Source organism: Salvelinus alpinus, chromosome 34 (genome assembly GCF_045679555.1).
Source record: "Salvelinus alpinus chromosome 34, SLU_Salpinus.1, whole genome shotgun sequence".
NCBI classification, from domain to species: domain Eukaryota; kingdom Metazoa; phylum Chordata; class Actinopteri; order Salmoniformes; family Salmonidae; genus Salvelinus; species Salvelinus alpinus.
Window position 1 is genome coordinate 13,741,540 of NC_092119.1, and position 134,797 is coordinate 13,876,336.

Genomic DNA, 134,797 nt, shown 5'->3' on the forward strand with positions numbered 1-134,797 from the left:
ATGTGGTGATGTGGTTTGATGATGTGATGATGTGATGTGATGATGTGATGTGGTGATGTGATTTGATGATGATGTGGTGATATGATATGGTGTGATGTGGTGTGATGATGTGATGATGTGGTGATATGATGTGATGTGGTGTGATGTGGTGTGATGATGATGTGATGATGTGTCTCAGTTGGTAGAGCATGGTGCTTGCAACGCTAGTGTTGTAGGTTTGATTCCCACAGGTGACCAGTACAAAAAAGTATGAATCATTTTGCACTCATTACTGTGCACCCCCACCCACAAACTACTTCCCGCTACTATGATTGTGCAACAACTCTGTAGACAGCAAACTTATAGGTGCACTATTTCCCCCCGGCCCTAACAGTCAAGTTGTACAGAAATAGAGCACCCTACCGTAAATTAAGCCTGAGATATTGCCCTAATCCATGATAGGGGAGTAACAGAGACCCTGCCAGACGATGAAAGCTACTTAGTGTATTAACTCCCATTGTTACAGTGTGTGGGGAAGGTATCAAGAGCACGCACGCCACAGGAGGCTGGTGAGGGGGGGGGGGGCTCATAATAATGTCCGGAACGAAGCAAATGGAGTGGCATCAAATGGAGTGGCACCTGGAAACCATGTGTTTGATGTATTTGTTACCATTCCACCTATTCTGCTCCAGTCATTAGAGAGAGCCCGTTCTCCCCAAAAAAGATTCCACCAACCTCCTGTGACGCATACACACACACATCATCAGCTGATCTGGTCACGAAGGCACAGACAGAGAGAGACAGAGAGAGAGAGAGAGAGAGAGAGAGAGAGAGAGAGAGAGAGAGAGAGAGAGAGAGAGAGAGAGAGAGAGAGAGAGAGAGATCACATCAACAGCTCACATCCCTCAAACTCTCATAGCCAACTCCCATTCCAAACTATTAGTGTTGAACTTAAACTTTCCACTCCTGACTGTACTTCTTTTCTGTGTGTTCAGCGGAAAGTCAAGCCTGAAGCCCCACCCAGAGTCACCCTGTGGTCAGGATTGTATTCAGTAGTGCATGCACACTGTAAAATAAAAAAAAGGTAAATGTGTGGCAACCAGCTGCAATAGGATTGTGATTTTGCTCAACAAAAATGTTGTTTAAAAATGTTGACCAAACTCACAATCCTATTGCAGCTGGTAACCTTACAATTAATTGTACATTGAATCAATATATATATATTTTTTTACAGTGCAATGGCAAATGTTTTAAAATGTTGTGCAACAGAAAATGAAAATACACTTTTCTTATTGGACACGTCCAGGTAGTCCCTCACTGTTTCAGTCCCATTTCTTCCATTTGGTGCCAATTGAATGCACTCAGCAGCAGGACTCAGAACAGGAAGAGAATACTGCTGCCTGAAGGTTTGGTGATTGTGGAATCACGAGTTCTGTGACTGGCTGACTGGCATTATTAAGCATTACATAAGAGAGTGAATATAATTACTCAGTAATGATCAAGAAGAGAAATACAAGTAACATATAATCCATAACTACTGCTTTCTATGGAACAGCCAAACCGGGTAGAATGGCTTCTCGAAGTTGAACCTGAAAAGCTGTTTTTGTTGTTAGTCATGGAATGCAGTTCAACTGTTATTCCTGTATTGTTTTGATTAAACTTTTAATGAAGACTGTGACAGTGCATAAACTTTTGCAATTAATAACATATAGCCTACCCCTGAACTATCAGTTTACTCTACCTGATTCACAACCATGAATGATATTCAGTTTTTCTCCAATACATGTAATTCAAAATGGAATGTTTAATCAATCCTTTTAAGGGCAACTTAAAGGCATTCCATTTGTTGCCCACCACCAGAAAGAGCCATGCGCTTACCAGGTTAGTTATAAGGTCATTTAGCACCCTCTAATGGGCTATGTAGGTAAGTAGCCAACAGTAATTGGGTTTTTATTTAACTAGGCAAGTCAGTTAAGAACAAACTCTTATTTACAATGACGGCCTACCCCGGCCAACTGTGCACCGCCCTACGGGACTCCCAATCACAACCAAATGTGATGCAGCCTGGATTTGAACCAGGTACTGTGACGCCTCTTGCACCGATGCAGTGTTTTAGTCCACTGCGCCACTACAGTAAATAAAATGTGCAGGTTTTGAAATAGAAAGAGGGGCAATATGGGAAATATATAGAGAAGAATATTAGAGTAAAAAAAACTATGTGCACTCAAATGGATAAAATCTATAAGGCCGTGGGGATTTTTGGTATACGGTGCTCTTTGAAAATGGGTAGTGTGTAGGACTGGAAGAAAAACAATGAGGATGACGGCCACCACTTAGAAAATTAATACATTTTAAAAAATGTATGGTGGGGTTTCCTTAGATTTCAGACAGACAAAGAGGTGTAATGGGTTCACACAAAAATATGTTGCATAAAGCTTAATTATTACATTTTTTTATTGTTTTACCGGATCAGGGATTGCAAACACAGACTTTTCAGTGCGTAGGTAAAATGTTATTTAATCCAAAACAGCATGTGTAAAGAACAGATGAGTAGCAGGTGCTTCTAATCAAATCAAATTTATTTATATAGCCCTTCTTACATCAGCTGATATATCAAAGTGCTGTACAGAAACCCAGCCTAAAACCCCAAACAGCAAGCAATGCAGGTGTAGAAGCACAGTGGCTAGGAAAAACTCCCTAGAAAGGCCAACACCTAGGAAGAAACTTAGAGAGGAACCAGGCTATGAGGGGTGGCCAGTCCTCTTCTGGCTGTGCCGGGTGGAGATTATAACAGAAAATGGCCAAGATGTTCAAATGTTCATAAATGACCAGCATGGTCAAATAATAATAATCACAGTAGTTGTCGAGGGTGCAATAAGTCAGCACCTCAGGAGTAAATGTCAGTTGGCTTTTCATCTGCCAATCAGGGATGTTGCTTTTCTGGTCTACCTTTTGTATACAAATTAGTCACAAAGAGATACAGAATTATAGGGTATGAGAGCCTGCACGATGGGCAACTCCAGTCCTCGAGGGCCTGATTGGTGTCACACTTCTCCATCCCTAGCAAACACAGCTGACTAATGAAATTGCATTCTAAACTGACGATCATGATTAGGTGAATATTGGAGTCAGGTGTGTTAGCTGGAGCTGGGGCAAAACTGTTACACAAATCAGGCCCTCGAGGACTGGAATTGCCCACCCTGCTGGTGTCCGCTCACCTAAATACATCATATTAATTCATGAGATAGCCCACCACTTACTTACTTTTTCCATCAATGTACCCTTGAAGAACAGAGGGAGGAACTTGATTAAAAAGGCATTTATTTCCTTGGCATTCCGACATACAAATGCAAACGCGTTAAGGCTTCGTTCATAAGGGCGCAAAAGTATATATCTTTTTTGAGAGAAGTGGTAAAAATTAGTTTATTTTTTATAAAATTGATGTTTCATATTAAGTTCAACTGACAGAAATATAACATTTATTTGGTATATAATCAACTTGTGATCAAAGGTCAAAATAACCACAACTTCTGCCGTGTGAAAAGAAGGCTACAGTAACGCATGCGCAACATCACTTTCCTCCACTTGTGGAAACAGGATATGCGCTTCGTCGACACCATCTAAAGGAATTTCAGAAATTGCAAAGATCAGGTACAGATAACCCAAAGGAGGAGTCCAAGGAGGGTTTTCTATTTGAGAAGCTTAGCAGTAAGTAGCTGTCATTCAGAAGACAACCGTCTTTCAGTTTGTGTTCATCAGTCAAATTATCATCTGACGGCGAGTTTTATGCGACTGAGTTGTGTTGAAGAGGAACTAGACTGCTAGCTTCCACTGCTAGCGTAGTGGCCCCTTGTGCTAGCCAACAGTACACAAAACTTTACAGGAATAACTTTTTATTTACTTCAGGCGAAATAAATAAGTTAGCCCAGTGCGAGTAAACTTTGTTAACAATGTTTTCAAGGTTTTGGAACTCAGTTATGTATTACAGGTTACTCTCAATAACTTTTCCATTAATTTTAGTTTAACTTCGCCAGCTATCTAGGCTAGCTGAAACTCATTGGTTGGGTGTTGTTAGTCTGTCAGCGATAACCTTGCTCGCTCTTGTTACAATACAACTAGCTAGCTACTGAACTTGTAAACTTCTTGCCAACTGACGTCCAGCATATCCAGCTAGGTAGCTAACTCATACAATAACAATGTCAGCACAGCCACATATTAAGGGTTATTTATTTAAGTAGTAAGGCACGAAGGGGTGTGGTATTGAAGTGATAATGCCCTCGAAGCCGGTGTTTTGTAGGATATTGGCACGGGTGTTAGGCCCGAGACGAAGTCGAGGCCTGGCAAACTTTGCCAACATATCCTCCAAACACCGGCTTCGAGGGCGTTATCACGTTTATACAACGGGTTACCAACATAGTGTAATGAAACAGCAGGGAGCAGGTCTCGAAGCAGGTCCGGCGCGCTATCGACTGTGCCGCAAAAGCATGCTCGAACGGCAGAGTCGATTTCCGCGCTTATAAACCCAGGGTCGTTACACTATACATATAATGATTGCCATTTTCATTAACGTTATTTTGGGTAATTTATTCATACTATTTCATCCTACCACAAGATGTAGTCCCGACATAAATATAGGGTTGCTACCCACTCCGACTGGTGGTTCGTTCTATTGGTTCGGTTGCCAGAGACGCGACCCAGTCGTTGTTAAAGCTGGTTTCTAGTGTACTATATTTGGATACATCCATGACAATGAGCTAATGAGGCGAGATTTCGCCTGGCATAGAACATGTGCGCTCTCATCAGGACACTGTTGTTAAGAGGAGCTATCCAACAACACAGCTAACACAATCACTTCAAGCTGGAAGACTGCAAACTAGCTGCACTTTGTTTCGACTTGGCCATTTTTCGATTTACATTTTTTTTGTATATGTCCATAAATGATGCCAGTTGATTCATGATTTCGACTGGTTGAGAAACGCTGTCTGTCTCATCCAGACTCCTTCCTGACTGTAAATTACTATGGGACAGCTGGAGTTCGAATTTGAAAATTGAAACAGTGTTGCAAATGTCGGAGAGACTGAAGTTTATACAAACCTAAGCTATTGAAAACTAAATGTTAATCTAAAAGAAATGTAAGAATGTCTTGATGCTTTTATTAGTGGAGATAAAGTTTAAATTGCTTGGCTGGGCTGATGAGACAGTGATATGGAACAGAATAAATAGGCATTTTAAAGTCATAGATTTAGCCGGTGGTAACTTGTGGAATAAACCACTGGCTGGAAAGCGGTTTTAACCAATCAGCATTCAGGATTAGACCCACCTCGTTGTATAATAAACTCAGCAAAAAAATAGGATCCTGAAAAGGGGACATTTGTCTTTCAAAGATAATTTGTAAAATTCCAAATAACTTAAATCTATATTGTAAAGGGTTTAAACACTGTTTCCCATGCTTGTTCAATGAACCATAAACAGTTAATGAACATGCACCTGTGGAAAGGTCGTTTTGACACTAACAGCTTACAGACGGTAGGCATTTAAGGTCACAGTTATGAAAACGTAGGACACTAAAGAGGCCTTTCTACAGCCTCTGAACAACACCAAAAGAAAGATGCCTAGGGTCCCTGCTCATCTGCATGAACGTGCCTTAGGCATGCTACAAGGAGGCATGAGGACTGCTGATGTGGCCAGGGCAATAAATTGCTATGTTTGTACTGTGAGACGCCTAAGACAGCGCTACAGGACGGACAGCTGATCGTCCTCGCGGTGGCAGGCCACGTGTAACAACACCTGCACAGGATCGGTACGTCCGAACATCACACCTGCGGGACAGGTACAGGATTGCAACAACTGCCCGAGTTACACCAGGAACTCACAATCCCTCCATCAGTGCTCCTATTGTCCGCAATAGACTGAGAGAGGCTGTACTGAGGGCTTGTAGGCCTGTTGTGCGGCAGGTCCTCACCAGACATCACCGGCAACAACATTGCCTATGGGCACAAACCCACTGTCGCTGGACCAGACAGGACTGGCAAAAAGTGCTCTTCACTGACGAGTCGCAGTTTTGTCTCACCAGGGGTGATGGTCGGATTTGCGTTTATCGTCGAAGGAATGAGCTTTAAGCCGAGGCCTGTACTCTGGAGCGGGATCGGAGGTGGAGGGTCCGTAATGGTCTGTGGCGGTGTGTCACAGCATCATCGGACTGAGCTTGTTGTCATTGCAGGCAATCTCAATGCTGTGTGTTACAGGGAAGACATCCTCCTCCCTCATGTGGTACCCTTCCTGCAGGCTCATCCTGACATGACCCTCCAGCATGACAATGCCATGACAATGCCACCAGCCATACTGCTCGTTCTGTGCGTGATTTCCTGCAAGACAGGAATGTCAGTGTTCTGCCATGGCCAGTGGAGAACCCGGATCTCAATCCCATTGAGCATGTCTGGGACCTGTTGGGTCAGAGGGTGAGGGCTAGGGACATTCCCCCAGAAATGGCCGGGAACTTGCAGGTGCCTTGGTGTAAGAGTGGGGTAACATCTCACAGCAGGAACTGGCAAACCTGGTGAAGTCCATGAGGAGATGCACTGCAGTACTTAATGCAGCTGGTGGCCACACCAGATACTGACTGTTCATTTTGATTTTGATCCCCCCTCCCCTTTGTTCAGGGACACATTATTCCATTTGTTAGGAACTTGTTCAGTTTCTCAGACGTTGAATCTTGTTATGGTCATACAAATATTTACACATGTTAAGTTTACTGAACATAAATGCAGTTGACAGTGAGGATGTTTCTTTTTCTGCTGAGTTTATATGCCACAGCTTTCAGCCAACCAGCGTCCAAGCCCCACACTACCCAACTGATAATATCATCTTTGGCACAGCAGTGTGAAGACCCACATAGAACAAGTTAGCACATCAATTCAGTGTTTCCTCTGGAAAATGTGTTATCCGTGTGGGAAAGGTTAGCGGGCGGGGGTGGTCGGGGTTAAGGTGTGTTCCGTGGTCCTCCCCCACAAAATATGTTTAAGTACTGAAAAGCTTGGTTCTGGTAACTATTTAAAAGTGGAAAAACTGAAACCATGTAAAGTCCACCCCCAGAAATGAGCTCAATAACGTATTGGTAAAGTTATGACAAGATGCAATATAAGGTTGAGTGCTGCAGCTATCTAAAGAAACACGAGACCTTCTTTCTGAAATAAAACTTTTTTTATCTTGACAAAATGAACAGAGGAACATTTTGACTGGGCAAACAAAATTTGATTTGAGTTAGAGCCCAATAATTCATGTTCATCACAAAAGGAAGGGTGTTGGAAATCTGTTTACAGGTTCTGACAAAAACCTAGTTCTGACATTGTTAACAGCCTTTTGTCTGAGAATTCTGGTGGGCTTTTTTTTTTAACACCCTCCTGTAATTGTGCTCCTTGATTGGGTCGGGGGGGGGGGGGGGGGGGTTGAGTGCTGCGTGCAGGTGGCTAGATGCTCTCCCTGTAGTCTGTTTTTGATCTGTAATAACGGAAATAATAATAAGAGGGGAGAGGGACAAAGAGGATCTACTTTCACATTTTAAATGTTCTTGTTTCATTGTAGAGAAGTCCTCTCACAATTAATGAAATACACTGGTATAGTCAGTGTGATTACTGCTGGCTAAGGCAGGGGTAGAGCTGCCCCCACTCATCAAACTGCGAGGCCAGCTTTGTCATTGTCGTCAGCTGGTCCAACTCCTGAAATGCATGAAAAACAAAAAGATGTATAACATTAAAGAAGAGCCAACAGAGTGGTAAACCAGTTTTAAAAGCCACATTGTGGCCCACTCAAATATAGTTGAGACACTGAAAGCAGTAATAGCATTATTTAATTTGGAGTCGTCTGTAATCTATAATACATGTAGGCCTACCTGTACGTGGTACAGAAAGCATAGAGGCCCGCAGCAGTTGGGCAGCAGTTCATCTCCTCAGCCAACATTGCGCTGAGGTTTCGCTGAAGATTAGCCACGGCCAGGTGCTGGGACAGCCAGCGAACATCCTTTACTTCCAGAAAAAAAACTTTTTTTTTGTTGAGGAGATGCAGTAGGTAAACAAGATGAGACCAGAGTAGCCAAGTGAAGAAATGTGATGCATAATCTCACCTTCACTTTTAAGTGCTGAAGCAGTTTTCAAGACTTCTGTCTTGTTACGGCTTTTGGCAAAGTGACTATGGAGCTGCCGCAGGTGCTCCTTGAAGGGGCTAACATTTAAGTTCCTTGCTCAGAACATGAGAACATATGAAAGCTGGGGGTTCCTTTTAACATGCGTCTTCAATATTCCTAGTTAAGAAGTTTTGGGTTGTAGTTATTATAGGACTATTTCTCTATACCATTTGTATTTCATATACCTCTGACTATTGGATGTTCTTATAGGCACTATAGTATTGCCAGCCTAATCTCGGGAGTTGATAGGCTTGAAGTCATAAACAGCGTTGTGCTTCAAGCATTGCGAAGAGCTGCTGGCAAACGCAGGAAAGTTCTGTTTGAATGGATGCTTACGAGCCTGCTGCTGCCTACCACCGCTCAGTCAGACTGCTATATCAAATCATAGACTTAATTATAATATAATAAACACACAGAAATGCGAGCCATAGGTCATTAATATGGTCAAATCCGGAAACTACGATTTAAGAAAATAAAACGTTTATTCTTTCAGTGAAATACAGAACCATTCTGTATTTTATCGAATGGGTGGCATCCATAAGTCTAAATATTGCTGTTACATTGCACAACCTTAAATGTTATGTCATAATTATGTAAAATTCTTGCAAATTAATTACGGTCTTTAAGAAGAAATGGTCTTCACACAGTTCGCAACGAGCCAGGCGGCCCAAACTGCTGCATATACCCTGACTCTTGCACAGAACGCAAGAGAAGTGGCACAATTCCCTAGTTAATATTGCCTACTAACATTAATTTCTTTCAACTAAATATGCAGGTTTAAAAATATATACTTGTGTAGTGATTTTAAGAAAGGCATTGATGTTTATGGTTCATTTGTGCAACGACAGTGCTTTTTTTCGCAAATGCGCTTTTTGTTAAATCATCACCCGTTTGGCGAAGTAGGCTGTGATTCGATGATAAATAAACAGGCACCGCATTGATTATATGCAACGCAGGACCAGCTAGTTAACTACACATGGTTGATATTACTAGGTTAACTAGTGATTATGTGAAGATTGATATATCTTTTTTTATAAGATAAGTTTAATGCTAGCTAGCAACTTACCTTGGCTCGTTGTAGCACTCGCGTAACAGGTGGTCAGCCTGCCACGCAGTCTCCTCGTGGAGTGCAATGTGTTTGGCCATAATCGGCGTCCAAACATGCCAATGACAGATTTCTTATGAAAACTTGAAATCGCTCCTAATTAATCGGTCAACCTCTAATCACAATTTTGTCCAGTTTGAAGATGAAGAAAATAATTTGTATCACCAGACATACTGTATATAAAAAATAAAATTAAAAAATGTTCATTCTAAAACTTTGTCCATACCAGTCATCACTGCAACCCTATCAGTGCCCAGGCCGTACAATCTCTCTGTTGGTATCTTTTTGATGTGCAGCACCTCCTTGATGGCGACAATGACGGTGTCTGCCTTGCCATCAGGGGCTGACACCAGGTCCAGGAACTGGTTGTAAAGGTGTTGTCCCTCTTGATCCATGTATCTGGAAAACACAAAAATCCATACACAATTTCATTATCAAATTGTATTTGTCACATGCGCCGAATACAACAGTAGTAGACCTTACAGGGAAATGCTTACTTACAAGCCCTTAACCAACAATGCAGTTTTAAGAAAAATCCCCCCCCCCCCCCCCACCAAAAAAGTAACAAATAATTAAAGAGCAGCAGTAAAATAACAATAGCGAGGCTATATACAGGCTGACAAGCTAAAACATCTGTCGTTCTGCCCCTGAGCAAGGCAGTTAACCCACTGTTCCCCGGGCGCCGACAACGTGGATGTCGATAAGGCTGCCCCCCTCATCTCTCTGAGGGGTTGTGTTAAATGCGGAAAACACATTTCAGTTGAATACATTCAGTTCTGAGGACCAATGCTAAATCTTTTCAGTCTCCTGAGGGGGAATAAGTTGTGTGCCCTCTTCACGACTGTCCTGGTGTGCTTGGATCATGTTAGTTTGTTGGTGATGTGGACGCCAAGGAACTTGAAGCTTTCAACCTGCTCCACTACAGACCTGTCGATGAGAATGGGGGCGTGCTCGGTCCTCCTTTTCCTGTAGTCCACAATCATCTCCTTTGTCTTGATCACGTGGAGGGTGTTGTCCTTGCACCACACGGTCAGGTCTCTGACCTCGTCCCTATATGCTCTCGTCGTTGTCAGTGTCAGGCCTACTACTGTTGTCATCGGCAAACTTAATGATGGTGTTGGAGTCGTGCCTGGCTTTGCAGTCGTGAGTGAACAGGGAGTACAGGAGGGGACTGAGCACACACCCCTGTTGAGGATCAGCTTGGCGGATGTGTTGTTCCCAACCCTTACCATCTGGGGGTGGTCCGTCAGGAAGTCCAGGATCCAGTTGCCGAGGGAGGTGTTTAGTCCCAGGGTTCTAAGCTTAGTGATGCGCTTTGAGGGCACTATGGTGTTGAACGCTGAGCTGTAGTCAATGAACAGCATTCTCACATAGGTGTTCATATTGTCCAGGTGGGAAATGGCAATGTTGAGTGCGATTGAGATTGCATTATCAGTGGATCTGTTGGGGCGGTATGCAAATTGGAATGTCTATTGTTTCTGGGATAATGGTGTTTGTGAGCCATGACCAGCTTTTCAAAGCACTTCATGGCCACTGACATGAGTGCTACAGGGAGGTAGGCATTTAGGCAGGTTACCTTTGCTTTCCTGGGCACAGGGACTATGGTCATCTGCCTAAAACGTCAGTGGAGACACTTGCCTGTTGGTCCATACTTCCTCTGAGCACACGTCCTGGTAGTCCGTCTGGCCCCACGGCCTTGTGAATGTTGACCTGTTTAAATGTCTTGCTCACATCAGCTACAGAGAGCGTGATCACACAGTTGACCGGAACAGCTGGTGCTCTCATGCATGCTTCAGTGTTGCTTACCTCAACGCGAGCACAAAAGGCATTAGGCCATTTGGTAGGCTCACGTCACTGGGTATCTCACGGCTGGGTTTCCTTTTTGTAGTCCAAAATAGCTTGCAAACCCTGCCACCTCCGACGAGCGTCAGAGCTGGTGTAGTCGGATTAAACCTTAGTCCTATATTGCCTGTTTTGATGGTTCGTCTGTGGGCATAGCAGGATTTCTTATAAGCATCCAGATTGGTGTCCCGCTCCCTGAAAGCGGCAGCTTTAGCCTTTAGCTTGGTGCGGATGTTGCCTGTAATCCATGGCTTCTGGTTGGGACGGTCACCGTGGGGACGACGTTGTCATTGCACTTATTAATGAAGGTGGTGACTGAGATGGTATACTCCTCAATGCCGTTGGATGAATCCCGGAACATATTCTAGTCTGTGCTAGCAAAACAGTCCTGTAGTCTAGCATCCGTGTCATCTGACCACTTCCGTATTTTGCGAGTCACTGGTACATCCTGCTTTAGTTTTTGCTTGTAAGCTGGAATCGGGAGGATAGAATGTACGAAGGGCTATATAAAATAAACTTGATTGATAGAATTATGGTAATTTGCCAAATGGTGGGCGAGAGAGAGCTTTGTGTGTGGAGTAAAGGTGGTCTAGAGTTTTTTGTTGTAGTTCTCCCCCCCCCCTCTGGTTGCACATGTGGACATGCTGGTAGAAATGAGGTAAAACGGATTTGCCTGCATTAAAGTCCCCGGCCACTAGGAGCGCCGCTTTTGGAGGAGCATTTTCTTGTTTGCTTATGGTTATGATTCAGGTACTGTACTTGTCAACCGAGCCCTAGGTCCTGAACTTCAACCTGACCCTTGATAGGCCTAGGCTACATCTAGGCTATGGCTGTTACTACAAACAGTCAGTCCACCTCTGGTACAATGTTATGTTGATAACTGACTTTGCTTTCTTGTTTTAAAGTTTCTATTGAATGAAAATCAAGTAGGCTTGTGTGTTAGGGCTATCTTGAGTTCAGATTGCCACTTGTTTCAAAGCTTTCCATGCGATTGTACATTCATTGGTAGAGTAGTTTTCACTTAGTCAAACAGCTTGTAATAAAAACATGTTGGTTGCGGCAGTCTTCCATGGAAGAGCTCATCAGCATTTCACACATCAACCTTGAACCGAACATATTTCTTAAATGTACTCCATGTAGAGGTCAACTAGTGCTGAGCGATTAACCGAAATGCCAGTTTTTGTTTTTGATAATACTAATTGACAGACCTCAGTTCAATTATACTGAACAAAAATATAAACGCAACATGTAAAGTGTTGGTCCCATGTTTCATGAGCTGAAACAAAAGATCCCAGAACTTTTCCTTACACACAAATTATTTCTCAACAAAACAAATTACATCCCTGTTTGTGAGCATTTCTCCTTTGCCAAGATAATCCATCCACCCGGCAGGCGTGGCATATCAAGAAGCAGATTAAACAGCATTCTGTCTGTTTTTTAAAGCCCCTTTGTGGGTTTGGCTCCCCAGTGGGTAGGCCAAGTTGCCAAGTGGCTGGGCCTATATCTTCCCAGGACCACCCATGGCTGCAGCGCTTCCCAGTCATGTGTAATCCATAGATTAGGACCTAATACATTTCTTTCAATTGACTGTACAATTCATATAAGAACATCAATCTTTAAAATTGTTGCATTTTATATTTTGTTTAGTATACTTTGGACTACTAAAATAGTGACTTTTGTCAGACAGCATAGGCAGCAGCTCTATAGAGATGATTACTTGAAATAAAATAATTTAATCAAATTAAACAATATACACAACTGAAATATTCAATACTGTGAGTTTATTGCGATATGATGTTCCAAACGTATTGCTCACCATATGTCTACTGCAGAGGGACTAGAGAGACATGAGAACATGACTTTTGATCAGTGTGGAAATAAGTGTTGAAAACAAATTGTCTCCTTGTTTAAAAAGGAGATGGAGAACAAGTTATGAAGGAAAAATACTGGAGTTTTGGTGCAGGTAAAGCCAACTGGATAAATAATATTAATATTGCGACTTTGACAACTATATATACCGTAAAAAATAATATCCCGATTTATGTAGCCTAACTGTATAATTGTTTGCCACCATCACTACATTCTAAGCCGTATGCTAGTTTAGATATTGGACACACTGAAACGTGTCTAAAAACACTCTGTCATGGTAGAGAATCTGGTGCAGCTTGTCCACACCAAGCGTTTCATCATTCAGTGCTGTGTGTTCCTGACTGGCATGTTAACGATGTTTCAAACACATCCTCATTTCTCTATCAGCCTCTCCTTATCACCAGCCTCCTCATTGTAAGCGTGCTGTCTGCTTAATGACACCAAGCCATAATGGTACTGACAAGGAACTAGCCTACTGCTGTCTGTAGGCACAGAAAGATGCTGCTCATTTGTCTATCTGTCGGTCAACTTTTTTATTTCCTTTTCCACACAACATTCAAACCCCAAAGACCCCTCTGGGCTGCCAGGAAAGCAATCTAATTTTCCCCCTTTGTTGAGACCAAAGTTTAAACATTGTTTTTTGTAAAGTTACATAGTATGTTGATTCTGTCTGCAAAGTTCAATGGTACCTTTCAGACATGCTCAAATGGATATCTGTGTTCTTGAAACATTAACTTATGAACCCTTCTCTCTCCGTCCCTCTATCCGGCCACCCCTCTCTCCCCCAGGCCTCAGAGTGTAGAGCTTGGTGTGACAGGACGAGCCTCCAACTTCGACAGCAGTAAAATGGCGGATATGTCAGCGGAAGAGATCACCATGAGGGCCAACCAAGTGACCGATGAGGTACAGCTGCCACCCGTATCCATGGAGACACTATAGGAATGCTGGGAATGGGGGTAGTGTTATGCGGCAGTATTAGCTTAGCTCCTGTGTCAACTCCTATAGAGAAGCAGTAACACATCGACGGGGGAAAAACTCTTACTCTTTGCTTACTGAGCACAGCTAAGCTACATCTAAGTGTTCTGTTAATAGTAATAGTGTGGTCCTCTGCCATTTTGATTTATCTTTATCTCTTACCTACCTGTTTGTCTGTCTCTCTCTCTCTCTCCTTGCTGCCTGACTGACCGACTGATACCTATGTACTGGGTTTAGTCCAACATGGCATGGGGTAAACTGTCATAGTAACCTGCTTAATGTACAACACACCAGGGTTCTCCCCAAATAATCTGAGGGGCACTGTGCCACCTTGTGGCTTGTCGTTCTGTGTGAGAAATATTCCAAACAGACTCTGGGACAGTTGTAGGGTGATAGAACCCAAATTCATACGACTGTACATAACAAATTAATGAGGCTGATGCAACCGATGAGAACGTTTAACTTAAAATATTGATAGACTTCCTAGAACTGTTCGCCCAGCCAAACTGAGCAATTGGTGGAGAAGGGCCTTGGTCAGGAAGGTGACCAAAAACCCAATGGTCACTCTGACAGAGCTCTAGAGTTCCTCTGTGGAGATGGGAGAACCTTTCAGAAGGACAACCATCTCTGCAGCACTCCACCAATCAGGCCTTTATGTTAGTGACCAGACGGAAGCCACTCTTCAGTAAAAGGCACATGACAGCCCGCTTGAAGTTTGCCAAAAGGCACCTAAAGGACTCTCAGACCATGAGAAACAAGATTATCTGGTCTGATTGAACTCTTTGGCCTGAATGCCAAGCGTCACATCTGGAGGAAAACGGGCACCATGCTTACAGTGAAGCATGGTGGTGGCAGCATCATGCTCTGGGGAGACTAGTCAGGATTGAGAAGATGAACGGAGCAAAGTACAGAGATCCTTGATGAAAGCCTGCTCCAGAGCGCTCAGGACCTCAGACTGGGGCTAAGGTTCACCTTCCAACAGGACAACGACCCTAAGCACACAGCCAAGACAACGTAAGAGTGGCTCCAAGACAAGTCTCAATGTCCTTGAGTGGCCCGGACTTGAACCCGATCAAACATCTCTTGAGCGACATGAAAATAGCTGGGCAGCGACGCTCCCCATCCAACCTGACAGAGCTTGAGAGAATCTGCAGAGAAGAATGGGAGAAACTCCCCAAATACAGGTGTGCCAAGCTTGTAGCGTCATGCCCAAGTAGGGTCACTGCCAAAGGTGCTTCAACAAAGTACAGCGTAAAGGGTCTGAATAATTATGTAAAGAAAAAAAATATTTTTTATTTATACCTTTTTACTGTTTTTGCTTTGTCATTTATGGGGTATTGGGTGTAGATTGATGATGGGGGGGGGGGTAATTTAATCAATTTTAGATTAAGTCTGTAACTTAACAAAATGTGGAAGAAGTCAAGGGGTCAGAATACTTTATGAATGCACTGTATATACAGTTGAAGTCGGAAGTTTACATACACTTAGGTTGGAGTCATTAAAACTCGTTTTTCAACTGCTCCACAAATTTCTTGTTAACAAACTATAGTTTTGGCAAGTCGGTTAGGACATCTACTTTGTGCATGACACAAGTAATTTTTCCATCAATTGTTTACAGACAGATTATTTCACTTTATTTTCACAAAATTCAAGAAAATTGTCATTGCTTTAGAAGCTTCTGATAGGCTAATTGACAGCATTTGAGTCAATTGGAGGTGTACCTGTGGATGTATTTCAAGGCCTACCTTCAAACTCAGTGCCTCTTTGCTTGACATCATGGGGAAATCAGCAAAGACATCAGAAAAAAAATTGTAGACCTCCACAAGTCTGGTTCATCCTTGGGAGCAAGTTCCAAATGACTGAAGGTACCACGTTCATCTGTACAAACAATAGTACGCAAGTATAAACACCATGGGACCACACAGCCATCATACCGCTCAGAGGCGTTCTGTCTCCTAGAGATGAACGTACTTTGGTGCAAAAAGTGCAAATCAATCCCAGAAGAACAGCAGGACCTTGTGAAGATGCTTGACGAAACGGGTACAAAAGTATCTATATCCACAGTAAAACGAGTCCTTTTATTGACATAACCTGAAAGGCCGCTCAGCAAGGAAGAAGCCACTGCTCTAAAACCGCCATAAAAAAGCCAGACTACGGTTTGCAACTGCACATGGGGACAAAGATCGTACTTTTTGGAGAAATGTCCTCTGGTCTGATGAAACAAAAATAGAACTGTTTGGCCATAATGACCATCGTTATGTTTGGAGGAAAAAGGAGGCTTTCAATCTGAAGAACACCATCCCAAGCACGGGGGTGGCAGCATCATGTTGTTGGGGTGCTTTGCTGCAGGAGGGACTGGTGCACTTCACAAAATAGATGGCATCATGAGGTAGGAAAATGTTGGATATTTTGAAGCAACATCTCAAGACATCAGTCAGGAAGTTAAAGCTGGTCGCCAAATGGACAATTACCCCAAGCATACTTTCAAAGTTGTGGCAAAAAGACTTAAGGACAACGTGTTATTGAAGAGTAACATCAACTGTTAACAGTACCATATTCCTAGCATGCGATGATTCAATTGCTGTTTGTTTTGGTTGTTATTTTTGTTTTTCGAATCAACTTAATGGTCTATTTTGGTTAATGGCCTTGGTGCCCTGGCGGATTGGGCATCTCTTGGAGCCCAAATGGCCTTGCACCTAAAATCATGAAATTCCAGACCTTTTTATTTTTTATTTTATTTCACCTTTATTTAACCAGGTAGGCTAGTTGAGAACAAGTTCTCATTTGCAACTGCGACCTGGCCAAGATAAAGCATAGCAGTGTGAACAGACAACAACACAGAGTTACACATGGAGTAAACAATAAACAAGTCAATAACATGGTAGAAAAAAAGAGAATCTATATACAATGTGTGCAAAAGGCGTGAGGAGGTAGGCAATAAATCGAATAATTACAATTTAGCAGATTAACACTGGAGTGATAAATCATCAGATGATCATGTGCAAGTAGAGATACTGGTGTGCAAAAGAGCAGAAAAGTAAATAAATAAAAGCAGTATGGGGGGGTGAGGTAGGTAAGTTGGGTGGGCTATATACCAATGGACTATGTACAGCTGCAGCGATCGATTAGCTGCTCAGATAGCAGATGTTTAAAGTTGTTGAGGGAGATAAAAGTCTCCAACTTCAGAGATTTTTGCAATTCGTTCCAGTCGCAGGCAGCAGAGAACTGGAAGGAAAGGCGTCCAAATGAGGTTTTGGCTTTAGGGATGATCAGTGAGATACACCTGCTGGAGCGCGTGCTACGGGTGGGTGTAGCCATCGTGACCAGTGAACTGAGATAAGGCGGCACTTTACCTAGCATAGCCTTGTAGATGACCTGGAGCCAGTGGGTCTGACGACGAACATGTAGCGAGGGCCAGCCGACTAGGGCATACAGGTCGCAGTGGTGGGTCGTATAAGGTGCTTTAGTAACAAAACGGATGGCACTGTGATAAACTGCATCCAGTTTGCTGAGTAGAGTATTGGAAGCTATTTTGTAGATGACATCGCCGAAGTCGAGGATCGGTTGGATAGTCAGTTTTACTAGGGTAAGTTTGGCGGCGTGAGTGAAGGATGCTTTGTTGCGAAATAGAAAGCCGACTCTAGATTTGATTTTGGATTGGAGATGTTTGATATGAGTCTGGAAGGTTTGCAGTCTAGCCAGACACCTAGGTACTTATAGATGTCCACATATTCTAGGTCGGAACCGTCCAGGGTGGTGATGCTAGTCGGGCGTGCGGGTGCGGGCAGCGAACGGTTGAAAAGCATGCATTTGGTTTTACTAGCGTTTAAGAGCAGTTGGAGGCCACGGAAGGAGTGTTGTATGGCATTGAAGCTCGTTTGGAGGTTAGATAGCACAGTGTCCAAGGAAGGGCCAGAAGTATACAGAATGGTGTCGTCTGCGTAGAGGTGGATCAGGGAATCGCCCGCAGCAAGAGCAACATCATTGATATATACAGAGAAAAGAGTCGGCCCGAGAATTGAACCCTGTGGTACCCCCATAGAGACTGCCAGAGGACCGGACAACATGCCCTCCGATTTGACACACTGAACTCTGTCTGCAAAGTAGTTGGTGAACCAGGCAAGGCAGTCATTAGAAAAACCGAGGCTACTGAGTCTGCCGATAAGAATATGGTGATTGACAGAGTCGAAAGCCTTGGCCAGGTCGATGAAGACGGCTGCACAGTACTGTCTTTTATCGATGCCGGTTATGATATCGTTTAGTACCTTGAGCGTGGCTGAGGTGCACCCGTGACCGGCTCGGAAACCGGATTGCACAGCGGAGAAGGTACGGTGGGATTCGAAATGGTCAGTGATCTGTTTGTTGACTTGGCTTTCGAAGACCTTAGATAGGCAGGGCAGGATGGATATAGGTCTGTAACAGTTTGGGTCCAGGGTGTCTCCCCCTTTGAAGAGGGGGATGACCGCGGCAGCTTTCCAATCCTTGGGGATCTCAGATGATACGAAGGAGAGGTTGAACAGGCTGGTAATAGGGGGTGCGACAATGGCGGCGGACAGTTTCAGAAATAGGGGGTCCAGATTGTCAAGCCCAGCTGATTTGTATGGGTCCAGGTTTTCCAGCTCTTTCAGAACAGATTCACACTCACTGTGAATTACTCTTGCCTGGCTCTCATGGTCCCTGTTCGGTTGACCATTTGAAAAATTGTATTACTAGTGTAATTCTAGGAAAAACGGTGGAAAATATTAATTCAATTAATGAATTTTCACTTAAATAAAAAAGCAAACAGTGATTATCATTTAAGGCTCTAGATTTGAGGAAAAGTCAGTTACATGTGTTCAACCCAAACGGGTGCACAGCGCCCCCCTCTGGGACACCCCCTCAATAATCAGAACCACCTTAAAAGATCCTTAGAGGAACCCTACACACACAGAGAGATCTCGATATGAATGGTTCAGACACGAAGCAGGCTTAGAATTGTGTCAGAGGGGGTTAATCATGTTCAACTCTATGTTGAGGTGATATGGTATAACAGTTCTTGCTGATTTTAAGTCGTCATGCCCCGAATAATAATTTCCCCCTCTAACTTCTCTGCTGTAGGCTACGCCTTTCACAGTCATGTTATTAATAGGGCGTCTCACCTGCACTGACTGCATTCCATCATAACGTTGTCATGTGACCTGGTGCTGCTGCTGTGTGGGAGATGGTTAATCTACCTGACCAGGCACAGTTCAGCCATATGTCAACTATTTAAGATCTGAGTCTCTGTGGGCCTGTTAAATAGAGAACCATGTGTCGGGCTCACCGAACAGGTTTTAAAATTAGGACAATTCACGATAGGCTTTGTGCCTGTCCTGAGAATTGAGTACTACCCAAGAAGCCTTTCATATTACCTAGGCTCTAGTCTAGAGCCTTTTTTCCTGTATGTCTGTACCCCTGAAAGACTCAATCAAAACAAGGACTCTAAGGTGTCTATCATTTGTCTGTTCAGCTGTCATGTTCTACAGGCTACACTATTGCGCTATCAATCAAATGTGTTTTATAAAGCCCTTTTTTACATCAACAGTTGTCACAAAGTTCTTAACACAGCCTGCAAACAATGCAGATGTAGAAGCACAGTGGTTAGGGAAAAACTCTAGAAAAGCAGGAACCTAGGAAGCAGCCTAGAGAGGAAGCAGCCTAGAGAGGAAGCAGCCTAGAGAGGAAGCAGCCTAGAGAGGAAGCAGCCTAGAGAGGAGCCAGGCAGTGCTCTTCTGGCTGAGCCTTTTACCTACCGGTACCTTACAATAAGACCTTATTGTGTGTATTTTGTCCTCTACAGTCCTTGGATTGCACCAGGCGGATGCTACAGATGGCCGAGGAGGTGAGACAAACATTGTTATTGCTCTGACAGTCTAGCCCAACACAAGCCCTTTGTCATTACATACAGAAGTACACTGAACAGAAATATTATAAAAATGTCAAAGATTTCACGGAGTTACTTCATGTAAGGAAATCAGTCAATTTTAATTAATTAATTAAGCCCTAAGCTATGGATTTCACATGACTGGGAATACAAATGCATGAAAGGTAGGGGCGTGGATCAGAACCAGTCAGTATCTGTTCTGCAGCGGGATCAAGCTGTTGAAAGGGGCCTGTGGAATGTTGTCCCACTCTTCAATGGCTGTACGACGATCCAGCACATCCCAAACATACTCAATGGGTGACATGTCTGGTGAGTATGCATACCATGGAAGAACTGCCACATTTTCAGCTTCCAGGAATTGTGTACAGATCCTTGCGATATGGAGCCATGCATTTTCATTCTGGAACATGAGGTGATGGTGGCGGAGGAACGGCACAACACTGGGCCTCGTCACGGTATCTCTGTGCATTCAAATTGCTGTCGATAAAATGCAATTGTTTGTTGTCCGTAGCTTATGCCTGCCCATACATTGCCCCATGGTGGCGGTGGGGTTCTCTGTTCACAACGTTGACATCAGCAAACCGCTCACCCAAACTACGCCATGCACGCTGTCTGTCATCTGTCCGGTACAGTTGAAACTGGGATTCATCCATGAAGAGCACACTTCTCCAGCGTGCCATTGAAGTTGAGTCTTTGTCCCCTGTGAAGTTGGTTACGACACCAAACTACAGTCAGGTCAAGACCCTGGTGAGGATGACGAGCACGCAGATGAGCTTCTCTGAGATGGTTTCTGACAGTTTGTGCAGAAATTCTTGGGTTGTGCAAACCCACAGTTTCATCAGCTGTCTGGGTGGCTGGTCTCAGATGATCCCGCAGGTGAAGAAGCCGGATGTGGAGTTCCTGGGCTGGCATGGTTACACGTGGTTGTGAGGCTGGTTGGACGTACAAGGCAAATTCTCTAAAATGAGGGTGGTGGTGGCTTATGGTAGAGAAATTCACTGGCAACAGCTCTGGTGGACATTCCTGCAGTCAGCATGCCAATTTGCACGCTCCCTCAACTTGAGATTTCTGGCATTGTGGTGGGAGACAACTGCACATTTTAGTGGCCTTTTCTTGTCCCCAGCACAAGGTGCACCTGTGTAATGATCATGCTGTTCAATCAGCTTCTTGATATGCCTGTCAGGTGAATGGATTATCTTGGCAAAGGAGAAATCCTCACTAACAGGGATATAAACAAATTTATGCACAACATTTTTGAGAAGTGTTTTTTGTGTGTATGGAAAAGGTCTGGGATGTTTTATTTCAGCTCATGGGACCAACACTTTACATGTTGCGTTTTATATTTTTCTTCAGCATATTTCTGTGTTGCTGAAGTTAGCTGAACTGTGGTCTTTGAATTCCTAATGTGGTGCTTGTCCTGTGTTCAGACCAGGGAGACTGGTGTCAACACCATCGACATGCTGGACCAACAGGGGGGTGAGTCTGAGTTCACTACAGAGTACCAGCTCTTAGGAACGCCATCTTTTTTTTCTCCCCGAAGATCTTATTGTTAAAGCCAGTTTTTTAACTTAGGTTAAATTAATGAATTAATATGGTTTTAGTGTTTCATTTCCCTGACATGTGTCTTTGCTGTTTTGTCCTGGTTGCATGACAGAGCAACTGAGACGTACAGAGGAGGGTATGGACCAGATCAACCAGGACATGAGGAAGGCTGAGAAGAACCTGACTGACCTGTCCAAGTGCTGTGGCCTCTGTGTCTGCCCCTGTGACAGGTACTGGACACCCCTCTTACCACCAAACTATAACACAAGCGTAGCACATCAGTTTCTTTCTCTCTCACTTCTGGAAATGAGTCATGTGACACTGTGCTGTTCTTGTAATGTTGATTCTGTTTCTTAGCATGTTTATATTTCTAACTTGTAAAGAACAAGATGGCCCCGCGCTCTGTTTATGCTTCCAATTTACCGCTTTAGTGACAACCTTTTTCTATCCCAAACAAATCATGAGGTCAAAAAGACGTGCTCACATCCCAAAATATACACATTTCACCTCACATGGCCATTACACACATGGTGGGTGTGGAAACAATTCAATTCACTTTGGCGCACAGTCAATCATCATCCATCACGGAGGTGTGTGTGGTCATTAAGATTATATACATACAGATGGATCCGAGTTAACCTAGGCAACAGTAAAAAAATATTATGTTGGAATACCCGCCCATGTGACCATTACTTGCAGGTGGCACTAGATAGAATTATAGTGACCTATTTCAAAAACAACATTTACATTTACATTTAAGTCATTTAGCAGACGCTCTTATCCAGAGCGACTTACAAATTGGGCACATGTACAACTTGTGTATCTAATAATTTAGCAATGATGGGCACATGTAGTAGTACATATATACAGGACCAGTGAAAATGATGGGCACACCTACTCATTCTAGTGTTTATTTTTACTATTTTCTACATTGTAGAATAATAGTGAAGACATCAAACTATGAAATAACACATATGGAGTCATGTAGTAACCAAAAAAGTGTTAAGCAAATCAAAATATATTTGAGATTTTTCAAGGTAGCCACCCTTTGCCTTGATGACAGCTTTGCACACTCTTGGCATTCTCTCAACCAGCATCAACTGGAATGCTTTTACAACAGTCTTGAAGGAGTTCCCACATATACTGAGCACTTGTTGGCTGCGTTTCCTTCACTCTGTGCTCCAACTCATCCCAAACCATCTCAATTGGGTTGAGGACGGGTGATTGTGGAGGCCAGGTCATCTGATGCAGCACTCCATCACTCTCCTTGGTCAAATATCCCTTACACAGCCTGGAGGTGTGTTTGGGTCATTGTCCTGTTAAAAAACAAATGATAGTCCCACTAAGCGCGAACCAGATGGGATGGCGTATCGCTGCAGAATGCTGTGGTAGCCGTGCTGGTTAAGTGTGCCTTGAATTATAAATAAATCACTGACAGTGTCACCAGCAAAGCACCATCACACCACCACCTCCATGCTTCACAGTGGGAACCACACATGCAGAGATCATCCGTTCACCTACTGTGAGTCTAACAAAGACACGGCGGTTGGAACCAAAAATCTCAAATTTGGAATCATCAGACCAAAGGACAGATTTCCACCGGTCTAATGTCCATTGCTTGTGTTTCTTGGCCCAAGCAAGTCTCTTCTTATTGGTGTCCTTTAGTAGTGGTTTCTTTGCAGTAGTTCACAGAACCTGATTCACACAGTCTACTCTGAACAGTTGTTGAGATGTGTCTATTACTTGAACTCTAAAGCATTTATTTGGCCTGCAATTTCTGGGGCTGGTAACTCTAATGAACTTATCCTCTGCAGCAGAGGTAACTCTGGATCTTCCTTTCCTGTGGCGGTCCTCATGAGAGCCAGTTTCATCATAGCGCTTGATGTTTTTGCGACTGCACTTTAAGAAACATTCAAAAGTTCTTGACATTTTCCAGATTGACTGAACTTCATGACTTAAATTAATGATGGACTGTCGTTTCTCTTTGCTTGTTTGAGCTGTTCTTGCCATAATATGGACTTGGTCTTTTTATCTTCTGTATACCTTGTCACAACACAACTGATTGGCTCAAACGCATTAAAAAAGACTACCTCATGAAGCTGGTTGAGAGAATGTCAAGAGTGTGCAAAGCTGTCATCAAGGTAAAGGGTGGCTACTTTGAAGAATCTCAAATATAAAATATTTAGATTTAACACTTTTGGTTGATTTCATGTGTGGCAAGTCAAATCAACGTAACATGTTCATGTAAGAAACTTGGTTCAGACCTTTAAGAGACGGTGTGGACAAACGGTGAAACCAATACAATTCTCTTCTCAGTAATAGTTTATTAGTACCCCCCCCCCCTAGGAGTCTTAACATGTCCGATACCAATGTATCTCATAGAGCTGATGTGATGAGCCTCCAGGAAGTGCTCAGCCACAGGGTTTCTGATGAAGGGTCCTAATATTACTCCTGTGTTCTGCTGTCCTTGTTTTTCCTACATAGCATAGACACACAAATACACCCTTATTTTTTTTAGAATGATACCCTTAATCTTAATGGCCTTGCCCGTTATGCGATGATTGTGCATTTGTTTGCTACGTGGCACCGGTGGAACTTCTCTTCCCCTGAAGTTGTCCCCTGATTGACGGACTGACTTGAATGAATAAATGATTTGATTGATGGACTGACTTGAATGATGGACTGACTAATGATCCGTTGATTGACGGACTGACTTGATTCTCCCTCAGGGTGACGTCCATAGAGCATGACTCTAAGTACAAGCGTACCTGGGGAACAGGTGATGGTAGCAGTACAGGAGAGGGAGGGGATGGCTCGGTGGTGTCCAGGCAACCCTCAGGCGTCCATAACGGACAAGCCAACCAGCAGCAGCCCATGGGGGGCTCTGGACCCTACATCAAGAGGTGGGTGAAGCCAGTCAACCGTATAATACACACCTAGTTTGTAACTATCAGCTTGATCCAACTTGCTTTTGCTCCCTTTGCCCTTTTTTTAAATGTGTGAAGATCGGTAAGGTGGAGGGAATGTGGTGGAATCTCCACAACATTGCTTCTACTTATCCAGACCCTTCAGACCTGAAAACACCATAGGGTTAGGGTTATCAAGCAAGGGCAAATAGTCTCATGATTGTGTTTTGACACTGAGAATAGTAGATATGTGCGGTCATGTGGCCCCTTAACTCCCCCAGGATTACCAACGATGCTCGGGAGGATGAGATGGAGGAGAACCTGGATCAGGTGGGCAGCATCATAGGGAACCTGAAGAACATGGCCAGTGACATGGGCGCTGAGCTAGACAAGCAGAACAAACACATCGACCGCATCACAGAAAAGGTGGGTTGTCATCATGGCTGGGCTGTGTTCTCCATCCATACACTGCCTCACACTCCTTAGGGGTTATGATACCATGTTGTGGGGCTTATACCACCAGTATGCTCTGACGAAGGTCTTTGTGACCAGAAGTTCTGCATATTAAAGGTGCAGAGATTGTTTTCTACAGTTGAGTTTTTCCTCTTCATACACCTCCGCTAGCTTTTTCTGGGGTGTGGTACAGTATATTTGTCTTGTGTACCATGAGGATGCCTAACATAGGGCTGTACTGTCAGACGGCCTTCTGTTTCACTAAGAAAGAGTAATGTAGATATTGATCCACCGCTCACCTGGTGTGTGTGTACTGTCTCTCTCCCTCAGGCGGACGTAAACAAAGCACGTATCGATGAAGCCAACCAGCGAGCCAATAAGCTCATCAAGTAGACCTACCTACCTGCTCCCGATTTTGAAATCATCCACCTTGAATCTCTGCCTCAGCTCTCATGTACACACACACACACACACACACACACACTCTCTCTCCTTGAGAACAAAGTAAATCAACCAGGACAAAACCCATGAATCAGCACCTACCACACGTGCCTTTTCTGTAATGATGTAAATATGCTCACGCAACTCTCTCTTATTCTACCTTTTTATGACTAGTTCAAAGTCCTTGCCTGGGTCCCTTCCCAAATATGTGACGCAGTGAATCACTTTTCCAGGCGTTGTGAGATCTGTGCCCGTATTCAGAAAGCCTCTGAGTAGGAGGGCTGATGTAAGATGGGTTATATATTCATTCAGGCCCTGATAAGCAGTGGAGGCTGCTGAGAGGAGGACGGCTCATAGTAATGGGATAGTGTCAAACACATGGGTTCAATGTGCTTGATGCCATTCCATCCACTCCATTCCAGCCATTATTTTGAGCTGTCCTCCCCTAATATATGTGCAGTGTGGCTGCCGAAAAATATGACCTGGAACATCAGATTCTCACCATCTGTTGCCCCCTGGTGGTCATGGGGTGTCACAGCAGCTGTATACACCTCAGGCATATGCAGGGAAAAGTTATGAGACAACAGCTCTTCATATCATGGCATTTGTAATTATTGTTATTGTTTGAAATGTGCTTATTTAATTATTCTTATAAAGCAGAAGTGACTTGTGAATAAAGTTAGGACCTATACCCTTTGAATTGAAATAATGTTTGAACGATCTAATATCTGTTTTACACTTAACAAACTTCTTGAATGGGTTTGTATGGCCTGGGGTCCAGCTATAACACACCGAATGAGGAAAACATACTATTACATTAAACATGTTTTCCTTAGAGTAAAAACTAATCATTAACCAAAGATCTTGTTAGATTTACCTCTGCTAGCCTGGGTGCCAGTCTGTTTGTGCTATCATGCCAACTCTTTGGCTGGGATTCAATTCGACCATGCTTTGTCAGCTATGCACATTTAAAGGCAATGTTTTCGTGTTCGCTGCAGATGTCGGTTGAATCGAACATGATATTTTTTTTTTTTTAAATGTCAAGCGCACTATAAGGCTGATCTACCGTGGTTTGGATGGAATCTCTGCCCTTGACCCTCATTGGCTTGACAGTGAATGAGCAATTGAGTTGTCAAGAATACAAACAGATCTGGGACCAGGCTACATCTCTGCCTCCAATGGATCAAATGCTGTACTTCCCCTCATTGTTATTTCACTCCTTTCTATTTGAACTGCCATGTTTTCACCTGAGAGGACTAAGTGCCTTTTGTCTTGGAAAGATTCCAGTGGCTGTGTTGTAACAGCCTGGTCCCCAAAACAGCTCTTCTGCCTGTCAGTAATTTAGGCATGGATTCAATCCGTAGCGTCGAAGAACTGCACTATAGCGTAATTGACATTCTAAAGGCAATTTTCCCGCGTTTGCTGAGACTGCATTTACGGTAAACACTGCGTATGTCGGTTCAATCGGCAATGACTTTTTAATTTCGATCTCTATGGTGGATCTTCCACGCTATGATTCAATATATCCTCTTATTCATCCAGAAATGTCCCATCTGTTTCTTCATTAAATATTTGTAAGAAAAACTATGTGAAAATGTTCTTCTGCATTCAGGTATGTGCTGGTTCAGACTGAAAGAAACTGATTGTCTAAGGCTGGATATTAACCAAAGTGACATTTGGACTAATTTAGATTGTTATGCTAGCTACGTTATACTTCTGTCTAGAGTCTGTTGCTTCAACACCGGAGTGAAATAACACTCATGGTTACCAACTGTAATTCATCAACTGCATCTTTTTCAGTTAAGAATATGTTGAGGAAAACCGCTTGCTCTGTCTGGATGATTGTTTAACATCATAGAAGTGCCTTTTTATTTCAATCTTTTAATATTAAACTTATTTGTATAATTCAGTAAATGTTCAGTAAATCCTTGTTGAGCATTTAATTAAAGTTGTGCCCTTGAGCAAGGCACTTAACGTATCGCCCCAGGGGCGCTGCACTCCGGGGGGGGGGGGGGGTAGTTGCCTGTGGGGAAGATATAAACCTATAGTTGAGTTTATTTTCAAGTTCACCTCTCAAAATGTATTACATATTTTCGGTGTAATTTTACATAGCTAGTAGAGAGTAGAAAATGCTATTACCCACTGCACACACAGAGGACTGGGACGTCAGAACTGTGGTTAGCTTCGTATGTGGCTTCATGTGAGAGGGGGAAAGTAACGGCTGGAGGTATACAGGAAGGATGTGCAGCAGGTTTTGGTTCAAACGCATTTCACGAAGAACTGAAAATGTTTTACTGAATTGAAATGGAATTGACAACTACTGTGTGCAGTGAGTGTTTCACTGCACACAGTGGTTGGGGTTAAGGGGGTATACCTGCCCTAAAGCAAAGGGGGAAACAAACTACTCAGACAGTGTTGCACTGCATTTGGGTGAAGTAAAAGAGAATATTTGAGAACGGGTTCCCTTTTTAAAATATCTTAAGAATGAACTATGACCATGGTCATTGAGATGAGAAACAAATACTCTGAGGGTCTTTTTTCAAATTACATTTTTTATGGTTTCATGGCACGTCTCTGCCGTTCTTCAACATTTCTTGTATTTCTTTACATTCATTTTGACACATTCTTCCATTTTGAATTTTCATACTGTGTGGGTTTTGGAAAAGCAGTCTAGATTTGATTGGCCCACAATTATATCCTGGACTTTGACTGACAAAATGTATTTTGTCTCATTATCTACCTGTAATTCAAGGTGTTTTGAATGAAACCAAAGTGTGATAGAAGGAATCAATCATATAACTGCAGTCCAAAGTAAAGGATGAATCGGGTAGGCCAAGTTGGTCTAGGTTGAACGTGTGAGAACATCACTTTAGCACCATATTAATCCTTGTGTGGTGGTTATTGTTATTCACCTAATGACTGTGGGTCTGATGGACCCAGAACATTATTGGGTTTTTAAAATAATACAGCCATAACAATTTACGTAAAAATACGTAATACTTAGATGTTAACTTATATAAATTACAATCAATATAGACCATACATGGTTAATATTTGCTATTTACCTCTGCTAGATCACATTTATCAATAAAAGCAGCATTTGTTCTTTTAATTAAAATGTGATTTTTGTAAACATATCAATTATAATCAAGACATGGGTGGAATAAATCATGTTTATCTTGAATAAATATAAATGAAACAAGGTTTTCATCACTATTGATGTTTATTGCTTTGAACTGAACAAATTGGAAGGACACATTTTACATACAGTATTTTATGCAAATGATAAATGAGCCCCATCGAACACATTAAGGCCGGTCTACACACCAAGAGGGACAGAGTTTTACTGTGTGTGGTGCAAATGTATATCTTGCACTTGATGTATGTGTACTGTGTCTTCCTGTCCTCCTTGCGTCCACACACATCGCAGCACTTCTTGTTGCTACTGGCTGCAATCTATAATGAAGAAAACATTAAGTTCAGGAATTTTACTAACATCTCACATATATAGTTACAGCAGGCCAAGGTAGGAGAGTCAGACACAACAACATCACTCACACTTACTTCCGGTATTGGAGTTGTTGGTTCTGTGGGTCAGGCGGATGGGGCACCAGCATCCTCCTCCTGAATCCTCCTAATGCTGCAGAAGCTGGGGTCCTTGGGATATGTTTCCTCCTCTGGATTTGAGGTCTCACCAATGCCTTGCCAAGCTCCTTGGGAAAGAGCTGTCTCCTCTAGAGCTTCCCTCTGTTCCAATCTGGGTACAACGCCATCCAGATGACAAACACGTTGTACGTTGAGATGTCCAAGATGTTGGAGAATATCACAAGTGGCCAAGGTTTTTATTTAGCAGCTGTAGCCAGTCACAAGCTTGTCTAAATTGTCCACCCCTCCTTTTGTGGCGTTGTAATCCATTATGATTTGTTTTTTTATGTTCCTGGCCACAGATTTTCCCATCCCTATGCAGCGTACTCATGAGTACCACATTTTTGCCTTTCTTTGGCACGTTGGACACTAGGGACGTGTTGGCCGAGAACACAAACTTAGAGGAATTGATAGGCCTGTTCCGTGTATTCAACAGCTGAGGTGGGAGCTCTGGCTTGTTTTTTCATACTGTTCCTACCATCGTCAGCTTCCTCTTGAGGAGCTCCTGTCCCAGCTTGTGTGAAGTAAAAAAAGTTTTTGCATGTGATGTGACCACGGAGTCCCAGTGTCACGTCCAGGACAACCCGCATCCCTTGGTTCTTCTCAGGGGCTCCTTCATCTCTAGCTTCCACGTATACACTTGCAAGTTCCACACATATGATGAAGCAGCATCACAGGCAGCCCAGATCTAGTTTCCATATTTTAGGTTTAGACTGTATGTACTGCCTGAAGGGGCAGCGGCCCCTAAATGGCATAAGCTGCTCATCAACAGTAACGCTGGGCCCAGGGTTGTGAAACAGGGGAAGGCGGTCCACCCACTTGTCCCACGCTGACCTGATTGCAGCTCGCTTCTCTCTCTACACTGACCTGAGTGCAGCTAGCTTGTCTCTCTGCACTGACCTGAGTGCAGCTAGCTTGTCTCTCTGCACTGATCTGAGTGCAGCTAGCTTGTCTCTACACTGACCTGAGTGCAGCTAGCTTGTCTCTGCACTGACCTGAGTGCAGCTAGCTTGTCTCTCTACACTGACCTGAGTGCAGCTAGCTTGTCTCTCTACACTGACCTGAGTGCAGCTAGCTTGTCTCTCTACACTGACCTGAGTGCAGCTAGCTTGTCTCTCTACACTGACCTGAGTGCAGCTAGCTTGTCTCTCTACACTGACCTGAATGCAGCTAGCTTGTCTCTCTGCCGCCGAGCTGGTCTGGTGTCTTGGGTATTGAAGCGGATAATCCTGGAAATAATGTGGAAGTTTTCCAGAGACATTGTTGCATGGAAAAGTTCTCTGCCAGTTTCTGCATCCCACGGGGATTTTGTGGATTCTCTATTGGATCTGAAAACACCAGCAAGGATAAGAACCCCAAAGTATGCATGTAAATGAGTTTGGTCCATCTCCTTCCATCTCTCTCCCAAAACATACCTCCCCTCCAAGTTAGTGCAGTCCAGAATGATTTTCAGGATGGTGTCTGGGAAGAACAGTTCAAAAGAAGACTCTATGTCCTGCACATGAGTAACTGCCATCCTTATTACATTGGCAGCTAATGCCGGGGTGGCTCATTCCTTGGGCAAGAAGACCATTCAATTTCACAATGCAGGCTGCTGACGGGCTGGTTCTGGGGCTGGCTGCTGACGGGCTGGTCCTGGGGCTGGCTGAGGGTCAATCTCAACCTCTTCTTCCAACTCACTGTCAGACTCCAAATTGACATAGACATGATCCTCGTACGTGGCAGGTAGCCAAGTGGTTAGAGCATTGAGCTAGTAACTGAAAGGTTGCAAGATCGAATCACCGAGCTAAAAAGGTAAAAATCTGTCGTTCTGCCCCTGAACAAGGCAGTTAACCCACTGTTCCTAGGCCGTCATTGAAAATACGAATTTGTTCTTTAACTGACTTAGTTAAATAAAAGTAAAATATTTGGAAAATTCTTCATCTTCCAAGGTGGAAGACGGTCCTTCCACACTAGCTTCTCTCTCTTCTAAGGTCCTCTGAGCAGAGAATATTTTTGCCATACTGATTGATTGTGGTAAGGAGCCACACATGCAAAGCTGTTTATTTGTTGTGTTCCCCCCAAATTTGCACCTGGCTGGGGCAGTGTTGGAAAATACTGCATTTTTTACAATATTAAAATAATGTATTAACATTGTGCAGGTTCCCGTAAGACATTGTGTAGTTTCACACACTACAAAGGGTAAAGAGTGCGAGAAAAGCGGCAGACAGGCAGGGAGACAGACAGGCTATGTTGAAACAGCAGGCCCAGGGAGGAGGAAGACAGAGTGAAGGCACACACAAACCTTTTTGTTAAATGTTTACTTGTTTTCACCTACACACACACACACACACACACACTTTTCCACACTTTTATTACCCTTGGGTCCTGTGGACCCAAACACCACATATATAATATACATGTGTAGGGGGGTGCACAGTGTGCACTCAATGAAAATGTGTTATTTTATATGTTCTTCACAGAAAATGAGCCAAGGCCAATGAGTCTCAGGTTGAAAAAATGTCTTTGAGTAAACATTGAAAATGGGTCCCACAGACCCGAACACCACAAAAGGGTTAAACAAAAAACATGATTCATGCATTTTTCTTGATATACTGTATATGAACAGATATGAAATTCGAGATTCGATAAACAAGTGTTAGGTATGAGCTATTTCAAGTTCTCAGAGATGGCCATTGTTCTGGTAAAAGTCATGTTTGAAAGTGATTGCGTTATGTTTAAGGTAATAGCAGGTCAATAACAAGATAGTATAATCATCTTTCAATTGTGTTACTTTCATTATCTCAGTTAAAACAGTCTATAACTGCCAATTTCGGCAGCATTATTTTTGCCTTCACAGTGCATAGGACAATTAGTTTGCATACTTGCAGTTGTACTTGCTGTGCATGCAGGTACTGTACAGCACTGTACAATGTCTCAATCTCTTTCAGGCAACACTAGGCCTATCAATTCATTAGTTAAAACAGAATTTACAAAGCTATTTTAAAAAGCCTAGCCACCCAATCCTGATGATTCTATGATATAAGAGCACCAAATTCAAACAGCACAGTATAACAATTCACAACCATTTTATAGGAATATAAGGCAGATTAATCAACAAAAGTACTCATACGAGTCATACTGTTTTGTAATACAAATCATACAAGCATGCTTTTATTTAAAGCAAAGTTGGGAAACAATTGTAAAAGGAAAATAATGAATTTTACAAACATTCTTTGGTTGAGTGTGAAAAGAGCATTCCTGTGCTTTTATTTAGCTATTTGAATTTAGCATATTTTGTCAAAAAGAGAAAGAAAAGGTTGTTACACTGGCTTTAATACGGGCAGCAGAGTGTGCAGAGGTCTAAACTACAATATCTCATCTATTTCAAAGTAAAAAAGAACATCTTTTAAGATAAAATTCATTCTGATTGTACACTACAACTTCTTCTTCTGCCCAAGACCTGCAATATAGTCAGTCTGTCCATCCTCACTTTTTATTGGCAAACCGACTGAAGCCCTTCTTCTCCTTGTCTTTCTTGTCTTTCGCTGGCTCTGGGGTGGTGAGGGTGGTAGAAGAGGAAGGAGGGGGCAGGCTGCGGGCCCGGACCCCTGCGGACCCTGAGGGTTCCGCCTCTTCCTGTGCCAGGGGCTTCACTGCTTTCTCTATGGCCTGGGTCCAACGACCCAGTTCCTCCTGAAATAACCATACATTTACGTTGAATATATTTCAATGAATTTGGGTGTTGGGTTTAAGGTCCCTCCAATATTAACATTCGTAATACATTTACAGATGTAATGCAGTTACACATACTTCCATTTCATTAGAGAGAGCGCCGGACGCATATATTTCAAATGGTCCGACAGTAATGAGATCTGTATTTGATGACTTGTTGATTAACGGATATATTATGTAGAACTGTGTGAAGTCTGATCTTTTCCCACAGTGGTCTTTTGATTGGTCAGACCAGATCCTGTGTCAGTGATTGGGTTGGGGATATGGGTCAAGCTGCCGTGTCTAAACATAGCCTATTATTACCAGATAGGATACAGAATGTGTTTGATATTATATTGTAGGATAATGTAATATTGAATACAGTATGGATATTTTAAATGCATTACAGTTTTGTACTGTGGTGTGATTGTTGAACGTATGTTTGGATATTTCATGTGTCTTAATGATTATATTCCACATTACTGCTGTAACCCTGTGATAAGACCATATGACATTCTTGTGTGACAAAACCAAATCAAATACATATAATTAAAAAAAGAACTGTGTGAGGAACCCACCTCGTCTTTACACTGGAACAGGTACTCACTACCATCACCCAGCCTGGAAGATAGACAGCCAGAGGAACAAAATTCAGTTTAAACGAAACGTGTGGTAAGAGTGTGAACTAAACTCAGAAAAAAAATAAACGTCCTCTCACTGTCAACTGCGTTTATTTTCAAATAAAATATTTGTATGAACATAACAAGATTCAACAACTGAAACATAAACTGAACAAGTTCCACAGGCATGTGACTAACAGAAATGGAATAATGTCTTCCTGAACAAAGGTGGGGTCAAAATCAAAAGTAACTGTCAGTATCTGGTGTGGCCACCAGCTGCATTAAGTACTGCAGTGCATCTCCTCCTCATGGACTGCACCAGATTTGCCAGTTCTTGCTGTGAGATGTTACCCCACTCTTACACCAAGGCACCTGCACGTTCCCGGACATTTCTGGGGGGAATGGCCCTAGCCCTCACCCTCCGATCCAATAGGTCCCAGACATGCTCAATGGGATTGAGATCCGGGCGCTTCGCTGGCCATGGCAGAACACTGACAGTCTTGCTGGAAATCACGCACAGAACAAGCAGTATGGCTGGTGGCATTGTCATGCTGGAGGGTCATGTCAGGATGAGCCTGCAGGAAGGGTACCACATGAGGGAGGAGGATGTCTTCCCTGTAACGCACAGCATTGAGATTGCCTGCAATGACAACAAGCTCAGTCCGATGATGCTGTGACACACTGCCCCAGACCATGACAGACCCTCCACCTCCAAATCGATCCCCGCTCCAGAGTACAGGCCTCGGTGTAACGCTCATTCCTTCGACGATAAACGCGAATCTGACCATCACCCCTGGTGAGACAAAACCGCGACTCTTCAGTGAAGAGCACTTTTTGCCAGTCCTGTTTGGTCCAGCGACGGTGGGTTTGTGCCCATAGGCGATGTTATTGCCGGTGATGTCTGGTGAGGACCTGCCTTTCAACAGGCTTACAAGCCCTCAGTCCAGCCACTCTCAGCCTATTGCGGACAGCCTGAGCACTGATGGAGGGATTGTGCGTTCCTGGTGTAACTCGGGCAGCTGATCGTCCTCGCGAATACACTGCGAGGACGATCAGCTGTCCGTCCTGTCTCCCTGGAGCGCTGTTTTAGGCGTCTTACAGTACGGACATTGCAATTTATTGCCCTGGCCACATCTGCAGTCATGCCTTCTTACAGCATGCCTAAGGCACATTCACGCAGAAGAGCAGGGACCCTGGCCATCTTTCTTTTGGTGTTTTTCAGAGTCAGTAGAAAGGCCTCTTTAGTGTCCTAAGTTTTCATAACTGTGACCTTAATTGCCTACCGTCTGTAAGCTGTTAGTGTCTTAACGACTGTTTCACAGGTGCATGTTCATTAATTGTTTATGGTTCATTGAACAAGCATGGGAAACAGTGTGTAAACCCTTTACTATGAAGATCTGTGAAGTTATTTGGATTTTTATGAATTATCTTTGAAAGACAGCGTCCTGAAAAAGGGACATTTCTTTTTTTGCTGAGTTTACGTAGACTAAAACACTAACGTTCCTCACCTCAGTATGAATACGTGTTTCTTCTTCTTGTAGTTGTTCAGGACTTCCCATTTGGCGTTGCCGAGCGACAGAGGGTCCTCTCCGTGGTAGGTGGAGCCATGGCCGAAGCTCTTGGCGTCCTTATAGACAGACAGCTGACCAGGCTTCACCACACAGTACAGGTTGTTCCAGGACCTGTGAGAGGACAGGAGCACAGACACACATTTTGATGGACAAGACCTTAAGCAGATACATACGCATCCCAAGCTTACCCAAAACTATTTGAATTATTTGTGAGGTAGTATCATGAACTTGAGCTATCCTTTACATCCTACCTACTGTAATTGGAGTGAGTACCTTCTTTCATTACCCCAAACTATACAAAATAACTGGCAAAATGTGCAACCTTAATTCTACGCAAATCAACCATTTCAAGCCTAACCATAGCAACAATAACCATGCTCTTTAAGGTTGTGAGTGTCTCTACCTGTTGGAAGCCTTCTTTCCAGCAGCCTCTAGGTCGTGTTTCCGTCCCAGCATGCCATCCTGCAGCACAGCCTTAGGGCTGAGGGGGTCAGCGGGTAGGGTGGCGGCCCGGGGCTCCCCCTCCCTGGGGGTCTGTCCTGACACAGAGGCATCCAGCAGCTCCAGAGAGCTAGCCTCCTGCAAGCCAGCATCCTGCATCTCAGAGACCATGGGCACCGTAGAGTCACCCGGTGTTCCCTCCAACTGACCCAAACTGGGCTCCACCTCAACTGCTCCTGAGGCAGACTGGGAAGGAGAGATCAGCATGATATATATTTACAATACATTTTAACGTACATATAGGAAAGAGAAGTGCGCCTGGATTCAATCAGATTGAGCGTTAATCAGCATTAATCAGCATTGGCCGACATTCCGCATACCAGATGTTTTGGAGGTGTAGCTGCTGTATGAGCGTGTGTCACAAACCACTCCCTTACTATCCCTACTGCGTTAGAAATGTCTCTATGTTTGAAATGACCCCTTTCCGTAAACCTTTACAATAAGGATCTATTTGTAAAGAGTTTATAAAGGGTTTGTAATTACATTATTAATGGTTATTTAATCATTTGTAAATGAATTATAAACCATTAATAAATGGGTTAAACAAATTGGTCAAAATAGTGCAATAGCCAGTCAGTGCTTGCCAAATAGTGAGCCACTATTTACCTCCAGTTATTAACCCTTTATAAATGCCCTTACAAATGCGTATTATAGTGAACCCTTATTTATCATGATACAACCTTATTTGAAATGATTATACAGTTAAAAATATATATTTTCTCACTTTTGGGTGTGATGCATTGTTTTCAGACCAATGGTCAACTCCAATGATGTGTCTTGCCCCACGTTTGAAACCCTGATGATTTAAAAAAAAATATTATTGAAGGCTAGTCAGTAAAAAACTAATTCTTATTTACAATGACGGCCTACCAAAAGGCTGCGATCAAAAAGAAAAGTATAGGACAAAACACACATCACGACAAGAGAGACACCACAACACTACATAAAGAGAGACCGAAGACAACATCATAGCATTGCAGCAACACATGACAACACAGCATGGTAGCAACACAACATGACAACAACATGGTAGCAACACAACATGGCAGCAGCACAACATGGTAGCAGCACAAAACATTATTGGGAACAGACAACAGCACAAAGGCAAGAAGTTAGAGACTACATTACATGAGGCGAAGCTGCCACAACTGTCAGTAAGAGTGTCCATGATTGAGTCTTTGAATGAAGATTTGTTATTTATTTTTAAGCTCATTCCAGTCGCTAGTTGCAGCGAACTGAAAAGAGGAGCGACCCAGGGATGTGTGTGCTTTGGGGACCTTTAACAGAATGTGACTGGCAGAACGGGTGTTGTATGTGGAGGATGAGGGCTGCAGCAGATAGCTCAGATAGGGGGGAGTGAGGCCTAAGAGGGTTTTATAAATAAGCATCAACCAGTGGGTCTTGCGACGGGTATACAGAGATGTCCAGTTTACAGAGGAGTATAGAGTGCAGGGATGTGTCCTATATGGAGCATTGGTGGCAAAACTGATGCCCGAATGGCAAAAAAACACCTAGCCGCTCGAGAGCACCCTTACCTGCCGATCTATAAATTATGCCTCCGTAATCTAGCATGGGTAGGATGGTCATCTGAATCAGGGTTAGTTTTGCAGCTGGGGTGAAAGAGATGTGATTTTTCCTTAGCCTACAGCTTTAATATGTGTTGAGACAAATACAGTGTACCGTCTAGCCTCACTCTCAAGTACTTGTATGAGGTGACTATCTCAAGCGCTAAACCCTCAGAGGTAGTAATAACACTGGTGGGGAGAGGCGCATTCTTCTTACCAAACCACATGACCTTTGTTTTGGAGGTGTTAAGAACAAGGTTAAGGGCAGAGAAAGCTTGTTGGACACTAAGAAAGCTTTGTTGTAGAGTGTTTAACAAAAAATCCAAGGAGGGGCCAGCTGAGTATAAGACTGTATCATCTGCATATAAATGGATGAGAGAACTTCCTACTGCCTGAGCTATGTTGTTGATGTAAATTGAGAAGAGCGTGGGGCCTAGGATCGAGCCTTGGGGTACTCCCTTGGTGACAGGCAGTGGCTGAGACAGCAGATGTTCTGACTTTATACACTGCACTCTTTGGGAGAGGTAGTTAGCAAACCAGGCCAAAGACCCCTCAGAGACACCAATACTCCTTAGCCGGCCCACAAGAATGGAATGGTCTACTGTATCAAAAGCTTTGGCCAAGTCAACATTGCTTAGAACCAAGGGCAATGGTGACATCATTTAGGACCTTTACGGTTGCAGTGACACATCCATAACCTGAGAAATCCATAGATTAGGGTCTAATGAATTTATTTAAATTGGCTGATTTCCATATATGAACTGTAACTCAGTAAAATCTTTGAAAGTGTTGCATGTTGCGTTTATATTTTTGTTCAGTATAATACAAAATTTAAAGCTGAAATGTCTTGAGTCAATAAGTAAGTTCAAGAGTTAAAATTTGCTCACTCTGTGTGCAATAATGTTTTTTAACATGCTTTTTGAATGACTACCTCATCTATGTACCCCACACATACAATTATCTGTAAGGTCCCTCAATCGAGCAGTGAATTTCAAACACAGATTCACAGATTCAACCACAAAGACCAGGGAGGTTTTCCAATGCCTCGCAAAGAAGGGCACCTATTGGTAGATGTGAGGAAATGTAAAAACGCAGACATTGACATTAATTACACTTTGTATTGTGCACCAACACCCAGTCACTACAAAGATACAGACGTCCTTCCTAACTCAGTTGCCGGAGAGGAAGGGAACCGCTCAGGGATTTCACCATGAAGCAAATGGTGACTTTAAAACAGTTAGAGTTTAATGGCTGTGGTAGGAGAAAACTCAGGATGGATCAACAACATTATAGTTACTCCACAATACTAACCTAAATGACAGAGTGAAAAAAAATACACATATTTGCAATAAGGCACTAAAGTAAAACTGCAAAAAATGTGGCAAAGTAATTAACTTTATGTCCTGAATACGTGTTATGTTTGGGGCAAATCCAACAAAACACATCACGGAGTACCACGCTTCATATTTTCAAGCATGGTGGTGGCTGCATGCTGTTATGGGTATGCTTGTCAAAGGACAAAAAGAAAAGGAATAGCGCTTAGCACAGGAGAAATCAGAGGAAAACTTGGTTGTGTAGCTGTGTAGGGTTAAAAAAAAAATGCAAATATTGTAAAATCCAGGTGTGAACTGTGAACTGTAACACAAAACGTGGAATAAGTCAAGGGGTATGAATACCAACTCTAACTCATTAATAAATGGTGAGTAAGTTTTCATTTTCTTTAAATGTATCTTTTCAGCAGTTAGCAATGTTGGTAACTCATTTGTTAATAGCCAGTGGATTGCCACTTTAAAATAAGGTATTCTTTTAGCAGCTATAAATGTTGATAACTCAGTTATAAATGTTTTAGGTCTGTTACTATAAAATATGGTACAGTATACTTTTAGCAGTTATACATGTGGGTAAATCATTTATAGATGATTTGAGAGTTCAGTCAGAGCTTAGACATACTTTATAGGCAGTAATGGGTCCTTAAATCCTCAAAACGTTATACATCTGCACCATTGAGAGCATCCTGACTGGTTGCATCACCACCTGGTATGGCAACTTCAATGTGCTACAGAGGGTAGTGCATTCGGCACAGAACATCACTGGGGCCAATCTTCCTGCCATCCAGGACCTCTATACCAGGCGGTGTCAGAGGAAGGCCCTAAAAATTGTCAAAGACTCCCGGCAGGGATGTTCTTGTCCCATCGCGCTCTAGCGACTCCTGTGGCGGACCGGGAGCAGTGCACACTGACATGGTCGCCAGGTGTACGGTGTTTCCTCTGACACATTGGTGCGGCTGGCTTCCGGGTTAAGTGGGCATTATGTCAAGAAGCAGTGTGGCATTGTTTGGGTTATGTATCGGAGGACGCATGGCTCGCGACCTTTGCCTCTCCCTCATCCGTACGGGAGTTGCAGCGATGAGACAAGACTGTAGCTACCAATTGGATACCACGAAATTGGGGAGAAAAAGGGGTAAAAGTTAAAATATAAATAAAGACTCCAGCCACGCAAGTCATAGACTGCTCTCCCTGCTACCGCACAGCAAGTCTAGGTCTAAAAGGCTCCTTAACAGCTTCTACCCCCAAACCATAAGACTGCTGAACAGCTTCTACCCCCAATCCATAAGACTGCTGAACAGCTTCTATCCCCAAACCATAAGACTGCTGAACATCTTCTACCCCCAAGCCATAAGACTGCTGAACATCTTCTACCCCCAAGCCATAAGACTGCTGAACATCTTCTACCCCCAAGCCATAACACTGCTGAACAGCTTCTACCCCCAAACCATAACACTGCTGAACAGCTTCTACCCCAAGCCATAAGACTGCTGAACAGCTTCTACCCCCAAGCCATAAGACTGCTGAACAGCTTCTACCCCCAGGCCATAACACTGCTGAACAGCTTCTACCCCAAGCCATAAGACTGCTGAACAGCTTCTACCCCCAAGCCATAACACTGCTGAACAGCTTCTACCCCCAAGCCATAACACTGCTGAACAGCTTCTACCCCCAAGCCATAACACTGCTGAACAGCTTCTACCCCCAAGCCATGAGACTGCTGAACAGCTTCTACCCCCAAGCCATAACACTGCTGAACAGCTTCTACCCCCAAGCCATAAGACTGCTGAACAGCTTCTACCCCCAAGCCATAAGACTGCTGAACAGCTTCTACCCCCAAGCCATAAGACTGCTGAACAGCTTCTACCCCCAAACCATAAGACTGCTGAACAGCTTCTACCCCCAAGCCATACCACTGCTGAACAGCTTCTACCCCCAAGCCATAAGACTGCTGAACAGCTTCTACCCCCCAAGCCATAAGACTGCTGAACAGCTTCTACCCCCAAGCCATAAGACTGCTGAACAGCTTCTACCCCCAAGCCATAAGACTGCTGAACAGCTTCTGCCCCCAAGCCATAAGACTGCTGAACAGCTTCTACCCCCAAGCCATAGGACTGCTGAACAGCTTCTATCCCCAAGCCATAGGACTGCTGAACAGCTTCTACCCCCAAGCCATAAGACTGCTGAACAGCTTCTATCCCCAAACCATAAGACTGCTGAACATCTTCTACCCCCAAGCCATAAGACTGCTGAACATCTTCTACCCCCAAGCCATAAGACTGCTGAACATCTTCTACCCCCAAGCCATAACACTGCTGAACAGCTTCTACCCCCAAACCATAACACTGCTGAACAGCTTCTACCCCAAGCCATAAGACTGCTGAACAGCTTCTACCCCCAAGCCATAAGACTGCTGAACAGCTTCTACCCCCAAGCCATAACACTGCTGAACAGCTTCTACCCCAAGCCATAAGACTGCTGAACAGCTTCTACCCCCAAGCCATAACACTGCTGAACAGCTTCTACCCCCAAGCCATAACACTGCTGAACAGCTTCTACCCCCAAGCCATAACACTGCTGAACAGCTTCTACCCCCAAGCCATGAGACTGCTGAACAGCTTCTACCCCCAAGCCATAACACTGCTGAACAGCTTCTACCCCCAAGCCATAAGACTGCTGAACAGCTTCTACCCCCAAGCCATAAGACTGCTGAACAGCTTCTACCCCCAAGCCATACGACTGCTGAACAGCTTCTACCCCCAAACCATAAGACTGCTGAACAGCTTCTACCCCCAAGCCATACCACTGCTGAACAGCTTCTACCCCCAAGCCATAAGACTGCTGAACAGCTTCTACCCCCCAAGCCATAAGACTGCTGAACAGCTTCTACCCCCAAGCCATAAGACTGCTGAACAGCTTCTACCCCCAAGCCATAAGACTGCTAAACAGCTTCTGCCCCCAAGCCATAAGACTGCTGAACAGCTTCTACCCCCAAGCCATAGGACTGCTGAACAGCTTCTATCCCCAAGCCATAGGACTGCTGAACAGCTTCTACCCCCAAGCCATAAGACTGCTGAACAGCTTCTACCCCCAAGCCATAAGACTGCTGAACAGCTTCTGCCCCCAAGCCATAAGACTGCTGAACAGCTTCTACCCCCCAAGCCATAACACTGCTGAACAGCTTCTACCCCCAAGCCATAAGACTGCTGAACAGCTTCTACCCCCAAGCCATGAGACTGCTGAACAGCTTCTACCCCCAAGCCATGAGACTGCTGAACAGCTTCTACCCCCAAGCCATGAGACTGCTGAACATCTTCTATCCCCAAGCCATAACACTGCTGAACAGTTAATCAAATGGCTATCCAGGCAATTTACATTAACCCCCTTTTTATGCTGCTTCTACTCTCTGTTTATTATCTATGCATAGTCACTTTACCTCTACCTACATATACATATTACCTCAATTACCTCGACTAACCTGTTCCCCCGCACATTGGCTCGGTACCCTTTCAACCCTGTGTATAGCCTCGTTATTGTTATTTTATTGTGTTACTTTCTTTTTAACTTTAGTTTATTTAGCAAATATTTTCTTACTCTGAATTGTTGATTAAGGGTTTGTAAGTAAGCATTTAACAGTAAGGTCTACACCTCTGGCATTCAGTGCGTGTGAAAAATACAATTTGATTTGATTTGACTACATACATGAGAGAAGATTCAACACTTTGTTAAACATGTTCAGTCAATGAATGGTGGGTATGAAGACCAAAACATTAAACGTTGTGTGAGAGGATACCTCTCACAATGGTATTACGGTCACCATTTCACACCCATGTGTTGACTATACTTGGACTATCACAATCAGGGAGAAGTGAGGAGTGTGTTGATATATAATCTGTTAAGGGGTAACACTGGATGTACAGTACATGTGGCTAGGGTATCAGGGTTTCAAAGGTGGATCAAGACACATCATGAAAACCAACCTCTTCTGTTCCTGGGACAGACTACCAATTCATCACCCAAACATGAGAAAATAACTTGTTCAACTGTGCAACTATTGAAAATAAGGTTGCAAGGTGATACATAAACATTCATCTTATGAGCATTTCTAAGTGCATTTATAAAGGGTTATTAATAACTGGAGGTAAATATTGGCTCACTATTTGGCAAACACTGACTTGTTATTGCACTGTTTTGACAAATGCCATATAACCGTTTATTCATGTTTTTCAAATGCATTTACAAATGATATTAAAAAAAAAGGTTAATAATGTAATTATAACCCCTTGATAAATGAACCTTTTTGTAAAGCGTTAGCCTCATTCAGGGGTGGGCAATTCCAGTCCTCGGGGGCCTGATTGGTGTCACACTTTGGCACCAGCCACAGCTAACACACCTGACTCCAATAATCAACGAATCATGTTCTTACGTTTCAAATGTAATCAGTTTTATTAGCTGTGTTTGCTAGGGATGGGGAAAAGTCTGACACCCATCCCTGAACTCATTTGAGTGTTTGAATTTCTAACATGGCTGCATGGAATTTGTCAGATTATAGTCAGGTGTGGTTTCGTTGCATCCAATGGCAGTGTCCGCAATAAAGTAACACAAAGAGACGCTGTGGATTTGACAACTCCAATGCAGTTCCACCTCCGACACCGCCAAAACAACAGATGTCAATCTGATTGAAGCTAGCCCATGATATCCTTATGTTTGCCATCCATGCACACAGAGAGAAAGATAGGGGAACTCGTGGACAGCGAGAGAAAGATAGGGGAACTCATGGACAGAGAGAGAAAGATAGGGGAACTCATGGACAGAGAGAGAAAGATAGGGGAACTCATGGACAGAGAGAGAATGATAGGGGAACTCGTGCACAGAGAGCAGGACAGAATGGTTATGTTCAGAGAGGGTCATTTTGTCAGTACACATTAGCTCAGTACTAACCAGTGTCTGCTCCTCGATGGTGTAGAGCTGGGAGGAATCCTCTGCAAACCCTGTGTCTTCTCTCCTGCTCTCCATCTGTGAACGCTTCTGCTCCTCTGTTACAAACTGCTGTATCTCCTGCTGCTGCTTCCTCAACTCTAGCAGCTCCAACTGAGAGAGAGAGAGAATGTGAGAACTAACCTTCGCCCACAAACAGAGGTAATGTTTAGATACACACCCATACTGTATCCTGTACTTGTTTATATGGAAAATGGTGACATCAGAAAAACTGCCAAATGACGACAAAGCTTTACACAGATCACAGACACACAAACATACACAAACAAACACACACACAAACACACACACAATTCTTTCCACCACATACTGTAGTAAGTCTCTCCAGGGCTGAGAAACGTTCCTCCCAGGTGGCGGTGGACTTCTCGAAGGCTTCGTGTCTCTTCAGTAGTTTCTCCACCTCGTTTACAGTCTGTCCCAGGTCCTTACTGGCCACGTACGGCTCCTGAGCCACTAGCCACGCCTCCGCCACTGAGGCATCCCGCGCAAACTGGCACACCTCCAACACTTGGGCACAAGACAAGACAAATTATGCCAAGTCTGGTGTTTCTGTGTTCACACTGATCTATAGACTATAGTATGAGGAAGGAGGGAAGAAGGGAAAGTACAGCAGTTGTTGTTGTCATTGTGGTTGTTGTTGTCATTGTGGTTGTTGTTGTTGGTGTCATTGTGGTTGTTGTGGTTGTGGTTTTTGTTGTCATTGTGGTTGTTGTTATCATTGTGGTTGTTGTTGTCATTGTTGTCATTGTGGTTGTTGGTGTCATTGTGGTTGCTGGTGTCATTGTGGTTGTTGTTATCATTGTGGTTGTTGTTGTTGGTGTCATTGTGGTTGCTGGTGTCATTGTGGTTGTTGTTGTTGGTGTCATTGTGGTTGCTGGTGTCATTGTGGTTGTTGTTGTCATTGTGGTTGTTTTAATTGTGGTTGTTGTCATTGTGGTTGTTGTCATTGTGGTTGTTGTCATTGTGATTGTTGTTGTTGGTGTCATTGTGGTTGTTGTTGGTGGTGTCATTATGGTTGCTGGTGTCATTGTTGCTGTTGGTGTAATTGTGGTTGTTGTCATTGTGATTGTTGTCATTGTGATTGTTATCATTGTGGTTGTTGTTGTTGGTGTCATTGTGGTTGTTGTTGGTTGTTGTCATTGTGGTTGCTGGTGTCATTGTGGTTGTTGTTATCATTGTGGTTGTTGTTGGTGGTGTCATTGTGGTTGTTGTTGGTGGTGTCATTGTGGTTGTTGTTGTCACTGTGGTTGTTGTTGTCATTGTGGTTGTTGTTGTCATTGTGGTGGTTGTTGTCATTGTGGTTGTTGTTGTCATTGTGGTGGTTGTTGTCATTGTGGTGGTTGTTGTCATTGTGGTTGTTATTGAGGTTGTTGTGGTTGTTGTTGTCATTGTTGTAGTTGTAATTGTGGTTGTTGTTGGTGGTGTCATTATGGTTGCTGGTGTCATTATGGTTGCTGGTGTCATTGTTGCTGTTGGTGTAATTGTGGTTGTTGTCATTGTGATTGTTGTCATTGTGATTGTTATCATTGTGGTTGTTGTTGTTGGTGTCATTGTGGTTGTTGTTGGTTGTTGTCATTGTGGTTGCTGGTGTCATTGTGGTTGTTGTTATCATTGTGGTTGTTGTTGGTGGTGTCATTGTGGTTGTTGTTGGTGGTGTCATTGTGGTTGTTGTTGTCACTGTGGTTGTTGTTGTCATTGTGGTTGTTGTTGTCATTGTGGTGGTTGTTGTCATTGTGGTTGTTGTTGTCATTGTGGTGGTTGTTGTCATTGTGGTGGTTGTTGTCATTGTGGTTGTTATTGAGGTTGTTGTGGTTGTTGTTGTCATTGTTGTAGTTGTAATTGTGGTTGTTGTTGGTTGTTGTCATTGTGGTTGCTGGTGTCATTGTGGTTGTTGTTATCATTGTGGTTGTTGTTGGTGGTGTCATTGTGGTTGTTGTTGGTGGTGTCATTGTGGTTGTTGTTGTTGGTGTCATTGTGGTTGTTGTTGTCATTGTGGTTGTTGTTGTCATTGTGGTTGTTGTTGTCATTGTGGTTGTTGTTGTCATTGTGGTTGTTGTCATTGTGTTTCTTTTTGTTGTTGTTGTGGTTGTTGTTGTCATTGTGGTTGTTGTGGTTGTTGTGGATGTTGTCATTGTGGTTGTTGTGGATGTTGTCATTGTGGTTGTTGTTGTACTCACAGAGCCTGAGCCAGTCCCATCGGTCGTCCCACTTGGTCATCATCTCCTTCTTCTTCTCCATCAGCTGGATCAGTTTCTCCTTGATCTGAGGGAGAACGAGGATGACAACAACAGGGATGGTCAATTGAATTCAGTGTTTAAATGAGGTAGTCACAAGATATAGAAAAAGCCACATTGTCACGCTCTGGCCTTAGTTATCTTTGTTTTCTTTATTATTTTAGTTAGGTCAGGGTGTGACATGGGGGATGTTTGTGTGTTTTTTGTCTAGTCTAGGGTGTTTGTATTGTATAGGGGGTTTTGGTAGAGTTCATGGGGTTGTGATCAGTGTAGGTGTCTATGTAAGTCTATGGTTGCCTGGATTGGTTCTCAATTAGAGACAGCTGTCTATCGTTGTCTCTGATTGAGAATCATATTTAGGCAGCCATAGGCATTAGGTAGGTTGTGGGTAATTGTCTATGTTTGACGTTAGTAGCTTGTGGCTGCACTTTTGTTTGTTAGCTTCACGGTTGTTGTTTTGTCTAGTTTGTATTAGTGTTCGTTTCATCTTCAAATAAATAGAAGATGTATTTATATCACGCTGCGCCTTGGTCCTCTCTTTCACCTAAAGACGATCGTGACACACATACTGTTTCTGAAATAATTTCAATGTGGCCCCAGGCTCTTTCCCAATTCATCTTTCCTTGATTCCTTGCATACTCTCTCCTTGTCTCCTTCTCAAAACACATTGGAGGAGAAGGTCTGAGGGAAGGCAAAGGCGAGGAGATAGGATGCAAAGAATTGATATAGAGCCCTGGTGTTCCTCACCTCAGCAGAGTATTTGTGTTTGCGTGCCAGCAGAGCCTTGCCGTGCGCCACACAGTCAGAGAACTTTGATCCACGCTGGTCGATCTCAGACCTGATCCCCTGGTGGTACTTCATCAGCAGCTCTACTGATGACACATCCCTGAGGAGAGATAGGTAGAAATAACCTGTTATCATCTAACTTTATCTCTCCATCCTCTATCCTCTATCTCTCCATTCTGTATCTCTCCATCTCTCCAGCCTCTATCTCTCTAGCCTCTTTCTCTCCAGCCTCTCTCTAGATCCTATATCTCTCTATCCTCTAACTCTCTCTTGCCTCTCTCTCACCCTCTATCTCTCACCCCCTATCGCTCACACTATATCTCTCACCCTCTAATCTCTCCATCATCTCTCTTCATCCTATATATCTTTATCCTCTAACTCTCTACTCTATCTCTTCATCCTCTATCTCTCCTTCCTTTCTCTCCTTCCTATATCTCTCTCTACATCCTCTCTCTTCATCCTCTAACTCTCTCTTGCATCTATCTCTCTCTTGCCTCTATCTCTCCACCCTCTATCTCTCACCCTCTATCTCTCCATCATCTCTCTTCATCCTATATATCTTTATCCTCTAACTATTTCTACTCTCTCTCCATCCTCTATCTCTCCTTCCTTTATCTCTCCTTCCTATATCTCTCTCTACTCTATCCTCTATCTATCTATCTCTCTATCGTCTATCACTCCATTGTCTATCTCTCTCTACTCTATCCTCTATCACTCTATCTCTCCAGCCTCTATCTCGCTCTACTCTATCCTCTATCTACCTCTCTATCAGCTATCACTCCATCGTCTATCTCTCTCTACTCTATCCTCTATCGCTCTATCTCTCCAGCCTCTAACTCTCCAGCCTCTATCTCGCCAGTCTCTATCTTTCCATCTCTCCCGCCTCTATCTCTCCAGCCTCTATCTCTCAACACTATCTCTCTCTAGCCTCTATCTCTCCATCATATATATCTTTATCCTCTAACTCTCTCTACTCTCTCTCTATATCTCTTCATCCTCTATCTCGCTCTACTCTATCCTCTATCTATCTATCTCTCTATCATCTATCACTCCATCGTCTATCTCTCTCTACTCTATCCTCTATCGCTCTATATCTCTATCTCTCCAGCCTAACTCTCCAGCCTCTATCTCTCCATCTCTCCGGCCTCTATCTCTCCGGCCTCTATCTCTCTACACTATCTCTCTCTAGCCTCTATCTCTCTCTAGCCTCTATCTCTCACCCTCGTTCTCCCCATCCTCTATCTATCTCTCTATCCTCTATCTCTCCATCCTCTATCTCTTCATTCTCTATCTCTCTATATTCTATCTCTCCATCTATCTATCCTCTATCTCTCCTTCCTTTATCTCTCCATCCTCTATCTCTTCATCCTCTACCTCGCTGTACTCTCTCTATCTCTTCATCCTCTATCTGTCTCTGCTCTCTTTCTCCATCATCTCTCTCATCCTCTATCGCTCTATCCTCTATCGCTCTATCCTCTATCGCTCTATCCGCTATCTCTTTATCTCTCCATCCTCTATCTCTCCATCCTGTCACCCAAATAGCAGCTCTACTGATGGCATGTCCCTGGGGAGAGGTAGAAAGGTTATCATCTAACTTTATCGCTCTATCTCTCCAACCCCTCACCCCTCCATATTGCCTGTCCACTCTCCTCTGTTTCCTATTGTGTAGTCATGAAGATGCTTTTCTATGCATATATTCAGTACGAGTGGGAATTAAACCCACAACTCTGGTGTTGCCAACACCTGGCTCCAACGGAGACATGGGACCCCCTTTCCTCCCCCCGGAGTCTTGCGTGCACTAGCAAGCTAGAATTTATGTCAACAGTCTGTCACAAGAGATTACCGTGGTTTCTCCTGTGTCTCTATTTGCTGTATGGTGCTCTCCATCCAGGCCATCAGGTCTCGGACCATGGTGAAGAAGCGGAACTTGTCAGCTGTCTCCTCCAGGCGTTTCCTGCGGCCGTCACAGGCATCCAGTAGAGCCTTCCAGGCCTCCACCACCTCCTTCTCCTGGGCCTGGATCTCTGTAGCCTGGTCCCCAGCATACTGGGCGTGCAGGCGGGCCGCTGTCTCCTGGAACTGCTGGACCTGGTGGGGGAGAAGGAGGGAGGTGGAGGTGCTTTTTCTATATAAAAAAAAAAGGATACTGTTCTACTATGGTGGTGACTGAGAGAGAAACCTGAATGTAAAAGACTTTCATGCCCTCTAAGTTAGATGCTGTTCTTTCCTTTGAGCCGGATTTGAACAAGTCCAATCACAACTGGGGTTCAGTGATGTTACGATGTGTTGCTACAGGGAGCCCCGCATGCCATACGCAAACAAATGCTGTCTTTAGCTCCACAGATCAATTGTTAGACTGTATTAGTGATTTAAATACTTGGACGGTTCACAACTTCCTCCAGCTAAATCAAGACAAGACTGAGGTACTTATTGTTGGAGACAAAGCACAGAGAGAATCTGTCCACACATTTCAATTCACGGGCAATAAAGATAAAACACCAGGTAAAAAACCTAGGTGTTATTTTAGATTCTGAACTCAATTTCGAATGAATGTGACCAAAAAAGCTTTTTACCACCTGAGGAACATTGCCAAGGTGTGTCCGTTTCTCTCGCAGGCTGATACAGAGAGACTCGTGATTTTATTACAAGCAGGCTTGACTACTGTAATGCTCTCCTGTCTGGTCCACCCAAGAGAGCCATTGATCAACTGTAAAACCTAAAACTCAAGTGCCTGTGAGTTTTAGAATTCATTTTAAGAATCTTCTGTTGGTTTTTAAAACAATCCACGATGGTGCACCCCAATACATGTCAGACATGCTTTTAAGTCATGTACCCAGTAGGTCCCTCAGGTCCTCTGGCCTTTTAACTATCCCAAAGTCTAGGACCAAGAGGCATGGAGAGGCAGCCTTTAGTTATTATGCCCCCAGCCTCTGGAATAGTCTGCCAGAGAACCTGAGGGGGGCCAAGAGTCATGGAGAGGCAGCCTTTAGTTATTATGCCCCCAGCCTCTGGAATAGTCTGCCAGAGAACCTGAGGGGGGCCAAGAGTCATGGAGAGGCAGCCTTTAGTTATTATGCCCCCAGCCTCTGGAATAGTCTGCCAGAGAACCTGAGGGGGGCCAAGAGTCATGGAGAGGCAGCCTTTAGTTATTATGCCCCCAGCCTCTGGAATAGTCTGCCAGAGAACCTGAGGGGGGCCAAGAGTCATGGAGAGGCAGCCTTTAGTTATTATGCCCCCAGCCTCTGGAATAGTCTGCCAGAGAACCTGAGGGGGGCTGAAACTGTTGACATATTTAAAACACCTTTTTAATTTAGCTTTTCCTCAGGGTGCTTTTTAGTCCTTTAGTTCTTATTGTTGCTGTTTTTTTATCCTCATGTTTGTTGTATAGTAAATATTTCAGTTTTTATTTTCATTTGTTTTATTGTTTTTTTCCTGATGCACATTGCGTTGCATTTCATGTCTGAAATGTTCTGTATAAATAAATCTTTATATGATTACTCACCTTGATATAATTTGGCCACAGTCGTGGCCAAACGTTTTGAGAATGACACAAATATTAATTTTCACAAAGTCTGCTGCCTCAGTTTCTTTAGATATTTTTGTCAGATGTTATGGAATACTGAAGTATAATTACAAGCATTTCATAAGTGTCAAAGGCTTTTATTGACAATTACATGAAGTTGATCCAAAGAGTCAATATTTGCAGTGTTGACCCTTCTTTTTCAAGACCTCTGCAATCCACCCTGGCATGCTGTCAATTAACTTCTGGGCCATATCCTGACTGATGGCAGCCCATTCTTGCATAATCAATGCTTGGAGTTTGTCAGAATTTGTGGGTTTTTGTTTGTCCACCCGCCTCTTGAGGATTGACCACAAGTTCTCAATTGGGATTAAGGTCTGGGGAGTTTCCTGGCAATGGTCCCAAAATATCGATGTTTTGTTCCCCGAGCCACATAGTTATCACTTTTGCCTTATGGCAAAGTGCTCCATCATGCTGGAAAAGGCATTGTTCGTCACCAAACTGTTCCTGGATGGTTGGGAGAAGTTGCTCTCGGAGGATGTGTTGGTACCATTCTTTATTCATGGCTGTGTTCTTAGGCAAAATTGTAAGTGAGCCCACTCCCTTGGCTGAGAAGCAACCCCACACATGAATGGTCTCAGGATGCTTTACTGTTGGCATGACACAGGACTGATGGTAGCGCTCACCTTGTCTTCTCCGGACAAGTTTTTATCCGGATGCCCCAAACAATCGGAAAGGGGATTCATCAGAGAAAATGACTTTACCCCAGTCCTCAGCAGTCCAATCCCTGTCGCTTTTGCAGAATATCAGTCTGTCCCTGATGTTTTTCCTGGAGAGAAGTGGCTTCTTTGCTGCCCTTCTTGACACCAGGCAATCCTCCAAAAGTCTTCGCCTCACTGTGCGTGCAGATGCAGTCACACCTGCCGGCTGCCATTCCTGAGCCAGCTCTGTACTGGTGTTACCCCGATCCCGCACTGAATCAACTTTAGGAGACGGTCCTGGCGCTTGCTGGACTTTCTTGGGTGCCCTGAAGCCTTCTTCACAACAACTGAACCGCTCTCCTTGAAGTTCTTGATGATCCGATAAATGGTTGATTTAGGTGCAATCTTACTGGCAGCAATATCCTTGCCTGTGAAGCCCTTTTTGTGCAAAGCAATGATGACGCACGTGTTTACTTGCAGGTAACCATGGTTGACAGAGGAAGAACAATGATTCCAAGCACCACCCTCCTTTTGAAGCTTCCAGTCTGTTATTCGAAATCAATCAGCATGACAGAGTGATCTCCAGCGTTGTCCTCGTCAACACTCACGCCTGTGTTAACGAGAGAATCACTGACATGATGTCAGCTGGTCCTTTTGTGGCAGGGCTGAAATGCAGTGGAAATATTTTGGGGGCGATTCAGTTCATTTGCATGGCAAAGAAGGACTTTGCAATTAATTGCAATTCATCTGATCACTTTTCATAACATTCTTGAGTATATGCAAATTGCCATCATACAAACTGAGGCAGCAGACTTTGTGAAAATGTATATTTGTGTCATTCTCAAAACTTTTGGCCACGACTGTACATGGCTGTACACTAGCGCCATCTCTAGTCAGCATAATATCTCTTAGTCTTAATGCTGCCTCTCCTGTAGACCTCTCACCCAAACTCCAGGCCAAACAGGCAGTAGGGCGTTAAGGTGTACCTGTTTCCCCAGGGCGCTGATGTCCCTCTCGAAGGCTGCGTGCATGCGGTGGAAGGTATCTGCCTTGCTGAAGTCTTCTCCCAGGTCAGCAGGAATCTCATTATGTTTCTCCTGGATTTGAGACACCAGCTCCTTCCCATCATCGAAGTACCTGAGAACCACCAGGACATTCTGTTACAGCTGACTCGTCAGACCACACTGTGGTGTACAAATATAGTCTACTTTCATCTGTCAGAAGTCAAATCTCAAACATCTATGAAATGTCTAAATGTTTTTTTGTGTTTGTCTTGTTTTGGAACCTAGGCATACAAAGCCAAAAACAGTTAGTGGCATTGATGAATCATTTGCCGTCATTTGTGTGCAGACTGACTTGAGCAGGTCGTGGGAGGCCTGTAGGAGCTGAACTCGGGTGTCTATGAGTTCCAGCAGGTCAGCCCAGCTCTCGTTGACGCTGTCCCTCCAATCAGCCATGGCAGCAGCCTCCGCGTGGCCCGCTTTGATCAGCTCATCTATGGTCTGGTTCACATAGTCCACCCGCTCCTGTCCCACCATCCCTGTCTCCCGGGAAAAGTCACGGAACTTGTCCCTCAGGATCTGGACGTTTTTTATTTGGAGAAGGAAACGGAAAATAAAATCATCTTAAAAATGTGAAGATAATAAAGCAATTATAAGAGCGTGGATATACTTCATAAGAATACAGAACATTACAGAGAGAACTAATACAAGGTGGGACATGCTTGGACCATTCTCTATCTTTATCTTTATCTCTATCCCTTCAGCTACCTAGAACTTTAAATTGACTTGTTAGTTTTCCCCAGCTTCAGTACCCCTGGGAAGCTCATTGAACCCCTCCAGAGGTCCTAGCCCTCCCTCCCTCCCTCCCATCCTCTCCCTCCCTCCTCACTATAACATGATCCAGGTTCTGTCTCATCTCCTGTGAGGATGCCACCACATCCCTCCCTCCCATCCCTCCCTCCCATCCTCTCCCTCCCTCCTCACTGTAACATGATCCAGGTTCTGTCTCATCTCCTGTGAGGAGGCCACCACATCCCTCCCTCCCTCCCATCCTCTCCCTCCCTCCTCACTGTAACATGATCCAGGTCCTGTCTCATCTCCTGTGAGGAGGCCACCACATCCCTCCCTCCCTCCCATCCTCTCCCTCCCTCCTCACTGTAACATGATCCAGGTTCTGTCTCATCTCCTGTGAGGAGGCCACCACATCCCTCCCTCCCTCCCATCCTCTCCCTCCCTCCTCACTGTAACATGATCCAGGTTCTGTCTCATCTCCTGTGAGGAGGCCACCACATCCTTCCCTCCCTCCCATCCTCTCCCTCCCTCCTCACTGTAACATGATCCAGGTTCTGTCTCATCTCCTGTGAGGAGGCCACCACATCCCTCCCATCCTCTCCCTCCCTCCTCACTGTAACATGATCCAGGTTCTGTCTCATCTCCTGTGAGGAGGCCACCACATCCCTCCCATCCTCTCCCTCCCTCCTCACTGTAACATGATCCAGGTTCTGTCTCATCTCCTGTGAGGAGGCCACCACATCCCTCGCTCCCTCCCATCCTCTCCCTCCCTCCTCACTGTAACATGGTCCAGGTTCTGTCTCATCTCCTGTGAGGAGGCCACCACATCCCTCGCTCTCTCCCATCCTCTCCCTCCCTCCTCACTGTAACATGATCCAGGTCCTGTCTCATCTCCTGTGAGGAGGCCACCACATCCCTCCCTCCCTCCCATCCTCTCCCTCCCTCCTCACTGTAACATGATCCAGGTTCTGTCTCATCTCCTGTGAGGAGGCCACCACATCCCTCCCTCCCTCCCATCCTCTCCCTCCCTCCTCACTGTAACATGATCCAGGTTCTGTCTCATCTCCTGTGAGGAGGCCACCACATCCCTCGCTCCCTCCCATCCTCTCCCTCCCTCCTCACTGTAACATGGTCCAGGTTCTGTCTCATCTCCTGTGAGGAGGCCACCACATCCCTCTCTCCCTCCTCACTGTAATATGATCCAGGTTCTGTCTCATCTCCTGTGAGGAGGCCACCACATCCCTCGCTCCCTCCCATCCTCTCCCTCCCTCCTCACTGTAACATGGTCCAGGTTCTGTCTCATCTCCTGTGAGGAGGCCACCACATCCCTCTCTCCCTCCTCACTGTAATATGATCCAGGTTCTGTCTCATCTCCTGTGAGGAGGCCACCACATCCCTCGCTCCCTCCCATCCTCTCCCTCCCTCCTCACTGTAACATGATCCAGGTTCTGTCTCATCTCCTGTGAGGAGGCCACCACATCCCTCTCTCCCTCCTCACTGTAATATGATCCAGGTTCTGTCTCATCTCCTGTGAGGAGGCCACCACATCCCTCGCTCCCTCCCATCCTCTCCCTCCTCACTGTAACATGGTCCAGGTCCTGTCCCATCTCCTGTGAGGAGGCCACCACGTCCCTCTCAGCGATCCAGTGCTCCAGATCCTCCACCTCTCGGCTCAGCAGGAAGTGATGATAGACATGGTCCAGCTTCCTCCTGCGGTCTTCTGCCAAGTCCTTCAGACCAGCGTACTGCTTATCTACCTGGCCCTGACGACGGATGATAGATTCACTATGGGGAGAGAGGGAGAGAGAGAGAGAGAGGGAAAGAGAAAGAGAGAAAGAGAGAATGAGAGACAGAGAGGGAGAGGGAGGAGAGAGAGAGAAGAGAAGAGAAAGATAGATAATTGAATTGAATTGAGAGAGAGAAAGAGATAATTGAATTGAATTTGAGAGAGAGAGATCAGGATAGAGAGAGGAGAAAGAGAGAGTGACTGACAAGATGAGACGTGTCATCATCATGCATCATGGCTTTACTGTTTCATAGCTGTCTGATCTTTGATTGGTTAGAGACACAATCATAACCACACCCTCCATCTCTCAAATATACTGTTACATAGTGAGGAACAAGAGACCAATTCTAAAATGGATTAATAAATTTATGCAACATAGTCTTGAATACTCTGAGGCCTACAGAGAAGGTAGTGACAGCTACACTGTAGTACACAAGGTAAGATGACTGAACCCTGGTGTCTGGGTTCCACTCACCCATTAGGGTGGTCTTCATTCAGCATCTTCTGAGCACGGTCAGACAGCTTCTGGATGGAGTCTGAGTAGACATCTACAGCCTGCTTCACTATCAGGTGACGCTTCAACATCAACATGGCACTCTGCTCATCCTGGCGAATGGTGGAGAACAAATTAACCCTTTAAAGTCACAACCTGCCTTTTGTTTTCCAGCCAAACAGCATCCCCACCACTTGGTTTGCTATAAAGGGAAATAAAACCACTCTGAAATTAATCAATGTAGCTACCTGATAGTTCTAAACATCTTATGTGAATAGTACCTTGGCCCTGTCATCAGAGTTCCTGCTGTCCTATCCAGGCCTCTGCCTCCTCTCCTCCTCCCTCCCCTCACCTCCTTTCCCCTCACCTCCTCTCTCCTCACCTCCTCAATTCCTCTCTCCTCTCTTCCCCTCCTCCCCTCTCCTCCCCTCCCCTCTCCTCTCCTCCCCTCTCCCCTTCCACTCTTTCCTCTCCCCTTCCTCTCTTTCCTCTCCCCTTCATCTCTTTCCTCTCCCCTTCCACTCTGTCCTCTCCCCTTCCTCTCTTCCCCTTCTCCCCTCTCCTCCCTTCCTCCCCTCCCCTCTCCTCCCCTCTCCCCTTCCACTCTTTCCTCTCCCCTTCCGTCCTGACCTTGGCCTTGTCATCAGCAATCATGTAGAGTTCCTGCTCTCCTATCCAGGCTTCTGCCTCGTCAGCATCGTTGTAGTACTGCTGGGCCCGGTTAGATCCATTCAGCCGGTCTCTCCTCTTAGCCATCTCATCCTGTAGCCTGGCCCACACCTCCTTCAGCTCCTTCACCTGGAATCAAAGCAATACACAGGTTTTCTATAGCCCTTTATACAGATGCTTTACAATATAGAACACAAAGAAAACACACAGTCTCAAAAACAAAAACAAACCGATAACCAGGGTTGAAGGAAATAGGAAAGGGAGAGAGTATGTGTGTGAACAAGTGTGTGTGTGTGTGTGTGTGTGTGTGTGTGTGTGTGTGTGTGTGTGTGTGTGTGTGTGTGTGTGTGTGTGTGTGTGTGTGTGTGTGTGTGTGTGTGTCAAAATCAAATCAAATTTTATTTGTCACATACATATGGTTAGCAGATGTTAATGCGAGTGTAGCGAAATGCTTGTGCTTCTAGTTCCGACAATGCAGTAATAACCAACGAGTAATCTCAATGTTAGTGATGGCTGTTTAACAGTCTGATGGCCTTGAGATAGAAGCTGTTTTTCAGTCTCTCGGTCCCAGCTTTGATGCACCTGTACTGACCTCGCCTTCTGGATGATAGCGGGGTGAACAGGCAGTGGCTCGGGTGGTTGTTGTCCTTGATGATCTTTATGGCCTTCCTGTGACATCGGGTGGTGTAGGTGTCCTGGAGGGCAGGTAGTTTGCCCCCGGTGATGCGTTGTGCAGACCTCACTACCCTCTGGAGAGCCTTACGGTTGTGGGTGGAGCAGTTGCCGTACCAGACGGTGATACAGCCTGACAGGATGCTCTCGATTGTGCATCTGTAAAAGTTTGTGAGTGTTTTTGGTGACAACCCGAATTTCTTCAGCCTCCTGAGGTCAAGAAGGGCGCCTTCTTCACCACGCTGTCTGTGTGGGTGGACCAATTCAGTTTGTCCGTGATGTGTACGCCGAGGAACTTAAAACTTACTACCCTCTCCACTACTGTCCCGTCGATGTGGATAGGGGGAGTGGAGATGTTGTTACCTACCCTCACCACCTGGGGGCGGCCCGTCAGGAAGTCCAGTACCCAGTTGCACAGTGCGGGGTCGAGACTCAGGGTCTCGAGCTTGATGACGAGTTTGGAGGGTACTATGGTGTTAAATGCTGAGCTGTAGTCGATGAACAGCATTCTCAAATAGGTATTCCTCTTGTCCAGATGGGTTAGGGCAGTGTGCAGAGTGGTTGCGATTGCGCCGTCTGTTGACCTATTGGGGCGGTAAGCAAATTGGAGTGGGTCTAGGGTGTCAGGTAGGGTGGAGGTGATATGGTCCTTGACTAGTCTCTCAAATCACTTCATGATGACAGAAGTGAGTGCTACGGGGCGGTAGTCGTTTAGCTCAGTTACCTTAGCTTTCTTGGGAACAGGAACAATGGTGGCCCTCTTGAAGCATGTGGGAACAGCAGACTGGAATAAGGATTGATTGAATATGTCCGTAAACAGACCAGCAAGCTGGTCTGCGCATGCTCTGAGGACGAGGCTGGGGATGCCGTCTGGGCCTGCAGCCTTGCGAGGGTTAACACGTTTAAATGTTTTGCTCACGTTGGCTGCAGTGAAGGAGAGCCCGCAGGTTTTGATAGTGGGCCATGTCAGTGGCACTGTATTGTCCTCAAAGCGGGCAAAGAAGTTGTTTAGTCTGTCTGGGAGCAAGACATCCTGGTCCGCGACGGGGCTGGTTTTCTTTTTGTAGTCCGTGATTGACTGTAGACCCTGCCACATACCTCTTGTGTCTGAGCCGTTGAATTGCAACTCTACTTTGTCTCTATACTGACGCTTAGCTTGTTTGATTGCCTTGCGGAGGGAATAGCTACACTGTTTGTATTCGGTCATGTTTCCGGTCACCTTGCCCTGATTAAAATTAGTGGTTCGCGCTTTCAGTTTCACGTGCATGCTGCCATCAATCCACGGTTTCTGGTTTGGGAATGTTTTAATAGTTGCTGTGGGTACGACATCGCCAATGCTAATAAACTCGCTCACCGAATCAGCGTAGTGTGTGTGTCCGTGGAGGCTGCTAAGGGGAGGACGATTCATATAAATGGCTGGAATGGAGTCAATGGAATGTTAACAACCACATGGAAACCACATGTTTGATGTGTTTGATACCATTCCATTGGCTCCATTCCAGCCATTATTATGAGCTGTCCTCCCCTCAGCAGCCTCCACTGGTGTGTGTGCGCACACCTGCTCTCCAATACGCTCTGCCTCCGGCCCGCCCTCCTCTGTAGCGGCTGATGCCATCCTCCGGCCACGCTCCAACACCTCATCCACCCGCGGCTGGTGGCCCTTCATCTCCCTCTGTAACGTCTGGTTCTTCTTCAAAAGCAATTGGACCGTCTGGAGGTTGCTGCCATGTTCATCTGACATCGCAAGGGGCAACCTCTCCTCTACCCAGAGCTACGATAGACCGGCAGAGAGAGAGACAGAGAGAGAGAGAGAGAGAGAGAGAGGGAGATAGAGAGAGAGAGAGAGAGAGAGAGAGAGAGAGAGAGAGAGAGAGAGAGAGAGAGAGGGAGCAGTGAGGGATAACACAGTGTTCATGTCAGCATTTCTCTGAGAAAGCATTCTGACAGGTTTCAGATAGTAAAAACAATGCTATAATGGGGTTGACGATAAGCTGAAAGGCATCCTCACAATCTCATCAGCCAGGTCCCGGTAGAACTGATGCACGGCCTTGGCTGCCTCCAGCTTGCCCCTGCGCTGGGCCAGGGGGGTGAGGAGCTGCTGGAAGTCCCTCTGGATGGCCTGCTGCTCAGCCTCCAGCTCCGGCTGGTCCTCCCTGCTCCCGGCTGGGCCACCATGCTTCTGGACAGCCTCCTGGAGGTCCTCCAGCTCCCTGGCCCGGTCACGCACGTGGTTCTCTGTTTGCTGGAGGTGGGGGGTGGGGGCTAGAGCGGTTAGAGCGGCTAGGCAGACATAGGGCACAATTTTTTTTCTTAAAGGAGATTGGAACTCAACAGTACAGGGGTCACCAGGGGTCACCAGGGGACATATGGTCCAGAGTTGAGAGTGTTACAATTTGAACAGGCTCCAGATCAGGGGACACAACTTTTGACAGACACACCCCTCCACACACACAGACACACCCCTCCACACAGACACACCCCTCCACACAGCAACACACCCCTCCACACACACAGACACACCCCTCCACACACACAGACACACCCCTCCACACACACAGACACACCCCTCCACACAGACACACCCCTCTACACAGACACATCCCTCCATACACAGCAACACACCCCTCCACACAGACACACCCCTCCACACAGACACACCCCTCCACACACACAGACACACCCCTCCACACACACAGACACACCCCTCCACACACACAGACACACCCCTCCACACAGACACACCCCTCCACACAGACACACCCCTCCACACAGCAACACACCCCTCCACACAGCAACACACCCCTCCACACAGCAACACACCCCTCCACACACACAGACACACCCCTCCACACACACAGACACACCCCTCCACACACACAGACACACCCCTCCACACACACAGACACACCCCTCCACACAGCAACACACCCCTCTACACAGACACACCCCTCCACACAGACACACCCCTCTACATAGACACACCCCTCCACACAGACACACCCCTCCACACACACAGACACACCCCTCCACACACACAGACACACCCCTCTACACAGACACACCCCTCTACACAGACACACCCCTTCACACACATACCTGGTGCTTTTTGAGCAGGATGTTGGCGTTGGTGAGGTCCTTGACCTCGTCGTCTCCCTGTAGTTCCTTCTGCAGCTCAGCCAGCCACTTCTTCATGTCGGCCTGACTCTGGTCAAACAGCTCGGAGCGGTTAGCATCAAACAAGAGACAGGCCTTGTCCTCGGCAGTGGACTCCAGCTTGTCCCACAGCTCATGCAGCTTGGCCAGACGCACCGTCACGATTGGCGCAAAATCAGGCTTGGAGTCCATCAGTTCCTGACCCTCCTGTGTGGATGTTGATGACATCAAGGGGAGATTAGAAAGGCCACATTCAGGAGAAACATTCTTACTTTTTATAGAATCCATCAGCTCCTGTGGATGACAAGCAGGGTACATGTATGATAAGGATTATGATGGGATACACTATATGATTACTGTGATAGACTAATGTCCAGGACATGCTACAGAAACAGGAGATCCTGCCCTGTGGGCCATTCTGGCTTTTTCCTAGCCACCGTGCTTCTACATCTGCATTGCTTGCTGTTGGGGTTTTAGGCTGGGTTTCTGTACAGCACTTTGTGACATCTGCTTATGTAAAAAAGGCTTTATCAATACATTTGATTGATTGATTCTTACTTTTTACATTATTATTTTAATCAAGTAAACAGAAACAGAAGCCAGTTTGTCTAGATGCCTTTATGAAGAGCAAGGATGATGTTAGTAGGTGACATTCAGGGGACAACATTCTGACTTATTATAGCATGTGGCATATAGCAAGGATTAACAGTAACTGATACCATAGCGGAGAGAGTAGAGAACAGGCTCTGACTAGCTCAGTGTAGATATGTCACCTTACACACACACACACACACACACACACACACACACACACACACACACACACACACACACACACACACACACACACACACACACACACACACACACACACACACACACACACACACACACACACACGCAGACACACACGCAGACACACACTCACGCACACGCATACACACACCTGGTCTATCTTGTTGAGCCAGTCTTTGTTGGAGGCCAGCTCAGCCATGAAGGCCTGATGCTTCTTCCACTTGGTGTGAAGGTTCCTGTCCCCGTCGTACGACACGTCCTGAGCAGTCAACATCTTCTCGTTTATCCACAGAGTCAGCTGGAGAGAGAGACGGAGGGATGACGGGTGGAGGAGGAAGAGGTGGAGAGGGAGAGGATGGAGAGAGGGAGAGGATGGAGAGAGGGAGAGGATGGAGAGAGGGAGAGCAATACAGAGTCAGCACAGACAAGAAGTAGAAGACGAAGTAAGAAGTAGACAGGAACACTAGTAAGAAGTAGACAGGAACACATCTATCTATTGTGTCCCCAGAAAATGAATAAAATAACTTACATCCTGAGTGTTTTGCAGGAAGTGTTGAAGATCACGGTTATCCTTGAGGATCCCTGTCACCTCGTTGGCTTTGCCTCGGTTCTTGATGTACCTGCAGATCAAACACACAGAGGCACAACAGAATAACACATTACACTCACTCCCATATCCGCAAGGTTGTGTTCAGTAGGGCACACAACGGAAAGCATTATAAAAACATTTTGTAACAGAAAACAAAAATGAGCATATCTCATTCCAGGTAGTCCCTTTCTGTTTCAGTCCATTTCCTTTCGTTTGGTGCCTAATGAACACGACCCAGGTCCCGACAACAGAGATCGATGGTGGGGTGTTTACCTTCAGAAGTAAAAAACACATGCAATCCCCTACTGAGCCTTTCCAATTACAGCCCCTGCTCTTTGAAGCAACCCAGTGAAGAGCACTCTCTCTGGGATCAATACCCATCATAGCAGGCGTCTGGTGCCCCCCTCCTGTCTCCCTTAGAGTGGAATCGGATCAGATGGTGATGGCGTACGTTAATGGGAGAAAGAGCATCCACTTGCTCTCTCCCCCTCCACTGGAACAATGTAGTGTTGTATTGCTGACCTAGCTGACTCAAAATGGCAGGCTAATAGCTTGCTGAACTACTCTATAGTATGGTTGCATCCCAAATGGCACCCTATTCCCTTTATAGTCCACTTACAGTATGTAGTAAGTAATGCACTGTGTAGGGAATAGGGTGCCATTTGGGACACAACCTATGTGTTTCATTCTCCTGAGAGTGGCAGGATAATAGCTAGCTGAACTACTCTATGTGCTTAACACTCACTACTGAGGGAACAGACCAAGCTGCTCCTGGAGAACAAGTAAAGGTCAATAGGTCAGGTAGTGCAGTGTAGAGATTTTTTCCGTGGAAGTACAGACAGATAGAGGGTGACCCATTGTAAACCCATGACTGACACTCGAATCAAAAGAATAAAAGAGGGGGCCATTTATATTCATTTATGGATAATATACTAACATGTTTTATTTGATTTATTTTCAACTGTCCTGTCTTTTCAAAGAAAACTGATGTCTTTTGGAGGGTGATTTTGCTTCCCATTTTCGTTATTAAGGTAATTAAGCAAATATTATTTCAGAAAAAGACCGACCTGTCATGGATGGAGTCCATCTTGTCCTGGACCTTGGGGGAGTAGAGGTTCCCGCTGTTCACCAATCTCTGTCCCCCCTCAAGTGTGCTGGCAAGCTTCTCCATGTTGGCGTCCATGGTGCAGACAAAGTCCTCGTGCTTCTTTAGGGCCTGCTCGGCTCCATCCAGGGTGTCGTGCTTGTCTGTGTGGGCCAAAGTGTACTCCTGCCACAGAGTGACAAACAATTCATTAATTAATCCATCAATCAAATATCTGCTCCGTCCAGGGTGTCAGGCTTGTCAGTGTGTATTGCTGTAGCCATACTGTCACAAACAAATCAGTGTTTCAGTCACATAGTTTATTTTCTGCTGTACAGTTATCCATTTCCATTGGGTTTTTAACTCCATTTACATTCCATGTTTCAAATGTTCACTTTATTTGCCATGTGCTTGGGTAGGTTATTTCTAAATGTAATCCATTACAGTTACTAGTTACCTGTCCAAAATTCTAATCAGCAATGTAACTTTTGGATTACCCAACCTGAGGAATGTAATCGGATTACTTTCCTTTTAAGAGTGGTGCAGCGGTCTAAGGCACTGCATGTCAGTGCTAGAGGCGTCACTACAGACACCCTGGTTTGATTCCAGGCTGTATCACAACCGGCCGTGATTGGGAGTCCCATAGGGTGGCGCACAATTGGCCCAGCATCGTTCAGGTTTATGACGGGGTAGGCCGTCATTGTAAATAAGAATTTGTTCTTAACTGAATTGCCTAGTTAAATTTTAAAAAAACATTTAAAAAAGGAAATCATTAATTTATAAGTACAAAAATGAATGTATCAACTACAGATTGCTCATTTAAGTCTATCAAAAGTGTACGAGTTTGAGCATGTGTCCGTTAGGCTTATGGATTTTGGGGGGAATCAGTACAAATTACATTGAGCAATAAACAATAAACTAGTTGTTGATAGTATGGAGCACAATTCTACGGAGGAGTGTAGAAGAGAGGAACTCCCTCAAACTTTGAATCCATAGGCTGGGACAATGATTGATAGGCAGCTTAAACTTCAATTCAACAATTATTGGGTTAAAATACACATATACATTTGTGAACAGCCATCCATAAAAGCCACAATCCATCAGGCACAAATAGCTAAATGAGAGAACATCAGCGTGATTCACATCAATGTGCTATGTACTGTAGACATAAAAATAAGTGATAAATGTATAGCCCGTAGGGTACACCACTGCTGTCGTCCTTACCTCCAAACGTTTATTCAAGTTGAATCTTAGGATGCCGACAGAAGTTGCCAGAGGTGTGGACTCGAGTCACATGACTTGGACTCGAGTCAGACTCGAGTCACAAATATGATGACTTGCAACTCGACTTTGACTTTAACACCAATGACTCGTGACTTGACTTGGACTTGAGCCTTATGACTCGACCTGACTTGATACCCTCCCCAAGCTGACTTGATACCCTCCCCAAACTGACTTGATACCCTCCCCAAGCTGACTTGATACCCTCCCCAAGCTGACTTGATACCCTCCCCAAACTGACTTGATACCCTCCCCAAGCTGACTTGATACCCTCCCCAAGCTGACTTGATACCCTCCCCAAACTGACTTGATACCCTCCCCAAGCTGACTTGATACCCTCCCCAAGCTGACTTGATACCCTCCCCAAGCTGACTTGATAACCTCCCCAAGCTGACTTGATACCCTCCCCAAGCTGACTTGATACCCTCCCCAAGCTGACTTGATACCCTCCCCAAGCTGACTTGATACCCTCCCCAAGCTGACTTGATACCCTCCCCAAACTGACTTGATACCCTCCCCAAGCTGACTTGATACCCTCCCCAAACTGACTTGATACCCTCCCCAAGCTGACTTGATACCCTCCCCAAACTGACTTGATACCCTCCCCAAGCTGACTTGATACCTCCCCAAGCTGACTTGATACCCTCCCCAAACTGACTTGATACCCTCCCCAAGCTGACTTGATACCCTCCCCAAACTGACTTGATACCCTCCCCAAGCCCAAATATAAAAAATTATGCTATTTAAAAAAGTGTGCAGCGCATCAACTCTTCATTTAACGGATTACAGTTTGAATCGGACAGCAGCCAATCAAATTGTGCTAGCTGAGAAACAGTTGAACAAGCTGCACAAAGAACGGTAAGTCGTGGCTAATATAGCCGACAGCTATATATTTAATTACTTTACTAGTGTATCATGTAGGCTAACGTAATGTTACATCAATGAGCCTCCACACAGTCAGTCAGTGCGGGAACGTGATCATTGCACCCAAGATTGAGCTACAACTGGCTAGGCAGTTGGTAGCCTAAATCCTGCCTGATGTTACTGCTGTTCCTTAAACCATTGACATACGTTATCCTACTGTAACCACACAGAGAGAGAGAGAGAGAGAGAGAGTGTGTGTGTGTGTGTGTGTGTGTGTGTGTGTGTGTGTGTGTGTGTGTGTGTGTGTGTGTGTGTGTGTGTGTGTGTGTGTGTGTGTGTGTGTGTGTGTGTGTGTGTGTGTGTGTGTGTGTGTGTGTGTGTGTGTGTGTGTGTAGCAGTTGCACCATTGGAAGACATAGCTTGCACTGTAGCCTACAAAAACCTATTCCTGCTCTTTTCCCGCGATCCATCAAACACATATGGTGTGTCATTATAGTAGTCTCTGACTTGTGGGCAGACTCACTCAGGCGGAACAAACTTAAACTTGCGCCTATTTCAATGCTGATTTGAATGTCATTTTTTTCCGCAAAGAATTAATCATCTAGTTTTTCAAAAGTATCGGTAATCTGATTACAATATTTTTGCTGGTAACGTAACGGATTGCAGTTTTTTTGTAATCCATTACTCCCCAACTCTGGCCATATGTAATGAATACATAGAACATCTTACTCACTCCAGCATTCACAGTAAAACCCACAATACAAATGAAATACAAATACATTAGGGAAATGATTATGGAAGGAAAAATTACAATATTTTTTATCTTCTTACCTGGTTGTTGTAAACCTTTAGTAAGTCTTGCAAATCACTGAAAACAAATTATCTTTTACAATAACGACTTGGTATCACAACATTGGTTAATCTTATCTAGTGGTTGAGGATGTTTGTAAACCTTTATTTAGCTAAATAAGTCAATGAGAACAAGTTATCTTACCTGGTTGTTGAGGATGGTCTCCACCTGCTTGGTGTCCCTCATGAACAGCTGGAAGCCCAGGCCCTGGTCCAGGAAGCCCTTCCTGCTGTCCCACATCTTGTGTAGCTCGTCCCAGCCGCGGTCCAGACCTTTCAGCCTCTTGTCCAGCTCCTGGTACTGAGGGTCATCCAGCTGGCCCTGGGTTACCGCCACGCCTGTGTCCCTCACCTGAAATAAATTGAATTGACTTGAATTGGATTGAATTATGCTTGCTGTTCCACATCAAATACGTTTTTGTAATATGTCAATTTTCCTAACTGTTGTGAACCATACCCGCTGTTCTATCTATAACTCTTTTTTGGATAAGACTAAATTGTAAATGTTCTTACAGAAGACATATGAAATGCATCTGCATAAGCATGGTAGCAACTGAAAGGGAAGAGTTAGGATATTATGGGGAAATGATGAGACCAAAGTAGAGGACACACCAGTTCACCTGACACAAGACTGAATCCAAACATTACACTGTTGATTTGATGTGGATTTGACATGTACTGTACTTTTCCACACATTTGTTAATAACGAAATCTGAAAATACTCTGGATAAATTCAGTAACATGATAAGAATATTACGGGAAAATGTGGGGTAGATAAGACCCCAAAAAATGACAAGGGTTTGAGTGAGAGGTCTAACTGGTGTCTCCAACTGGCCAAGCACCTCTCCAAAATGTGCACAGTTCCTAGGACATTCTAATGTACTTTTATGACCAAAAAAATAGTTAAATTATAAGCTTATTTTTTGATCTCTCCTAGCTGTGCCGTTGAGGAACTAGAAAAAGTACACTTGTAGTTGTTTTGTTTGGAACACAGCCCTGCATCCCCGCCATCACACAATTACTGTTGTAGTTTATTCAATCCAAAAATGGCCCATTATAAATCACAATCTGGGTCAGGTGGGCATAACTTGTTCTATTGCCAACATGACTAGCTAAGTTATAAAATATGACCTTACAGTGATAGGCTTTCACAGGGCAATTCAGAGAACAGATTTATAATTTTGGTGCACATAGAAAAGAGTCATGCGTACATTCAGGTCCACCGCTGCAAATGTTCTTCACAATCGACAAACATAGGCTCATTCTGTTCAGAACAACCCAGGGCATGGCCAGTGGTGGAAAACGTACCCAAGTGTCATACTTGAGTAAAAGTAAAGATACCTTAATAGAAAATGACTCAAGTAAAAGTGAAAGTCACCCTGTAAAATACTACTTGAGTAAAAGTCTAAAAGTATTTGGTTTTAAATATACTTAAGTATCAAAAGTAAATGTACAAGTATAAATCATTTCAAATTCCTTTATATTAAGCAAACCAGACGGTCATTTTGTTTTTTTATTTTTTTATTTACAGATAGCCAGGGGCACACCACCACTCAGACATAATTTACCAAACTAAGCACGGGTTTAGAGTGAGTCTGCCAGATCAGAGGCAGTAGGGATGACCAGGGATGTTGTCACGCCCTGACCTTAGAGAGCCTTTTTATGTCTCTATTTGGTTTGGTCAGGGTGTGATTTGGGGTGGGCATTCTATGCTTTGTTTTCTATGTTTTGGCCGGGTATGGTTCTCAATCAGGGTCAGCTGTCTATCGTTGTCTCTGATTGGGAATCATACTTAGGTAGCCCTTTTTCCCTCCTTTCAGTGTGGGTAGTTAACTTTGTTAGTGGCACTATAGCCCTGTAAACTTCACGGTTGTTTCTTTCGTTTCTTGTTTTGTTGGCGACATTCTAATAAAAGAGAAAATGTACGCTCACCACGCAGCACCTTGGTCCACTTCTTTCAACGGCCGTGACAGATGTTCTCTTAATAAGTGTGTGAATTGGACCATTTTCCTGTCCAGTTTAGCATTCAAAATGTAACGAGTACCTACCACTGTTTGTCGTCAGCAAACTTAATGATGGTGTTGGAGTCGTGTTTGGCCACGCAGTCGTGGATGAACAGGGAATACAGGAGGGGACTAAGTACACACCCCTGAGGGGCCCCAGTGTTAAGGATCAGCGTGGCAGACGTATTGTTTCCTACTCTTACCACCTGGGGGCAGCCCATCAGGAAGTCCAGGATCCAGTTGCAGAGGGAGATGTTTAGTCCCAGAGTCCTTAGCTTAGTGATGAGCTTCGTGGGCACTATGGTGTTAAACGCTGAGCTGTAGTCGATGAACAGCATTCTCACATAGGTGTTCCTTTTATCCAGTCAAGTATAGAGTCAAGTATAGAGTATAGTCAAGTATAGATACCCCCAAAAAATGACTTAAGTAGTACTTTAAAGTATTTTTGCTTAAGTACTTTACACCACTGGGTATGACGCCATGTCATCGTATAACTGTACGTAAGGGATTCATATTTTGAAACATTTCGACCAAGTTTCAATACCGGGAATAAATTGTTTTTATCCCGAGTGTACCGGGAAATACCTCAAATATCGGAAGTGCACATTTGTTTAAAGGGTTTTCCCCAAATAAGAGGGGAGCTGTGCCACCTTGTCGGCTTGGCTGCGCAACTACTTAAAGATTTCAGACTATCTTTGATCGGCAGAACATTTCAGCAGTAGGCTGAAGTATCTCCTATATTTGGCTAAATCGAGTTGATGATTATACAGATCAGCTCATGAATAAGGGGGAGATGAAGAGTGGAAACAGTTTAAATATCAAGGTATTTATCTTAACTTGGACCAACTCTGTTAAAAAATATCCATATTTACTCTCATACTGTTTGTTGATCACACATTCTCTACCAAAGCTCTTTATTTGTATTTATTTAACCAGGTTAGTTGACTGGGAACACATTCTCATTTACAGCAACAAAAAAAGTTACACAGGAGAGGAGGAAAGCACCAATTGTAAGCTGGGTATGATTAGGTGACCAGATTGGGAATTTAGCCAGGACACCAGGGTCAACACCCCTACTCTTACAATAATGGGGTCAGGACACCTGTTTAACATCCCATCTGAAAAATAACATCCTACACAAGGCAATGTCCCCAATCACTGCCCTGTGGACCAGGAAAGGGTGCCTCCTACTGGCCCTTTAACACCCCTTTCAGTAGCATCTGGTCTCCCATCCAGTGACTGCCCAAGACCAACCCTGCTTTGCTTCAGAGGTAAGCCAGCACTGGGATGCAGGGTGGTATGCTGCTGGCCATGCTCTCATGTGGGCAGCAAGTACAAGACAGCACAGAGAAGCGGGGAAAATGTTATATGGCATTTTAACATGCATATGCAAGAGATGTGCTTTGATAATGCAACCTATGGATTACAAAATAAAGTTAGGAATTTTCATGTGAGGCAGGAGTCATGATTTGGGGTTTCAGTGGGAATGAGACTGGATAGGAAAATAGCCTAGGCTCTATAGGACAGGAGAAGATAGTATTTTTGCCTCTGAATTGTTAATAGACTTCACATCTGTGGCAGAGATGCCAAGGCCCTATGTAGTGAATTGTGCATAGGTCTATCAAATCTGTGACTGTCTGAAGATGCACAATGACAGCTGAAAGAGCCACATGTTCTTTTATAGGCTATACTGTAGGGTTTTCCTGTAGGGTTTATTAACTGCATTCGGGTTGCATGTGCTGTCTGGCACTGTCAATTATGCATATGATTTGAATTTATGGTGACTTTGCGTCAAGTAAATACGCTAAGCTAAAGGCTTCCATGCGACAACCATGTTGGCGTCCATGGCGCAGACAAAGTCCTCCTGCTACTTCAGGGCCTGCTCGGATCCATCCAGGGTGTCTGCTCGGATCCATCCAGGGTGTCTGCTCGGATCCACCCAGGGTGTCTGCTCGGATCCACCCAGGGTGTCTGCTCGGATCCACCCAGGGTGTCTGCTCGGATCCACCCAGGGTGTCTGCTCGGATCCACCCAGGGTGTCTGCTCGGATCCACCCAGGGTGTCTGCTCGGCTCCACCCAGGGTGTCTGCTCGGCTCCACCCAGGGTGTCTGCTCGGCTCCACCCAGGGTGTCTGCTCGGCTCCACCCAGGGTGTCTGCTCGGCTCCACCCAGGGTGTCTGCTCGGCTCCACCCAGGGTGTCTGCTCGGATCCACCCAGGGTGTCTGCTCGGATCCACCCAGGGTGTCTGCTCGGCTCCACCCAGGGTGTCTGCTCGGCTCCACCCAGGGTGTCTGCTCGGATCCATCCAGGGTGTCTGCTCGGCTCCATCCAGGGTGTCTGCTCGGCTCCATCCAGGGTGTCTGCTCGGCTCCATCCAGGGTGTCTGCTCGGCTCCATCCAGGGTGTCTGCTCGGATCCATCCAGGGTGTCTGCTCGGCTCCATCCAAATGTGCTATCACATTTTTGGCTAATCTGATGCTGTGCATGTTGTATAGCCTATTTTATAATAATCCACATCTTTCAAAATACATTGAGTCATCTTAATTTACACCATTTCCCTCACTCAGGCAACCAAAAATTTGCAAAAGTTGCCCAATTAGTGGGAGGGATGGGGGCAACTTGTTGTCACATGCGGTGCTCAAGTTCAGAACGGCTGTCAGTCAAAACCCATAGAGAGCTGTGAAGTGCAGAGCCTGAGCTCTAACATCATGTATAGCATGTTACTGTACAGCCACTGCGTTCCAAAAGGCGCTTATCAGTGTCCAAATCTGCCATCTTCAATCCGTATACAGGTATGAGTGTAAAGGGCTACCCTTGTGTTAGGACTTCAGTGTAAACTGTAGTTTAAATCCTAAACTGAAACTAACCTTGTGGTAGTCCTCCTCATGAGCATCCATGTCATCATATACATCATCGTGGAGGTTCAGCAGCTGCTCAGCCTGGGGCAGGGTCTCAGGCATGTCCTCGGATGCCACGGCCTTCTGGGTCTTGAAGAGCCAGGACTGGAAGTCATCCATGTCCTGTAGGAAGGTCTGCAGTTTGGACACCTCTCCCAGAGAGTCCTACAATACAATACAACTTTAATAGTCAATTTGTTGTTGTTTGAGGGGATCAACTCCAGATAGCAAACACACACACACACACACACACACACACTCACACACAAACACAAACACACCTCCCGGTCCTTCAGTGTGGCCCTCAGGTTATCCCAGGCTGCGTCCAGCTCGGCTCTCCTAGACAGGATGTCTGCAGCGTTGTCTGGGTGGTCCTTGGCCAGCTGGTCCGCCTCGCTCCTCAGGAAGTTGAGCTTGTCTTCGATGGCAGCCAGGTCCCGCTCCATGCCGTAGAGTTTCCTCTGGATGGTCATCACAGCGTTCAGGTCGTTGCCCAGGTCCTGGGTAGACTTGATGACCCGGGTTTTGTCCCTGATCCAGGCCTCTGTCTCGTCACACTCCAGTCCATAGTTGTGGTAGCTGAGAGCTGAATCCACCTTCCGCTTCTTGTCCTCAACCATGGCCTTGAAGGCCTTCCACCTGGAAGAGAAGGGAAGCAGAGGAGAGAGTCAATATTAATAACGCAGGGGGGGAAAGACTGTGGACTATGGATAAATAATAAGAAGAAGACATCCGCCTGAGTCTCACCTCTTATTAAGTCTCAACTGGCATTCCTTCACCTCTTTGGTACAAGGGTGTCTGCTGTCCTCAAGCTGCTTCACTGCTTTGTTGACATCATCAACACGCGTCTGGACATTAGCCATATCTGAACCAAGAATACTCAACCTAAGAAGAGAAAACATAGTAATCAATACATCATACAGTGTGCAGTAGAGCAGGGCTCATCAGCCACAGACTGCAAATTGACTGCAAGAAGCCCAAACAGATATAATATTTGACTAAAACATAATCCTTTCAAACCTTGCTTACATTGTTATACGATCACATACAGTACATTGTATATCTCTCTATTATGCATGGGAATACTTTGGAGCAGATTTCTTAAATAAAAATCACTTGGAGCTGATTTGGTGGTGTTTTTACAGTCTACATGTCGAACAATTAAAACAAATATTTAAAGAATCTATATTTTTTTACTCTGAAAACATGGATGGCCAAATAAAATCACCCATGGGCCAAATTCGGGCCTGCGGGCCACCAGTTGGGGACCCCTGCACTAGAGCAAATATACAGATATGATTGGTGTCAGATCTCTACAAATGTGGAAGTCGTGTTTAACATTGCAGGGACCCAAACCATATGATACGATCTGATAATCTGTGCAATTTGTCTGCAATGTAAGCAGAATGGTTTGTACGTGTTCTGCACCACTTCCTCTCCAACCTTCATACTGTTTCATAACTGTGGTTTGTACCTGTTCTGCACCACCTCCAGATCCTCTAGATTCTCCGGTACGTCCAGCCCCACCAACAAGGTCTCCTTCTGGCCCATCCACAGCTCACAGGAGTCTGTCTCACTGAAGATTGTGTAGAGGGCCATGGCATCATCCAGCTTCTTCTGCCTCAGGTCACACAGGGACATTAGCTCCATGTACAGGTCTCTGATGTCCTTCAGACGTCTTTGGATGTCAGGCGTGTTGCGCAGCTCCTCGGGTAGCGCCGCCGCCTGGTCAAGTTCAAGTGTATTTTAAAGTGTATTTGCCATATACATACATTGCTGGAGAAATGTAACCACTCTCAAATTCAAAGACAGAGCTGTGGATGCAAGTACTGACCATCCATGATATCAACATTATAGTTTTAACTATGTTTTTAGGCTATACAGTGTTTGTTTTACGTTTTACTTTGTTTACAAACATTGGAGTAAAACAAGCTTATATTTTGTACTATATTTGAACTAAGCTCATGAGGCATTTATAAGTTATATTCTTCAAGAATTGATGGGTGCATATCATTCACTTTTAAATCCAAAAATGGATGTAGCAACTGCTGATTGCACCTTTAAGTAGTACAGTAAAACAAACTAAGGTGTGTCCGAAATGGTACCCTACTCCTTACATAGTAAATTACTTGCCCTGGGAATAGGGTGCCATTTCGGACACACCCCCAATCAGCCATTCTGTCAGTCAGTTCATTCATTCACCTGTTTGGTCAGAGCATCGATGGTGGCTCCGTTCTTGGCGACATCGTTCCGGAGGTCTCGGTGTCTCTTCAGCAGCCTCTGGGTGGTATACTCATCATGGCCCATGTCATCACTAGTCATCTGCCTCTTGGCATCCAGCAGCCCGGCCTTCAGGTCTTCAGCGTCTCCCTGGAACTGGAAGAACCGCTGGGTGTCCTGGAGGTTCTGCCTTCTGAACGCTGCCAGTTCCTCCAGCTGCTGCCACTGACGCCTCACGTCCTCCATGCAATCCCCAACCTAATATATACAATAATAAAATATATTTCATTTAGAATTTTATCCAAAGCAACTTAAAGTACTGCATGCATACATTTAAGTAACGGGGACACCAGCAGGAATCAAACCCACGACCCTGGCGTTGCAAGTGCCACACTCTACAACCTAAGCCCAGCACCCTCTACCAACTGACCTGGGGCGCCCCGAAGTGTCTGGCCTGGATCATCTTATCACCCTCGTCCATGATCTCCTGCAGGTGTGCACGGCGAGCCCCCAGCTCGTTCTCGAAGGCACTGTGTTTGCTCTGCAGGACCAGCACACTGGTCAGGTCCTTGCCGTAGTCCAGCGAGGAGAAGATATGCTCTTTCTCCTTGATCCAGCTCTCCAGCTCGGCCATCTGAGATAAGACATAATATACTTTATTGTCAATTGTCTCAGATACACTAACGTTTGTATTTTTCCTTTATCCCAAACCCCTTGAGACACACACGTACACACAGAGAGAGAGTTTGGAGGACATGGTCCTCCGCAGTGCAGCACCAATGGAGTACTTTAGGGGTTAAGTCCCTTGTTCAAGGGCACAACCCTCCAGTTGCAAGCCCTTCTTTCCAGCCTCTAGACTACCTACCTCCCAGAAGAAGTTCCAGAGGCGTCGGGACTGCTCAAGGCGAGCGCGGCGTTGGGCCGCAAGGGCACACAGCTCCTGGTAACACAGGTCCAGGTGCTGCACCCGGTCCTTAATCACCTGGGGGTCACAGGGCTTGTAGCCTGGGAGAGAGAGGGGGGAGGTGGGTCAAAACATGACTTCATGTTATGCATTGATAATGGATCCCCCACTTTCCAATCTCAGGGCGGAAACTAACCACAAGACCACTGAGTTGGATTATACTTTACATTCAAATATATCTTGGGTTACACTTTACATGAAGATATATTTTGGTAACACTTTACATGAAGATATATTTTGGTAACACTTTACATGAAGATATATTTTGATAACACTTTACATGAAGATATATTTTGGTAACACTTTACATGAAGATATATTTTGGTAACACTTTACATGAAGATATATTTTGGTAACACTTTACATGAAGATATATTTTGATAACACTTTACATGAAGATATATTTTGGTAACACTTTACATGAAGATATATTTTGGTAACACTTTACATGAAGATATATTTTGGTAACACTTTACATGAAGATATATTTTGATAACACTTTACATGAAGATATATTTTGGTAACACTACATTAAGATATATTTTGATAACACTACATGAAGATATATTTTGGTAACACTACATTAAGATATATTTTGATAACACTTTACATGAAGATATATTTTGGTAACACTACATTAAGATATATTTTGGTAACACTTTACATGAAGATATATTTTGGTAACACTATATTAAGATATATTTTGGTAACACTACATGAAGATATATTTTGGTAACACTTTACATGAAGGTATCCTTAAAAAATATTGAATGTAACGTGTTACCCTCTTTTGTTAGATGATATGTACGGCCCGAGTACATAACAGGTAGCTAAGAGGGACAGTGGAAGCAATAGGAATGTTCTTACTATCTCCATTGGCAAACTTGAGAGCAGCCGCGTTGGAGTCGTGCACTCTTTCTGCCTGCACAGTGATGTCGGCCTCCACCAGAGCCTGCTTCTGGAGCAGCTCATCCACCTCCAACAGGTGCTTCCCAAAGTCAGGGGAGAGCAGCCGAGCCTGGGGACATGCCACAGGGTCAGAGGTCAGGGGTGAGGGGAGGGGAGGTCAGGCACAGAAGCATGGGGTGGCAAGGAGGTTAGTTCATTGAGATGGGCCAAACCTAGCAAAGGAATGTTGTAGCATAGCTTGCTTGAGCAGGGGGGAAACTATCGTAATGTATTTCTGCAGTTATACACTATGCAAATACACTGAGTATACAAAACATTAAGTACACCTGCTCTTTCCATGTCCTACTGACCAGTTGAATCCAGGTGAAAGCTATGATCCTTATTGATGTCACTTGTTAAATCCACTTTAATCAGTGTAGATGAAGAGGAGAAGACAGGTTGAAGAAGGATTGTTAAGCCTTGACAATTGAGACATGAGTTGTGTATGTGTGCCATTCAGAGGGTGAATAGGCAAGACAAAATACTTAGATGCCTGTAAACTGGGTATGGTAGTAGGTGCCAGGCGCACAGGTTTGTGTCAAGAACTGCAACGCTGCTTAGTTTTTCACACTCAACAGTTTCCCATCTGTATCAAGAATGGTCCACCACCCAAAGGATATCCAGGCAAATTGACACAACTGTGGGAAGCATTGGAGTCAAAATGGACCAGCATCCCTGTGGAACGCTTTTTTTCAGAATCATAACTTGGCCCATGCTGTGTCTGGTTCCAATGGCTTAGTGGGTTAGCTTGCAACACCAGGGTAGTGGGTTAGCTTGCAACACCAGGGTAGTGGGTTAGCTTGCAACACCAGGGTTGTGGGTTAGCTTGCAACACCAGGGTTGTGTTTAGCTTGCAACACCAGGGTTGTGTTTAGCTTGCATCACCAGGGTTGTGGGTTTGATTGCAACATCAGGGTTGTGGGTTAGCTTGCAACACCAGGGTTGTGGGTTAGCTTGCAACACCAGGGTTGTGGGTTAGCTTGCAACACCAGGGTTGTGTTTAGCTTGCAACACCAGGGTTGTGGGTTAGCTTGCAACACCAGGGTTGTGGGTTAGCTTGCAACACCAGGGTTCTGTTTAGCTTGCAACACCAGGGTTGTGGGTTAGCTTGCAACACCAGGGTTGTGGGTTAGCTTGCAACACCAGGGTTATGTTTAGCTTGCAACACCAGGGTTGTGGGATTGATTGCAACACCAGGGTTGTGGGTTAGCTTGCAACACCAGGGTTGTGGGTTAGCTTGCAACACCAGGGTTCTGTTTAGCTTGCAACACCAGGGTTGTGGGTTAGCTTGCAACACCAGGGTTGTGGGTTAGCTTGCAACACCAGGGTTGTGTTTAGCTTGCAACACCAGGGTTGTGGGTTAGCTTGCAACACCAGGGTTGTGTTTAGCTTGCAACACCAGGGTTGTGGGATTGATTGCAACACCAGGGTTGTGTTTAGCTTGCAACACCAGGGTTGTGGGTTAGCTTGCAACACCAGGGTTGTGGGTTAGCTTGCAACACCAGGGTTGTGGGTTAGCTTGCAACACCAGGGTTGTGGGTTAGCTTGCAACACCAGGGTTGTGGGTTAGCTTGCAACACCAGGGTTGTGGGATTGATTGCAACACCAGGGTTGTGGGTTAGCTTGCAACATCAGGGTTGTGGGTTAGCTTGCAACATCAGGGTTGTGGGTTAGCTTGCAACACCAGGGTTGTGTTTAGCTTGCATCACCAGGGTTGTGGGTTTGATTGCAACATCAGGGTTTTGGGTTAGCTTGCAACATCAGGGTTGTGGGTTAGCTTGCAACACCAGGGTTGTGTTTAGCTTGCATCACCAGGGTTGTGGGTTAGCTTGCAACACCAGGGTTGTGGGTTTGATTGCAACACCAGGGTTATGGGTTTGATTGCAGCAGGGGCCAGGTATAGTAAATACAGTATGCATCAATGTCAATATCTTCCATTTTGTAAGTTGCTTTGGCCATATTGTTATTTTATTATGTGTATTATTAGTATTATCACTGTACCTTCATCCCATCCATCCAGTTGATGATGTACAACATCTCCTGGAAGATCCTCTGCAGGGTGAGGTTCTTGTCCAGGCGTGCCCTGCGAGCTTTCAGCAGCTCCTGTAGGTAATCCCACAGCCTCAGGATGTTGTCCTTACGCACGTCGATGCGCTTGGTGTCGTGGTAACGCTCAGACTCCAGCTCTTTAGCGATGGCCACTATGCCCTGGATGCGTTCCTCGTAGGCAGCGATGTCCGTCTCGATGGCGTCGTGCTTCTTCTTAGCGGCCTCTACTGCCGGCAGGTCGTAGCCGAAGTTGTCCTGAAGGTGGAAGGTATTTCAGATGTGAAGAGACTGTTATGTATGTCTATCTTAATATTTGGGGCAGGTAAGTATTCTGACTTGAGATCTGTGCAAGTTTTCCACACAAGTATCCCACTGACATCAATGAATGGTTTACGCAAAGGTCCAAGTTGCATGCACTTATCTCAGCTTTGAATTGGCCCCAAAATGAACAGTGGGTGTCTGTTTTATTATGTTTTTTTGTTTTTTTTGCTGTCTACGTTCAGGTGAATTCCAGCTGTCAGCCAATCAGAATTCAGGGCTCGGACACCCAGTGTATAATAGTGGACATGTTAAGTCTAATATACCAAGGCTGCCAGCCAATCAGCATTCAGGGCTCGAACCACCAAGTGTATAATAGTGGACATGTTACAGTCTGATATACCACAGCTGTCAGCCAATCAGCATTCAGGGCTCAAACCACCCAGTGTATAATAGTGGACATGTTACGTCTGATATACCATGGCTGTCAGCCAATCAGCATTCAGGGCTCGAACCACCCAATGTATAATAGTGGACATGTTAAGTCTGATATACCATGGCTGCCAACCAATCAGCACTCAGGGCTCGAACCACCCAGTGTATTATAGTGGACATTTACCTGTGCCACCAGTCTCTGGTTCTCCATTAGCCAGGTCTCTCTCATGGAAGCCTTCCTGTCGAAGCGTCTTGCCATCTGCTCCAGTTTCTCCTGACGAATCAGCTCGTCTCTCAGGACACGTTCCCTCTCATGCTCCGCCCACTCCAAATGCTCCCAGGCCTGCAGAGGACAACATGGTTGATTACAAACTTTCAGGACGCTGTCTTTCAAAGATAATTCAAATATATAAATATATAACATAATATATAATATATATAAATAAAAATCCAAAACACTTCACAGATCTTCATTGTAAAGGGTTTAAACACTGTTTCCAATTCTTGTTCAATGAACCATAAACAATTAATGAACATGCACCTGTGGAACGGTCGTTAAGACACTAACAGCTTACAGACGGTAGGCAATTGGGGTCACAGTTATGAAAACTTAGGACACTAAAGAGGCCTTTCTACTGACTCTGAAAAACACCAAAAGAAAGATGCCCAGGGTCCCTGCTCATCTGCGTGAACGTGCCTTAGGCATGCTGCAAGGAGGCATGAGGACTGCAGATGTGGCCAGGGCAATAAATTGCTATGTCTGTACTGTGAGATGCCTAAGACAGCGCTACAGGGAGACAGGATGGACAGCTGATCGTCATCGCAGTGGCAGACCACGTGTAATAACACCTGCACAGGATCTGTACATCCAAGCATCACAGGTACAGAATGGCAACAACAACTGCCCGAGTTACACCAGGAACGCACAATCCCTCCATCAGTGCTCAGACTGTCCGCAATAGGCTGAGAGAGGCTGGACTGAGGGCTTGTAGGCCTGTTGTAAGGCAAGTAACACTACCGGCAACAACGTCGCCTATGGGCACAAACCCACTGTCGCTGGACCAGACAGGACTGGCAAAAAGTGCTTTTTACTGACGAGTCGCGGTTTTGTCTCACCAGGGGTGAAGGTCGGATTCGCGTTTATCGTCGAAGGAATGAGCGTTACCACGAGGCCTGTACTCTGGAGATGGATTGATTTGGAGGTGGAGGGTCCGTCATGGTCTCGGGCGGTGTGTCACAGCATCATCGGACTCAGCTTGTTGTCATAGCAGGCAATCTCAATATTGTGCGTTACAGGGAAAACATCCTCCTCCCTCATGTGGTACCCTTCCTGCAGGCTCATCCTGACATGACCCTCCAGCATGACAATGCCACCAGCCATACTGCTCATTCCGTGACTGATTTCCTGCAAGACAGGAATGTCAGTGTTCTGCCATGGCCAGCGAAAAGCTCAGATCTCAATCCCATTGAGCACGTCTGGGACCTGTTGGATCGGAAGGTGAGGGCTAGGGCCATTCCCCCCAGAAATGTCCGGGAACTTGCAGGTGCCTTGGTGGAAAAGTGGGGTAATCTCACAGCAAGAACTGTCAAATCCGGTGCAGTCCAACGGGAGGAGATGCACAGACATGGACAGTTTATTTCACTGTCAACAGGCTACTGTAAGACTTTGTTAAGATTCAGTCATTCTTGTGTCTTTGTTCATGAATAAATCACCCAGTGCTCGATCTACTGCCTCGGTCTCCTCCATCCCTGCATTCCGATGACGCCCCATAGCGTAATTAAGTCCTGAACCAGCCCACTAGATTAAACCTCCCTTCATTTTAGTATTCCTGCAAGTTTATATTCCTCACCCTGTTGAGATCAGCCACTAGAGCCCCCTCCTTGGGGGTATAGACTCTCTGGTTGTTGGCTCTCATACGACTCTGGATGGTGAACAACAGCACCTCCAGATTACCTTTCTCCTGGAACCTGGAACATCACAGACAAAACAATGTGTCAGAACCAGAATATATTATTTTAAAAGATGGGGGAAATTCCCAAAAATTCCCAAGTTATAAGAATCTTGGAGAATTTCTATAAAACCTTGATTTTTTTTAGGGAACGTTTCTGGAATTGTGCAACCCTAGTTGAGCCATATAGTAATACGGCAGGTTGATGTGACTGACTTGGGTGGTTTCTCCACTATGCGGTAGGAGTTGAAGGATTGGAGCTGCTGTTGGACCCCAGTAAGAGAGTTGGCCAGTTTACGGTTGTTCAGAACGATGATGGTCTGCTGTATCCATATCAGCAGGTCTGACGACAGGGTTTCGTACTTGTCAATCATCTTCTCTGTCTCTATGGCATGGTCTAGTACCTAGAGGATGGATACAGAGGGTTAGTTTACTCAAACACTAGGGTGTAATACTGTCACATGAAACAATGCATGCACAAATTTACACACACACACACACACACACACACACACACACACACACACACACACACACACACACACACACACACACACACACACACACACACACACACACACACACACACACACACACACACACACACACACACACACACACGCCAGTTACACACACAAACACAGTACATTATTTTTCCCATCCTCACCTTGCCAACTCTCTTCCCCTCCACCGCTAATGCCTTCATCTTGGAGAAGTAGTGGTAGAAAGCCACAACGTATGTGATGATGGACTTCTCATCTGGGTTCTCTGTGAACACATCTGTAATACAGACAGACAGTCAGAACTAGAAGATCACCTTGAGCTCAGCCCATAAAGACCTGAAAGGGCCGGTTTCCCGAACAGAGGGTCCTGGACTGAAAAGGATTTTCTACTGAGATGTTCCATTGAGTATGCTTTTTAGTCCATGACTCGGCTTAATCTGGGTCCAGGAAACCGGTTCTTAGTTCTAGATTGAGGGAACAGCACATTGTCACTCACCTTCAGGGTCTAACAGTTTTGCTACTCCAAGCGTCTGCTCTGCTACATTGAAGGCATTCTGAAGGTTATGGGTTGGATTGGACCTCTTCAGGCCACTATAGTCCACCAGGTCTGGTCTGAGAGAGAGAGACATAACAATGAGGATCAGTTATAGAACCCATTGCCCTTCATGGTTTTGAGGTCTGAGGTCCGCCCACCAACCAAGATTTTTTTTAAATGGGACAAACACCAAATTGAGACTGCATACAGAATTCTGCAAAAATATCCTCAGTGTATTATGTAAAACACCAAATAATGCATGCAGAGCAGAATTAGGCCGATACACGCTAATGATCAAAATCCAGAAAAGAGACGTTAAATTCTACAACCACCTAAAAGGAAGCGATTCCCAAACCTTCCATAGCTAAATTCACAAACACAAACAGACCCCACAAAGACCCAGGACAGCATCAAAATTAGACCCAACCAAATCATGAGAAAACAAAAAGATAGTTACTTGACCTATTGGGAAAAAAATACAAAATAACAGAGCAAACTAGATTGCCATTTTGCCCTGAACAGAGAGTACACAGTGGCAGAATACCTGACCACTGTAACTGACCCAAACTTAAGGAAAGCTTTGACTATGTACAGACTCAGTGAGCATTGCAACTTGCACTTGTTTTGGCAATGTAAACATATGTTTTCCATGCCAATAAAGACCTTCAATTGAATTGAATTGAATTGAATTGAGAGAGAGAGAGAGAGAGAGAGAGAGAGAGAGAGAGAGAGAGAGAGAGAGAGAGAGAGAGAGAGAGAGAGAGAGAGAGAGAGAGAGAGAGAGAGAGAGAAAAAGAGAGAGAGAGAGAAAGAGAGAGAGAGAGATGGAAAGAGAGAGAGAGGGAAAGAGAGAGAGAGGGAAAGAGAGAGAGAGAGACAGAGAGAGAAAGAGAGAGAGAGAGAAAGAGAGAGAGAGAGAGAGAGAGAGAGAGAGAGAGAGAGAGAGAGAGAGAGAGAGAGAGAGAGAGAGAGAGAGAGAGAGAGAGAGAGAGAGAGAGAGAGAACAGCCTCCACTCTTCTGTGAAGGCTTTCCACTAGATGTTGGAACATCGCTGTGGAGACTTGCTTCCAGTCACAAGAGCATTAGTGAGGTCAGGTACTGATTTTAGCCGATTAGGATTGGCTCGCAGTCGGCGTTCCAATTCATCCCAAAGGTGCTCAATCGGGTTGAGGTCAGTGCTCTGTGCAGGCCAGTCAAGTTCTTCCCCACTGATCTCGACAGACCATTTCTGTACGGATCTCGCTTTGTGCACGGGGGCATTGTCATGCTGAAACAGGAAAGGGCCTTCCCCAAAGTGCTGCCACAAAGTTGGAAGCACAGAATCGTCTATAATGTAATTGTATGCTGTAGCATTAAGATTTCCTTCACTGGAATTAAGTTCGTCTGGCATCCGCCTAACCCAGATTCATCCGTCGGACCGCCAGATGGTAAAGTCTGATTCATCACGCCAGAGAACGCGTTTCCACTGCTCCAGAGTCCAATGGCAGCGAGATTTACACCACTCCAGTCGATGCTCGGCATTGCGCATGGTGATCTTAGGCTTGTGTGCAGCTGCTCGGCCATTCAAACACATTTCATGAAGCTCCCGACGAACAGTTATTGTGCTGCCGTTGCTTCCAGAGGCAGTCTGGAACACGGTAGTGAGTGTTGCAACCGAGGACAAATGTTATTTACACGCTACGTGCTTCAGCACTCGGCGGTCCCATTCTATGAGCTTGTGTGTCCTACCACTTCGCGGCTGAGCCGTTGTTGCTCCTAGACTTTTTCACTTCAAAATAACCACACTTACAGTTGACCAGGGCAGCTCTAGCAGGGCATAAATTTGACAAACTGACTTGTTGGAAAGGTGGCATCCTATGACGGTGCTACGTTGAAAGTCTCTGAGCTCTTCAGTAAGGCCATTCTACTGCCAATATTTGTCTATGGCGATTGCATGGCTGTGTGCTTAATTTCATACATCTGTCAGCAATGGGTGTGGCTGAAACAGTCGAATCCACTAATTTGAATGCGTGTCCTTTTGTATATATAGTGTATATGGTTCTGTTACAACCAGGTTGTAACCAATGATATCATTCTGGCACAGCTATTGTGCATGATATGTGATTCTATCTTTTCTTACCTGTGTTTGTGTATGAGAGCGCTGAACGCCATGCCGTCTTTCCAACTGGTGGTGAAGTTGGTGATGTTTACGTTTGGATATCTGTAGAAACACAACAGGAAGGACAAGAGTCAATATCCCGGACTGACCTCAATCACAAACTGATCCCAGTAGCTAACAGGACTAATAAGATACACTAATCTCCAATGAACCTGGCTTTATCCTTTTGTGGTTCCAATGTCTCAGTGAGTTAGAGCATGGTGTTGGCAAGATCAGGGCTGTGGGTTCTACTGACCTGACAAAGACTTTGAAGGCCTATATATGTTGAAGTGTTGTATATAGGGGATGGGGAGTAGCAATATTCCGTGTGTGGGCCTCTCATTTCTTTATGTGGGTTCTATTGTCACATGGGCCACCAAGTTTCTCTGTCAATACTGACAGTTTCTGGAAATTGCTTTGGATTCGCCTTTTTTTACTCACCCGGCAGTCTTCATCTGGCACCAGAGTAGCAGAGCGTCCTTGGCTGTGCGGCTCTCCCGTTGAGTCCCGTCTACCTGTCCCATCTCCACCACAATGTCTTGGATCTGTCGAACAGGGACAGGAGGGACAGAGAGTCAACTACAGTAATGAATATGGAATTTACACTAGACTAGATAGGTCTTACGTGGAGACAAAACAGACATAACAAAACCTACATGTTGACGGACACCAAGACAGTTGTGAAGAGCGCACGACAACGCCTATTCAACTCAAATCAAATTGTATTTGTCACATGCGCCGAATTCAACAGGTGTAGACCTTACAGTGAAAATGCTTACTTACAAGCCCTTAAAACAGGTGTAGACCTTACAGTAAAATTGCTTAATTACAAGCCCTTAAAACAGGTGTAGACCTTACAGTGAAAATGCTTAATTACAAGCCCTTAACCAACAACGCAGCTAAAAAAAATAATAATAAATACAAATATTAACGTTTAAAAAATACAAAATAAACAACAAGTAGAAAAATATTTGATATCAAATTAAGACCTAAAAAAAATATGAATAAGAAATTAAATAAATAAATAATTAAACAGCAGGAGTAAAATAACAATAGCGAGACTATATACAGGGGGTACCGGTACAGAGTCAATGTGCGGGGGCACCAGTTAGTCGAGGTAATTGAGGTAATATGTACATGTAGGTAGAGTTGTTAAAGTGACTATACATAGATAATAACAGAGAGTAGCAGCAGTGTAAAGGGGGGTGGGGGGGGGGGGGGTGCAATGCAAATAGCCATTTGATTAGATGTTCAGGAGTCTTATGGCTTGGGGGTAGAAGCTGTTTAGAAGCCTCTTGGACCTAGACTTGGCGCCCTGGTACCACTTGCCATGCGGTAGCAGAGAGAACAATCTATGACTATTGTGGCTGGAGTCTTTGACAATTTTTAAAGCCTTCCTCTGACACCGCTTGGTATAGAGGTCCTGGATGGCAGGAAGCTTTGGCATGGGTCCTCAGATCCTCAAAAGGTTCTACAGCTGCAGCATCGAGAGCATCCTGACTGGTTGCATCACTGCTTGGTATGGCAACTGCTCGGCCTCCAACCGCAAGGCGCTACAGAGGGTAGTGCATAAGACCAAGCATATCACTGGGGCCAAGCGTCCTGCCATCCAGGACCTCTATAACAGGCGATGTCAGAGGAAGGCCCTAAAAATATATTTTCTTACTTCAAAAAAAAAATCAGCATTGTTGGTTAATGGCTTGTAAGTAAGCATTTCACGGTAAGGTCTACACCTGTTGTGTTCGGCGTATTTAACATGTGTCACGCCCTAACCTACTACACCATAGAGAACCAAGGGCTCGTGACACATGTCAAATACGCCTAGGGGGTAATCTAGTATATGTATTTCTATGTTGGTGTGCTTGGTATGGTTCCCAATTAGGGTCAGCTGGTAATCGTTGCCTCTAATTGGGGATCATATTTAGGTAGCCTTTTTCCCACCTGTGTTTTGTGTGATATTGTTTTGAGTGTCACGTTCCTGACCTGTTTTCTGTTAGTTTTTGTATGTGTTAGTTGGTCAGGACGTGAGTTTGGGTGGGCAGTCTATGTTTTCTGTTTCTATGTTGGTTAATGGGTACCTAATATGGTTCTCAATTAGAGGCAGGTGGTTTTCATCTCCTCTGATTGAGAATCATATTAAGGTAGGTGTTTTCACATTGTTTGTCGTGGGTGGTTGTCTCCTGTGTCTGTGTTGCACCATACGGGACTGTTTCGTTCGTTCGTCATTTTGTGTAGTCATTTTCCTGTTCGTGAGTTCTTCGTGTTTCATGTAAGTTCGTCGTCCAGGTCTGTCTACTCCGTTTGTTGTTTTGTTAGTTTCAAGTGAAGTTCGTGTTTTCGTGTTTTCTTTAATAAATAATGTCATATCAAGACGCTGCATTTTGGTTCAATCCCTGCTCCTCCTCTTTGGATGAAGAGGAGAGGAACGCCGTTACAGAACCACCCACCAAACCAGAACCAAGCAGCGCGAATTCGAGCAGTGGCCTGCTACACAGGATTATTGGAGTTGGGAGGAAATATTGGACGGAAAAGGTCCATGGGCACAGCCGGGAGAATATCGCCGTCCCAAAGCTGAGCTGGAGGCAGCGAAAGCAGAGAGGCGGCGATATGAGGAGGCAGCAAGGAGACGTGGCTGGAAGCCGGAGAATCAAGCGCAAGACCGGAGTTATGAAGGTACGCGGCTAGCACGGAAGCCCGTGAAGAACCCCCAAACATTTCTTGGGGGGGGGGGGCTAAGAGGTAGTGGGCCAAGGGAAGGTAGGAGACCTGCGCCCACTTCCCAGGCTAACCGTGGAGAGCGGGAGTACGGGCAGACGCCGTGTTACGCAGTAGAGCGCACGGTGTCTCCTGTACGTGTGCATAGTCCGGTGCGGGTTATTCCACCTCCCCGCACTGGTAGGGCTAGATTGGGCATTGAGCCAAGTGCCATGAAGCCGGCTCTACATATCTGGCCACCAGTGCGTCTCCTCGGGCCGGCTTACATGGCACCAGCCTTACGCATGGTGTCCCCGGTTCGCCTACATAGCCCGGTGCGGGTTATTCCACCTCCCCGCACTGGGCGGGCGACGGGGAGCATTCAACCAGGTAAGGTTGGGCAGGCTCAATGCTCAAGGGAGCCAGTACGCCTGCACGGTCCGGTATTTCCGGCGCTACCTCCCCGCTCCAGCCCAGTGCCTCCAGTTCCGGCACCACGCACTAAGCCACCTGTGCGTCTCCAGAGCCCTGTACACACTGTTCCTTCTCCACGTACTCGTCCTGATGTGCGTGCCCTCAGCCCGGTGCCACCAGTGCCGGTACCACGCACCAGGCAAATAGTACGCTTTGAGAGTCCAGTGTGCCCTGTCCCTGCTTCCCGCACTAGCATGAAGGTGCGTGTCCTTAGCCCGGTGCCTCCAGTTCCGGCACCACGCACCAGGTCTACAGTGCGCCTTATCCGGCCAGAGCCATCCGTCTCCCCAGCGCCATCTGAGCCATCCGTCTCCCCAGCGCCATCTGAGCCATCCGTCTCCCCAGCGCCATCTGAGCCATCCGTCTCCCCAGCGCCGTCTGAGCCATCCGTCTGCCCAGTGCCGTCTGAGCCATCCGTCTGTCCCGAGCCATTAGAGCCGCCCGTCTGTCCCGAGCCGTCAGAGCCGATAGTCAGTCAGGAGCTGCTAGAGCCATTCGTCAGACAGGATCTGCCAGAGCCGCCAACCAGACAGGATCTGCCAGAGCCGCCAACCAGACAGGATCTGCCAGAGCCGCCAACCAGACAGGATCTGCCAGAGCCGCCAACCAGACAGGATCTGCTAGAGCCGCCAGTGATTCATGAGCGTCCAGAGCCGTCAGCCAGCCATGAGCGTCTAGAGCCGTCAGCCAGCCATGAGCAGCCAGAGCCGTCAGAGAGCCATGAGCGTCCAGAGCCGTCAGCGAGCCATGAGCGTCCAGAGCCGTCAGCGAGCCATGAGCGTCCAGAGCCGTCAGCCAGCCATGAGCGTCCAGAGCCGTCAGCCAGCCATGAGCGTCCAGAGCCGTCAGCCAGCCATGAGCGTCCAGAGCCGTCAGCCAGCCATGAGCGTCCAGAGCCGTCAGCTAGTCATGAGCGTCCAGAGCTGCCATGTATCCAGAACTGCCCCTCAGTCCAGAGCTGTCTCTCTGTCCAGAGCTGCCCTTCAGTCCGGAGTTGCCCCTCTATCCTGAGCTACCTCTCTATCCTGAGCTACCTCTCTATCTTGAGCTACCTCTCTATCCTGACCTACCTCTCTGTCCTGAGCTATCTTGTCCCGGAGCTGTCCCTTATTTTTGTGTTGCCTCTTATATTAGGTGGGTGGAATAAGAGGGTGGTCATTCTGAGGGGGAGAAGTAAGCTGGGATTGACTATGGTGGGGTGGGGACCTCGCCCAGAGCCTGAGCCACCACCGTGGTCAGATGCCCACCCTGACCCTCCCCTAGACTTTGTGCTGGTGCGCCCGGAGTTCGCACCTTAAGGGGGGGGTTATGTCACGTTCCTGACCTGTTTTCTGTTAGTTTTTGTATGTGTTAGTTGGTCAGGACGTGAGTTTGGGTGGGCAGTCTATGTTTTCTGTTTCTATGTTGGTTAATGGGTACCTAATATGGTTCTCAATTAGAGGCAGGTGGTTTTCATCTCCTCTGATTGAGAATCATATTAAGGTAGGTGTTGTCACATTGTTTGTCGTGGGTGGTTGTCTCCTGTGTCTGTGTTGCACCATACGGGACTGTTTCGTTCGTTCGTCATTTTGTGTAGTCATTTTCCTGTTCGTGAGTTCTTCGTGTTTCATGTAAGTTCGTCGTCCAGGTCTGTCTACTCCGTTTGTTGTTTTGTTAGTTTCAAGTGAAGTTCGTGTTTTCGTGTTTTCTTTAATAAATAATGTCATATCAAGACGCTGCATTTTGGTTCAATCCCTGCTCCTCCTCTTTGGATGAAGAGGAGAGGAACGCCGTTACAGAACCACCCACCAAACCAGAACCAAGCAGCGCGAATTCGAGCAGTGGCCTGCTACACAGGATTATTGGAGTTGGGAGGAAATATTGGACGGAAAAGGTCCATGGGCACAGCCGGGAGAATATCGCCGTCCCAAAGCTGAGCTGGAGGCAGCGAAAGCAGAGAGGCGGCGATATGAGGAGGCAGCAAGGAGACGTGGCTGGAAGCCGGAGAATCAAGCGCAAGACCGGAGTTATGAAGGTACGCGGCTAGCACGGAAGCCCGTGAAGAACCCCCAAACATTTCTTGGGGGGGGGGGGCTAAGAGGTAGTGGGCCAAGGGAAGGTAGGAGACCTGCGCCCACTTCCCAGGCTAACCGTGGAGAGCGGGAGTACGGGCAGACGCCGTGTTACGCAGTAGAGCGCACGGTGTCTCCTGTACGTGTGCATAGTCCGGTGCGGGTTATTCCACCTCCCCGCACTGGTAGGGCTAGATTGGGCATTGAGCCAAGTGCCATGAAGCCGGCTCTACATATCTGGCCACCAGTGCGTCTCCTCGGGCCGGCTTACATGGCACCAGCCTTACGCATGGTGTCCCCGGTTCGCCTACATAGCCCGGTGCGGGTTATTCCACCTCCCCGCACTGGGCGGGCGACGGGGAGCATTCAACCAGGTAAGGTTGGGCAGGCTCAATGCTCAAGGGAGCCAGTACGCCTGCACGGTCCGGTATTTCCGGCGCTACCTCCCCGCTCCAGCCCAGTGCCTCCAGTTCCGGCACCACGCACTAAGCCACCTGTGCGTCTCCAGAGCCCTGTACACACTGTTCCTTCTCCACGTACTCGTCCTGATGTGCGTGCCCTCAGCCCGGTGCCACCAGTGCCGGTACCACGCACCAGGCAAATAGTACGCTTTGAGAGTCCAGTGTGCCCTGTCCCTGCTTCCCGCACTAGCATGAAGGTGCGTGTCCTTAGCCCGGTGCCTCCAGTTCCGGCACCACGCACCAGGTCTACAGTGCGCCTTATCCGGCCAGAGCCATCCGTCTCCCCAGCGCCATCTGAGCCATCCGTCTCCCCAGCGCCATCTGAGCCATCCGTCTCCCCAGCGCCATCTGAGCCATCCGTCTCCCCAGCGCCGTCTGAGCGCTCCCCATCCGTCTGTCCCGAGCCATTAGAGCCGCCCGTCTGTCCCGAGCCGTCAGAGCCGATAGTCAGTCAGGAGCTGCTAGAGCCATTCGTCAGACAGGATCTGCCAGAGCCGCCAACCAGACAGGATCTGCCAGAGCCACCAACCAGACAGGATCTGCCAGAGCCGCCAACCAGACAGGATCTGCCAGAGCCGCCAACCAGACAGGATCTGCTAGAGCCGCCAGTGATTCATGAGCGTCCAGAGCCGTCAGCCAGCCATGAGCGTCTAGAGCCGTCAGCCAGCCATGAGCAGCCAGAGCCGTCAGAGAGCCATGAGCGTCCAGAGCCGTCAGCGAGCCATGAGCGTCCAGAGCCGTCAGCGAGCCATGAGCGTCCAGAGCCGTCAGCCAGCCATGAGCGTCCAGAGCCGTCAGCCAGCCATGAGCGTCCAGAGCCGTCAGCCAGCCATGAGCGTCCAGAGCCGTCAGCCAGCCATGAGCGTCCAGAGCCGTCAGCTAGTCATGAGCGTCCAGAGCTGCCATGTATCCAGAACTGCCCCTCAGTCCAGAGCTGTCTCTCTGTCCAGAGCTGCCCTTCAGTCCGGAGTTGCCCCTCTATCCTGAGCTACCTCTCTATCCTGAGCTACCTCTCTATCTTGAGCTACCTCTCTATCCTGACCTACCTCTCTGTCCTGAGCTATCTTGTCCCGGAGCTGTCCCTTATTTTTGTGTTGCCTCTTATATTAGGTGGGTGGAATAAGAGGGTGGTCATTCTGAGGGGGAGAAGTAAGCTGGGATTGACTATGGTGGGGTGGGGACCTCGCCCAGAGCCTGAGCCACCACCGTGGTCAGATGCCCACCCTGACCCTCCCCTAGACTTTGTGCTGGTGCGCCCGGAGTTCGCACCTTAAGGGGGGGGTTATGTCACGTTCCTGACCTGTTTTCTGTTAGTTTTTGTATGTGTTAGCTGGTCAGGACGTGAGTTTGGGTGGGCAGTCTATGTTTACTGTTTCTATGTTGGTTTTGGGTACCTAATATGGTTCTCAATTAGAGGCAGGTGGTTTTCATCTCCTCTGATTGAGAATCATATTAAGGTAGGTGTTGTCACATTGTTTGTCGTGGGTGGTTGTCTCCTGTGTCTGTGTTGCACCATACGGGACTGTTTCGTTCGTTCGTCATTTTGTGTAGTCATTTTCCTGTTCGTGAGTTCTTCGTGTTTCATGTAAGTTCGTCGTCCAGGTCTGTCTACTCCGTTTGTTGTTTTGTTAGTTTCAAGTGAAGTTCGTGTTTTCGTGTTTTCTTTAATAAATAATGTAATATCAAGACGCTGCATTTTGGTTCAATCCCTGCTCCTCCTCTTCACGCCGTTACATTGAGTTAGTGCATGTGGCACCTCTGATGTCACGGTTCGTTGTTTGTTTCTTTTTGTTTGGAAGTTTTGCGTAAATAAAGATGTGGAACTTTAATCACGCTGCACCTTGGTCCGTCTCTCCACACAACCGTGACAACATGCAGTGTATAGTGTACATATTGTATATTTTAGAATGGGAGAATGTTTAGACATAAACTGCCTATTTCTTATTTTAGGTTAAAATATGAAGAGTATATTTTATTAGTAATGAGGGTAAAACAAGTTAAAACAAGGTTTAAAAAAAAGAAGCTAATACTAGATCTAGTATCTAATTGAAACCTTGGTTAAATTGATAGAGCATGGCATGTTACATCTGTAAATTATCAAGGTTACCATCTTCCCACCAACTACCAACACACTGTCAGTAATTAAAACAGGGATTCTATCTGTGAGACGTACGGCTCCTCAGAGGCTAAATTTAGCACCACTTTGCTTCTCTTCTCCTCCGTTTGTTCTGACGCTACGTAGGGATGCAGACAGAGGCTAGCTAGTCAACTCTTTCCTATTTTCTCCTCTCCTCCTTGATGGATTGAATAATGCAGCAACTAGGCCATATTGTTTGAACTAGCAAAGCTAAAAATAACAGTACAATGTCAAATTAAAAATAAATACTGTATCAGCCTGTTCAAAAATAATCACTGTTTCAGCCCAGATAAAAGAATCAAACAGACATGGTGTTTTGTTTGGGATGTGGTTTTAGTTTTAACACCAGATAAAGATGGCTGTTGGCTGAAACAAGACTGTATACAGCTCCAGGTAGAGGGGATTTATGTTGAATTCTAGTTAATTGTGTAACCAGTGTTGTCTTTAGTGATTAGATCACCTAAGCTGGTGGTCCCAGATCAGTTTGTGCTATCTTTCCACCGGGACATAGAAGTTGGCTATAAAGCACAAACAGATCTGGGACCAGGCATGCACCAGGTGGTTTAAATTGAGGTCATTTTGTAACCTGTGTTGTTTCAGTGGGTAGTTAGAAGAAGCAGAATCCTAACTCACCTGGAATCTGAGAATGATGGTCCAGATGAGTCCCAGGATGAGGCGGTGGTTGCCGTCGACGATGTCGTATGATCCCATATTCTCCAGGTGGACCCTCTGCTCCTTGAGGAACTGCAGGGCCTTGTCCACGTTCTCCAGACAGTGGATCCGCATACGGCCCTTAGTGGGCTTGGGCTGGAAGGAGGGAGAGAGGGAGAGAGAGGGAGATCATGTGTAGTGTGTGGCTATTTACAGTGCCTTCGGAAAGTATTCAGACCCCTTGACTTTTTCCACATTTTGTTACGTTACAAACTTATTCTAAAATTGATTAAATAAAAAAAATCCTTAGCAATCTACACACAATACCCAATAATGAAAAAGCAAAAACAGGTTTTTAGACATTTTTGCAAATTTATAAAAGATTTAAAAACAGAAACACCTTATTTACAAAAGTATGGAGACTCGAAATTGAGCTCAGGTCTATCCTGTTTCCATTGATCATCCTTGAGATGTTTCAACAACTTGATTGGAGTCCACATGTGGTAAATTCAATTGATTGGATATGATTTGGAAAGGCACACACACCTGTCTAGATTAAGGTCCCACGTGTCATAGCATGTCAGAGCAAAAACCAAGCAGAGGTCGAATGAATTGTCCGTAGAGCTCCGAGACAAGATTGTGTCGAGGCACAGATCACGGGAAGGGTACCAAAACATGTCTGCAGCATTGAAGGTCCCCAAGAACACAGTGGCGTCCATCATTCTTAAATGGAAGAAGTTTAGAAACACCAAGACTCTTCCTAGAGCTGGCTGCCCGGCCATATTGAGTAATCGGGGGAGAAGGGCCTTGGTCAGGGAGGTGACCAAGAACCTGATTGTCACTCTAAGAGAGCTCTACAGTTCCTCTGTTGGGATTGGATAACCTTCCAGAAGGACAACCATCCCTGCAGCACTCTACCAATCAGGCCAGACGGAAGCCACTCCTCAGTAAAAGGCACAAGACAGCCTGCTTGGAGTTGGCCAAAGGCACCTAAAGACTCTCTGATCTGATGAAACCAAGATTGAACTCTTTGGCCTGAATGTCAAGTGTCACGTCTGGAGGAAAACTGTCACCATCCCTACGGTGAAGCATGGTGGTGGCAGAATCATGCTGTGGGGATGTTTTTCAGCGGCAGGAACTGGGAGACTAGTTGGAATCGAGGCAGATATGAAAGGAGCAAAGTACAGAGAAGATTCACCTTCCAACAGGACAACGACCCTAAGCACACATTCAAGACAACGCAGGAGTGGCTTCGGGACAAGTCTCTGAGTGTCCTTGAGTGGCCCAGCCAGAACCCGGACTTAATCCCTAAGTTTGTTTTACTCACCGCTTTAGCACACTCTGCCAACCCTGATGTCCTTGCCGTGTCTGAATCCTGGCTTAGGAAGGCCACCAAAAATTCTGAGATTTCCATACCCAACTATAACACTTTCCGTCAAGATAGAACTGCCAAAGGGGGAGGAGTTGCAATCTACTGCAGAGATAGCCTGCAAAGTTCTGTCATACTTTCCAGGTCTATGCCCAAACAGTTCGAACTTCTAATTTTAAAAATTAATCTCTCCAGAAATAAGTCTCTCACTGTTGCCGCCTGCTACCGACCCCCGTCAGCTCCCAGCTGTGCCCTGGACACCATCTGTGAATTGATCGCCCCCCATCTAGCTTCAGAGTTTGTTCTGTTAGGTGACCTAAACTGGGATATGCTTAACACCCCGGCAGTCCTACAATCTAAGCTAGATCCCCTCAATCTCACACAAATCATCAAGGAACCCATCAGGTACAACCCTAAATCTGTAAACATGGGCACCCTAATAGACATTATCCTGACCAACTTGCCCTCCAAATACACCTCTGCTGTCTTCAATCAGGATCTCAGCGATCACTGCCTCATTGCCTGTATCCGCTATGGGTCCGCGGTCAAACGACCACCCCTCATCACTGTCAAACACTCCCTAAAACACTTCTGCGAGCTAATCGACCTGGCCCGGGTATCCTGGAAGGATATTGACCTCATCCCGTCAGTTGAGGATGCCTGGTCATTCTTAAAAAGTTACTTCCTCACCATCTTAGACAAGCATGCTCCGTTCAAAAAATGCAGAACTAAGAACAGATATAGCCCTTGGTTCACTCCAGACCTGACTGCCCTCGACCAGCACAAAAACATCCTGTGGCGAACTGCAATAGCATCGAAGAGTCCCCGCGAACTGTTCAGGGAAGTCAGGAACCAATACACGCAGTCAGTCGTGAAAGCAAAGGCCAGCTTTTTCAAGCAGAAATTTGCATCCTGTAGCTCTAACTCCAAAAAGTTCTGGGACACTGTAAAGTCCATGGAGAACAAGAGCACCTCCTCCCAGCTGCCCACTGCACTGAGGCTAGATAACACGGTCACCACCGATAAATCCGTGATAATCGAAAACTTCAACAAGCATTTCTCAACGGCTGGCCATGCCTTCCTCCTGGCTACTCCAACCTTTGCCAACAGCTCCGCCCCCCCCGCTGCTACTCGCCCAAGCCTCCCCAGCTTCTCCTTTACCCAAATCCAGATAGCAGATGTTCTGAAAGAGCTGCAAAACCTGGACCCATACAAATCAGCTGGGCTTGACAATCTGGACCCTCTATTTCTGAAACTGTCCGCCGCCATTGTCGCACCCCCTATTACCAGCCTGTTCAACCTCTCCTTCGTATCATCTGAGATCCCCAAGGATTGGAAAGCTGCCGCGGTCATCCCCCTCTTCAAAGGGGGAGACACCCTGGACCCAAACTGTTACAGATCTATATCCATCCTGCCCTGCCTATCTAAGGTCTTCGAAAGCCAAGTCAACAAACAGATCACTGACCATCTCGAATCCCACCGTACCTTCTCCGCTGTGCAATCTGGTTTCCGAGCCGGTCACGGGTGCACCTCAGCCACGCTCAAGGTACTAAACGATATCATAACCGCCATCGATAAAAGACAGTACTGTGCAGCCGTCTTCATCGACCTGGCCAAGGCTTTCGACTCTGTCAATCACCATATTCTTATCGGCAGACTCAGTAGCCTCGGTTTTTCTAATGACTGCCTTGCCTGGTTCACCAACTACTTTGCAGACAGAGTTCAGTGTGTCAAATCGGAGGGCATGTTGTCCGGTCCTCTGGCAATCTCTATGGGGGTACCACAGGGTTCAATTCTCGGGCCGACTCTTTTCTCTGTATATATCAATGATGTTGCTCTTGCTGCGGGCGATTCCCTGATCCACCTCTACGCAGACGATACCATTCTGTATACTTCTGGCCCTTCCTTGGACACTACGAGCTTCAATGCCATACAACACTCCTTCTGTGGCCTCCAACTGCTCTTAAACGCTAGTAAAACCAAATGCATGCTTTTCAACCGTTCGCTGCCTGCACCCGCACGCCCGACTAGCATCACCACCCTGGACGGTTCCGACCTAGAATATGTGGACATCTATAAGTACCTAGGTGTCTGGCTAGACTGCAAACCTTCCACACTCATATCAAACATCTCCAATCCAAAATCAAATCTAGAGTCGGCTTTCTATTTCGCAACAAAGCATCCTTCACTCACGCCGCCAAACTTACCCTAGTAAAACTGACTATCCTACCGATTCTCGACTTCGGCGATGTCATCTACAAAATTGCTTCCAATACTCTACTCAGCAAACTGGATGCAGTTTATCACAGTGCCATCCGTTTTGTTACTAAAGCACCTTATACCACCCACCACTGCGACCTGTATGCTCTAGTCGGCTGGCCCTCGCTACATGTTCGTCGTCAGACCCACTGGCTCCAGGTAATCTACAAGGCTATGCTAGGTAAAGTGCCGCCTTATCTCAGTTCACTGGTCACGATGGCAACACCCACCCGTAGCACGCGCTCCAGCAGGTGTATCTCACTGATCATCCCTAAAGCCAAAACCTAATTTGGCCGCCTTTCCTTCCAGTTCTCTGCTGCCCGCGACTGGAACAAATTGCAAAAATCTCTGAAGTTGGAGACTTTTATCTCCCTCAACAACTTTAAACATCTGCTATCTGAGCAGCTAACCGATCGCTACAGCTGTACATAGTCCATCGGTATATAGCCCACCCAATTTACCTACCTCACCCCCATACTGTTTTTATTTATTTACTTTTCTGCTCTTTTGCACACCAGTATCTCTACTTGCACATGATCATCTGATGATTTATCACTCCAGTGTTAATCTGCTAAATTGTAATTATTCGCTCCTATGGCCTATTTATTGCCTACCTCCTCATGCCTTTTGCACACATTGTATATAGATTCTCTTTTTTTCTTTTTTTTTTCCTACTATGTTATTGACTTGTTTATATTTTACTCCATGTGTAACTCTGTGTTGTTGTCTGTTCACACTGCTATGCTTTATCTTGGCCAGGTCGCAGTTGCAAATGAGAACTTCTCCACTAGCCTACCTGGTTAAATAAAGGTGAAATAAAAATGTTAACAAAAAAAAAAAAAAATATCCTGATCGAACATCTCTGGAGAGACCTAAATATAGCTGTGCAGCAAAGCTCCCCATCTAACCTGACAGAGCTTGAGAGGAGAAACTCCCCAAATACAGGTGTGCCAAGCTTGTAGCGTCATACCCAAGAAGACTCGAGGCTGTAATCGCTGCCAAAGGTGCTTCAACAAAGTACTTAGTAAAGAGTCTGAATACTAACGTCTACACACACACTAGACACACACTACACACACACACACACTACACACACACACACAGATATACCCAGGTACCAGTTTCTCTCCAGAGAGGAGCTCCAGTAGTTTGATGAGCATGCGTCCATCCCTGAGGTCCAGGTACAGGTCAGAGATCCGGCAGCTGACCCGGGACAGGATGGAGTTGACCCACTTAGTGAAGGTCTTCTTCTGGACTGCTTCACGCTCATCTAGAGGAGGAGAATACAGGGAACTAGGTCAGATATCACCAGATTACACAGTAATAACACAGCAATAACCTATTAGTTACCGGTTTACTTATTTGGGAATCATTCAAACAAGCACCACTAGGCAGAACACTGTGGAGTGTATGATGTATCGAAATGTGTGTGTGTGCATGAGTGTGCAATTAAGTTTTGAAGCTTGAGAATAGACATGAGAATCCACAAGGCCTTAGTAAGTAAAGTCTTTCAAGTATGATCCTACTCTGAGCGTAAGAATGTCTGCAGCACTGTGACTTGTGTATTACCAACCTGGATTCATGGGTAGACGTAACATAGTAAATACAAATCCAGGACACTATTCATTTGTGGTAGCCCATCATCAATTTCGTATAATATGTAACGAATTGCGACTCATACAATTTGTTGCGAATTTTCATAGGAGAACCCTTTGAAGAACCATTTTGGTTCCACAGAGGGTTCTACATGGAACCCGAAAAGGTTCTACCTGGAACCAGAAAGGGTTCTACCTGGACCCAGAAAGGGTTCTCCTATGGGGATAGCTGAAGAACCCTTTTGGAACCCTTTTTTCTAAGAGTGTACGCCCACCCATCCACCCAACCAACCACCCTCCTTTCCTTTTTGCCTTAATTAAGTAACCTTCTGTCTTATGTACTGTATGTAACCATACCAAATGTAAATTGAGTGTCCTGGATTTTCATTCACGTCTAGTCTATGAGACCAGCCTGGGCTGACTACTACCCACCTGGTGGCATTATGTCTCCCTATTGGTTAGCAGCAGGAGCTCACAGTCACACTTTAAAGCCCCCTTCAACACTGCCTATGTCCCAAATGGCCCATTAGGGCTCTGGTCTAAAGAACTGCACTACATAGGGAATAGGGTGCCATTTTGGGACGAAGACACTGACAGATGTGCCTCCTACTCAACAACCAATATCCATGTGCTTAAATGAATTACATTGTGCTGTATATGACTCAGTCAAGTGTAAATGTGTGTGTGTGTGTGTGTGTGTGTGTGTGTGTGTGTGTGTGTGTGTGTGTGTGTGTGTGTGTGTGTGTGTGTGTGTGTGTGTGTGTGTGTGTGTGTGTGTGTGTGTGTGTGTGTGTGTGTGTGTGTGTGTGTGTGTGTGTGTGCGTGCGTGCGTGCGTGCGCGCGTGTGTGTGTGTGGCCTGCTTGCCTGCTTGCCTGCATGTGTTCCTTCCCCTAATGCTTGTACCATGTTTATCCCTGGTCCCAAATATAACAGTGCAAAATACTGCATCCTTAATGGCTTGTTCTATAAATGATTCAGGCCCTCAGGCTGCGGAGAACAGGGAGAGGGAGAGAGAGAGAGGAGAGAAAGAGAGATAGGGAAGAAAGGAGAGAGAGCGAGAGAGGGAAGGATAGAGACAGAGAGAGAGAGAGGGAAGAGTGAGCTGGAGAGAGAGAGGGAGAGAGGGAGGCATGGGATAAGAGGAAGGGCAACACCCACTGAGAGAAAGAGAGAGGGAGAGCGGGAGAGGGAGAGAGAGAGAGAGAGAGAGACAGGTAACCCGGAGAAGAAGGGTGAAAGAAGGAGAACACACAGCTAAAGGAGAGGGCAAGGTGAATGACATAAAAAGGGGACAAAGTCTGTATCATTGCTCTCTTATCTATTCTATGCATTGTGAAAATGTAACACATCTGTCATCTACGGCCATGTTATACAGTCCTGTACTGAGACTAGGCAGTATCGTTAAATTAGTCATGTCCCATTCTGTCTCCTCACTGGTAAATAACAAAGAGCTACGACACACACTGCCAACTACACAACATCCATGTGGAACCCACCCAAAATAATTTAAAAAGTAATGACAGTTAAAACATGCAAAACAACGGCACCATCTGTGTCCCAAATAGCACCCTATTGCCTACATAGTGCATTAATTTTGACCCGTAGGGATCCTTAGGGATGTGTGACATCATACTGGCCTGAGGATTACTGGCTCTGGTGTGTTTGAGTGTACACATTCTCCAGGCTGGCATCGTCCTGCCAGCCAGGCCAAGGCTGTCTCAGTACAACAACAAGGCTGAATAATACTCTGGTGTGTTTGACATGCTGCTACTCCTCCCTGGTCTCCAGACCCGTCCACTCTCTGACTCCAGTGAGCGACAGCCACAAGCCACATGACTTAATGATGCTGATGGATTTTCCCTTTACTCAGCCAGAGAGTCAGAGAGAGCCAGAGAGTCAGAGAGTCAGAGAGAGCCAGAGAGCCAGATAGTCAGAGAGAGCCAGAGTCAGAGAGAGCCAGAGAGCCAGATAGTCAGAGAGAGCCAGAGTCAGAGAGAGCCAGAGAGTCAGAGAGAGCCAGAGAGCCAGAGAAAGCCAGATGGTCAGAGAGCCAGAGAGCCAGAGAGAGCCAGAGAGTCAGAGAGAGCCAGAGAGCCAGAGAGAGCCAGAGAGCCAGAGAAAGCCAGATGGTCAGAGAGCCAGAGAGCCAGAGAGAGCCAGAGAGAGCCAGAGAGAGCCAGAGAGCCAGAGCCAGAGAGCCAGAGAGTCAGAGAGCCAGAGAGAGCCAGAGCCAGGCGGTTTTCCCATAGCCCTGCCTGGCAGTCCCACTGAGCACCAGCTAACCAGCCTTCTAGCCTGAGTCATAGTGGCATGGACCTTGGGGGCAGGCAGGACTGGTTGAGTCCTGCCTGGTATAGTTATAGTTTTGGCAACACACAGAGAATACAACAAAACAACACACAGAGAATACAACACAACAACACACAGAGAATACAACAAAACAACACACAGAGAATACAACACAACAACACACAGATAACGCAACACAACAACACACAGATAATACAACAAAACAACACACAGATAATACAACACAACAACACACAGATAATACAACAAAACAACACACAGAGAATACAACAAAACAACACACAGATAATACAACACAACAACACACAGATAGTACAACACAACAACACACAGAGAATACAACAAAACAACACACATATAATACAACACAACAACACACAGAGAATACAACAAAACAACACACAGAGAATACAACTAAACACACGGATAATACAACAAAACAACACACATATAATACAACAAAACAACACACAGATAATACAACGCAACAACACACAGATAATACAACACAACAACACACAGAGAATACAACACAACAACACACAGATAACGCAACACAACAACACACATATAATACAACAACACACAGATAATACAACAAAACAACACACAGAGAATACAACAAAACAACACACAGATAGTACAACACAACAACACACAGATAGTACAACACAACAACACACAGAGAATACAACACAATAACACACAGAGAATACAACAAAACAACACACAGAGAATACAACACAACAACACACAGAGAATACAACACAATAACACACAGAGAATAAAACAAAACAACACACAGAGAATACAACAAAACAACACACAGATAATACAACACAACAACACACAGATAATACAACAAAACAACACACAGATAATACAACAAAACAACACACAGAGAATACAACAAAACAACACACAGAGAATACAACACAACAGCACCGACAATACAACACCACAACACACAGAGAATACAACACAACAACACACAGAGAATCCAACACAACAACACACAGCGAATACAACTAAACAACACACAGATAATTAAACAAAATAACACACAGATAATACAACACAACAACACACAGCGAATACAACTAAACACACAGATAACACAACACAACAACACACAGATAATACAACTCAACAACACACAGATAATACAACTCAACAACACACAGAGAATACAACAAAACAACACACAGATAATACAACTCAACAACACACAGATAATACAACTCAACAACACACAGAGAATACAACACAACAACACACAGATAATACAACAAAACAACACACAGAGAATACAACAAAACAACACACAGAAAGCACAACCCAACACAACTACAGCACAACTGCAACACACAGAGAGCACAACCCAACACAATCCAACACAACTACAACCCAACACAACTACAACCCACCACAACTACAACCCAACACAACTACAACCCAACACAACTACAACACACAGAGAGCACAACCCAACACAACTACAACCCAACACAACTACAACCCAACACAACTACAACCCAACACAACTACAACCCAACACAACTACAACCCAACACAACTACAACCCAACACAACTACAATCCAACACAACTACAACCCAACACAACTACAACCCAACACAAATACAACCCACCACAACTACAATCCAACACAACTACAACCCAACACAACTACAACCCAACACAACTACAACCCAACTACAACTCAACACAACTCAACACAACTACAACTCAACTCAACACAACTCAACACAACATGACATCTAACAGACAGAGGGCACAACACAACACAACACAACACAACATAACAAAGGATCTACAGAAGTCAGGACAGAGACAGAACAAGACATTAACAAAACCTTATATAACCATAGGTATCGTGGCTAACCGTGGCTAACCCTGGCTAACCCTGGCTAACCCTGGCTAACCGTGGCTATTCCTGGCTAGTCACATATATACTACTCCCCACCAGAGATCGGTTGTGGGAGATTGAACATTCCCACATCGTCCACCCTTCCTACTGTCTCCCCCTCTGTTTACCCCAAAAACATGTACAACCAGTTTACAACCTTCTATAACCAAAATACAACCTTACAACCTGACCAGTTTAGTTCACGGGAAGAGTGCTGCAGGAGTCTGGGTCTGGTGTGGAGCATAGTTGATGAGAGGACAGACTGACAGAGACACACCTGGGCAGCAGAGGCACCCAGCACAGCTAAGCAACACCTACCCAGGCAGTGGAGGAAACTTTTTAGAATGACATTATTTCAACTCTACACAGGAGCTTGCTGCAGGTGTTTGGCATGGGAGCAGGGTGAGAGGACAGAGACAAACAGGAGTTTGGCATGGGAGCAGGGTGAGAGGACAGAGACAAACTAGAGGTAAATTAACAATGCATTGCAGAAAGGTACAATTTATGATACATTGGTACTGTAACAGACACACATTGGTACTGTAGCAAAGCACAGAATAACACAGCGATAGCACAAAGATAACACAGAATAACACAGAATAACACAGAGATAACACAGAGATAACATGGAGATAACCCCCGAGATAACATGGGGATAACACAGAGATAACATGAAGATAACACAGAAAGACATAACACTGACAAAATGAATGATGGAATAACAAAGACATAGGTTAACAAATCATACATCAATATGAAGCAGTAGAGATGAAGAAGAGATAAACAGAAACAGAGAGAGAGAGAGAGGGAGGGAGGGAGAGAGAGAGAGAGAGAGAGAGAGAGAGAGAGAGAGAGAGAGAGAGAGAGAGAGAGAGAGAGAGAGAGAGAGAATTTAAATTGAATTGAGAGAGAGAGATAATTAAAATTGAATTGAGAGAGAGAGAGATATAATTTAAATTGAATTGAGAGAGAGAGAGATATAATTTAAATTGAATTGAGAGAGAGAGAGCAGACAGTGCCTGATTACATCATGTGTTTCAGAATCCACTGAATCATTGGACAGTAGAGGCTGGCTTCCTTTCTTATTACTCCTGTCCTCCTCTCCTCATGTCCTCCTGTCCTCATATCCTGCTGTCCTCCTGTCCTCATATCCTGCTGTCCTCCTCTCCTCATGTCCTCCTGTCCTCCTCTCCTCCTGTCCTCCTGTCCTCCTGTCCTCATATCCTCCTCTCCTCCTGTCCTCCTGTCCTCCTGTCCTCATATCCTGCTGTCCTCCTGTCCTCCTCTCCTCATGTCCTCCTGTCCTCCTCTCCTCCTGTCCTCCTCTCCTCCTGTCCTCCTGTCCTCCTGTCCTCATATCCTGCTGTCCTCCTCTCCTCATGTCCTCCTGTCCTCCTCTCCTCCTGTCCTCCTCTCCTCCTGTCATCCTTTCCTCCTCTCCTCCTGTCCTCATGTCCTCATGTCCTCCTGTCCTTCTCTCCTCCTGTCCTCCTCTCCTCCTGTCCTGCTGACCTCATGTCCTCCTGTCCTCCTCTCCTCCTCTCCTCCTGTCCTCCTGTCCTGCTGTCCTTCTGTCCTCCTCTCCTCCTCTCCTCCTGTCCTCATGTCCTCCTCTCCTCCTGTCCTCCTTTCCTCCTGTCCTCACGTCCTCCTGTCCTCCTGTCCTCCTTTCCTCTTTTCCTCCTGTCCTCATGTCCTCATGTTCTCCTGTCCTCCTTTCCTCCTTTCCTCCTGTCCTCATGTCCTCATGTTCTCCTGTCCTCCTGTCCTCCTGTCCTCCTCTCTCATCCTCACTAATGTGTTCCTGTCATCGGGGAGCTGGCTAGCAAAAGCTAATGTAAATTCAAGAGTGATGGACAACCGCTCTCTTAGAAAATCGAATAACGGAGAGAAAAAATGGAAGTTAGGAGGAGAGGAGGAAAGGAGGGGATGGATTATTTAATAGATGTTCCACACAGTTATCTGAACATAGAGTTTCTGAAGAGCTTAGGAGAGTCACATAGCTCATCAGAAGAAAAGAAACCAAATGAATACTGTAGCTAGTGTTTATGTTACATCATATTTTGATAATGTCAGGTGAAAATAGTTGGTGTGTACAAGGTGAGTGGTACGGGTGGTAGACAGGTAATAAGACAACAGGGTGTCAAGATAGTGTTAATACATAATCAATCCCACTCTTATTCCACGAATAAAAGATTACAACACCGGCCTGCTTTGATTGGCAGGGAAAAAGGAAACCACAGTACAACCTTTTGCTTCATGAAATATTCAGATGAAACCCAGCACACAGTTGGGACACAGCCTCTGCTTCCTGAAAATAAATACATACAAATACATGTTTTTTTTTTAAAGTGCCACTACGCTACCGTGGAATGTCACGGCACTTCCCTTGACTCTCCAGCTCGTCACGACAGCAGGAGCAATCAAACCGCCCACACGCTCGCTCGCATCACAAGCCAGACCTCCCCATCAACCCCTCCTCCACCTAAATCTGTCCCGAACACAGAGAGAGGGGTAGGAAGGGTACCCTGGGAAACTGTGTTCTCTTCTTTAACCCCTGTAGGGTTGGAGGTGAGGGGTGGGAGGGATGATCTGGACAGATCACCACCACTACAAGACTAACCCTACAGTTAGAGAGGGTGGACTGTGGACCCATCACCACCACTACAAGACTAACCCTACAGTTAGAGAGGGTGGACTGTGGACCCACCACCACCATCACCACCACTACAAGACTAACCCTACAGTTAGAGAGGGTGGACTGTGGACCCACCACCACCATCACCACCACTACAAGACTAACCCTACAGTTAGAGAGGGTGGACTGTGGACCCACCACCACCACCACCACTACAAGACTAACCCTACAGTTAGAGAGGGTGGACTGTGGACCCACCACCACCACCACCACCACCACTACAAGACTAACCCTACAGTTAGAGAGGGTGGACTGTGGACCCACCACCACCATCACCACCACTACAAGACTAACCCTAAAGTTAGAGAGGGTGGACTGTGGACCCACCACCACCACCACCACCACTACAAGACTAACCCTACAGTTAGAGAGGGTGGACTGTGGACCCACCACCACCATCACCACCACTGCAAGACTAACCCTACAGTTAGAGAGGGTGGACTGTGGACCCACCACCACCATCACCACCACTGCAAGACTAACCCTACAGTTAGAGAGGGTGGACTGTGGACCCACCACCACCATCACCACCACTGCAAGACTAACCCTACAGTTAGAGAGGGTGGACTGTGGACCCACCACCACCATCACCACCACTGCAAGACTAACCCTACAGTTAGAGAGGGTGGACTGTGGACCCATCACCACCACTACAAGACTAACCCTACAGTTAGAGAGGGTGGACTGTGGACCCACCACCACCACTACAAGACTAACCCTACAGTTAGAGAGGGTGGACTGTGGACCCACCACCACAATCACCACCACTACAAGACTAACCCTAAAGTTAGAGAGGGTGGACTGTGGAACCACCACCACCATCACCACCCCCAGCCCCAGACTGGAACTGGACAGCAACTTGTAGCTAGAGTCCAACCCACTACCAACACCATCATACACAGACCAGCCTGGATAGTAGTTTACCTTGCAGCTGCCTGAAGCATTCATCCATCCCACCAACACCATCACCACCCCCAGCCCCAGACCAGCCTGGATAGTAGTTTACCTTGCAGCTGCCTGAAGCGTCCATCCAGGATGGAGTTGAAGCAGATGTTGGAGGTGCTATAGCTCAGACACCTCGCCTTCTTCATACTCCTGCCTGAGGTGGAGGTGGTGGGGGGAGAAGCTGGGCAAGGGGGAGAGAGAGCATGGCGTTGCTGACGTCTGGCAGGGGTGCAGGTGGAGGAGGAAGAGGAGAAACAGGAGATGGGGGAGAGACCCAGACCTTTTCCCAGAGGATGAGGGTCTCTAGATCCAGACGTGGGTATGACCCGGAGGGTCCCGTTCCTCTCAGGCTGGTGCTCTGTCTCCTGCCTGGTGGTTCTCCCATCACCCCTCGCTGGCCTCCTCTGGGCTCTGTGGACGGGTGGGGTGCTCCGGCTGCGGTTGCTGCTGCTCAGAGTGGCACGGAGCGGGGTCTCTTTCCCTGGGGTGATGGCCCGGTCCCTGGTGGCCTCTCTGTAACTGTTCCTGTCCCTCCCCAGGGTCACACCAATGGATCGGAGGGGTGTGGACGTCTCCCTGTTAGTCTCCCGGGTCTCCCTGGTCTTCAGGCTGATCTTGACCTCTCGGAGCCGGGGTTGGCTGACGGCACGCAACAGACATGGAGACGGGCTGCTCATCTTGAGTCCTGAGTCCAACGGTGGAGGGAGTCTGGAGCGGAGAGCTGGGATGAGAGGTGCTCAGCAGCACTCCACTTATCTCCACTTCTCTCTCTCGATCTCACTCTTTTCTCTCCTCGTCTCTTGTTCCCTCTCCTCTCCTGTCTGGCACTCTCTCCTGTCCCGCCCTCTCTCTTTCTGTCTCTCTTTCACACTCCTTCTCTGTTTTCACTCCAGCACTGATGCTGCGCTCTCTCTCTCATCTCTCTCTCCTTCCCTTACTCTCTCTCTCTCCTCCTCCTCCCTCACTCTCTCTCCTCACTTCAGCGCTGATGTTGCTCTCATTCGCTCTCTCTCTCCAACAAGCTCTCACCATCTCACGTCAGAATTAGACGTTCATCCATGTTTATCAAATGTCAAATTTGGAAGTTGTTTCAAATGTCAAATTTAGAAGTGTTTAAGGTTAAGTTTAGGCATCAACTCCGAATTCTTAAGGTTGGGCATTAACTCTGAATGTTTAAGGTAAGGGTTAAGGTTTGGGATAGGCATAAAACAAAAATATATTTTTTAAACTTTCTTTGGAATTAGAGGTACCTTTGGAATTAGAGGTAGATGCTTACACCTCTCCACCACCCCCATCCTAGCAAAACTGAAAACTACAATACATGAAGAAAACAGTGCTCATTGTTGCCCCTAGTGGCTGGTTTTCCTGCATCTCCCAATGTCCTCAGACATGGATTGACCCCGAATACTGACTTGTATCACGAATGACCTGCCTGCTCTCTCGCATCCCGCACTCCGTTCACTCAGCTCAGCTGAGTGGTTCTTTCTCCTGCGCACCAGCCATGCATACAATATGTCCCAGGCTTTACATGTGTGTTCCTGACAAGGCTGTGCATCCCCTCTCCTCCCCACACAGCCATGAAATAACCATGGGAAGTGTAGGATGGAGGGCTTATTGTTTTTACATGACTCAGTGATCATACATGTTTTACATGTTTTAGTCAGTGGGTGAATATCTATACACCGAAGTGGATCAGAGAAGGGGTTCCCAACATCGGAGAGGAGAGTATGATAATGTACTGGTGGTGTACGCTGGTACAGTAGACATAGATCATACTCTGTTCACAAGCTGTACATCAATACTGATGTGTAAGAGACATTATTCGCTCATATTCATTCCCTCCCTCTTTCTCTCTCTTTCTCTTCCCCCACTTTCTCTCTTTCTCTCTCGTCCCCTCTCTCTTTCATTCTGTCTCTCCCTCTCTCTCATTCCCTCCTTCTCTGTCTGTGACAGGAAACTCTGACTGCATTACAGAGACATCAGTACAGCAACATAACACCAGCTAGCTAGCTCACACACAGAGGCTCTCTCCTCTTTTAAAGAGACAGACAGACTGGGAACAACCAACAGCTTGAAGAGAAAGCTAAAGAGAGATAGAGATCAGTACAGCCAATGGCCAAAAGAAAGTAGAGTCCTTGACATCCAATAACCACACACTCTCTCCCATTAGCATACCACTTATGGGGGCTGCCATTTAGGAGACAGACAGGGCCTACGTCCTAAATGGCAACCTATTCCCTATATAGTGGTGCACTACTTTTTACCAGAACTTAAGGGAGGGCAGCTGTCCACATCGCTCACACTGAAGCATTCTGGAAATGTGCAAATGATCCCAGCAACTCTAGGGGCGTGTGGTGTGTGTGTATGAGAGAGAGAGAGAGAGAGAGAGAGAGAGAGAGAGAGAGAGAGAGAGAGAGAGAGAGAGAGAGAGAGAGAGAGAGAGAGAGAGAGAGAGAGAGAGAGAGAGAGAGAGAGAGAGAGAGAGAGAGAGAGAGAGAGAGAGAGAGAGAGAGAGAGAGAGAGAGAGAGAGAGAGAGAGAGAGAGAGAGAGAGATTAATATGACATTTGAAATGTCTTTAATATTTTGGAACTTCTGTGAGTGTAATGTTTACTGTTCATTTTTATTGTTTATTTCAGTTGTTTATTATCTACATATGTTTCCCATGCCAATAAAACCCTTGAATTGAGAGAGAGAGAGTGTATGATCAGTCTCAGCTGCTCTGCTGGGGGATGTGGCTGCAGACAAACTCAGACATGATGATATGAGGCTCAAAACTATCAGGTAGACTTTATAAAACACACCACATAGCACAAACAAGCCTATATAGTATTCTGCCAATGCCACCTTTCACATGTTCTTATTTGAAAGCTGATTTCAAGACAGGTGACAGAGAATGACCCAAAAGAGAAAGAACACCCCATCCAACAGAACACACCCCATCCAACAGAACACACCCCATCCAACAGAACACACCCCATCCAACAGAACACACCCCATCCAACAGAACACCCCATCCAACAGAACACACCCCATCCAACAGAACACACCCCATCCAACAGAACACACCCCATCCAACAGAACACACCCCAGCCCGCCCCATGTTTGACCCCTAGGTCACCTGCAAGGGCTTTGATGCGTGACCTCTCAAACAGTCTTGCAGAGCTGTTGTCATTGTCCAGCTCCTCTCCTAGCAGCTCAAAGCGTGTGTTGATGCGGCTGTACTGCTGAGTGATCTCAACGTTGTCAAAGTCCGTGGTGGACGTCATGGCTGCAGCCAGTGTGGCGGTGGGGTTGGTGGCTGGGTGAGGTAATTCGGGGCTGGAGACCGCTTCAGCTGCTCTGGGAAAGGAGAAAGAGGAGTGGTGGACGGAGAGGAGGGCGAGTGAGGAGTGATGGAGGGAGAGGAGGGACGAGGAGGAGTGGTGGAGGGAGAGGAGGATGAGGAGGAGTGGTGGAGGGAGATGAGGAGGAGGAGTGGTGGAGGGAGAGGAGGAGGAGGAGTGGTGGAGGGAGATGAGGAGGAGGAGGAGTGGTGGAGGGAGATGAGGAGGAGGAGGATGAGGAATGGTGGAGGGAGATGAGAAGGAGGAGGAGGAGTGGTGGAGGGAGATGAGGAGGAGGAGGAGTGGTGGAGGGAGAGGAGGACGAGTGAGGAGTGGTGGAGGGAGATGAGGAGGAGGAGGAATGGTGGAGGGACATGAGGAGGAGGAGTGGTGGAGGGAGATGAGGAGGAGGAGGAGGAGTGGTGGAGGGAGATGAGGAGGAGGAGGAGGAGTGGTGGTGGGAGATGAGGAGGAGGAGGAAGAGTGGTGGAGGGACAGGAAGATGAGGAGGAGGAGTGGTGGAGGGAAAGGAGGAGTGGTGGAGGGAGAGGAGGATGTGGAGGAGTGGTGGAGGGAGAGAAGGAGTGGTGGAGGGAGAGGAGAAGGGGGAGGAGGAGTGGTGGAGGGAGAGGAGAAGGGGAAGGAGGAGTGGTGGAGGGAGAGGAGGAGTGGTGGAGGGAGAAATACGGAAGGATCAGTATGGACCTCACACACAGGCAGGACGTCTGGAAGAGGGAAACTGTAAGGTTATAATAATTAACAATGATTTATATACATCTTTATCCAAAGCGACATTACCAATGAATGTTGAAAGGTAAATGAGCATGTCAAGATTGTAAAGTGCAGTAGTTGTAAGTGTTACTCAGATAGACTGTCACAGACAGCCTTGTGAAGTATTATAACTGACAACAACTTCAAACCAAAACATCACAACACCATTCATCCACGCAGACCTATGAGAAGCTGGTCTGAATGTACTATAAAACACAAATCTCAATGGAAGAAATCCTGTAACATACAGTACCAGTCAAAAGTTGACACCCCTACTCATTCAAGAGTTTTTCTTTATTTTTACTATTTTCTACATTGTAGAATAATAGTGAAGACATCAACATTATGAAATAACACATTGAATCATGTAGTAACCAACAAAAGAGTTAAACTAATCAAAATATATTTTATATTTGAAATTCTTCAAAGTAGCCACCCTTTGCCTTGATGACAGCTTTGCACACTCTTGGCATTCTCTAAACCAGCTTCATGAGGTAGCCACCTGGAATGCATTTCAATTAACAGGTGTGCCTTGTTAAATATTAATTTCTGCAATTTCTTTACTTCTTAATTAATGCATTTGAGCCAATCAGTTGTGTTGTGACAAGTTAGGGGTGGTATACAGAAGATAGCCCTATTTGGTAAAAGACCAAGTCCATATTATGGCAAGAACAGGTAAAATAAGCAAAGAGAAATGACAGTCCATCATTACTTTAAGACATGAAGGTCAGTCAATCCGGAAAATTTCAAGAACTTTTCAAGTTTCTTCAAGTGCATTCGTAAAAAACAAATAAATTCTCCACAGAGTTCAAGTAACAGACACATCTCAACATCAACTGTTCAGAGGAGACAGTGTAAATCAGGCCTTCATGGTGGAATTGCTGCAAAGAAACCACTACTAAAGAACACCAATAATAAGAACAGACTTGCTTGGGCCAAGAAACACGAGCAATGGACATTAGACCGGTGGAAATCTGTCCTTTGGTCTGATGAGTCCACATTTGAGATTTTTGGTTCCAACCACCGTGTCTTTATTAGACTCACAGTAGGTGAACGGATGATCTAGACATGTGAGACTAGGTGAATGGATGATCTAGACATGTGAGACTAGGTGAACGGATGATCTAGACATGTGAGACTAGGTGAATGGATGATCTAGACATGTGAGACTAGGTGAACGGATGATCTAGACATGTGAGACTAGGTGAATGGATGATCTAGACATGTGAGACTAGGTGAACGGATGATCTAGACATGTGAGACTAGGTGAATGGATGATCTAGACATGTGAGACTAGGTGAATGGATGATCTAGACATGTGAGACTAGGTGAATGGATGATCTAGACATGTGAGACTAGGTGAACGGATGATCTAGACATGTGAGACTAGGTGAATGGATGATCTAGACATGTGAGACTAGGTGAACGGATGATCTAGACATGTGAGACTAGGTGAATGGATGATCTAGACATGTGAGACTAGGTGAATGGATGATCTAGACATGTGAGACTAGGTGAACGGATGATCTAGACATGTGAGACTAGGTGAATGGATGATCTAGACATGTGAGACTAGGTGAACGGATGATCTAGACATGTGAGACTAGGTGAACGGATGATCTAGACATGTGAGACTAGGTGAATGGATGATCTAGACATGTGAGACTAGGTGAACAGATGATCTAGACATGTGAGACTAGGTGAATGGATGACCTAGACATGTGAGACTAGGTGAACGGATGATCTAGACATGTGAGACTAGGTGAATGGATGATCTAGACATGTGAGACTAGGTGAACAGATGATCTAGACATGTGAGACTAGGTGAATGGATGATCTAGACATGTGAGACTAGGTGAACGGATGATCTAGACATGTGAGACTAGGTGAACAGATGATCTCTGCATGTGAGACTAGGTGAATGGATGATCTAGACATGTGAGACTAGGTGAACAGATGATCTAGACATGTGAGACTAGGTGAATGGATGATCTAGACATGTGAGACTAGGTGAACAGATGATCTAGACATGTGAGACTAGGTGAATGGATGATCTAGACATGTGAGACTAGGTGAACAGATGATCTAGACATGTGAGACTAGGTGAACGGATGATCTAGACATGTGAGACTAGGTGAACAGATGATCTAGACATGTGAGACTAGGTGAACGGATGATCTCTGCATGTGAGACTAGGTGAACGGATGATCTAGACATGTGAGACTAGGTGAACGGATGATCTAGACATGTGAGACTAGGTGAAAGGATGATCTCTGCATGTGAGACTAGGTGAACAGATGATTTAGACATGTGAGACTAGGTGAACGGATGATCTAGACATGTGAGACTAGGTGAACGGATGATCTCTGCATGTGAGACTAGGTGAACAGATGATCTAGACATGTGAGACTAGGTGAACGGATGATCTAGACATGTGAGACTAGGTGAACGGATGATCTCTGCATGTGAGACTAGGTGAACAGATGATCTAGACATGTGAGACTAGGTGAACGGATGATCTAGACATGTGAGACTAGGTGAACGGATGATCTCTGCATGTGAGACTAGGTGAACAGATGATCTAGACATGTGAGACTAGGTGAACGGATGATCTAGACATGTGAGACTAGGTGAACGGATGATCTCTGCTTGTGTGGTTCCCACCGTGAAGCAAGGAGGAGTTGGTGTTATGATGTGGGGGTGCTTTGCTGGTGACACTGTCAGATATTTACTTAGAACTCAAAGCATACTTAACCAGCATGGCTACCACACCATTCTGCAGTGATACGCCATCCCATCTGGTTTGCGCTTAGTGGACTATCATTTGATTTTCAACAGGCCCAACATACCTCGAGGTTGTGTAAGGGCTATTTGACCAAGAAGGAGAGTGATGGATTGCTGCAGATGACCTGGTCTCCACAATCCCCCAACCTCAACCCAATTGAGATGCTTTGGGATGAGTTGGACTGCAGAATTAAGGAAAAGCAGCAAACAAGTGCTCAGCATATGTGGGAACTCCTTCAAGACTGTTGGAAAAGCATTCCTCATGAAGCTGGTTGAGAGAATGCCAAGAGTGTGCAAAGACGTCATCAAGGCAAAGGGTGGCTACTTCGAAGAATCTCAAATATAAAATATATTTTGATTTGTTTAACACTTTCTTGGTTACTACATGATTCCATATGTGTTATTTCATAGTTTTGATGACTTCCCTATTATTCTACAATGTAGAAAATAGTAAAAAATAAAGAAAAACCCTTGAATGAGCAGGTGTGTCCAAAGTTTTTACGGGTACTGTACATCCTAGGAACGTATACCATTTAGGTTTACAACCCTTTCCTGCTATTTAGGAACCCCAAATAGTCCCCTCCACTCCCGCATCCCTCCCAGGCTCCAGTTTTAGCATGACATATCCCCCAACTGTCACAGTGGAGTGTTTGTGTCTATGCGTGAATGTGTGTGTGTGTGTTTATATGTGTGTGCATGCATGTGTGTGTATGTGTGCGTGAGTGCCTGTGTGTGTGTTTATATGTGTGTGCATGCATGTGTGTGTATGTGTGCGTGAGTGCCTGTGTGTGTGTTTATATGTGTGTGCATGCATGTGTGTGTATGTGTGCGTGAGTGCCTGTGTGTGTGTTTATATGTGTGTGCATGCCTGTGTGTGTATGTGTGCGTGAGTGCCTGTATGTGTGTTTATATGTGTGTGCATGCCTGTGTGTGTATGTGTGCGTGAGTGCCTGTATGTGTGTTTATATGTGTGTGCATGCCTGTGTGTGTATGTGTGCGTGAGTGCCTGTATGTGTGTTTATATGTGTGTGCATGCCTGTGTGTGTATGAGTGTGTGAGTGCCTGTATGTGTGTGTATATGTGTGTGCATGCCTGTGTGTGTATGAGTGCGTGAGTGCCTGTATGTGTGTGTATATGTGTGTGCATGCCTGTGTGTGTATGTGTGCGTGTGTGGAATGGCGGGTGAAGGTTAACCACTAAGATAGCTCTATTTTGGTGCAGCATGCCTATTTTATCACCCCTCTCCCCCCTCTCTGTCTCTACTGGGGAACATGATGAATGATAGGCTCAAACCAAACCGCTCGCGCTGGACTCGTCGACGTTTCAACTGCTAATGTATGTGTTTTGGTCTGTGTGTTTCTACTAGTTTAATGCTAGTGTGTCTGGGTTAACTTCATGTGTAGGGATGTGTCTGTATAGTTCAATGAATATGGGAGAGTGTCCTCGTCTGGTGTTTTGCTATCCTGCACAAACACCAGATATTAGAACTAAAGTCATAATGTAATGTAATTTATTGAATGCTGTAGCTACTCAGTGATATGATATGTACAAGAAGGTTGGCTCCAGACTAGAGCTATGCACATGGAACTTCAACTTTTCCATAGATCATCATGCACTGGTGTCAATGGGGATTTGGGAGAAAGTTAGTTACATGTACATCACACATACTATATACCTCTGACTGTGTCTCAAGGATTTAAACCCCTCCCAGCATAAGTAACTTGAGGTATAACCAATCATTCTGAGTGTAGCTGTACCGTTTCCACTGTGGATGTAAAGTTAGAGAAAGCACATCACCTCTCCCCTCACCTGACACTACACAGTCAACCTCTGGTTTGGAGGAGATACAAGAATGACTGTTCCTTTCCATTTAGAGAAGGAGACCTAGTTGGGGTAACGTAGTATACAGTGGTGTCAGTCAGGCTGATCTAGGATCAGTTTTGCATTTTAAACCATAATGAAAAACAGGGGGGATCTCATCATAGTTCACCACTTTTACTCAGAAAGGCTTTGTGAATACATGCCCAGGTCTCCCTCCACCTCCCCCTCCTCTCTGTATCAGTCCTGTGTAGGGTGATGTTATCAGACATGATGCTGGCTCCACCCACTGACCACAGCACACAGGATCTCCTTATCATCTAACACACAACCTTGGCTAGCTCTCACAGAGCAGGCATGTCCCTACGCTATGTGACGTCACAGACACACACTCACAGCCACTAGACTAGGCCTAACTGGATATGATATCCAGAACGTCAATCGATTTCTTCTGGGACAAACTGACAACTCGTCATGGCATGGAGCATGGAGCATGGAGCATGGAGCATGGAGCATGGAGCATGGAGCATGGAGCATGGAGCATGGAGCATGGAGCATGGAGCATGGAGCATGGAGCATGGAGCATGGAGCATGGAGGATGGAGCATGGAGCATGGAGCATGGAGCATGGAGCATGGAGGATGGAGCATGGAGCATGGAGCATGGAGCATGGAGCATGGAGCATGGAGCATGGAGCATGGAGTATGGAGCATGGAGCATGACATGCTCTAAGAATCTTAGTGGTGACTAATATCAATGCAGACACCTGACTACCTGACAGACTGAATCAATGGCCACATTCCTCTCTAGACAACCAGTAGTGTAGGGTCATTAAACAGGACACATATTTCTGACCTGTTATTTGTTATTATTTTATTTTACCTTCATTTAACTAGGCAAGTCAGTTAAGAACAAATTCTTATTTACAATGATGGCCTACCCCGGCCAAACCCAGACGACGCTGGGCCAATTCTGCGCCTCCCTATGGGTCTCCCAATCACGGCCGGTTGTCATACAGCCTGGAATTAAACCAAGGTCTGTAGTGACGCCTCGAGCACTGAGATGCAGTAGACCGTCTAGTGGATGTGAGTGTCTGTCTACTTGTGCTGCTCTTTCACATCTGATTCAGCAGTGATGTCATCATTCAGCATTCAATCAAACCTTGCCAAGGAATACCAAGACAGACAGATGGAAATCTGAATATATTTAGCAAAAATATCATACCTCCATTTGTATGAAATATAAAGGCCTAAACAAAAGGTAATATATCTCTAGGTAAACACAAAACAACTGAGCAGAGGAACCATGGCAACTATCTGAGAACACAGCCAGCCGCTGTTCCATCTGTAACTATTCCTAAAACACCTGCCAGTGTTTCTGTCAGTGTCACCCTCAGACAAATGGGTGTGCAATCCTGATTAGGCGCTTTCATCAAACATAAAACACCTCAACAACGAGCCAAAGAGCCTCTAACAATGTCTGAACAGAATGTTCTAGATAATGTCACAGACAGAGGTTATAATGTCTACATAACTATATCTGCTGCAATGAAAATGAAATGATTTCCCGGAGTAAACACAGTAACTGTCTAGGAAGGAGGAGGAGTGGTTGTATTTTCTGAGAGTTATGGAAAGTGGAGAGGGACAAATGAGAGATGGCAGAAGGGTGTGGTTAGGAAGACTCACGACCCACACAGTGTGTGTAAGTGTAACGGCAACAGCTGGAGTGAGGTCTGTGACATCTTGGCATGGTGTAAATCTGGACCAACACATTGGACCATGTTCCAAGGACACAGATTAAGCCTAGTCCTGGACTAAAAAGGCATGAGAATTCACATAGGCTCAACCTGTGTCAGGGAAACTGCCACATAGCTACTAAAGAAAAAGCCAAATCAAAGAGAGGGATAAAAAAAACAGGCAGGACAGACCATTATGTACCTTTTAAAGGCTTCCTCCCCTAAACTCAGGGACAGTCTGAGATCTAAGAGCTCATTCCTAATTTGATAGACTGTCAATATCTATAGATTGTCCTCTAATACCGACTGGACCTACCACACAACTAGACCTACCACACAACTGGACCTACCACACAACTGGACCTACTGTACCACACAACGGGACCTACCACACAACTGGACCTACTGTACCACACAACTGGACCTACTATACCACCCAACTGGACCTACTGTACCACACAACTGGACCTACTATACCACACAACTGGACCTACTATACCACCCAACTGGACCTACTGTACCACACAACTGGACCTACTGTACCACACAACTGGACCTACTATACCACCCAACTCGACCTACTGTACCACACAACTGGACCTACTGTACCACACAACTGGACCTACTGTACCACACAACTGGACCTACCACACAACTGGACCTACCACACAACTAGACCTACCACACAACTGGACCTACTGTACCACACAACTAGACCTACCACACAACTGGACTTACTGTACCACACAACTGGACCTACTGTACCACCCAACTGGACCTACTATACCACACAACTGGACCTACTATACCACCCAACTGGACCTACTGTACCACACAACTGGACCTACTGTACCACACAACTGGACCTACCACACAACTGGACCTTTGTGGGCTATACTCGGCCTTGTCTCAGGATTGTAAGTTGGTGGTTGAAGTTATCCCTCTAGTGGTGCGGGGGCTGTGCTTTGGCAAAGTGGGTGGGGTTATATCCTTCCTGTTTGGCCCTGTCCGGGGGTATCATCGGATGGGGCCACAGTGTCTCCTGACCCCTCCTGTCTCAGCCTCCAGTATTTATGCTGCAGTAGTTTATGTGTCGGGGGGCTAGGGTCAGTTTGTTATATCTGGAGTACTTCTCCTGTCTTATCCGGTGTCCTGTGTGAATTTAAGTATATTCTCTCCTTCTCTCTTTCTTTCTCTCTCTCGAAGGACCTGAGCCCTAGGACCATGCGTCAGGACTACCGGGCATGATGACTCCTTGCTGTCCCCAGTCCACCTGGCCTTGCTGCTGTTCCAGTTTCAACTGCTCTGCCTGCGGCTATGGAACCCTGGCCTGTCCACCGGAAGTGCTACCTGTCCCAGACCTGCTGTTTTCAACTCTCTAGAGACCGCAGGAGCGGTAAAGATACTCTTAATGATTGGCTATGAAAAGCCAACTGACATTTACTCCTGAGGTGCTGACTTGCTACACCCTCGATAACTTCTGTGATTATTATTATTTGACCATGCTGGTCATTTATGAACATTTGAACATCTTGGCCATGTTCTGTTATAATCTCCACCCGGCACAGCCAGAAGAGGACTGGCCACCCCTCATAGCCTGGTTCCTCTCTAGGTTTCTTCCTAGGTTTTGGCCTTTCTAGGGAGCTTTTCCTAGCCACCGTGCTTATACACCTGCATTGCTTGCTGTTTGGGGTTTTAGGCTGGGTTTCTGTACAGCACTTCGAGATATTAGCTGATGTACGAAGGGCTATATAAAATAAATTTGATTTGATTTGATTTGATATGCCCTACCACAGAACTTGACCTACCACATAGACAGAGACAACACTACACTGTATACTTACAGTACGTATATATATCATTTACACTACTACAAGTCAGTGAAATGTATGAGCAGAAAGACGAAGTGGCATGGTATTTCTGATAGAACAGAATGTATCGTCCTTCTTTTCAAACAGCTCAAATAATCTAGAGATGATCTATGACAGACCGTGGGGAAGGGGGGCTGGTCCAAAAATCACCCCCTTCCCCAAAGTTTTGGGACCCAATTTGTATGTCAATCTCGACGAACAGAAAATACATCCCTCCCTATTTAGTAGTGAAGGCTTGGTTTGACAATATCCGAATGTCATTAAACTTCTGAGTGTTTTGTAACAGATGTCTCTTTCCATTAATCGAATGGCGGTTGCGTAGTTTGAATGGTGGAATTACTGTATATTAGAGTGGAGAAGGTCAGCAGGTAGCCTACAGGAGACTATTGAAGGAGCCTAATCAGATTAAAACATGGTGACTAGTTGTGTTTATGCCACACATAAAAGGTAATACATTTTAAAACTTAAATGACAAATATTTAGGCTATATTGAAGCGTTAGGTTCTAGGTCGAGGAATGGCCGATCTGATCGGAAAGGAGGGAGAACGTGTGTTAAGCTTTCCTGAATAACTGGGCCAGCTGGGAGCATAGGCCTATGTGGCCACACTACATAGGACAACTTGGGAGAATGATGATAGAGCATCAGTATCAGATAGAGCCATCAGTATCAGAAGCAAAACTACAGCCACACTGGCCTGCTACTGTGCCTTTCTGTAATCTGTCCAGAGTACACCCACAACTAATCCAAATGGAATGAATGGAATTAAACTTTCAAATAACAGGGCTTTTGTGTCATTATTCAGATTACATTTTCACTGAAGTTTACTCAGTGAAAACAATAATGTAATTATTAATTGGATTGTGGTGTGGTAAACTAGTCTCGGAAGGATAATTTTATTGTCCCTAAACAAAATCAATAGGGAAGCTTTTTGAGCTGCATGTCTTCACTGTTCTTTCATGCGTAATGACGCACCTGGCCTCTCCGCTGCCTGTTAGATATTCCTCTATCTTGTGGATTTATATTGAACATTTGTGAAGATTTGAATGATTCTATGTATGGTATGATTGCTAGTTAACCTATTGCAGACCTGGACAAACGATCCACCGACCACTATTGTCACTATGGATAGAGGGCAGGATAGACAGTTGACTGGTAGACTATATTGACCTGTGGTATAGTAAGTGGGTGGAAAAGCGTAGTGCATAAGGGAAGTACCAAAACACCTAGGTAGGAGAGGAGCATGCAATCAGATGAGGAAATGTGGCTATATGTAAGACATTATATAGAGTACCAGTCAAAAGTTTGGACACACCTGCTCATTCAAGGGCTTTTCTTTATTTTTAACTATTTTCTACATTGTAGAATAATAGTGAAGACATCAAAACTATGAAATAGCACATATGGAATCATGTAGTAACCAAAAAAGTGTTAAACAAATCTAAATATATTTTATATTTGAAATTCTTCTAAGTAGCCACCCTTTGCCTTGATGACAGCTTTGCACACTCTTGGCATTCTCTCAACCAGCTTCATGAGGTAGTCACCTGGAATGCATTTCAATTAATAGGTGTGCCTTGTTAAAAGTTAATTTGTGGAATTTATTTCCTTCTTAATGTGTTTGAGCCAATCAGTTGAGTTGTGACAAGGTAAGGATGGTATACAGAAGATAGCTCTATTTGGTAAAAGACCAAGTCCATATTATGGCAAGAACAGGTCAAATAACCAAAGAGAAATGACAGTCCATCGTTACTTTAAGACATGAAGGTCAGTCAATCTAGAAAATTTCAAGAACTTTGAACGTTTCTTCAAGTGCAGTCGCAAAAACCATCAAGCGCTATGATGAAACTGGCTCTCATGAGGACCGCCACAGGAAAGACCCAGAGTTAGAGTTACCAGTTCATTAGTTACCAGCCTCAGAAATTGCAGCCCAAATAAATGCTTTACAGAGTTCAAGTAACAGACACATCTCAACATCAACTGTTCAGAGGAGACTGTGTGAATCAGACCTTCACTGTTGATTTGCTGCAAAGAAACCACTACTAAAGAACCCCAATAAGAAGAAGAGATTTGCTTGGGCCAAGAAACACGAGCAATGGACATTAGACTGGTGGAAATCTGACCTTTGGTCTGATAAGTCCAAATTTGAGGTGTATGGTTCCAACTCCCGTGTCTTTGTGAGATGCAGAGTAGGTGAACAGATGATCTCCACATGTGTGGTTCCCAACGTGAAGCATGGAGGATGAGGTGTGATGGTGTGGAGGTGCTTTGCTGGTGACATTATCATTGATTCATTTCAAATTCAAAACACACTTAACCAGCATGGCTACGACAGCATTCTGCAGCGATACACCATCCCATCTGGTTTGCGCTTAGTGGGACTATCATTTGTTTTTCAACAGGAAAATGATCTAACACACCTCCAGGCTATGTAAGGGTTATTTGACCAAGATGGAGAGTAATGGAGTGCTGCATCTGATGACCTGGCCTCCACAATCACCTGACCTCAACCCAATTGAGATGCTTAGGGATGAGTTGAACTGCAGCGTGAAGGAAAAGCATCCAACAAGTGCTCAGCATATGTGGGAACTCCTTCAAGACTATTGGAAACGCATTCCAGGTGAAGCTGGTTGAGAAAATAATTCCAGATGAAGTTGGTTGAGAGAATGCCAAGCGTGTGCAAAGCTTTCATCACGGCAAAGGGTTGCTACTTTGAAGAATCTCAAAAATATATAAAATATTATTTGATTTGTTTAACACTTTTTTGTTTACTACATGATTCCATATGTGTTATTTCCTATTGTTGATGTCTTCACTATTATTCTACAATGTAGAAAATAGTAAAAATAAAGAAAAACCCTTAAATGAGTAGGTGTGTCCAAACTTGCAAAATGGCGAATATAAATCATGTACAGTGGGGAGAACAAGTATTTGATACACTGCCGATTTTGCAGGTTTTCCTACTTACAAAGCATGTAGAGGTCTGTAATTTTTATCATAGGTACACTTCAACTGTGAGAGGCGGAATCTAAAACAAAAATCCAGAAAATCACATTGTATGATTTTTAAGTAATTAATTTGCATTTTATTGCATGACATAAGTATTTGATCACCTACCAACCAGTAAGAATTCCGGCTCTCACAGACCTGTTAGTTTTACTTTAAGAAGCCCTCCTGTTCTCCACTCATTACCTGTATTAACTGCACCTGTTTGAACTCATTACCTGTATAAAAGACACCTGTCCACACACTCAATCAAACAGACTCCAACCTCTCCACAATGGCCAAGACCAGAGAGCTGTGTAAGGACATCAGGGATAAATTGTAGACCTCTACAAGGCTGGGATGGGCTACAGGACAATAGCCAAGCAGCTTGGTGAGAAGGCAACAACTGTTGGCACAATTATTAGAAAATGGAAGAAGTTCAAGATGACGGTCAATCACCCTCGGTCTGGGGCTCCATGCAAGATCTCACCTCGTGGGGCATCAATGATCATGAGGAATGTGAGGGATCAGCCCAGAACTACACGGCAGGACCTGGTCAATGACCTGAAGAGAGCTGGGACCACAGTCTCAAAGAAAACCATTAGTAACACACTACGCCGTCATGGATTAAAATCCTGCAGCGCACGCAAGGTCCCCCTGCTCAAGCCAGTGCATGTCCAGGCCTGTCTGAAGTTTGCCAATGACCATCTGGATGATCCAGAGGAGGAATGGGAGAAGGTCATGTGGTCTGATGAGACAAAAATAGAGCTTTTTGCTCTAAACTCCACTCGCCGTGTTTGGAGGAATAGAAGGATGAGTACAACCCCAAGAACACCATCCCAACCGTGAAGCATGGAGGTGGAAACATCATTCTTTGGGGATGCTTTTCTGCAAAGGGGACAGGACGACTGCACCGTATTGAGGGGAGGATGGATGGGGCCATGTATCGCGAGATCTTGACCAACAACCTCCTTCCCTCAGTAAGAGCATTGAAGATGGGTCGTGGCTGGGTCTTCCAGCATGACAACGACCCGAAACACACAGCCAGGGCAACTAAGGAGTGGCTCCGTAAGAAGCATCTCAAGGTCCTGGAGTGGCCTAGCCAGTCTCCAGACCTGAACCCAATAGAAAATCTTTGGAGGGAGCCGAAAGTCCGTATTGCCCAGCGACAGCCCCGAAACCTGAAGGATCTGGAGAAGGTCTGTATGGAGGAGTGGGCCAAAATCCCTGCTGCAGTGTGTGCAAACCTGGTCAAGAACTACAGGAAACGTATGATCTCTGTAATTGCAAACTAAGGTTTCTGTACCAAATATTCAGTTCTGCTTTTCTGATGTATCAAATACTTATGTCATGCAATAAAATGCAAATTAATTACTCAAAAATCATACAATGTGATTTTCTGGATTTTTGTTTTAGATTCCTTCTCTCACAGTTGAAGTGTACCTATGATAAAAATTACAGACCTCTACATGCTTTGTAAGTAGGAAAACCTGCAAAATTGTCAGTGTATCAAATACTTGTTCTCCCCACTGTATATCCTGCCCTGTGACCAATAAAAAAAACACTCAAAGCAACAACAAAAGTTTGATAACCCTCCCCTATTTTGGACTGGGAAGCCCCCCCCCCCCCCCCCAAATTTAGAACGGTCCCTAATAGATATATAATAGGATGACCTTAATAATAATATTGAGTTTAACCTTAATCTATGGGACATAAACATGACAGTATCACATATCACTACTACACACAATGTGTAGCCTACTACATTGGTAATCCTAAACCTGGTTTGGAGCGCCATAATGGATGAGTTTGATCTTGGTAGAGGTTATAGGGAAGAGGAAAGGGAGAAAGGGGATCGACAGTAAACTATTCCTGGAGTGTGTTTACAGTAAGTTTGCGTCCTAAATGGCACCCTATGTCCTATAGTGCACTAATTCTGACCAAAGCCTTATGGTCAAAAGTAGTGCACTTAATAAGGAATAGGGTGAAATTTGGGACAAATCCTAGACTGCTGGAAAGGCTCCATGGCATGCTCACATTTCTCCCTTTAAGGGGAACTCGGTAAGCTGTTCACCTAATTTCACTATTATTCTAAACCAAAGGCTGGTACGCCACACGGCTGTTTTCATTCACTGATTTCAGGAAGCAGTAGTGACACTGCTTTATGTTTGTTTGGCAGAGACAGAGAAAGAGAGAGACAGATAACTGTGAAAGGATGAGGGGAGAGAGAGGACAGTGAAAGGGTGAGGAGAGAGAGATGACAGTGAAAGGATGAAGAGAGAGAAAGGAGGTAAGAGAGAAGTAATGGAGAGAGTGAGATGGAGAGAGGGAGATGGAGAGAGGGACTGAGTGCCCTGGACCTTCCCTATTAGGTTAACTTGATATGAAAAGTTTTTTTTGCCCCAATATTGTCTCCCACTCATGTAGAGTGCAGAATGTAAGCAATATGATGATACAACAGTGCCATCCTCCTAGTGGAGAGAGGAGAACAACATGCCCAGTCTGTGTGCATTTTGCTGCAACCAAATTGCATTATTCTATTCTATTATTTTAGGCTATGTGCCAAGGACACAGCTTGACGTGGAGAGCGCTCTCTGTGGCCTCATGTTAAAGTACCAAAGGGGATTGATGAAGAGGATTAAATAGTAAAGTATATCCTCCTGCCCAGCAGACAACAACTTTAAGATAATATTGTATTAATCTCTCTCTCAAATGTATGTAACCGATAACACTACAGAGAATAATGATCTGCGAGCGACGCGACCAAAGTCTGCATCGAGACCGTTATAGCCCCCCATAGCGCGCGCACTCAAAGTTCACCTTACACCCGCCTAGCCTACCGAATGAAGGTCTTTCAAGGAAGGCCTTTCAAAGTTAGAAGTGATACTAATATACGCTTGTGTCAGAATAATTAACAAGAAATACAAGGTTAGGTAGGCTACAACAGTTTATCCATCGCGGTATTTGAATGGAAATTAATGTCCTTCAACAAGTTTTGCATTGAGGAACAACAGGTGGTAAACAAAATAAAATATACTCACTAATATTCCACCACCATGTCAAACAATATATTTAAAAACGCAGATTCTCACTAACATCTGTAATCATATTTCCCATAATTTGTTTTAAAGAATGGAGACTTCACCAGTGTGAATTTGCACGAAACTTTTCCTATCCAACACTCACCTATGCTTGATATAATCCTTCAGGAAAATATACACCTTTTTATTTCCCTCAAATTAAAACCACATTAATAATCCCATGGAATCACTAGACGGGTCCTGGTCACGGCAGTGGACTCCTGGATGGAACGGTCTTGGAGAGCCAGAGCGGGCAAGGTGGGGAAAGGGGTTGTAAAACTTGCGGCCGCGTACACAGCACGCTCATTCTTCGTTCCCGTCAGCCAGCGAGCCAGCGTTTGACCCACCCCATGTTTTAAAAATAAAGTAGACGCGTCTAGTACATATTCTCTGTGCGCAGGGGCCCGACATTCCTGTCGTGTGCTGGTGACTTTAAATGGCAGCTATAGACGCATTTCAGTGTGGTGGGGGTGCGCTCCCTCCCCTCCTCTCAATTTTCATTAGGAGGCACACCGTAGCAAAACATTTTTCAACGCAAAAGGAAAATGAGCGTTTCTTATTGGACAAGTTCAGGTAGCCCCTCCCTGTTTCAGTCTGTTTTCTTTCGTTTTGTGCCAAATGTATACAACCCTATAGCTGCCTGTCGCTCAGATCTAATCGGAACACACCAACACCCGGCCACGCCCCCTTCAGAAACGTCACCTCAACTACTCTGCTCCCAGTGAGTCCTCATTCAGACACTACAATGTTTCACTCCAGTATACAGCAGACCTACAGACACTCCACTATGTACTGATTCATTGATTGTGGTCAGATGTAAAACATTGTTGACTATACAAATAAACATGAGAGCTGCAACAATCAACTTCAATAAGAACATACTGTTGAGTAAGTTACAACATCATGGATATGTGTACAGCTGAAGTCGGAAGTTCACATACACTTAGGTTGGAGTCATTAAAACTCATTTTTCAACCACTCCACACATTTCTTGTTAACAAACTATAGTTTTGGCAAGTCGGTTAGGATATCTACTTTGTGCATGTAATTTTTCCAACAATTGTTTACAGACAGATTATTTCACGTATAATTCACTGTATCACAATTCCAGTTGGTCAGAAGTTTACATACACTAAGTTGACTGTGCCTTTAAACAGCTTGGAAAATTCCAGAAAATAATGTCATGGCTTTAGAAGCTTCTGATAGGCTAATTGACACTATTTGAGTCAATTGGAGGTGTACCTGTGGATGTATTTCAAGGCCTACCTTCAAACTCAGTGTCTCTTTGCTCTTTTGCATCATGGGAAAATCAAAAGAAATCAGCTAAGACCTCAGAAAAAAATTACAAGTCTGGTTCATCCTTGGGAGCAATTTTCAAACGCCTGAAGGTACCACGTTCATCTGTATAAACAATAGTACGCAAGTATAAACACCATGGGACCACGCAGCCGTCATACCGCTCAGGAAGGAGACGCGTTCTGTCTCCTAGAGATGAACGTACTTTGGTGCGAAAAGTGCAAATCAATCCCAGAAGAACAGCAGGACCTTGTGAAGATGCTTGACGAAACGGGTACAAAAGTATCTATATCCACAGTAAAACGAGTCCTTTTATTGACATAACCTGAAAGGCCGCTCAGCAAGGAAGAAGCCACTGCTCTAAAACCGCCATAAAAAAGCCAGACTACGGTTTGCAACTGCACATGGGGACAAAGATCGTACTTTTTGGAGAAATGTCCTCTGGTCTGATGAAACAAAAATAGAACTGTTTGTCCATAATGACCATCGTTATGTTTGGAGGAAAAAGGGGGAAGCTTGCAAGCCGAAGAACACCATCCCAACCGTGAAGAACGGGGGTGGCAGCATCATGTTGTGGGGGTGCTTTGCTGCAGGAGGGACCGGTGTACTTCACAAAATACATGGCATCATGAGGGAGGAAAATCATGTGGATATATTGAAGCAACATCTCAAGACATCAGTCAGGAAGTTAAAGCTTGGTCGCAAATGGGTCTTCCAAATGGACAAGGACCCCTAGCATACTTCCAATGTTGTGGCAAAATGGCTTAAGGACAACAAAGTCAAGGTATTGGAGTGGCCATCACAAAGCCCTGACCTCAATCCTATAGAAAATGTTTAGGCAGAACTGAAAAAGCATGTGAGAGCAAGGAGGCCAACAATCCTGACTCAGTTACAACAGCTCTGTCAATAGGAATGGGCCAAAATTCACCCAACTTATTGTGGGAAGCTTGTGGAAGGCTACCTGAAACGTTTGACCCAAGTTAAACAATTTAAAGGCAATGCTACCAAATACTAATTGAGTGTATGTAAACTTCTGACCCACTGGGAATGTGATGAATGAAATAAAAGCTGAAATAAATCATTCTCTCTACTATTATTCTGACATTATACATTCTTAAAATAAAGTGGTGATCCTAACTGACCTAAGACAGGGAGTTTTTACTAGGATTAAATGTCAGGAATTGTGAAAAACTGAGTTTACATACACCTTGGCCAAATACATTTAAACTTCCGACTTCAACTGTATGTTTAATTCTTAAGCGGGTGGGGTGGGGGATCGATGGGGGGGGTAACATATGGAATTGTTTTAAGATGGTCCTACCAAGGATCATTTAGCTATTTAATTTGGAATTTTAGGACCTCTTAATTAAGTTATCGCAAAAATATATCATATATATATATATATATATATAAAATATATATTTTTTTTAATGAAACATTGAATTTTGAAGTTTGTTCTGAAGTGTCTGTCCTAAATCTGAGAGATCAGGAAACTATTTACATTTTTTTTTACATGTAGCCTATTTAACCCTAAACCACTGTGAGTCTACAAAACATTAAGGACACCTTCCTAATATTGAGTTGCAACCCCCCTTTAAGTTGGCTGGATGTCCCTTGGATGGTGGACCATTCTTGATACACATGGGAAACTGTAGAGCGTTAAAAACCCAGCAGAGTTGCAGTTCTTGACACAAACCGGTGCGCCTGGCACCTACTACCATACCCCGTTCAAAGGTATTTAAATATTTTGTCTTTCCCATTCACCCTCAAATGGCACAAATACACAATCCATGTCTCAATTGTCTTAAGGCTTAAAAATCCTTCTTTAACCGGTCTCCTCCCTTTCATTGATTGAAGTGGATTTAACAAGTGACATCAATAAGTGATCATAGCTTTCACCTGGATTCACCTGGTCAGTATGTCATGGATAGAGCAGGTGTCCTTAATGTTTTGTATACTCAGAGTATACCTCCATTCATTTTTAAACCGGTACCCGGCTACCTTCAGACTTGTCTTGTGAGGTTTGTGGGCACCTAGAGCAAAACAACCGACATGTAGGTGTTTGTGAGAGACTCTCTTTTCCATTGAGGTGTCATGTTAGTGTGTAGCCCAAACTGTTTGGACAGGAGTTGGCAGATCGGCTGTACCGAATTCAGACGAGTCCCGTGATGCTTGTGGGGGTCATAGAGCAATACGGAGAACACCATCATGTTCATGAGAGTCTCATCTTTCCTTTCGGACGCAACAGAGGTTTTTGTAAGAAGACCGATTTTCGGAATATCTCATGGTCTGACAAACACCGCTCTAACTCTGCCACCTTTCCACCGCGGATGCGGAAGGGTGCCATCAGTGGATTAAAACTGACGGATTTTGATGGGGATTTTTTTATTATGCTAAATCAATTTCTGCGGGGGTGTGGACATCGACTCTAGAGCTATAGGCAATGTTCGGCCCAGAGAAGCACGAGATTGAACTTCTAGAGTTTTACATTTACATTTAAGTCATTTAGCAGACGCTCTTATCCAGAGCGACTTACAAATTGGTGCATTCACCTTATGATATCCAGTGGAACAACCACTTTACAATAGTGCATCTAACTCTTTTAAGGGGGGGGGGGGGGGGGTTAGAAGGATTACTTTATCCTATCCTGTTTTCCCCGTAGTTAACAATATAAACGTTTCCCTTTACTGTGGGAATTGTGATCGAATCAAGACAATATTGGTCACTTTCAATGCAACATACCAAAACAAAACTAACTATGCAAGACTTAGTATGCAAAACTAACTATGCAAGAGATTTTGTTGTAGGCAGAACACATCGGACTAGGATTCTATTGACAGGCACGGCTCTGGCCCATTCTCTACACAGACCGGTGTGCCATAACCAACAAGAGCTGCAGTAGGCCTATATGCAAATAGACCATTGCCATATATGGATCTGTGCCATTCACTTTGATCTGGACTGTATTTACAGCATGAGCGGTCGTCAGTAGATGTGCTTGTTTTTAGAGCAAAGCCAGAGCTGCATGTAGCCACGTGTGCACATTTGTTCATCTGTTCATATCCTTTGGTAGTTAGTGAGTTACTCGCCCATTTATAGATAATTTGTACTCAGCAATGGGGGAGTGATTGCTTCCTACAAGAGCACAAAATGTGTGCATTTTACTTCAATATTTTATTTAACCTTTATTTTAATAGGCAAGTCAGTTAAGAACAAATTCTTATTTACAATAACGGCCTACCGCTTAAGAACAAATTCTTATTTACAATAACGGCCTACCGCGGACGATGCTGGGTCAATTGTACATTGAACACTACACATTTGCTGCTACTGTAGGCTAAACGATAGAACAGCTATTTCCATGTTAAAATGTTATGGGATTCATTTTTTCCATTGTTTTTTATGGTAGGCCACTCTGGTAGGCCTACATAATGATCAAATAGCCACAGTAGCCTACTTTAACACTGTTAAAACTGTAACTTAAAGCTGGTACAGCCTCAGTGTTCACAGTAAAAATGTGCCGGGCCTCCTGAGTGGTCTAAGGCACCTGCATCGCAGTGCTAGCTGTGCCACTAGAGATTCTGGGTTCGAGTTCAGGAGACCTATGGGGCGGCGCACAATTGGCCCAGCGTCGCCAGGGTTAGGGGAGGGTTTGGCCGGCAGGGATGTCCTTGTCCTATCGCGCACTAGCGTCTCCTGTGGCAGGCCGGGCGTAGTGCTTGCCTGGTGCACGGTGCTTCCTCTGACACATTGGTGTGGCTGGTTTCTAGGTTGGATGTGCATTGTGTCAAGAAGCAGTGCGGCTTGGTTGGGTTGTGTTTCGGAGGATGCACGGCTCTCGACCTTCGCCTCTCCCGAGTCCATACGGGAATTGCAGCGATTAGACAAGACTGTAACTACCAATTGGATACCATGGAATTGGGGAGAAAAAGTGATAAAAGTTTAAAAAAATATTTAAAAAATGACAAAAATAAAACATGCGCTGGAGGTTTCACAGAGTTTACGCTCAGCAGACTGTAAATTTGCTCAGTGACACATTTTTTTGTTGAGGGAACATTGGCTATAGGCCTACTCAGGAACAGGATAACATTAATTTTACAATTAATATACATAATATTTACACAGCCAAACCAATACTGTAAGGAAGAAGCGACAAGCTTTGAGTATGTACAGACATTTAAAAAAAATGTCAAGTTTATATAGGAAAATAAAATATGCTCTTTGCATTTCTTTAGGATTCAAATATAATGTTATTTAAATAAAGAACATAATAAAAACATAAATATTTATACATATTGACATGGTGGTATACATTCATGTCACATAAAAGGCACTTATAAAAGTATGGATCAAAATAAAACTCAGTACAAATAGATTGTCAGTTAGGCTACTTCATTGTTCTTTCCCTGCGGAAACTAAACTCTGCAAAAAAAGAAACGTTCTCTCACTGTCAACTGCGTTTATTTTCAGCAAACTTATTAACACGTGTAAATATTTGTATGAACATAACAAGATTCATCAACTGAGACATAAACTGAACCAGTTCCACAGACATGTGACTAACAGAAATAGAATAATGTGTCCCTGAACAAAGGGGGGGTCAAAATCAAAATGAACAGTCAGTATCTGGTGTGGCCAGCAGCTGCATTAAGTACTGCAGTGCATCTCCTCCTCATGGACTGCACCAGATCTTCCAGTTCCTGCTGTGAGATGTTCCACCACTCTTCCACCAAGGCACCTGCAAGTTCCCGGACATTTCTGGGGGGAATGGCCCTAGCCCTCACCCTCCGATCCAACAGGTCCCAGACGTGCTCAATGGGATTGAGATCCGGGCTCTTCGCTGGCCATGGCAGAACACTGACATTCCTGTCTTGCAGGAAATCACTCACAGAACGAGCAGTATGGCTGATGGCATTGTCATGCTGGAGGGTCATGTCAGGATGAGCCTGCAGGAAGGGTACCACATGAGGGAGGAGGATGTCTTCACTGTAACGCACAGCGTTGAGATTGCCTGCAATAACAACAAGCTCAGTCCGATGATGCTGTGACACACCGCCCCAGACCATGATGGACCCTCCACCTCCAAATCGATCTGGCTCCAGAGTACAGGCCTCGGTGTAATGCTCATTCCTTCGACGATAAACACGAATCCGACCATCACCTCTGGTGAGACAAAACCGCGACTCGTCATTGAAGAGCACTTTTTGTCCTGTCTGGTCTGGTCCAGCGATGGTGGGTTTGTGCCCATAGGCGGCGTTGTTGCCGGTGATGTCGGTGAGGACCTGCCTTAAAACAGGCCTACAAGCCCTCAGTCCAGCCTCTCTCAGCCTATTGCGGACAGTCTGAGCACTGATGGAGGGATTGTGCGTTCCTGGTGTAACTCGGGCAGTTGTTGTTGCCATCCTGTACCTGTCATGTTCGGATGTACCGATCCTGTGCAGGTGTTGTTACACGTGATCTGCCACTGCGAGGACGATCAGCTGCCCGTCCTGTCTCCCTGTAGCGCTGTCTTAGGCATCTCACAGTACGGACATTGCAATTTATTGCCCTGGCTACATCTGCAGTCCTCATGCCTCCTTGCAGCATGCCTAAGGCACGTTCACGCAGGGACCCTGGGCATCTTCCTTTTGGTGTTTTTCAGAGTCAATAGAACGGCCTCTTTAGTGTCCTAAGTTTTCATAACTGTGACCGTAATTGCCTACCGTCTGTAAGCTGTTAGTGTCTTAACGACCGTTCCACAGGTGCATGTTCATTAATTGTTTATGGTTCATTGAAAAGGCATGGGAAACAGTGTTTAAACCCTTTACAATGACGATCTGTGAAGTTATTTGGATTTTTACGAATGATCTTTGATAGACAGCGTCCTGAAAAAGGGATGTTTCTTTTTTTGCTGAGTTAATATCCTTCATATCAGTTCCTTCTTATTTGGTTCCCCTGGGGACCATCTTACTGTGACACTGCAGTACTACAACTACAGAAAAATAATGTCCTGAACAGTCAACAAAACACATAATATGGCTTTTTAAAGGTTGGGTAGTGAGTTTGGTAAAGTGTGCTGTGCCTTGGGACGTTAACACAGGATGCTGGAGAAAACAATTATGTCACTAAGTGGTCATTATAAAAGTGGTTAGTTCTTAGGCTGGGAGGACAGTGAAATGGGAGACAAATGATCACTTTGTATCATAAATCAGTAATTAGGGAAGTAGTACAACTGAGGTGTACAGATAGATTAAATATAGCAATGGGCAACAGGAGACTAATGATCATTTTGCATTTGATATAAATCAGCGTTATTATGAAAAATATGTGGAATTGTAAACATTTAGGGCCTGGTGTTACTCTGGTCAGCAGTTGCAGTGAGATGTGTTGGATGGGTCAAATATAGGAGCCACACCCTCAACCCTCCCTGACAACCAGTCTAGACCACTCAAACTTTGGCAATATACTTAAAAGATTGGTATAAACATACATATCAAACACAGGTCTTCAATTAACCATTTTAACACAAAACACACAGTTATGTTTCGATATAAACAAGCTGCATGATACTTAGTATCACAAAATCAATGTCATCAGTGCTCTTCATAAGAATACAATCAAGTAAATAAATTGCAAATTACAATAGAGACAGGTCCCATATCAGATTCAGGATGTATTTCTAAGTGCTCACTGCTACGTGTGTGACCATTAACCTGGGGGCGTGTTCTTTAGGGCACACCGTAGCAAAACGTTTTGCAATGGGAGATGAAATCTGTGTTCTAATTGGACAGCTGATCTGGGTCGTGTTCATTGTGGCACATTGTAGCAACATGTTTTGCAACGGAAAAAGAAAATGTGCATTTCTTATTGGAAAAGTCCAGGTAGTCCCTCCTTGTTTCAGTCCGTTTTCTTCCTTTTGGTGCCTAATGACCCTGCTGTCAGTCTCACAAAGAGAAAAGGGTGTCGAGCTCAGCCAGGACGGACGCCTGTCTCCTAGCCACTGATCCCAACAGTCTCTGAGGAAGGGATGGAGTGCCCAGGTCCACCTGAAACAAAGGAGGACAAAAAGTGAGCCAAGGAAGGGATGGAAAAGAGAGGGGGAGGAAGAAACTAAAAGAGAGAGGAAGAGAGATTCCACATGGAGATGAGGAATCATTAGGCATATCTGCATCTAAAGTACTCTTAAGAACTTTCTGACATCTGTTGATGTAAAACTGGATTGATGAATCATTTTGATGAATTGATTGACTGATAGCTTTTTCAGACCACTTTATGTTGTCTTAGTAGTCCTATCTCACCTGCAGTAGGTAGATGACCCTGACGACCTCTCGGACGTGGCGTGTGATTGGCTGAAGGACCCAGGCGCTAGGCAACATCTCCCCTCGGACAGCCTCTACACTGGGCCGAGGGAGAGACTCCTCGAAGACTGACTGCATGGCCAGCACACACAGCTCATCCTAGGTGAGAGATAGAAGGGCACTGAGTTAGTAGTCAGTCTCTTGCTGTAGACAAGGCTAAGAAAACTCCTGGCCCTAGCTATAGGACAGTAAGAATCCATTAGATCATTGCCCCTGAAACGAGGAGGTATTCTGTCCCCCTCATTCCAGTTGAACAATCAAAACAAATCTTGGTAAGAAGGAGTAAGTTTAAACTTTGAACTTGGTAAGTTGAAACTTGGAATTCAGCTGCAGGTCCAGCAAGTGACTGACCCCTGAACTCTGACCCTACTGACCTGTTGTGACTGGGTGCTGATGCAGCAGAAGTCTCTGGGCTGTTTGAGGTGGCAGCTGGACGGGTCTGTCAGCAGGTAGACTGATGAGGAGAGACACATGGAAAAGCATGAGGAAAAATTACAATTGAAATCTGAATTTCTGTTTACTTCCTGGAAGTAATTGACTGAAGTGAAATGGAATTGACTCATAGCGATAGATAGATGATGCATTTGCCACAAAGCGTGTTTTAGCATGGGCAGCACCATTGAAGGCTTTCACCATTTTTAAGTAGTGAATTAACTCCAACTCTGCTATACTCCAGGCAGCAGACTAACCCAACTGAGTGCTGTCATCTAGTGGTCGTGTCCAGGCGGACTGGACAGCCTCATGGTACAGGTGGGTCTTGGAGTGGTCTCGGACCATGCTCCACAGGCTGGCCAGGGGCCTCTCCAGCTCCACTGCCCCAAGGAAACAGTGCACAGATGGGCTGGAGGAGGGCTTGTAGAAGGCCTGGACACCTCGCTCCACGCCCTGGTACCTGATAGAGAGAGAGGACAGGAAGGTTGCAAATACACAACCTGTAATATAAACCCAGTTGGAAAAGCCTGTTGAAATCACATTACAACCAGTTTTGTCTGCTGGGAGTGTAGCTAGTTATAACATGGTTTACTATTGGTTAACCTGAACGTAATAAAGGAGAAACCATGATGCAACTCACCTCCAACCAGCTGCAGCTTTCCCCATCACCAGGTTCCCCATGTCACCAGCAGCAGCCAAGCGCACCTAGGGCACAGGTGAGAACATGTTTCTTATTTTAGCAAACGTGCAACAACGAACAATTACATAGTCCAAGGTAAATTGGAAATGTGTATTTTTGCTGTCTTGTGTTATTCTATAAAGTTTATTTGAATTGTACCTCAGCCATAGCTCGACCAAGCAGACAGGAAGTGAAGTCCTGATAGGCTGTCGATATGGACGAGGCGGAGCCAAAGGAGGCGGTGCGCTGTCGTAGGTTCGTAGGAGATGACGGTGAGGATGACATCAGAGGGTCATACCCTGACACACCAGGCTCCAGACGTACATCTAGAAAAGACATAATAGAAAAGACATACACATGGTTATAATAGATATTAAAAACAAATTAGGAAAAAATAAACAACCAGCACACTGCTTTAATAAAGCTCTGACGAAGGCCGTGAGGTCGATATGTAAAACTCTGACGAAGGCCGTGAGATCGATATGTAAAACTCTGATGAAGACCGTGAGGTCGATACGTAAAACTCTGATGAAGACCGTGAGGTCGATACGTAAAACTCTGATGAAGACCGTGATGTCGATACGTAAAGCTCTGACGAAGGCCGTGAGGTCGATACGTAAAGCTCTGACGAAGGCCGTGAGGTCGATACGTAAAACTCTGACGAAGGCCGTGAGGTCGATACGTAAAGCTCTGACGAAGGCCGTGAGGTCGATACGTAAAGCTCTGACGAAGGCCGTGAGGTCGATACGTAAAGCTCTGACGAAGGCCGTGAGGTCGATACGTAAAACTCTGATGAAGACCGTGAGGCCGATACGTAAAACTCTGATGAAGACCGTGAGGCCGATACGTAAAACTCTGATGAAGACCGTGAGGCCGATACGTAAAACTCTGACGAAGGCCGTGAGGTCGAAATGTAAAGCTCTGATGAAGACCGTGAGACCGATACGTAAAACTCTGATGAAGACCGTGAGGTCGATACGTAAAACTCTGATGAAGACCGTGAGGTCGATATGTAAAACTCTGATGAAGACCGTGAGGTCGATATGTAAAACTCTGACGAAGGCCGTGAGGTCGAAATGTAAAGCTCTGATGAAGACCGTGAGACCGATACGTAAAACTCTGATGAAGACCGTGAGGTCGATACGTAAAACTCTGATGAAGACCGTGAGGTCGATACGTAAAACTCTGATGAAGACCGTGAGGTCGATATGTAAAGCTCTGATGAAGACCGTGAGGTCGATACGTAAAGCTCTGACGAAGGCCGTGAGGTCGATACGTAAAACTCTGACGAAGACCGTGAGGTCGACGCGTAAAGCTCTGACGAAGGCCGTGAGGCCGATACATAAAGCTCTGATGAAGACCGTGAGGCCGATACGTAAAACTCTGACGAAGGCCGTGAGGCCGATACGTAAAACTCTGATGAAGACCGTGAGGCCGACACGTAAAACTCTGATGAAGACCGTGAGGCCGATACGTAAAATTCTGATGAAGACAGAATTTCGTCCGCCCACGTGTTCTCGCACACCCCGAGAGCTTCTGGTCAGCGGGGTGGTGGCACCGGGATCCTCATCTCTCCCAAGTGGTCATTCTCTCTTTCTCCCCTTACCCATCTGTCTATCGCCTCCTTTGAATTCCATGCTGTCACAGTTACCAGCCCTTTCAAGCTTAACATCCTTATCATTTATCGCCCTCCAGGTTCCCTCGGAGAGTTCATCAATGAGCTTGATGCCTTGATAAGCTCCTTTCCTGAGGACGGCTCACCTCTCACAGTTCTGGGCGACTTTAACCTCCCCACGTCTACCTTTGACTCATTCCTCTCTGCCTCCTTCTTTCCACTCCTCTCCTCTTTTGACCTCACCCTCTCACCTTCCCCCCCTACTCACAAGGCAGGCAATACGCTCGACCTCATCTTTACTAGATGCTGTTCTTCCACTAACCTCATTGCAACTCCCCTCCAAGTCTCCGACCACTACCTTGTATCCTTTTCCCTCTCGCTCTCATCCAACACTTCCCACACTGCCCCTACTCGGATGGTATCGCGCCGTCCCAACCTTCGCTCTCTCTCCCCCGCTACCCTCTCCTCTTCCATCCTATCATCTCTTCCCTCTGCTCAAACCTTCTCCAACCTATCTCCTGATTCTGCCTCCTCAACCCTCCTCTCCTCCCTTTCTGCATCCTTTGATTCTCTATGTCCCCTATCCTCCAGGCCGGCTCGGTCCTCCCCTCCCGCTCCGTGGCTCGACGACTCACTGCGAGCTCACAGAACAGGGCTCCGGGCAGCCGAGCGGAAATGGAGGAAAACTCGCCTCCCTGCGGACCTGGCATCCTTTCACTCCCTCCTCTCTACATTTTCCTCTTCTGTCTCTGCTGCTAAAGCCACTTTCTACCACTCTAAATTCCAAGCATCTGCCTCTAACCCTAGGAAGCTCTTTGCCACCTTCTCCTCCCTCCTGAATCCTCCTCCCCCCCCCCCTCCTCCCTCTCTGCAGATGACTTCGTCAACCATTTTGAAAAGAAGGTCGACGACATCCGATCCTCGTTTGCTAAGTCAAACGACACCGCTGGTTCTGCTCACACTGCCCTACCCTGTGCTCTGACCTCTTTCTCCCCTCTCTCTCCAGATGAAATCTCGCGTCTTGTGACGGCCGGCCGCCCAACAACCTGCCCGCTTGACCCTATCCCCTCCTCTCTTCTCCAGACCATTTCCGGAGACCTTCTCCCTTACCTCACCTCGCTCATCAACTCATCCCTGACCGCTGGCTACGTCCCTTCCGTCTTCAAGAGAGCGAGAGTTGCACCCCTTCTGAAAAAACCTACACTCGATCCCTCCGATGTCAACAACTACAGACCAGTATCCCTTCTTTCTTTTCTCTCCAAAACTCTTGAACGTGCCGTCCTTGGCCAGCTCTCCCGCTATCTCTCTCAGAATGACCTTCTTGATCCAAATCAGTCAGGTTTCAAGACTAGTCATTCAACTGAGACTGCTCTTCTCTGTATCACGGAGGCGCTCCGCACTGCTAAAGCTAACTCTCTCTCCTCTGCTCTCATCCTTCTAGACCTATCGGCTGCCTTCGATACTGTGAACCATCAGATCCTCCTCTCCACCCTCTCCGAGTTGGGCATCTCCGGCGCGGCCCACGCTTGGATTGCGTCCTACCTGACAGGTCGCTCCTACCAGGTGGCGTGGCGAGAATCTGTCTCCTCACCACGTGCTCTCACCACTGGTGTCCCCCAGGGCTCTGTTCTAGGCCCTCTCCTATTCTCGCTATACACCAAGTCACTTGGCTCTGTCATAACCTCACATGGTCTCTCCTATCATTGCTATGCAGACGACACACAACTAATCTTCTCCTTTCCCCCTTCTGATGACCAGGTGGCGAATCGCATCTCTGCATGTCTGGCAGACATATCAGTGTGGATGACGGATCACCACCTCAAGCTGAACCTCGGCAAGACGGAGCTGCTCTTCCTCCCGGGGAAGGACTGCCCGTTCCATGATCTCGCCATCACGGTTGACAACTCCATTGTGTCCTCCTCCCAGAGCGCTAAGAACCTTGGCGTGATCCTGGACAACACCCTGTCGTTCTCAACTAACATCAAGGCGGTGGCCCGTTCCTGTAGGTTCATGCTCTACAACATCCGCAGAGTACGACCCTGCCTCACACAGGAAGCGGCGCAGGTCCTAATCCAGGCACTTGTCATCTCCCGTCTGGATTACTGCAACTCGCTGTTGGCTGGGCTCCCTGCCTGTGCCATTAAACCCCTACAACTCATCCAGAACGCCGCAGCCCGTCTGGTGTTCAACCTTCCCAAGTTCTCTCACGTCACCCCT

At 45.5% G+C, this 134,797-nt stretch overlaps 3 protein-coding genes across 7 annotated transcripts in view; 1 reads left to right on the forward strand and 2 right to left on the reverse strand.

The window, feature by feature from the left end:
• The first annotated feature begins 3,499 nt into the window (after positions 1 to 3,499).
• On the forward strand, positions 3,500 to 25,899 carry LOC139563806 (synaptosomal-associated protein 23-like). Of its 2 annotated transcripts, none has more exons than XM_071382732.1 (8): positions 3,500 to 3,630; positions 13,763 to 13,877; positions 19,768 to 19,809; positions 21,279 to 21,327; positions 21,506 to 21,623; positions 24,123 to 24,296; positions 24,581 to 24,725; positions 25,083 to 25,899. In XM_071382732.1, the coding sequence occupies exons 2-8, from the start codon at positions 13,821 to 13,823 to the stop codon at positions 25,143 to 25,145; spliced, it is 648 nt and encodes a 215-aa protein (XP_071238833.1). In that variant the 5' UTR covers positions 3,500 to 3,630; positions 13,763 to 13,820; the 3' UTR covers positions 25,146 to 25,899. The 2 variants fall into 2 exon arrangements, with proteins under 2 accessions (XP_071238833.1, XP_071238832.1); XM_071382731.1 differs by having other exon boundaries at positions 3,501 to 3,687.
• Positions 25,900 to 31,123: 5,224 nt separating this feature from the next.
• Positions 31,124 to 121,620, reverse strand: LOC139563805 (spectrin beta chain, erythrocytic-like). 4 transcript variants are annotated; one of them, XM_071382728.1, is made up of 42 exons: positions 121,328 to 121,620; positions 105,976 to 106,191; positions 94,496 to 94,647; positions 89,732 to 89,905; positions 81,723 to 81,826; positions 81,264 to 81,344; positions 79,105 to 79,220; positions 78,773 to 78,885; positions 78,322 to 78,509; positions 78,007 to 78,124; positions 76,341 to 76,499; positions 75,416 to 75,718; positions 73,334 to 73,484; positions 72,368 to 72,507; positions 71,933 to 72,136; positions 71,485 to 71,760; positions 70,757 to 71,007; positions 70,030 to 70,167; positions 69,564 to 69,921; positions 69,253 to 69,447; positions 64,526 to 64,732; positions 61,370 to 61,572; positions 60,243 to 60,333; positions 59,865 to 60,011; positions 58,862 to 59,125; positions 57,774 to 58,007; positions 57,324 to 57,536; positions 55,055 to 55,222; positions 54,407 to 54,537; positions 53,726 to 53,930; positions 51,709 to 51,932; positions 51,339 to 51,489; positions 47,975 to 48,219; positions 46,093 to 46,231; positions 45,289 to 45,373; positions 43,422 to 43,618; positions 43,055 to 43,204; positions 35,948 to 36,019; positions 35,126 to 35,409; positions 34,660 to 34,833; positions 33,110 to 33,152; positions 31,124 to 32,513 (listed from the first exon to the last, which is right to left on the reverse strand). In XM_071382728.1, exons 2-42 carry the CDS (start codon positions 106,121 to 106,123, stop codon positions 32,307 to 32,309), a joined length of 7,203 nt encoding a protein of 2,400 aa, XP_071238829.1. In that variant the 5' UTR covers positions 106,124 to 106,191; positions 121,328 to 121,620; the 3' UTR covers positions 31,124 to 32,306. The 4 variants fall into 4 exon arrangements, with proteins under 4 accessions (XP_071238829.1, XP_071238827.1, XP_071238830.1 ...); XM_071382726.1 differs by having other exon boundaries at positions 105,976 to 106,196; XM_071382729.1 differs by lacking the exon at positions 35,948 to 36,019 and having other exon boundaries at positions 105,976 to 106,196; positions 121,328 to 121,619.
• A 5,170-nt stretch (positions 121,621 to 126,790) lies between these two features.
• The window catches only part of LOC139563807 (stAR-related lipid transfer protein 9-like), a 72,084-nt gene continuing 64,077 nt past the window's right edge, over positions 126,791 to 134,797 (reverse strand). Inside the window, exons 27-32 of the mRNA XM_071382733.1 lie at positions 131,125 to 131,291; positions 130,927 to 130,991; positions 130,544 to 130,746; positions 130,229 to 130,308; positions 129,795 to 129,953; positions 126,791 to 129,542 (exon numbers count right to left, since the gene is read on the reverse strand). Of these exons, the coding sequence (XP_071238834.1) occupies positions 129,441 to 129,542; positions 129,795 to 129,953; positions 130,229 to 130,308; positions 130,544 to 130,746; positions 130,927 to 130,991; positions 131,125 to 131,291 (776 nt within the window). The 3' untranslated portion in view covers positions 126,791 to 129,440. The remainder of the gene's footprint in view (positions 129,543 to 129,794; positions 129,954 to 130,228; positions 130,309 to 130,543; positions 130,747 to 130,926; positions 130,992 to 131,124; positions 131,292 to 134,797) is intronic.

Excerpts from the sequence above, each read along its gene's own strand:
- LOC139563806 (XM_071382732.1), top strand. The coding sequence starts at position 13,821 with ATGGCGGATATGTCAGCGGAAGAGATCACCATGAGGGCCAACCAAGTG. Across the intron at positions 21,624-24,122 it reads TGTGTCTGCCCCTGTGACAG|GGTGACGTCCATAGAGCATG; the intron begins GTACTGGACACC and ends ATTCTCCCTCAG. Across the intron at positions 24,297-24,580 it reads TCTGGACCCTACATCAAGAG|GATTACCAACGATGCTCGGG; the intron begins GTGGGTGAAGCC and ends TAACTCCCCCAG.
- LOC139563805 (XM_071382730.1), bottom strand. The coding sequence starts at position 103,532 with ATGAGCAGCCCGTCTCCATGTCTGTTGCGTGCCGTCAGCCAACCCCGG. Across the intron at positions 94,648-102,916 it reads ACGCTTCAGGCAGCTGCAAG|ATGAGCGTGAAGCAGTCCAG; the intron begins GTAAACTACTAT and ends CTCCTCCTCTAG. Across the intron at positions 43,619-45,288 it reads ATGGGACTGGCTCAGGCTCT|TGTTGGAGGTGTGCCAGTTT; the intron begins GTGAGTACAACA and ends CTTGTGCCCAAG.